This window comes from Dendropsophus ebraccatus, chromosome 12, assembly GCF_027789765.1.
Source record: "Dendropsophus ebraccatus isolate aDenEbr1 chromosome 12, aDenEbr1.pat, whole genome shotgun sequence".
Lineage (NCBI taxonomy): Eukaryota > Metazoa > Chordata > Amphibia > Anura > Hylidae > Dendropsophus > Dendropsophus ebraccatus.
The window spans coordinates 36,024,648-36,168,826 of record NC_091465.1 but is presented as its reverse complement, the minus strand read 5'-3'; the positions used below and the strand labels follow the sequence as shown (position 1 = coordinate 36,168,826).

The window sequence follows — 144,179 nt, the reverse complement described above, 5'->3', positions numbered from 1 at the left end:
TTTGATATCATTTTTATTTAATTGTAAATGACAAAAAATGGGCAGAATTGTTTTGTTTTCTTTTTGCATTTTAAAAATATTTAATAAATAATTAAAAAGCTAAAAAGCTAAAGAATAAATAACATGTACCCCAAAATGGGGCCATTTAAAAGTATTTGAAAAAATAAAAAAATAAAAATTGGTATTCATTTATAAATGTTTGTATGTTAGTATGAACATGACGCTAATTGTTCATGTTCGCCGATTGCGCACAATTTCTGCTATGATTGGAATAGTTATAACCAACATGGTTATAACCAACATTTTCGAACATAATGGAACCTGTGAACGTACACAACTGCGTAATTTAAGCTCTGCACTTAATAATCTGTATGCATGTGCGTAAACGAAATGTAACCTTCTACTGTATGTTCGTTATTTGTTCAAATATTCGGCAAACACGAACCGATGACAATTTTTTTTATGTTCGTGTTTGCGATCCGAACCGAACATCGGGATGTTTGCTTATCACTATTCATATAGCAATGTTAATTGAAAAATGAAATGCTTATGACCCTTAGAATTTAATGAAAAAACAAACAAATTACTGCATCCTCAAGGCCAAAAATAGGTGGTTCTTTAACATGCTAAGGGAGACAACGTTGTTTTGAGCATTGGGCTGGTTTCTGGCAATACATTGCCCATTTAAAACGGATGAGTGGCAACCTAAACCTGAGGGCCACCACCTCTATTTAAGTCTCATACCTATTACTTCCAATGTTTTCACAATTGTCTTCTAGTATAAACACAGCCAAGGGTTTACCGCTTTACAGCTGTCATTGAAAAGCTGACCTTGAGCAGAGGAACATGCACCCATGACGCATGTAAATATAGTTTTTTTTTTATGAAAGTTCATGACTTATTTGTTATAAAACCGACATGGGAAGTCTTAGAGATCTGACGCTTGAACCAACTGTGAAGCTCAGGTTCCCAATACGGAAGCAAAATAATCTGCCTCGTCCCTATTCTAGGCTTCCCTTTCCCTAAAACATTACATGACCTTTCGGGATTGGATCATTTTTGTGTGACAATAGGCGCATTAATCCATGGGTCATTATGACATCTTTGGATAGTTATGGTTATGTTAAGATTATAATAAAGTTAAAGTAGCTCTTTGACAAATGAAGTCTTTCAACCCCAGAGAAGTCAAGGATCAACAAGGATACCTCTTTTCCCTTTTCTGTTGTCCCGATTAGAACCCATTAGCTATTTCAGGTAGGGTGTTCATAGATGTGAGTGAGATCAGAGTCTTTCACCAAAGATGTGTGAGAGGTTTTGCCACTGGATGGCCATGAAAGAAAAATGTTTTGAAGGGCTAAGAAGGTCGTGATGGGGGGATGACCTGCTAATGTTTGAAAAGCTTTTGTCATGGAGTCCAGGGGTTTGTATCTGTGCTTGCTCTCTGACCCAGATATAATCTTCTGGATGGGAAGGGCTCTCCTTGCAGAGAAGTTTTCAAAGCAAAACAAAGCCTCAGTGGCCTTCATTATGCTGTATTTAGACAGCATGGAATACAGAGGGGGTTGGGCACTGCATAGTCTTCTAAACCCAATGTGGAAACAAGCAACCTTTTCGATGAAGTGTATTTGTTTTGGGTTGAACATAGCAAACAATAAAAAAAAAAATTAAAATTTTTTAAAGGGTTCTACGACATCATCCTTACACCATAAAAGAACACAGCCAATGAAACTTTGTCCATTCCTAACTTGTTAAGTAGGGCTTAGTACCTTGTAAAATGTCCTAATTGCTATTGAGACTTGATAACATTATGTACACATTTTGATACATAGGTTATGGAATTACCAGCGCTAGGAATCAGTAGCTATCCGTAGGTGAAGATAAACCTAAAGCTTTGTGGCTACTTGTTGACTACAGCAATTGAAGACAAAGTAGCTACAAGACTGCCAGTAGTGGAACAATGGGAGGTGAAAGTAACACGTAATCATCATAGGGGTCCCGTCACTGTAGTCAGGGCTCTTGTTTGTCAGTTTTTCCCACACTGCCTTGGCTTTCATGGCAAGAATTCAAAGAAAAAAAAAAAGAATAATGTAAATTCTGCAAAATGTACATTTCTTGTAGAAGTATACTAAAGCTAAGGGGATGTCCATAACTAGAAGCTTCGAGGAGCACATGCTTTGACGTGTTGTATGTTATTTGAGCCTTGCAATATTTTTATTAATATAGTTTCAGCCATTAGAATGAGATTGCATGATAGGCACTCTACAAAGAGTGGCACAAAATAGGTCTGCTATCTTAGTATTCCCAGTGACCATTGAGAACTTCTGTAATCTCTGGGACAACTAGGACTTCACCATTGTTTCTAGACGTATACAAAATACTCTGTAATGATCTCTAATGTGCCGCACCAGAAAATAACATATGAGGAGGATGGGCCTTCAGTTGGCCGCCTTCTTATGATCGCAGAGCACCTCAATGTTTTAGTTCTGATTTGGCCAATGCCACCTGGTAAAATTGGAAATTATGTGTATACTCAGGTGAGTTGGTACCATTGGTCTCTGTATATTCAGTGGTAAAGGAGGCAGACACTCTACTGCATGCCATGGATAACAAAGTACCCACTGGAGATGAAGCTCAATACAAAGGACATAATGGAACTTTGTTGAGTTGTAGACAAAAATTACAAAACAATAAGCAACTTTGATCACAGACTTCCCTACTTGGTGTCCACCAACACGCACTAACTGCACCACTGATAACTAGAGCTTATTTGATCTGCCTGGTACCATGCTAAAAAAAAAAATTGTGAGTCTCAAAACATGGGAATAGCTAGACATCTCTCTAGGGAAGGAGAACCTGTATCACCAAACCACCCTGATATGTAGCCCCTTAAGTCCCTTTCGGTTGTGAGTATTGGGACACAAATAGGGAAATACCAGGGTGGCCCCTTTTGCGTCAATGTCTAACTCAGTTGCGAGTATTCAAAAAAGAGAGTCCATGGAGCCTTAAGAGTCTCAATACACAGGACTAGTCAGATATCCCTCCGTGAAGGGCCCAGCCTAGCGGTGGCCTTGTAACAGAAAATAGTGATCTATAACCACAGTACTTGGGTACACATGAAGGAAAATGACATTTTACCCTGACCTAAAGTGTACTGGTTATACCAGTGAAGCAATAACAGCCAGACAGTATAATTTGAAATGTCACTTACTACATACAGTATCCTTCAAATTTACCATGCTACTAATTTATATGGTTTATTGTTGCTCCATTCACATAAGACGTTTATTGTTATGGCCGCTAGGAATAAGCATTTCACCATCATAATTGACCAGTGTAAATGGCCCTTTACGGAGACTTTGTTGCTGGATTTGATAAAAGCTATTTACTCACAGTCCCCCTTGCAAATTAACAGACCTTGAACAATATTGCAAAAAAAAAAAGATAGCGCCAATGTTATCTTTGCTGCGTCCTGACTTGAAGGGGATGAATAGTTTTGCATTCAATTATTTTGTGTATAGCGATTGTAATGAATGCCGATCACTATGTAGAGACCCGACTTTAAAGACTCGTTTTCCTGTTGATCAATGTAAAATGCCAAATTAAACCACTTATCATTCAATAGTAGAGGAAAACACGAAACCTCAGAAGAGGGTAAATACTTTTTTCAAGGTAATGCACCCAATGCCTTTGTTACGGTTCACCTTACAGTGAATATGGTTGCTTTTATTTCAATTGTGATATTGTAATCATGTTCTTGCTGGACACGGGGAATGCTTAAGTTCTGGACTTGCAATGCCCCCCAGGGAAACTGCATGAACAACTATTCCATTCACAGACATCTAGTTCATTTAAACCTGCGTACTCTGGCACTCTGGCCCCCCGCTGTGTTAATTATGCCATAGTTCCAGCTGATTGCAGTACACTAAGTTTAGGGCTTCCGTTATTTATTTACTGACTACATTAAGCGGAGAGCCTCCATTGCTCTCATCTGCCTTTGCCACACTTCATGATATTTAAGTGTGTGATTGGGGGAGTTACCTTACTGACCTTTTACTGGAAAAAAAAAAATCTGTTTCTATTTATAAGAAGTCTATGGCCCTGTTTAGGGACTGGGTATTGGTATATATCTATTCACTTTTATTAAAGAGTTCTAGGAAGTATATCAAATTGCAAGTTTATACAAGTGGCATTTTGAGCCCCTTTAAAGAGGATGTACCATCAGGTACATCCTCTTTAACCTGACACAGGGATAGAACGGCACCGTCACAGGAAAGCTGGTAGTGCGGTCCGTTTTTCGATCCACGGCCCAGTTCCCATGTACGGCGCCGTCCTATCCATGGTTACCGTCCGGTGCTCAAGCACTGGAGGCCAGCCGGCCCGCCCCCAGTGGGAGGTAATTCTCTCCCCTCTATGACGCGGCTCTATTGATTCTAACGTAGCCACGTCATAGAGGGGCAGGGGGTCCCTCCCATTGGGGGCGGGCCGGACCGCCTCCAGTGCTTGAGCACCGTCCGGTAACCGTGGATAGAACGGCGCTGAAAACGGGAACCGGACCGCGGTTAAAAAAACGGACCGCGGGCCCGTCTTCCCTGTGACCGCTCTGTTCTATCCCTGTGTCAGGTTAAAGAGGATGTACCTGATGGTACATCCTCTTTAAGGTCATACATTCCTGGCCCAATAGGGATTGTAAGTACTGTTAGGGAATATACATACGGAGTAATTCTCACGGAAAAAGTGCGGAATCCGTTGCTCGCTCCTCCAAGCTCCCACTTGAAGTTACGCCCATCACATAGGCTCCATTATATGCTTGGGCAGATTTGTCGTCCGCCCAAAGAAATTACATGTCAATTCTTTGGGCGGACACTGGAATCTGCCCAAGCATAAAATGGAGTCTATGGAAGGAGAGGGAAGTGGGAGTGGCGGATTCCGCACGCACAGAGTTTTTTGCAAGAATTACTCTGTGTGCATATACTCTTAGTTTAAATAATCTACTCAACATACTAAAAAAAATTGCACTAGTGACTGGTGCATTTTAAGGCTGTCAGAAATCACTACCCCTAAATCCTTCTCTTCTGACGTCTTTACAGATTTACCATACAGTGCTTTGCTTAAGAGAGGGAAATTACCAAAAGTCTAAAAATCTTGTTTTTGTAAACAAATAAAGGGTAGAATCAGTATGGCAAAAAAAAAAAAAAAAAAAAAACAAGCTCTGTAGATTAAATTAAAAATACAAGAATTAAAACTGCATCATAAAGGGGTTAAATATAACTTTGCTTTAAAGGCATTGTCCTGAATCAAAACAACAGATTAGCATGGCATGGTTTCTGTTAAATGAACAGATTCTAACAGAAACCATGCCACGCTTATACATGGGTGGCATCAAGTAGTGCAGTCTCTTCGCATGCCCCATTCCATATAATATTGGTGCTCGTTTTAGGTATAAGAACATATATTTTTTTTATAATCCAGTTGCAGTCGAGACACTGAACTAGTCCGGGTCTTAAAATAGGGCTTTGAACATTATAGATAAATTTAGTGTTGGGATGAACATCAAACAGAATAGTTTTGTTTCCCCCAGTCAGTGTCTACTCTGCTAGTACGCTTTGCTTCTGACCTGAGAAGGGTTAATCTGTACCACCCCTGCTTTGCCAACAGAACACCCAATGTCAAAAGAAAAAAGAAATACAACAGTGTATAGATAAAAATATACATAGCCCTCCTTCTTCACCCCAGCGCTGCCCTCCCACAGAGCTTGGCATTATATTAAAACATAGTTTAACGCTTCATATTAAGTGGCACTAATTAAGCTGTGATGAGAGTGGTGTAATTAAGTTTCCTCCAGATTATGGTCTGATGCTGGATCATCCTCACTTTGTGCTGCTCCACGTCAGCAGAACGGGACCTTCTCAATGCTGCCTAATTGCAGGCCTGGCACTGGTTCAGCTCATGTTGCTGCTTGGTGTGAGTTGGCAAAGAGTTAGACAGTTAAAGTGGCACGTGTGAGTTAACAGGATTCTGATATGGCACTGCGGAGCTCTTATTTCACCCACACCCCCTGAAAATAAACATCATGCGTTTTACAATAATGCCGAACAATGAGACTGTATATTTCTAGCATTCAAATGAGGGGCTTTATATCAGGCTTATTTTCTGCTCGCTCTTTTGGTTCCTCTTGGATAGAAAAGAAATGTGGCTTTTAGAGAAGAGCACGGACAAAAGCGTGTAGGATCGGGCTTTTGTAGATTGTTACGCACAGTCCTTATATTGGGGTTGGTTTCAAAGATAGATATGAGATGAATAGATATCCGCTACATCAATACCAGATACATTGAGAAATATAGATGACATTGAGATTGGTTATGGTGCGTTTACACGTAACGATTATCGTGCGAATTTGCGCGATAACGATCGAATTCGAACGATAATCGTACGTGTAAACGCAGCGAACGATCAAACGACGAACGATACATCGCTCATTTTGATCTTTCAACGTGTTATCAAATCGTCGTTCGCAAAAAATTCGCAAATCGTTCCGCGTGAACAGTCGTTCGCCGATTTAACCAATGTGTGAGATAGGCTTAAGCGTTCGCGAAACGATCGCAAAACCAGTTTTCCGTACGATATATCGTACCGTATAAACGCTGATCGTTATGAAAAAAAAATCGTTACTCTGACATCGTTAATCGTACGATCGGGCCAATTATCGTTTCGTGTAAACGCACCATTAGAGATAAAATGAGATAGATATCAACGAGTCTATGTATACATTGATATCAGAGAGTTATAGATTGATAGATAATTCTATAAAATAGATACATGATATTAGATACATTGATATCATCTAAAAAATAAAGCTTAAAGGGGTTGTCCAGCGAAAAAATGTTTTCTTTGAAATCAACTGGTATCAGAAAGTTAAATAGATTTGTAATTTACTTCTATTTAAAAATCTCAAGTCTTCCCATACTTATAAACTACTATATATCCTGCAGGAAGTGTTGTTTGTTTACATTCAGAAACAGTGCTCTCTGCTGACATCTCTGGCAGAGTCAGGAACTGTCCTGAGCAGGAGAGGTTTTCTATGGGGACTTGCTGCTGCTCTGGACAGTTCCTGACTCCGCCAGAGATGTCAGTAGAGAGCAATGTTTCTGAATGTAAACAAACAACACTTCATGCAGGATATATAGTAGCTAATAAGTATGGAAAGACTTGAGATTTTTAAATAGAAGTAAATTACAAATCTGTTTAACTTTCTGAAACCAGTTGATTTGAAAGAAAATTTTTTTTCGCTGGACAACCCCTTTAATAATAGTTAATTGATAGGAAGAAATTTTAGACTGCTACAAAACTCAGCATGCATTTAAGTCTCAGGCATACTGTATATGTACTGTAAATGAGTATAGGTTTGGTGTCATTAGACGCTGGGTATTGCCACAAGAGGGTGTAAACGTGTTTCTCCCACTGCCCTATAAAAAAAGGGCTCTCGGAGGCTACTTTTAGGTAGTGTACCCAAGTGAGAGATTGTTGACTGCTAAACATGCCTCTATGCTCTAGTTGACCAACTTTGAGAGGAAGCAGGATGGTCATTTGACAGGTCCCCCTTAATAAAAGGGGTGGGGGTTGCACATAATTCTGTTATAAGTGGACTCACCAATCTAAAAGAATCCGTCTCCGGGCAGATGATTGGAGACATTGGGATGATGTTGTTTCTAGGTAGAAAATATTGGGGAGTCTCCAGAGGATTGGTCCTTCGGACAAGAGCAGAAAGGGAAGCTGTTATGTGAGAACAGGCTTTATGGGCTGCCATCTTTTGATTGGTGCAGGAATGTGAAAGTTCAAGCCTTACATTTATTGTTATTGCCAACCACCGATATTTCCCACGGCAGCCATTTTTATCCACAACTGCTGTTTGCCGTTATATACAGGGGGTGCTGCATCTCTGTGTCAACCTCATTTGCAGTGGTGTTGTGAGCAAAAAATCCAGACTGGTATAGACTGGAACCACAATGGGGGAGTGTAAGGGTGCGTTCACACCTACAGGATCTGCAGCAGATCTGCAGCAGATTTGATGCTGTGTTCAGTTATTTAAATGAAATCTGCTGCAGAAAATCAGCTGCAGATCCTGTAGGTGTGAATGCATAAAGGAGAACTGGCTCAGTTGCCCCTAGCAACCAATCAGATTCCACTTTTCATCCTTCACAGATTCCAGATTTTTCTGCAGGACAATGCTCGCCCACACACAACTAGGGTTTTTCTAGGAAAGTCTACTCCAGATTGCAGCACTTCCTTGGCCTGCCTGCTCTTCAGATGTATTACGATTTATAGGGCCAGCTAGGGTGCCAGCTTCAGCAACATCCAAAGTGCAGGATATACAGGCCCATCTGTAATATAAGCGGCTAAATATGCCACAGGATATCACATGGAACCTGTATAGCTCCATACCCAACCACATCTCAAGTTACTTCCAAAGAGAATTGGTTGTACCCAAACTTTTTAGAGGATTCATAGTGGAAGGGTCAATTTTTAGTTTTTTTTTTTTTTTTAACAAAACTTTTTACATCATTGACTTTTTTGTGCAGGTGCACCACACACACTTCTAATAAAAAAAAAATAATTAAATGCAGGTTGTAATGTAACAAAATAGCCAGTGAAAGCCACTGTGTTTAAGATAGATAGATAGATAGATAGATAGATTCAGTTACAGATACAGATACAGTTTTACTGTATTTGCAATGCAGACCTGACATACAGTGTTACGAATAAGTATGTGCCCCTTTAACTGCATAATTACATATTTTTCACAATTGTTTTTCTTCATTCAATTAAATGTAACATTAGACAAAGAGAACCTGATTAACCGTGTGAGACGGCTTTTACAATTAGTAATGCTTTTATTTAAGAAACAACAGCGTTCAATACAAATATCATCTCCGCAAAGAGTAACTGGCTGCTGTATATTACCAGATAAAATAATTACAATCACACTCTTCATATGATTTGATAGCAGTCTTTTACATTGAAGCAAAGTGTACACCGGCACTTTCATGATTGGAGCTTTCTTGTATGGAAATTAGATATGTTGTGACCCAGATATGTGCATCATAGAATCAAGTTAGCAAGTTTTCTGTGGATCTGTTTTCCCCACATTAGAATGGAAAGTCGAGTGATCAGAGGAAGGTTGAACATGGTGCAGTCACTGGTGCTACACTAGCTGATGCCGAACTGCAAATGTTGCCATAATGGTATGAGGTTCCCTCGTGCAATGGTGTGGAGTGTATACGGAGAGCAGTCTGATAGACATAAGGTATCTAGAGAAATGGGATCATGTGGATGTAACCAACTAGTCAACAAAATTTTTCAGTAGACGATGTCAAGAAGCAGTGGTGCACGGTCAAGAAAGTTGCAACCAAATACAATGCTCCAATATGTCCAAAATCACAAATTGTGGTCAATTATAGCAGATGACCAGTTCCAGGAAAACTAGGAGCAAGATTTCAGTGGGAAAATCACATCACTATTCAATGGGGGGAAAAAACAAAACTTAATTTCTATTGCACCATGGTGATAGGAGGGTCAGAGTCTGGAGCAAGCAGCATGAATTGATGACCCCATTCTGTTAGTTGTCAATAGTTAAGGATGGTGGAGATGGTGTAATGGTGTTGGGAATGTGACCGGCCAAGTTCTTCTATTTATGGCAGCTGTTTACCCTATGTCAGAGGGACAGGAGGACAATGTTCCCTCATGTCAAAGGTTTGTATAGACATGGATTGTTCCAGGAGTGTGTTTTTCTTGGTTCCATGGCTCTCATGGCCTTATATCTTCATCTCTGGGATGAGGTAGAACGGGCTGTTCAGAGTGAGGCCATGTTCACATGGTGGTAAACACCGGCCGTTCTGTGACCCATCTAGGTCACCGCAGTGCTGCCAGATGATCTTCATTTCTGGGGAATTTGGAAGCGGTAGCCAGATCCGTACGCTCCATTGTGTGAACTGACAAGTCTTGTGCGGCCGCTATTCAATGAATAGCGGCCGCAGAAAACTGACATGTCAGTTTTTCATGCGGCCGGATGGAATCCCGGCTGGAGCGTATACTATGTGTATACGCTTCGGCTGGGATTCCATTAATTGAAATGCAACGTATGTTTTGCATAAATCACAGCCGTTGTGGCAATTTGCAGCAACTGCAAGAAGCGATCCTGTCCAAATGGACCAACATTGCAGCAGAATAATTTTATCACCTAGGGGAACCTATTTCTGAAGTCTGAAGACCAAGTGAGGTCCAGTGTGCTACTAGAATCTTCAACAAGTCCCTGATGTTTCCACAACATAAATTTACACACTACAGGTTAATATCAGCATGGAACATTACTGCAGTATATGGGCGAAATTTGTTCCCATTTGTGCAGGACAGAAGAAAGAGTGTCTGGAGACTAGGTCTTTTAGCTACTCCTCTGATGGATTTTATGCGGAGACAAAGCAGCATGTACTATGTGGGTTAACATTCGGGCCGCAGGAGAGTTAGCAATAGCAAACTTGAGCAATATTTTTAACAATGACCTTTCAGTTATTTTTTTTTTAATCATGATAAGTGCAGTGCAATAATAAAAGCATGCATTTATAGGTGCCCATGGCCTTTATAGCTGGGGAGCATCCTAGAGCATCCTGAGTTGAACCCAATAAAAGTGGTGTGGACAGAAACTGAAAGAAGTTGATGGCCAAACACATTCCAATTAATAAAAAAGTAGCAAAGGAGAAGTGCTGGGTTCAAACTACTGCCGCTAAAGGTGGGGCAAACACTATATATGTTTTAAGGGAGCAGTTTCTTGTATATATACAGTAGCTGATATGGGTTTTAGTTGAACTTTATTCCTTAAAAAAAATATAAAGTAAAAATAAATATTCGTACGAACCCGAACTCTCGGTAATGATTCCCGCTGTCTGCCCGCTCCGTGCAGCGGGCGGATCCAGCAGAGGACCGCCTGGAAAACTAGGATACAGCCATAGCCATAGGCTGTATCCCAGTTTTCCAGGCGGTCTTCCCGCTGGATCTGCCCGCTGCACGGAGCGGGCAGACAGCGGGAATCTGGCGCCAGAGGGTTTGGACCATCCCTACTTATATTATGTTGAAAGTTCAAGAGCTGCCAAGTGGGCCAGTTGTAAAAGTGTCCTCAGGGATTTAGCAGCTCTAATGTGAATAGTTTTTTGTCCTTCAGAACAACCACATAGAGTCCACTAGGTTTTGGAATCATTGTGCAAGAATATTGGCCCATGTGGACTGGATCATGTTATGCAGATGCCCCAAATTAGAGGGTGACATTGGCAGGTGCAATCTGTTCCAATTCATCCTAGAGATAAAAGACCCTATAACACAAAATGATTATCAGCCGTAGGGTAGGGACGATAATCGTCTCATGTAATAGAAGACAACGATCAGCTGACATGAACGATGGATAATCATCTGTTGTTGTCTTTCAACGTGTTGAAAGACAAACGACTAAGATAGCAACAATCTGCTGCCGTCACTTCGCGGAATAGGAGCTGCGGCAGCAGCAGACTGACGCTATCTTCTATGGGCTGCCGACACAATCCAGCAATCACCCGGGCAGCTCCCCACACCCCTCCCCCGGTTCTTAACCACTCACTGCCGATGCATGTAATAGTGCTAGCAGCGAGTGGGGAACGAGGTGCAAGCGAGCTCTGAAGATCCTAGGATTCTGAAGGCAAGGTAGGCATGGAAACTCACAATTATGCTTCTAGACCCAACCCCTGATTATACAACCCATATGGTATGGTGCATTGTCCAGCTGACATGTCCTTCTGCCAGTAATTGATCACAGTGCTGGGATAAGCCCCACTTGGCCAAACATCACTGCAAAGTCGGGGTTTGCGTTCAAATCTGTGTATTTGGGTAACCAGACCAGAATGCAGACTTCATCACGGAAGTCTGTGTTCGGGTTTAGTGTTTGGCTACTAAATAAGGCGTGTTGAAAAGCTTTAGGGTTGTGGGCATTTCCACAGCCATCACAGCCATGCCCAGTATGGCCATTTCTGTGATTGGCCAGATGGGACTTGTGACCCTGCTGTATAAGAGCTGAGCTAGGTCACAGGTCCTGCTGCCATTTTGGCCGAGACTAACGTAGGGACAGGGTGCTGCTGGCAGGCAGGGGAAGTTAGGCCAATAATGATGATTTTATTGGCTGCAGAAAAAATTCTATGAGGTATCAAAGTAACATTCCCTCATTTGTTGGCTGATTGCTGGCCCTCTTACACACACACCGATTGTCAAGAAAAAGTGTTTCTATAAATGCTTAGTCACCTAACAATAAACCTGTGTAAAAGGGCCTTAAGATGTTTTTCTAACACTTTTTCTGTGATGAGAAGTCATGGACAGAAAGTATGAGCCTAATAGAGAGGAAAACAAAAGAGAACTTCTACAGTCAGAGAAGACATCACCTAGAGTCTCTGTATACCTATATCTGTGTATTTATCTGTGTATCTACTACTACAGTCATGTCAAACTCTGGCCCGCGGTGCCATCATTTTTGGCCCACCAGGCAATTCACAATTTGAACTGCATCTGGCCCACCAACATTAGATCATAATATGGGTGATCAGGACAGCTGCTTGGACCGCCCATAATATAATCTTGTAGGCCACAGGCAATTTTTAGCCTGCGGCCTAGAAGTATGTGAGCTGTGTCCCGACGCTGCAGCACAGTGACGTCATCACACATGTCCTATGCTGGGTGCCTCCCGCAGCCCCTGTGGCAGCAGAAAAGGGTGGGTCCAAGCTATTGGGACAATGTGTCACCCCTTTACGGCCACCAAAACCCACCCTACCCCTGGATATGACCCCCCATACTTACATGAAAAGATTATTGGGCATCTGTATCTCCGGCAGGACCGTCATCAAGGGCTAGACCGTCAGGACAGGAGTATGGGGGCTGTATCCAGGGGTAGGGTGGTATCAGGGGGCCATCCAGGGGTCACAGGTTCCCTTTAACAACTGTTCTAGGGGCTGACTACTATATAAGAGACTATGGGGGAGGGCTGGCTACTATATGAGACTACAGGGGGAGGCTGGCTACTATATGAGACTATGGGGAGGGCTGGCTACTATATGATACTATTGGGGAGTGCTGACTACTATATGAGACTACAGGGGAGGGCTGGCTACTATATGAGACTACAGAGGAGGGCTGGCTACTAAATAAGACACTATGTGGGAGGGCTGGCTACTATATAAGACTACGGGGGAGGGCTGAATACTATATGAGACTGCTGGGGAGGGCTGGCTACTATATGAGACTATCGGGTAGGGATGGCTACTATATGGGACCAAATAGTAGGGCTGGCTACTATTTGGGCATTATTATAAGGGCTGGCTAATATGTGGGGCATTTTTGGTTGAGTAGGCTACTACATGTGGAAGACGCACACCACTGACAGTGCCAGGACCGCCTCATGTGCTTTTCAATAATTGTCAACGTCTGCCCGCTGTGTATTTGAGTTTGACACCCCTGTACTACTAAATGGGCACTGTATGAGGTGATATTGGTCTATGTATAGTATAGGGTGTTTTGTTCTGTAACAGTATAAAGGCAATTGTTAGTGTGCCTTTACATCACGATTGTGCCTTCTGAGGCACGAATACATTGTCACCCTTACATGGACCCTATTCAATTCTATAACCGGACTGTAGTCAGGTAGGTATCAGAAAAAATCCCATCAGCGTCCCATCACATGAAATCTAATGCCCATAATGTGAAATATAAATTTTTTTATGAAAAGCATCCAGGCCTCCCTTGAACAATGAATCAGCCATGACAATACGTGGCAGAGAGTTCCATAGTCTCACTGCTCTTACAGTAAATAATCCGCGTCTGAGCTGGTGGTGAAACTTCTAGATGTAGAGGATGCCCCCTTGTCATGGTTACAGACCTAGGAGTAAAAAGATCACTGCAAGATCTCTGTACTGTCCATTCATATATTTGTACATTGTAATCAGATCGCCCCTAAGACGTCTTTTTTCTAGCGTAAATAACCCCCAAGCTTGACAAGCTTTCTTGGTACTGTAACACCCCCATTTTCATAATGACCTTAGTCGCACCGGCTCAAGTCCTTCAGTACTTATCAGCTTTTTTATTTCCTGCAGGAAGTGATGTATTCTTTCCAGTTTGGAGAGCAGGAGAGGTTTTCTAAGGGAATTTGCTGCTGCTCTGGACAGTTCCTAACATGAACATGGGTGGTAGCAAGAGCACTATGTTAGTCTATAGAGAATACAGCACTTCCTGATAAGTACTAGAAGACTTGAGATTTTTGAATAGACATAAATTACAAATCTCTGGTACTTTCTGGCACCAATTGATTTGAATTTTTTTTTTTTTTGGGGGGGGGGGGGGAATAACCCCTTTAAACATCATTTGCCATTTATCTGCCCAAGCCTCCAGCTTCCCAAAATCCCTCTGTAATATTATATTATCCTTCTCTGTGGTGATTACTATACCCAGTTTTTTGTTAGCTGCAAAAATGGAGATTCTACTTAGTAGCCCCTCTACAAGGTCATTAAAAAACATAATAAAAAGTGGATCCAATACTGACCCCTGTGGTGCCCCACTAGTAACTGTGACCCAATCTGAGTATGTTACATCAATGACCACCCTCTTATTTCTATCACTTTTCTCTATACTTACCCATTTACGTATATTTTCCCCAAGACCAACCTTCCATGCGGCACAGTATCAAATGCCTTTGAAAAGTCCACAGCCTCCTAGAAGCTGATCAGATTAGTCTGGCAGGGTTGATCCCTGATATACTCATGATGGTGCTGTGTTATAAGATTATTTTTAGATACTCCAGTATAGCATCTCTTACAAAACCCCCAAATATTTTACCCATGATATATGGTAGACTTACAGGCCCGTAGTTTCATGAAGTGCCAGTATTATTTGTCCCTGGTACAACTGTATTATTGGTAATATTGTTCTTGAAATATTGTTTTCTTGATGGTTTTATTCAGACACTGTGGCAATGATACTATTGTTGATGTACCCTCAGAATTGTAAGGTTCTGCAGAATTTGTTAGCCCTTTTTATATAAACATTATTATGTACTCCTTATGGTCTTGGAATGCTGGATTTGGTCAGAAACCTTGTGATAAAATGTATGTGAATAATATTTGTCCCTTGTATACTCATTTGTCTGCCCTTTATACTGTGTGTAATGTTCACTGAGTAGCTGTCATGTGGGTGCACTTTACACTTCAGGGACTGATGTTTTACTTAGATCTAATATTGGCTGTGTTTGCACATGGATTAGTACATGAGTTTGTCAGGACTCAATGTCTATTGTTCTTTCTGTATTTTGTTGTGGGGGTTGGTGGGGTGAAGGGGAATAAAAGAGTGTTTGTAGAACTATTAAAATTGCAGGGAATGTGTTCATAACAGATCATGTGACCACTGGTCATTTCACTAGTACTGGACTTTTGAACTGGTTCTGCAAGATCTAAAGATTGGCAAATCCTTTAGAAAACAAGGGGGGTGATATGAAGACCTTGAGATCTATGACTCATGTCCATAAATATCTCACTACAGAGGATACAATACGGTGTGCCAATTGGAGTCTTTGTTTTGGGACTGGTGTGGGGATAGGGTTGGGTGTTATATTCCAGTCATATAGTTTTATACTAATTTGTACTATTTTAGAATGTTCTGTATAGTTCAAACTGTTGTAAATGGGAAGTATTAGACAAGGTCGAGAGCTGTAAGGGTTAAAGGGGTACTCCAGGGAGGGCAGGAGAGTGGTGCCCCTGCAGTGAAGTGCAGCAACACTGCTTACAGTCATCCACTGGTCTCCTGTATCTCCTGATCCTGCAGTCACTGACTGGCTGAGCAGGTTGATCCTGTGGTGTTGGGAGAACACAGAAATCTAGGAGATACTGGTGATTGGAAAGCGACAGGGGTGGCACTGCAGCTACGGGGGCACCATGGTGGGTAAATATCACTTCATTATTATGTTCCCACCACCTCCTGCACTCCCTGTTTTTTTTTTTTTTTTTTTTACCTTTGCCAAACTACCCCTCTAACACACATCTAGGGAGCGTGGAGAAGTGAGGAGCGTGCTGTCCAGCCTCTCTACTGCGAAGAAGAAAGAGACGTTATAGACCAGCCTATCCAAGAAGAGGAAGTCTATAGCAGCCCTCTGCTGAAGGGTTGTCAGAGTAGAGTAGTCCAGTACAGCTTGGGGTAATACTAGCTTCTGATAAGAATTAAATTCAGGGCTCTACCCTAAGCCAGTCCTAATGTGAGTGTAGAAGGAAGAGAAATCTGAGACCAAGTGTTTGTCCAGAAGGGATAGTTTACTTATTAGTCAGGTCAACTTAACCTTGTGCCTCACTGCACCTACGCTTGGACCAAAGTGGCCTTCCAGCCAGATCTAGTGCAATGTGTCTTCACCCTATGCACCCCAACACTGGTAAATGCAGTACTGATGAGACAAGAGGATGTCTTCCCACCAGTGAGCCCTATCATTCAGTTTCAACTACTGCAGCATGTCTCAGAGAGGACATTATAGGACTAGTGCCAAAGGCTAAAGACATCCCAGCTACTGGCACCTTAGAAAGACATCTACACCTTGGGTAACCCTGCTCCACTGCAACTAATCCTGATCTTTTTGGATCACCTCCATCTTGGCTGAGCTTCAGTAAATTAACATTTGAGGTTTTTTTTCATTTACACATGTGTCTAGTTATTATTTTTGCATACAACCACCAAGAGGCACCCTAACACACCATCAGCTAGGACACACACCGGGTGCCCCAAGGGAAGTAAACAGTTAACAGTCAGAACCAAAGTGCAATAAGTGGATGCGTTAACACAAGTCTGTGACTATTGCCACTGCTACATCTGTACCACCTTCAGGTAAGCGCAGCCTCTTATATTACTTTGTGCTCTCATAGATGTGGTTATTTTATTTTCAGGGGATGTCTTATTTTTCCACGAAAAAGAAATCACATGTCACATACACAGCAGGGACAGAGCGCACGGTATGGTGACTTCCGGCCACCAGGGGGAGTTCACCACAGCACTCTCATACAGCACAGCAGGGATAACGTACGGTATAGCAGCAGGCGTTGGGTTAATGGTAGACTGTGTGCAGCTCTGCATCTGGAGTTACGGGACAATGGGGATGATGGGCCTCTTGATGCCTTGCCTGCACATTTACAAGTGATGGTCGCGGAAGAGAACTTTGGGGTTGGCAGCAGTTGACGGCCTTCATGTCCTGCATGCAGCTGCTCTGCAACAAACCGTGAAGATAGGGGGCAACGGTGGTTGGCTAAAAAGAATCACAGCGGCATGCCCTGGTGTTCTGTTCAGCGGGCATGCTTCCAAACAAGAATTTTGCTAGGTCTTACTTTTGGAGAAGCTTTATAGTCAGAGGAGGCTTTATATTACATGACATGTCGATTCTTTGGGTGGATGACGGAATCTGCCTGAACATAGAATGGAGTCTATAGGACAGATGGAGAGTAATGCAGGAGTGTGCGGGAGCAAGCTGCAGGATGTTATCCGCAAGAATTCCGTAGTGTGCACATTCCCTATGATGGCAAATTAGCTTTAAATAACACAGTAGAGTACATCTATTGATGTTAACCCTTTCATGACCTGGAGTAATTGATTCCTCAATGCCCAGGTCGTTTTAGGACATCAGCTTATGGGATCATAATGATCACATAAGCTGATGTCCCGGTGTCTGCCCCCTCTCTGCTGTCCCCTGCCACTGTTACTATCTTGTAGTAGCAGCAGGGGAGAGAGGGGAGGGGGCAGAGCTCACGGGCACGCGCCCCACACGCCCAGCATGCCCAGCCTTCCCTCCCCCCGCCAGCTTCCATAGCCAGGAAACCGGAAGCCTGAGGCTTCCGGTTCCCATGGCTACCATTGGGGCTCTGCCATCACTTCGCAGAGCCCCGATGGACAGTGGACAGAGAATTCTCCCTCTGTAGAGGGAGAATTCTCTGTCTGGAGCCCTATAGATGGAGCCCTATAGATGCTGCAGTCGTGCTCCGGTGCTGAGAGTTGTGGCGGGTCCCCAGCTATCAATGATAGCCGGGACCAGCTGCAGATGACACAGGCGCATCTTCTGCGCCTGTGTCATCCTGAATCATTAATTAACATCACTGCAGCATCAGGTATACGCTGCAGTGACGTTAATTTACTGCCCAGCAGCGGGAGGAGGTTCAAATGCGAATTTATTTTTGCATTCGTGTTACTGTTGCAAGCCCTGGCCCGACTACATTTCTGATGAACCAGTTGATAGTTGACAAGCCAGGACTTTGGCTATAATACAGATCCAAAAAATATAATCTGGCCTGTTACAGATCATTTTAACCTCCCTATATTTGCTTATATGTGTTGATTTTCCAGAGAAAATTATTGTAGTGATTTCTAATGTGTGGCTATTGTGAAATTACAACTATTATTTATTTATTTATTTATTTATTTATTTATTTTATTTTAAATTAAATGTATCATTATGTTATTTATAAACAAAACATTTTTAACGGTGAAATATTAACTCCATCCTTCCCAGATTGCTACAGAATTCTCTATTCTCTAACAGAAGAATGCAATTTATTGGACATTATTTAGGCTAATAGGCATAAATGCTTAAAATAACAATGTATATCCTATTCTTGTACGTTACCAATAAATTGCCCTAGAAAAACAACAGTGTAATACAGGTTTGTGAGTCCTTTTAACCTATGTAATACAAAAGAATGTTAACAAAATGTGTCCTGATGTCTTGCAGACTGGTGTTAGTAAGACCTTTGCTTCCATTACATCTCTCGCAGACTGATACTTGTTGAAGGACCTGTTGGGCATATTGATTGCTGGAAGATGTGTTATGTGAGAAGATTTTATTGGTAGAGTAGAACCTCCCTAGGGAGGCTGGAAAGGCACATAACTGGAGAACACTACTGACATCTAGTGGCAGCCATGGATTCTGCAGCTTCAGGAGGCGACTAGACTGATGTGACCTGGAAGGAGATATTGCAATGATTTAACCACTGATGTATTTATTGCAAAACGTGTTTTATTATTCGCTGTTTATGTTAAATGAGGCAGAGAGTTTTGTGCAATACAAACACTTCTGGTGAAACACTATGGTGAAATTAACTTTAGCTCTTTTTTGCCCAAACGTATAACATTGAAAGCACAATTGCATTTGCGACATGTATCTGTTTTATCCATAATATATATATATGTGTTTCCTGTAACTTCAAGGTAGCAACAGTTAAAGCAATCGTTGACTTTTTGATCCCAATCCGGCCTCCAAGCAGTAAAAAAAAGTTGGCTTGGCATGCTGGGACCTATAGTACACATCGCATGACTATGCCTATAGCACCTATAGCATGCACAATTGTAATTCACAGTCTGCAGGGGAAATGTACTATACAGGTAAACTAATAGTGTCATGTTAATTGATATCATCTTCTGTGCAATATTCATTCCACGCCCATAATGTGCACCTGGCACAGAGGTATAAGACAGGTTGTACGTAGCTCACCCTTCCTCCTCGCTGTCCTACATTATTGGGGCCCTCCCACTAAATATCATTATTCACATTATAATTATAACAGCAATGTTCTATCTGCCGTACCCAGGAACACAATGTACTGGAGTAATAAACACAATAAGCAGGTGACGGTTGTTTGCAGTCATAGCAGGCAGCATAGTTGCTATTATATATTACATATTCGGAGTTTTAGCCAGAATATTAACTATAAGATGCTGCTATAGGTTAATGACTAGCCTAAGGATTTCACCAAGATTTTACCTATTGCTCTAAGGTGATCTGTTATTAGCAGTCTCATTTAAAAGGTACAAGAAGAAGGTGTTCAGGGGAACAGAGGCTTTTATATATATATATATATATATATATGAGCACACAGCTCCTCCCCATCATTTACTGGGGGCACCAGTCTCTAGTTTAACGGGTCCATTTCAGCTGCTTGGTCCATCCCCCATAGTTCACTGTGCAGCATTGTTCTCCAACCTTTAGCCCTCCAGCTGTTAAAAAACTACAACTCCCATCATGCCACGACAGCCTTCTGAAAAGCAATGTTTTAGATACTTTTGCTTTAGATTACTGTCCCCCAGGGCCGGCGTCAGCACAGCGCTTACCTGGGCAAGTTCCGGGGCCCACAGTGCCTCTAGGGGCCCAGAGAGGGAGAGGGGCTCGGTGTGCTAATGTTCAGTCTGCTCAATGTAGTGCAGGGTGAGGGGGCTGAACATCAGAAGACACAGGAGAAGGACCTGCACAGACAGAAAAAAAAAGTGTGAAGGACCTGATCACATGACCGGAAGGTCCTCAACCTCACAGCATGAAGAACAGCATGACAGAGAGGAAGAGGGAGAAGACTGAGCTGTAAGTGCTGTCTGTCAGTGTCAGAGTGCATCAGTGTCATTATGTCAGTGTCTGTGTCATTCAGTGTCAGTCAGTCAGTGTCTGTGTAAATAATGTGTGTTTGTGTATGTTAGTGGTATCTCAAGTGATTGTGCATAGTGTGCGGATAACGGGTACATAGTAGATAGATGAAGGGCCCGCTGAGGCTCTGTCGCCCAAGAGCCCACAAAAACCTGGAGCCGACCCTGCTGTCCCCTGACCTGTGGCTCTCCAGCTGTTGTACAACTACAACTCCCATCATGGTCTGACAGCCTTCAGGAAAGCAATGAACTTTAGATCAGGAATGGAGAACTTTTGGCCCTCCAGCTGTTGCAAAAGCTTTAGCTGCCCAGGCATGATGGGAATTGTGGTTTTGCATCAACTGGAGGGCCGAAGGTTCCCCATCCCTGCTTTAAATCCATAAACTCCAACCTGTGGCTTTCCAGCTGTTGCAAAACTACAACTCCCAGCATGCCCTGGCAGTCTTTTGGACAGTACTGAAGTGGACACGGTTGCTTTAGATCAGTGTTTCCCAACCTGTGACTCTCCAGCTGTTGCAAAACTACAACTCCCAGCATGCCCTGGCAGTCTTCTGGACAGTACTGAAGTGGATACTATTGCTTTAGATCAGTGTTTCCCAACCTGTGACTCTCCAGCTGTTGAATTATAATTCCTTTTGTGCCTTGACATCCAAAGTTGGATGTTGAAAGACTACAACCCCCAACAGGTGAAGAGACACAGACTAACCTTCCCTCCCCATAGGGCTTGTTTGCTACCGCTTTATCCAAAGTTCTGGGTGTTTGAGGTTTTTTTTTTTTCCTTCTTACTCAGACACATTCACAAGTCCAAAGAATTAATGTGGTATTGGCAAAGAATAAAACTTCCTAGAGCTTGTGTTTATCATGACGCTTATAAATCCAACCACGAGCGCTGTTCCTTTTCCTGGTTTATGTACATTTATATGGTGTATACAGAAGAAGACGGCGTAGATCAATCTACCTATTGGATTTGTCCAGCCAGGCGTTTGATGTTACATGAACGTAACCGATTGGAGAGGTTGTTAATTGCCCATTGTGCTGATCAGCTCTGTAACTCAATTGATTTAACAGGGATCAATGGGCTGATTTACTGTCTTACTAACTCCCAGTCTGGACACCTCATCAATAGATGGTTACTTAGGGATGATCAGCACATTAAGTGAAGAACAGATGCTAAACATCACCTCTCCGCACCTGCTCAGAGCTCAATCCTCTCAGCACTACTATAGCTCATATACCCCAATCTCAATGCTACAAGGTCCATATATTTGGTTCTGACCATTGCCCTATGAATTGATTGAGGCTTGAAGGTTTTAGCCCTACCACCAACTGTGTATCCTCCAGTACTTGTCTCTATGGTCTTCGGTGTTTTCACTCTTAAAGGGGTAAGTTCACCAAATAATGGTTTCTTTCAAGTCAACTGATCCCACAGATTTGTAATTTACTTCTATTAAAAAATCTCAAGTACTCCAGTACTTATCAGCTTCTGTATATCCTGCGGGAAGTGGTGTATTCTTTCCAGTTTGAAACAGTGCTCTCTGCTGCCACCTCTGTCTGTGATAGGAACTTTCCAGAGCAGAGAGATATCCCCATAGAAAACCTCTACTGCTCCCCAGACTGGAAAGAATACACCACTTTCTGCATGACATACAGCAACTGATAAGTACTGCAAATTACAAATCTCTGGCACTTTCTGGCACCAGTTGAATTGAAAGAAAACATTTTTTGTTGAACTACCCCTTTAAGAGTGAAAAAAAAAACCCGAACACCATAGAGACAAGTACTGGGGAATACACAACTGGTGGTAGGGGTAAAACTTTCAAGCCTCAGTCATTTCATTAGCACTACCAGGCTTCATCAGAGGGGTTTTATTCTTTCCATGAACAATCTGATGAAGCCTGGTAAGGCTGCGTTTACACATTTTTATTGCAGTATTGTTGCGGTACTGCAGCACTTTAATGGAAATGATGCAGTAATGCGGCAGCAGCACAACAGTACTGCTTAGAAACTGCTGTGTATGAACTCAGCCTATTCCTGGCAAAGTCCAGACAGTTAGGCTATGTTCACACATAGCCTTTAATTAGCGTTAATAAGCGCTATTTTGCAGCGACCGTTGCAACTCGTGGTGAAGTAGTACAGTTTTTGCTGCGACTTTGACAGAACTGCATCAAAAATATTGCTATTTTACTGCACATTGAGCAATTTGCGGCAAAATAGTGCTAGTTAACACTACTTATACACTATGGGGGGCATTTATTAAGTCCGGCGTTTTTTACGCCGGACTTATAAATGCCCCCGCAGCTTCGGCGCTACGGAGATTTATGTAGAGGCGGACTGCCTCTACATAAATCCTGTGCGTGCTGGTGCGCACCGCCGAAAACCTACGCCAGCTGAGGACTGGAGTAGGTTTTCAGCGTACATTTGGGCGGAACGGATGGTAAATCGCGCGGACTCTGAGTCCGCGCCCTCTGTTCCGCCCACTACACGCCCCCTTTCCGCCCCCCTGGCATACTCGGCGGAAAGTGCCGATTTGCGAATATTTTATTCGCAAATCGGCCATTTGCGGAAAAAAAATACGCAAATCGGCACTTTCCGCCGAAAATCATCCGTTCGCCAGATGATACATGTGGCCCTATGTGTGAACATAGCCTAAATGTAGACAAAATTGCAGAGCCCGCATGATCAATCAGACTGTAATTATATATAAAGAAACGCAACAAAACTACAATTGTGAAAACAATGTCTAAGGCTATGTTCCCACATAGGAAAATACTGAGTAAAAATACTGTGTGGGAACATAGCCTAAGGCTGGATGCAATAATATCTATAATTCTATCATCTATTTTGTATATAAGTCCTTATTGTAATGCAATATTTCTAGATTGATTAAGGAATATTACTTTTTAAATGAGTGGACATTTGGACTGAGGCCACATTATTGATTAGCATTACTGCTGCAGTTATATCAGGTCGGTGGAGCCGTGGGCAGGCCGGGATATGCGCCAGCATTGTAATTCTAACCTAAGAGTCATCTTTTGATTAATATAAACTGTAAAGTGTAATAAATAACCATAAGGCAAAAAAACTTACACACCATATAACTAAGAAATGCTAAAAAGATTTTTAACACCATGAAAGAGATCATCTCAAGTTTTAGGCCAAGTTCATACACTGTAGTTGTTGGTAAAACGACCGCTGTTGGAGGTTGCAATGGCCGTTGTTTAATAACACTGCTTAATTGAATGGCAGTAAATGGGACAACAGCTGTAGTGTGCACACTGTATACACTACGGCTGTTGTTCACTGCGGCCACAGAAAATAATTGACAGGTCTATTTTCTATGGCCGCATTTTGATGAACAACGACCATAGAAAATAGTCTGTGCTCACAGTGTAAAGTACGGCTCCCGGCCATACTTCACATTGTCGTCAATGGTCAATTGGATTGCCAAAATGAAGTGATGTTCATCCGTCCAATAGTTCAGTATTGGCTGGGTGAACATGTAAGACAGTGGCCATTGTTTGACACGGCTGTGCCAAACAACGGCCGCTGTTTTTACAGAATGTGAACATAGCCTTATGCTATACTCTGTCCCCCATGCATTACACTACCACTACATATTTTAGAGAAGCCCACCACAAGCTCAATAGCAACGGCTTGTTACCATTAGGACACTGGCATGATAATTATAAATTACTAGCAGATAAGTCACTAGTAATAAAAAAAAAAAATAATAAATAAACATTGTATGCCTTGATTACATAGAGTTTATTATACATCATGCAACAATCATATCTGAATTGTAAATGCCAATTGTTAGAATATATATTTTATTTTATAAACCTAAGTCAAAATGGGAGAAAACACAGTGTGTGAAGAAAGGAGATTTCTCCTCTTTTCAAATCCATTCCTGGCTTTGGCCTCAAAAATCTGTCAGATAATCTGTCTGTGTAAACGCACCACAACTCTGTATGTAACTTTGGCTTTGGGTGGGTGATTATCTAGACCACAGGCATACAATAGATACAGTATATGTAATAAGGAGAACAAGATACACTCTAAAGAGGAATGTATCCAACACATAAGCCACGTGGCGCCAGTCCTTATCCTGCTCCTTAGTGCTCTGCAGGTGAACCCGGATACAAGTGATCTCATCCACAATGTGATTGAGAACTTCCAAGTATTTTGCATACACCATTTTCAGTTGTGCTGGCACATAGCATCCCCCTTCTGTTTCATTGTTGTAGATAGGGGGTGTTTCTGGAAACATGACAATACAAACATGTCTTTAAGATGCTGGACAGTAATATACATTATGATTAGATAAAAGGAAACATTCACAGAGACATTTCAAAAGTTTTGATCGGTTGGGGTCTGGGTGCTCGTACCTCGATGAGCCAACATGAGGAGTCTCCCAGCTGGTCCCTGTAGGGGGGCATCAATATGGAGGGGCATTAGATCCTTGAGGATGGGGGTTCCCAAGCCCATGTTCTCCTGGCCTACAAGGCTTGGATGGAACAAGGATGTCCCTGGTACAAGGAGGTGGCTTATCTCTTTATGTTATGTTTCAAATTATATTGTGTATCTTTAAGATAAGCTACCATCAGTCAATAATTAGGCCATTGGGTCATATAAGTATGATGGGATAGGACCTGCTACTGTAGGAGTTAAGATCCCGCAGCAGGTCCCTTATTTGAAAGAGCCCTAAAAAGACCCAAATCCGTCACCCCGAAAATCACCCTGACTTCAGTAAATAATTACATACAGTAATGTGCAGTGCATATGGCAGTGTATATATAAAGCCACTGCAGCTCTAATTCCTACAGAAAAGCAAAAAGCAACTCTGCAGCAGCATTAAAGGGGTTATCCAGCATTAAAAAACATAGCCACTTTCTTTCAGTGACAGCACCACTCTTGTCTCCAGTTTGGGTGCAGGTTTTGCAGCTCAGTTCCATTGAAGAGAATGAAGCTTAATTGCAAACCACACCTGAACTGGAAACAAGAGTGGTGCTGTCTCTGGAAGAAAGTGGCCAAGTCGCCTCCAGGGGCCAGGTGTTCTCATGTTCATCCCCCTGACTGTTGTGCAGGGTGAGCGCTGAACATCAGACCACAGAGAAAGAGCAGGGCCTCTGAGCCTCCTGCAGAGAAGAGAAGGATGAAGGACCTGATCACATGACCAGAAGGTCCTCAAAACTACAGTGTGGAGATCGGCCCAGCAGAGAGGAAGAGGGAGAAGTCTGAGCTGTAAGTGCTGTGTGTGTGTCAGTCAGTAATGCGTATGTATTTTTTAGTAATGTGTGTGTGTGTGTGCGTCAGTCAATACTGTGTATGTGTCATTTAGTAATGTGTGTGTGTGTTTGTGTGTGTCAGTCAGTAAGTGTGTGTTTGTGTATGTTAGTGGTGTCTCAAATGATTGGATCAGGGGCCCGCTGAGACTCTGCCGCCGAAGGGCCCGCAAAAACCTGGAGCCGGCCCTGACTATAAGATTTTTAGAGGCCAGTTCTCTCCACCTAAGAGACTAGATTTTATGGATCTAGTGATGTAGTTTTTAGTTTCCTAAATAAGACTAAGAGGAATGTTCCCCATTACAGGCCTGCAGCCCTCCTTCACTAGTAATACTGGCTCACATGACCCCCACGTGCCGCGCTGTTTAATGCTCTTACGGATTCCCCGCGTTTCTAACACTCACCGCTGCTGACATTTTCATTATGAGAACAAGATCCAGAATTCGATGCATCAGATTTTTCCCGGTCCTTTATGGAGATAAAAAGTGTCATCTTCTCTAGGACTAATGTTTTTAACCACTTGGGAACCTCAGGTCTGAGATTCTGCTGATGGAATGATCGGACTATCAGGATGCTTTGTGTTAGACTTATCAGAAGGAGAATCATGCATAGTGCAAAGTATATACCTAGGAAGAAAGGGAACAAAATAATCACTGATGTCACAGTATAGAGAAACACTTCATGTTACATGTACAGCTATAGGAGAGCAGCTAGGCATGTTATAATCGTATACTGTTGTATTACAAATACAAAAATGTTTAAAACTTTAAAGAGACTGTTCAGGATTAGAAAAACATGGATGATTTCTTCCAGAAACAGCACCACAACTGTTTGTGTATAGTTTTCCAGCTAATTTTCACTGGTATGATGCAGTTTCAGGCACAAAGCATCCATGTGTTTCCTGGAAATCCCCTTTAAAGAATGTTAGGCTATGTTCACACTACGTAAAAGTAGGGCTGTTGTTGCCATTGGCAACAACGGCCGTACTTTATGCAGTGTGGAACATTGCCTACATTTCTATGGGATCCCGGCCGGAGCGTATACACATCGTATATGCTCTGGCTGGGATCCCGTCCCGGTTCAATGAATTGTGGCCGTAGGAAACCCTGTCAGTTCACACAATAAAGCGAGCGGATCCGGCCGCTTGCTTCACTGTGTGCTGTGGGAGGTTCTGATGCGGGCACGCGCTGATGCGCCCGCTTCAGAACCCTGCGGCCAGAAATATCATCCGTCCGGTACTTCAGTACGTAGTGTGAACATAGCCTAAATATAGGAACTTACATGACAAATTCTGCTGTACTTGTATTTTAAAGTGTACCTGTCATGACGTACGCTACCCTGATTGGCGTGCAATCCATTCTGCTGTCGGACTTTTGGGTATCCATGGATAGGTCCACACTGATTCATTACCGTGCACAAGCCTAATTGGAGACGGATGGGGCTTGTGCACAATAATGAATTGGTGTGGTCATATCCATGGATACCAAAAATTTCCATAATGGATTGCTTGCCGATCGGGGCGATGTATACCATGACAGGTATGCTTTAATCCCTTTTTATTGTATGGCTCTATGTATGATCAATCATTAAAGTGTACCTGTCATTATAACTTTCAAAATCTAACTCATCAGTAGATGTGATATAAAGCAAGTTTGTTTGCAATTTACATTCATTTTTTTTTTTGGTTATCATGGAAAAAACAGGACTCCCTGTTTTCTGACTCTTTTTTTCTCAAAGAGTCAAAAAACAGGAAGTCCCGTGTATCCCAGGCCATCTGAGCGCTCACGGAGAGAAGGCAGTCATGTGACTGATGGACACATTGAGCTGTGACTCTCTGTACTGGCCGGAATTGCTGATTTTCTGCTGCGGATCCGCAGCAGATCCGCAGCAGATTTCGTTTAAATAACTGAACACAGCATCAAATCTGCACCATCAAATCGTGCGTTCACACCTACAGGATCCGCAGCAGATTTGATGGTGCAGATTTGATGCTGTGTTTAGTTATTTAAATATGCTGCGGATCCGGTAAGTGTGAACGTACCCTAAGTCTGTTTTTTCAGCCAGCACAAGTCAGAAAATCTGCATTCAGGAGACTGGACCTGGATTTCTGGTAAGTTTAGCTTTGTTTTACAACAACAACAACAACAACAACAAACAACAACAACAAAAATAATGAATGTAAATTGCAAACTTGCTTCATTTCACATCTACATCTAGATTTTTATAGTTATAATGACAGGTACACTTTAAGGTAGCTGATGAAAATGGATGTTGATAGATGAACTGCACTAGGAATAGTACCACACAGCCTATTTGATGAGCCTAGTGATGAGCAAACTTCCCCATCGGGTTCGGCCGAACCTGAATGCTAGGCATTTGACTTTTGGAGGCTTGGGACGTTGAATGCAGCACTAGGACTGCCAAGAAAAGATGTATATAGCCTATGGTTGTATCCATGTTTTCCGGGACTGCCTAGGGCTGCATCCAACTTCTCCAGCCACTGGGAATCAAATGCTGAACATCCTGGTGTCATGCCCAGATGTGTGGATGAGGCTAATGTCTGGCACGAATGGTAGGCAATCCACGTGGCTGTGAGAGATTATGCCTTTTCCGCTAACCCTGCTCACTTTCAAAAAGTGGTGAAAGTATAAAACTGAGAAAACTGGCGTACATGCCATAATAAATTTACCAGTTTCCTGTTTACTCCATGATTTACGCTTGTTTTCCTCATTTTTTTATTGTTTTATTACTAGAAAAATATTGATATATTTTGCTGCTCCTCATTTTAATGTTTCCAGACAACTTAATCATTTTATGTATAATTGTATTGTCTGATTGCTGAGGAATAAGCCATTATTTACGATAGAAAAAGAGAGGAAATAAACATCGACACACACAGGAATGTCATTGTGGACGTTAAATGTAATGACATCAATTAGCTACAAAGAAAAGCACCCCCCTCCCCTCGTATATATAGTACAGGACACATGTCATGGCACTTTGCATCTGTGTCCCTATGTTTCAGTATGTGACATGGCTGTAATAAGGAAACATAATGGTTATGTGCACACTATGTTTTCTCAGGTTTAACAATCTAAAATGCCCCCAAGATGTTGTTTTAAAAGGGTATTTTACTCAAATATAACTTTTGATATGTTGCTAGCCATGGTGAGGCTAACAATTCCTTCTATACTTATTATTATCTATTCTGTCTTCTTCCCCCAGTTAGAAGCAGCTGTTTTCTGCCGAAAACACAAAAATCTCTGTGTGAGCCTTTCTCTCTGTCTCCCCCCTCCCTTCTGAGACGGCTGATGTAAACAAGTCCCTGGCAGGCTGTATCTGCAACATTGTATACGAATAGAAAAACACAATGGGCTTAATTCATAAAAATATATAAAGAATTTTTATTGTATATAATAGGTACCAATACACAAACAATTGTAACCGATATAAAATGAAGTTATTTAAAAATTTTTTGACCCTAATAAAAATACATATAAGAATGGTGTCAGCAATGCGGTATTATACCCATAACAATTTTCTAAAATGGGAATATAGCTATAAAGTGCATAAAATCATATACTGTTCTAGTACTGACCCAATATCATTCCACATATAAACAAAGACAGCCAAGTGGCCACTATAGCATTTAGAAAATATTGCACATACCCATATTGTCTGACACCGCACAAGCCGTTCCTACGTACGTTTCGCTGTTGCACGCTTCCTCGGGGAACTGCCTACTTCTGATCTTACCCCCCTTAAATATGCTTCAATACTAATTGATAGCCATGCTCCTTCCGGGACTGCGGCGCGCTGGACCGGAAGCGGAGGCCGCGTCACATCCGGTCCGGCAGCTCACCCCAAGTGCGCATGTCCGCAACAGGAGACGTCACGGACATGCGCACATCAGGTACTGAGGCCGGCAGGATGCGACGACGGCGTCAGCAACCGCTCCAGTGCGCACGCCCGGGAATGTTAGGTCACATGGCTCTGTTTAACCAATCATGGATTCGCTTTTCATGATGCTGAGGAACATTATCAAAGGACACTCTCTAAATACGAAGCCCTCGCTCTCACAATAACATTGTGTATACATGATTATAACAATTACCAGGGTAATCATTGCCTTTAGAGAGAATATAATATATATATAAATATACAAAAGCGTGAAAATCGTGAGACATAATTATGAATATATATAATAATAAAGAAAATATGTTTTATAATACAATAATAAGAAAAATGTGAATATAGATCATATAAAGTGATATAATGGACAATAGTGAAACATGATTATATCAAAAATCATGATTATAAGTGATTAATTATAATAAAGTACATTTAAAGTGCAGCACAAAAAAACGCAAAAAACACTAAAAACAAAAATACCTAATGTGAATAGTGATAAGGGTTATATCCCAAAAATTGTAAAAACAAACACATATTGTGTAATAGCTATATTATCTACATATATATACATACACATATACCTAAATATACACATATATAAGATAAAATACATATATATATACACCCATAAATCCAAAAGAATTTTTGTGAGAACCGGATGTTACCCCTGTGGTAACTGTGTAGCCTGCCCCAATATATTGAGAACAAACTCTTTCTCCTCGGCTGATGGAGAACGGGAATTCAAAATTAGGGACTATGTGTCTTGCAGCAGCACACACGTGGTGTATTATGCCACGTGTGGGTGTGGCAAGATATATGTGGGACTCACCTCTCGAGAATTAAAGATCAGAGTGAGGGAACACGTAAGGGGAATTGTGGCGGCAAAAAATATCGATGAAATAGAAACCTTAAAAACAATACCCAAACATTTTAAACTTTATCATGACAGTGACCCAAAAAGTTTTCTGGTGAGAGGGATCGAGAAAGTCAAGGTTGGAATCAGAGGGGGCAATGTGCGGAAGATTTTAGCTCAAAAGGAATGTCGTTGGATCACTATTTTAGGTACCCTGGCCCCTATGGGCATGAATGAGAATTGTAGTTTTGTTTCATTTTTGTAAATCCATGTATTAATATCTTGTTTTTTATCCTTTCTTCTGTCTTCTTTTTCTTTCTGTGCTTCTTTTTCTGCGGAATTATATTCCTGCAGGTTTTCCTACTATTTTAGGTTTTTTTATTTTTTCTTACTGTATATTACTGAGACTTTGGAGAAGATTTCATCTGGTGGACATCTGTGGAACTTCCTTCGTGTTGGAGGAATGAGGTTTATGATGCTTTGAGAGATATCTCTCTACATGGGAAATGCTATTCTCTCCTTTGTATACAACGAATAAATTATTGCCTTAAAAAAATTCTTTTGGATTTATGGGTGTATATATATATGTATTTTATCTTATATATGTGTATATTTAGGTATATGTGTATGTATATATATGTAGATATTATAGCTATTACACAATATGTGTTTGTTTTTACAATTTTTGGGATATAACCCTTATCACTATTCACATTAGGTATTTTTGTTTTTAGTGTTTTTTGCGTTTTTTTGTGCTGCACTTTAAATGTACTTTATTATAATTAATCACTTATAATCATGATTTTTGATATAATCATGTTTCACTATTGTCCATTATATCACTTTATATGATCTATATTCACATTTTTCTTATTATTGTATTATAAAACATATTTTCTTTATTATTATATATATTCATAATTATGTCTCACGATTTTCACGCTTTTGTATATTTATATATATATTATATTCTCTCTAAAGGCAATGATTACCCTGGTAATTGTTATAATCATGTATACACAATGTTATTGTGAGAGCGAGGGCTTCGTATTTAGAGAGTGTCCTTTGATAATGTTCCTCAGCATCATGAAAAGCGAATCCATGATTGGTTAAACAGAGCCATGTGACCTAACATTCCCGGGCGTGCGCACTGGAGCGGTTGCTGACGCCGTCGTCGCATCCTGCCGGCCTCAGTACCTGATGTGCGCATGTCCGTGACGTCTCCTGTTGCGGACATGCGCACTTGGGGTGAGCTGCCGGACCGGATGTGACGCGGCCTCCGCTTCCGGTCCAGCGCGCCGCAGTCCCGGAAGGAGCATGGCTATCAATTAGTATTGAAGCATATTTAAGGGGGGTAAGATCAGAAGTAGGCAGTTCCCCGAGGAAGCGTGCAACAGCGAAACGTACGTAGGAACGGCTTGTGCGGTGTCAGACAATATGGGTATGTGCAATATTTTCTAAATGCTATAGTGGCCACTTGGCTGTCTTTGTTTATATGTGGAATGATATTGGGTCAGTACTAGAACAGTATATGATTTTATGCACTTTATAGCTATATTCCCATTTTAGAAAATTGTTATGGGTATAATACCGCATTGCTGACACCATTCTTATATGTATTTTTATTAGGGTCAAAAATTTTTAAAATAACTTCATTTTATATCGGTTACAATTGTTTGTGTATTGGTACCTATTATATACAATAAAAATTCTTTATATATTTTTATGAATTAAGCCCATTGTGTTTTTCTATTCGTATACAATTTTATTTGTGGGTAAGTTCTAATTGATAGAGTGACATCTAGTGGTGTAGGCAGGTACTACATCCTCTATTTTTTAAGATCATCTCTCATCTCTATCACAAACCAGTGTGTGTAATTGTATCTGCAACATTGTAGCTTCTTTGTAATGCCGGGACGATTACAGTGAGTTCATCAGCAACTTGTCTTCAGAATAACCCTCCCAGCATTACAAAGAAGATAAAATGTTGTGGATGAAGCCAGTCAAGCACCTGTTTACATCAGTTGTCTCAAAAGGGAGGGGGGAGGAGGGGGAGACAGAGTGAACGGCTCACACACAGATCCTTGTGTCTTCAGCAGAAAGCAGCAATTGATGACTGGGGAATGACACTGAATAGATAATAACAAGTATGGAAGCAACCCGCTCACAACAATGGTTCTGTTCCATGCTGTACTGGGAATGGGTACAAGTTAGACCAGTGCACTGTTTGTATTCCTCCTTAGGGTAGAAACACACATACCGTATCTGCATCAGATTTCATGCTGTGAGTTGGATGAAGCCCTAGGGAGTTCTGGAAAACATGGATACAGCCCGTGGCCTAAGACTGTATTCATGTGTTTAAGGCAGCTGTATGGCAGCATTCAACCTCTACAGCCACAGGTGATCAAATGCCGCATGCATTGCTCAAGATTCTCTCATCTTTAGCTGCTATCAAACACATTTATGCCCCTTAACAGATGGCAATTCAAAACACAACCACTAGGTGGTGATAAATAGACACATATGGTACATACATCTTCCGACAGAGTAATGTGAAATTATGTTACCTTGTTTTTTTATGGTGGTAATCTCATATTAAGATATTGAGCCATAAGAAAAGAAAGGGAGGAGGCACTGCGCTCGTGCACAATGCTTTCCTAATAAATAGCATTTCACATAGTTTTTGTAAGTTTTGATTCTTATATGTCTGCTTGTGTATTGCTCTGCTCTCACCTATTAACGGAGCTCCGGTTGCAGGTAATGCATTATATACAATGAGGAGAAATACAGAGTAACCCAGAAGAAGAGTAATCTTGAATGATATTCTTTCTCCACTCTCCGGTGGTATATAAAACCCAATAATATCCAATACCATGAGGATAATGCTGGGAAGAATCAGATTCACAACATAGAAGAGGGGTCTTCTCCTGAGACCTAACTATGGGGACAAATGTAGGAAAGAGAGAATACAAGGCTTGGTTCAGGTGTAATAAACTATTACAATGGATATGAAGTACATTGAAGGACCTTGTACTAGAAATAGATGTATACCTAGTTAAAACTATATACACACATTCAAATGCTTGACACTTTTAAACTCATCTTGTTTCCAAGTGGGAATCTGTGGTTCTGTTTGGAAACTACTGTCTTGATCCTTCATACCGCAATGGAAATATAGTACTATAAGACACCATTAGTAGAGGACTTTATATACCTTAATATGGCTTATGGAAAGGGGCTATTTTTACCACAGCTAACAAAATGAGAAACGCCCCTTTGCCTGTAAGGGGCATTAAAATCATGCTTGCCCCATGTGTAGTCTGCATGTCAAAATGGCTACTTATACACTTCTAGGCCCAGATTTATCTATGACTATGTTCAGACTGTCTAAGAGACCGGCCGTTCTGTGACCCGGAATGGCCGGTCTCTAAAAAGATCATCCCGGCCGGTACTGATCTTTGCAGCCCGCATAAGAACTCCCCACTGCACACTTAGATAATAGCGGCTGCAGAAAACTGACATGTCAGTTTTCTGCGGCGCCACGAGAGATCCCGGCCAGAGTGTATACTGTTTGGATTCCATAGAAGACAAGGCAACGTATCTTTTCGTAAAAAGTATGGCCGTTGTTGCCGATATGTTGTGTGAACATAGCTTAAGGATGTAAAATATGCACTGCTGTAAATTGCCCACAACATCCAATCACAGCCTTTCTTTCATTTTAACAAAGCTGAAAGCTGAGCTTTGATTGGTTGCTATGGGCAGTTTACACTAGTGTATATTTTCACCCTTTGATAAATCTCTCTCCCTATTGTCCTTAGGGTTCCAGTGTCCTTTTGGCCTCTGATTGGTATATGTTAGTATTCCACTAAGGGTGTGTTCACACTGAGGAAAACAGGCAGAAATTCCAACTGACGTGTCATTTCTTTGAGCAGAGGCGCCCTATACATAACACTGAGAAAGTGAGGCAGGCCGGATTTCGAGCTGAGTCCGTGGCAGGGAATTTCCGCCTGTTTTCGTCAGTGTGAACGCACCCTAAAAGTTAAGTATGGAATATAGTAATAGACTATGCTATGCATACTAAAATAAAAAAATCTGTTTGTGAATGGGTGACAGAATACCCAAGTAGGGTATCCCATCCCCAATGACATCACTGTCCATTCATAGAAGATCCTTTAGGAAGAAATGCAGGGACCCCCTCCTCTCCTCCTGCTCAGCTATCGGCAGAGTGGTGCTATTGTGTTGGGTGGTTGTCAGGAGGAGGAGAAGAAACTATTTTATCCATATATGGCAACTGTCCATATATAGGCAGTTACATCACTTGAGCCTCCCTAGGGATTCCTACTGGGAGCTGGTAAGGTATCTTACTGGACTCCATTACAGTGGGATACGGTGTAGCCTTGTGTTAGAGTTATACATCAGGAGTCCACTGATGGAAGGCCATACAGTACTTTGAAGTGAACAGGGCCTATTTAACAGTACTTTAGAATTTTTATTTAGAATGTGGATACAGCTAGTATCTACATATGCTGATACTATACCCTAAAACCATTGTTAGACACAACAGTAACTTACATAGAATTTTATTTGCCCAAACTGGAGGTTATGATCAGTCAGTAAGTGGTAACGGGGCACCACATCTACAAGATCCCATTGTCCTTCGTTCTCAGCTGGGAGACGTATAATATCCTTTGCCGTTCTCCAAGACGATAGATTTATATCATGAGCTGAAAGATATATTTTGAAGATGTGAACCATATGAGATGCAGACCATGCAGCATGAAATACATCTACGGAAAGGATGCTAAAATAAAAATACACGAAGGCGAAAATATCATATAAAAGAACATTCGGATCATCTTACTTGAGTGCAGCCAGCTTCTGAATGAGATGGAGCAGTTCAGGAGATCAAAAGGGAAATAGTAGATGTGAAGGTTGCAGGAAGTTGTGATGTGTAGGGGATTGCTCTTGAATACTATGCCTCGACTGTTCACATAGGTGTAAGGGATATCTTTAGACTCTACAGTGCCAACACTGAAGACAAAGAACAATCATCAATGGTTGTCAAATGCAGCCATTCATCAATGTAGATATATATATATATATATATATATATATATATATATATATATATATATCATAAAAATCAAAGTCTGTCTGTCTGTCTGTCTGTCTGTCTGTCCTCTATAGACTTCCAAACACCTGAACCGTTTGACCCCAAATTTGGCACACAGATACATTGGGTGCCCGGGAAGGTTTTAGCGAAGGTCCCATCCCCGCCAGATGTACAGGAGGTGAGGGGGAGGGGAAAGAGCGGCGCCCCATAGAGATGAATGGGAAAATCTCCTCACTGCAAACACAGGTGATATAATTAGCTGCAGCAGACACGGCAGTTGGAGCCTTAGCAACCAATAGGATTACTGCTTTCCTTTTCACAGGGAGTAATGGTTGCTAGGGAAGCTGCCTCACAACATCCACAGTAATAACTGGTAGACCCCCTACTCCATCTATACAGTACATGTATATACATGACCCCCTACTCCATCTATACAGTACATATATATACAGGGCACTACAGGTATACAGGACCCCCTACTCCATCTATACAGTACATGTATATACAGGGCACTACAGGTATACCAAACTGTGACTGGGTAACACTGATACACCAGACCTGACCAATACCGCCATACCATGACTGGATAACACCGCCACACCAGACCTGACCAATACCTCCATACTGTGACTGGGTAACACTGTCATACCACACCTGACCAATACCGCCATACTGTGACTGGATAACACTGCCATACCAGACATGACCAATACCGACACACTGTGACTAAATAACACTGCCATACCAGACCTGACCAATACCGCCATACTGTGACTGGATAACACCGCTATACCAGACCTGACCAATACCGCCATACCCAACCCGAAAAGACACCAGATTTTCTGGCAAGTCTGAACGGGAGGGTACTGCCCCTCTGCAAGGTGCTACCCTACGCACCAGACCATGGGTGCCTAATGGTAAATACGACCCTGCAGGTATACAGGACACTACAGGTATACAGGACCCCAAAACTATACACTACAGGTGCACGGGACCTCCACCAACTATATACTACAGGTATACAGGACCCCAAACTTTACACTACAGGTATACAGGACCCCAAAACTATACACTACAGGCATACAGGACCTCCACAAACTATATACTTCAGGTATACAGGACCTCCACCAACTATATACTACAGGTATACAGGACCCCAAACTATACACTACAGGTATACAGGACCCCAAAACTATACCCTACAGGTATACAGGAACTCCACCAACTATATACTACAGGTATACAGCACCTTCACGAACTCTAAACTACAGGTATACAGGACCCCAAAGCTATATACTACAGGTATACAGGAACTGCACCAACTATATACTACAGGTATATAGGACCCCAAACTATACACTTCAGGTATACAGGACCTCCACCAACTCTATACTACAGTTATACAGGACCTTCAAACTATGCACTACAGGTATACAGCACCCCCGAACTATATACTACAGGTATGCAAGACCTCCACCAATTATACACTTCAGGTATCCAGGACCCTCAAACTATAAATTACAGGTATACAAGACCTCCAGCAACTATACATTACAGGTATACAGCACCAACTATATACTACAGGTATACAGGACCCCCGAACTATACAGTACAGGTATACAGGACCTTCACCAACTGTACACTGCAGGTATACAGGACCTCCCTCAACTATACACTACAGGTATACAGCCCCCCCCAACTACACATTACAGGTATACAGGACCCCCCCAACTATACACTATAGGTATACAACCCCCCCCAACTATGCACTACAGATATGCGAGACCCCTAAAAACTATACATTGTGGGTATACAGAACCCCTCCAACTATGCACTACAGGTATACACTAATTTCACTGATGAAACAATACCTTTAGCTTGGCCACCTGGGCACCTTAGAACAAATCTAATTAACACACTGACACTTTATACCCGGGCAGCGCCGGGTACATTTTCTAGTATATATATATATATATATATATACAGTGTGCACTGAATGTTTAGAAGGCCACATGGGGCAGGAAGGCAGCTAAAAATAAGAAAATTTCCATGGACAGCCCCTTTAAAATATTGTATTGGGTCATATATAATGTTTATAACCCATGAGGATTTAGACTTGGACTTACACTTCTTCAATCATAATGTCTGGTAGCCATATTGAATTCGTGGGAAGGTAGATGTATGTGATGTTGTCAAATTGGGTTGGATCCCATGTAAGAAAATCATCCACCCATGACTGTATAAGGTAAAAAAATACAGTTTTGTTAGAAACCAAATGTTTAAATTGTTAACATATTTTTTAAGCCAATGTACCATTAGGTATATTCGCTTTAAGTGTAGCATATCAATAGAACAGCATCGGCATGGGACATAAACAAGGGGGGTGGAGCTGATCGTCTAAGGAGGTGATGATGTTTTAAAATAAGTCAGGAGCTCTGTATGAAAGGACAGACTGACTTCTTGTTTAAACAGTAGATGTTGTAATTTTCTGGTTGTCAGACTGGTGGTCACATCACCCAGCTGCAGTATTGAAAGAACTAGATGTAGCTGAGCTGGGAAGAAACAGATGACACTCCAGGAATATTGTGATCAAGTTAGTAATACATAGAGAAAAAAACTAGTACTTTATATATTTATGAAGAAAATCTAAACATTTGTAACACTACCTACCTGGTTGTACGATATATAGCTTTTCACAATTTGGTTTTTCTCCTCCTGTTAAAAGAAAGAAGAAAAGAATTGACAAGTCAATTCTTTGGGCAGATGGTGGAGTGCGCAAGACATCCTATTGAATCAACGAAACAGACGGAACTTCAAGTTAAGTTCACGGCCCGGATTCTGCTTGAAATTTCACACTGATTTTGTAGTTTGAACAAACCCTTAAAGAAGAAGTCTGGCAATTTTTTTTTATTAAAGTATTGTATTGCCCTCCCCCCCCCAAAAAAAAAGTTATACAAATGACCAATATACACTTATCACGGGAAATGCTTATAAACTGCTTTTTTCCCTGCACTTACTACTGCATCAAGGCTTCACTTCCTGGATAACATGGTGATGTCACTTCCTTATAACATGTTGATGTCACGACCCGACTCCTAGTGCTGTGCGGGCTGTGGCTGCTGGAGAAGATGATGGCAGATGGACACTGAGGGACACGGGGCACTGGAGGGACACTAAGCACCCCCTGCCATCATCCTCTCTAGCAGCCACAGCCCGCACAGCTCTGGGAGTCCGGTCATGACATCACCATGTTATCCAGGAAGTGACATCACCATGTTATCCAGGAAGTGAAGCCTTGATGCAGTAGTAAGTGCAGGGAAAAGGCACTTTATAAGCATTTCCCGTAATAAGTGTAAATTGGGGATTTGTATAATTTTTTTTTGGGGGGGGGGAGGGGGGGGCAATACAATACTTTAATAAAATTTTTGCCGGATTTCTCCTTTAACTGGACCAAGAATTCCTAGAACATGGTTGCAGAGGTGTATATCCCTTTAAGGATTCCTTTCTGCGTGATATTAGGCTTATTTCATAGGTTTAGTGGAAACTATAGCCTGAAAGTCTGAATTCTCCATCAACATTTTATTTTCAGTAAATGATTCAATCTGCCAAATGTTTTCTCTATTAAAATTCATAGATACTAATTTTCTTTTCCTATTGAGACAAGTGGTATAAAGTGCAATTAGCAAAACAAACGGTTGTTTCCTAGATTTTAGATACACTTGTGTACAGCTGTTTTACCTAATAGTTAACATATCATGACTTGGAGATGATGAATTAGCACATTTTCTATTTAAATGGATGTTTTACTATGTAGGTTCCTAAGAGTGTTACGTATGAAGAATTTTACAGGGTTCAAAAGAGTTCCCTGGTTTTGATAGTCCCTTGACTATAAGTGAATAGCAAATATCCACCCTCTGGGACTCCCAGCAACTAACTGGCAAACCAGACAGTAGTGTCCAGTATATATCTGCAGAGCCACCACAGGGGAATGAAAGCATTGCACCACTCAAATCAATATTGTGCATGGGAAAAAAAAAAAAAAAAAAAATATATATATATATATATATATATATATAGAAAGAAAAAAAGCTTACCACTTCAAGGATTGTATTTATGGCTATCTCTATATATACTGTGGTGGTTCTTCTCCAGTTCTTTACAGGTCTCACACCTTTATGGTATCCATTCATCAAGTAGTCTGAGAGTTCCACTAATGCTGAAGTATTGGGTTTCAATACATGAGGCTCTGGTTCAGTAGGAAAATAAAAACACACATTAGGGCTATGTTCACACTGCGTACAAATCCGTACGCAGTTCTTACGCCGCCATACATGTGCGGCTGAAACTACGGGTGTGCGAAAAATTGACATGCGGCCGGATGCGTACGAACCGCGAACATACGCACGTAGTACAGTTATGCTTCCCTAGCTTGTTTCGAAGCGATCTGTAACAGGTTATTTACTTGGAAATCTTCGCCCAGCCCAATAAAACACACAGAACCTTTTGGATCGAAAAATCAAGTTCAATTTGGCTGAAATAAGTACTTTGTACGGGACCACATGGAAATCCACGGCCGTGAGTTGGAACATTTCCGTCTTCAAACAATGGTCTTGTTCATTTTTCCCGGCGGCGTATACAATGCGATCGTAAGTTCATACGTAGTGTGCATCGTGCGGCCGTATATCATATACTTTCAAGCAAACGCATCAACCTCAAAACTTCGTACGTATATTCGCGGTTCGCACTACGAGCGGAAATATACGTAGTGTGAACATAGCCATATACTGTATATTATTGCACCCAGAAAGAAATTCCAGATCTGGATTGCTGAAAAACTCAGCATTCAATTATGTCTCAGTAAGGCATGTAAATAATTATGATTTGTGGTCTAGATAGACACTTGGACTTGCCACAAGAGGGCGTAAAAGTGTTTCCCTCACTGCTCTTTAAAAATCTCTCAGACGCTACTTGTGGGTAGTGTACCTCTTGATGAAGGATCATTGACTGCTAAACATGTCTCCATAATATTCAACATCACAAATTTTTGACTTATATTTGTGCAGGAGGGTAATAAATAGCCACAGGATTGGGCCCGCCTAGGGTTTGCCAAGCAATGCTTCAATATAAATAGACAGCCCACAGAGATTTTAAAACGGACCCATTGTCTTATGTTGGAGCCTCTGTTCCACAAAAACGGACTGTATAAGTGCAGGTCCTACTGTTTAGCAGACAGAATCAGTGGCCAAAGTCGGATTCATTTCCATAACAGATGTGTGGATAACCGCATTGAAATCAATGGGTTCTTTTTCTTGAAGCCCTAAGAGAGCCCTACATTGTACACTGGTTGGTTTTCATTGTAAATTTCATAAGAATTACTATGTGAACTTAATAAATGAGTAACACAAAGCTCCCCCTCCATGGCTACAATGTATCAGACTAGACAACCCTAAATGGATCACAATGGTTTCATCCCATCAAGAATAACCACATACAGTAGCAATAGGATTGTTAGTCTTAGATTGTTAGATTGGGCACACAGATGGATGTGAATGACAATCTCTGTACAACGCTGCAAAATATGGCGGTGCTTTATAAAGGAATACAAGTAAATGACTACAATGACTATACTCAGTCTCTGGCCTCATGTGATAGTGTGGTCACAGAACTATTTCATGGCTTCTGATATTCTTATAAGTTATGCTTTGCCTTTATGTAGATAGATATGAAAATATGTAAATATTCGGAATGAAGACACTTCGTGTGAATAGTGCTTTTACTGTATCAGAGAGGGGCATGGGCACTTGTGTATTGGAATATGTTGGTATTACAATTCATTATACTATAAAAAAAAAAAAGAAAAAGAAAAGAAAAGAAAAGTCCCCTGGTGAAACTACAAGCCCAAAAATGATGCCAAACATGCTATCTATGACCAGTAAAGCCCTGATACACTCACCTGTATATGGTAGGAGCACAAGCAGGATAAGGACAGGAACCATGGTGGCGGAGAAGGTTCTGCGCATACGGTTATCACCAAATAGTTGCTGGTCAGGTCCGATAGCCACACGTTCTTGGTCCAGTTTTTTCCAAATCTTCAGTTTTTTTCCCCAATGTTTTTCACAGTTCTTCTTCCAGTTCCCTCTTGAATAGGCTTCTCTTTTATTATCGATATATTTCCCTACTATTTCGATGGTTCCAGTACTGCTTTCTGCACTTGTGTCCTTCCCCAAGGATCCCTCATGCCTTATATACTGTATAGATCCATCTAGGTAACCAATGGCCAGAGGGATAACCCTAGAACTGTAGGATTGTGGGATGCAGATGCCCCTCCCTCTTGTTTATTAGTCCTGATACCTTTTTTTTTATTGTAATTCTGTTGGACTATATATTTATACTGATTGAATCCACAGCCTGGAAGCTGTAACTGATTTTAGGTAATATATTAGCGAAAGTTTTTTTTTAATGATCAGAACAAGATTTTTTTTTCTAATCTCTTTCCATCTTTTTGTGCATTATAATGGGGACAGCCATCTTGCCTGAGCAATTTCAACAGCATTTAGAGAAATGCTTTACACCAAGCCCTATGGACATACACAACAATGGACAGGACCTGTCCCATTCAGATAAATGAGAAAGGCCTCAGTGACCTCTATAGATGGGGGACGCTGAGACCTTTATTCTTTATCTCTGTTATCTATATACTGGTGTCACCTTCCACTGTACTTTCATCTGTGATGATAAGAAGGGCACTGCTGGTAAATGATCTTTACAGAACAGGAAGTATCAGCTAAGTTTAAGGCCTAGAAGCGTGGACACTGCAAGATTTCAGGATTATTTTAAAATGCAGATAAAAAAATTTAAATAAAAATCACATAAATTAAACAGTATAAAGGGGTACTCTGGAGGAAAAACATTTATTAAAATCAACTGGTGTCAGAAAGTTATACAGATTTGTAAATTACTTCTGTTTAAAAATCTCCAGTCTTCCAGTACTTATCAGCTGCTGTATGTCCTGCAGGAAGTGGTGTATTCTTTCTAGTCTGACAAGGTGCTCTCTGCTGCCACCTTTGTCCTTGTCAGGAACTGTCCAGAGCAATAGCATATCTCCATAGCAAACCTCTCCTGCTGTGGACAGTTCCTGATGTGGACAGAGGTGGCAGTAAAGGGCACCGTGTCAGCCTGTAAAAAATATACCACTTTCTGCATATAAGTATAGAGTATGCACAAGTATTAAGTATAGGAAGAACTGTTGAGTGCACTTCTCCAAAACCCGAATGCCCAACACTTGACTCCCGATGGCTGGAAAAGTTGGATTTTCGGGTTCAGAGAACGTGGCAGAACCCAAACAGTTCAGCAAATTCGCTTGAGGCTTGAGATTTTTTAATAGACATCATTTACAAATCTGTATAACTTTCAGACACCAGTTGATTTGAAAACATTTTTTTTTACGCTAGAGCACCCCTTTAATTAATTCACGTCCATGTATGTGGGTTTGCTCTAATGGGCGGCATCCCCAGATGGACATGTATCTCATATAGCATTAATGGATTCTTTTTCTTTGATAAAGAGACCAGAATACCCTGGTTCTATGATATAAGATGACACAATTCTGTATTCTTTGGGGTTCCTAGTGCAAATGAATGGACCTGGTACAGATGTGCCAATGTATACCTTCTTGTAGGTTACTTTATAGATATGAGCAAAGCCTAGGAAATACAACTGAAATATTCCGAAACATTATAGAGATTATAGCTCTCATTTTGGATCTATTTCATAAACCTTGTACTTTCCTGTTGGAGCAGAATAAGAAAGAGATGCAAAATTGATGGGATGCAAATGATGCTTTAAAAGAAGAGTATATTTGAATTTTATCTTTCATGCTATGTGATCTAAGAGAAGCCATATACATTGCTAAACTAATCATCCGCTGCCACTTTGGAACATTTACAAGCTCGAATTTCAATGTGAAGGTTTAAAATGTAATTAAAATTACAATTGAAGAAATGTATTCTGAGAATTGTCCTTTATTTGATACCTGAACTTATGATGCCACTGGGAAGCACAGTCTTATAGGGAAGCTGGTGCCGATGAAAAATCTGCCACAGACCCCCACCTACTATGTGCTATGTTATACACTAATATCTTTGGGCCGCTCAGACACCTGTAGCCTCTGCCGCCATGCACTATGAATAGCCAATGTGTAAAAAGCATATAAGCATGGAAGGACACTGAAGCCTTCAACCCAAGAGTTTAAGAACAGAATGAACCCATCTTATCTTTATATTTAAAGGGATACATTGTTGAAAAGAATAATTTTCAAATCAACTGGTGTCAGAAAGTTATACAGATTTCTAAATCTTGTCTTCCAGTACTTATCAGCTTACAATCTGACACAGTACTCTCTACTGCCACCTCTGCCCATGACAGGAACTATCCAGAGCCGGAGAGGCTTTCTATGAGGATTCGTTCCTGCTCTGGACAGTTCCTGTTAAGAACAGAGATGGCAGCACAGAGCACTGTGTATAAGAATGCATCACTTCCTGCAGGACATACAGCAGTTGATAAGTGCTTTTAAATCGAATTAATTTACAAATCTATATAACTTTTTTCCTGCATACATCCTTTAACCCTTTCACGACCTGGGGTCATTGATGCCTCAATGCCCAGGTAGTTTTCATAATGATTCCTATGTCTGCCCCCTCTCCTCTGTCCCCTGCCGCTGTCACAATTTTGTAACAGCAGCAGGGGGGAGAGGGGAGGGGGCAGAGCTCACGGGCGCTCGCCCTGCACGCCCAGCCTTCCCACCCCCCGCCGGCCTCTGTAGCCAGGTTTCCTCTGTAGCGATCTCTTCGCAAAGCCCCGATGGACACCGTATAGAGAATTCTCCCTCTGTAGAGTGAGAATTCTCTGTCTGGAGCCCTATAGATGCTGCGGTCTTGCTGACCGCAGTATCTATAGGCTTAAATCTCAGCACCCAAGTGCAGCTCCAGTGTTGAAAGTTGCGGGGGTCCCTGGCCATCACTGATAGCCGGGACCCGCTGCAGATGACACAGGCGCAGCTCCTGCGCCTGTGTCATCCTGGATCATAAATTAACGTTGCTGCAGCATCAGTCATAGGCTGCAGCGACGTTAATTTACAGTGCGGCGGCGGGAGAGGCTTAATAATATTTTGAGACCCCAGAGTTTGCTGAATATTTTGTCAGAGATTATGTTTATGCATTTCAAAATAATAAAAAAACACATAAAACACATTAACTATATAATATATTGGTATATATTGGTAAATCTGCTCTCTTATCTTAACTTAGGGTATTATTGTCATGTGTATAAAAAAATCTTTGCTACATCTGTATGCAGCTTGCCATTAAACCATTATATCATTTTCCGCTTGTATGAATCTATGAATGGCGTCATTGCATGCACCACATGATTAGCATGGTAACAGCAAATATAGTGACTACACAAATATAGAATCGGAGGAGGAACATGTCCAGAATGTATCCAACCAGCAGCCATTCATTGGTGATATTCTCATCATACGTTTTCTTTACATGCTGTCTGATTAAAGCAATCTCTTTCAGGATATTAGAAAGTAACTTCCCATTTTCCTTTGTAGGTGATGCTTCCACTGATGTTTCCTTGTTGCTGTCGTTGTTTTTACAGCTAGGGAGATCCACTGTTAATTTATTAATAAAATAATTCATTAATATTAATTAATAAATATACTAACAGCAACAATACATGTAATAAGCATAATAATATACATGTAAAAATAAATATGAAAAGAATAAATAATGATAACTGAAATGGCTAAGCAACAACAACAATAATAATAATAATAATAATAATAATAATAATAATAATAATAATAATAATAAAAAAAATGTAATAAGTATGATAATTAATATGAAAATAATAAAACACCAAAAACTTTCTGTTATTGAAGTGAATAGAACAGTGTGACTCATTATTATGTGATTTTGATAACACTTTTTCGAGAGCGTTTAGGCATAGAATGTGTATAAGGACATTGTAGTGCATTGTAATTAAAGGAGAAGTCCGGAAAAATTCAAAAATACAGTGCTGGCAGGGGGGGGGGGGGGGGGGGGTCAGGGAAACATAATATAGAAATGCCCCCACTGCGCCGCATCACCAGGCTCACGGATGTCATTTTCTCAGACTCAGCGGGAAAGGGTAGAGTATAGTCCACTCAGCTAATCAGTGACTGTAGCGGGGCATCCATCAGTTGGGTTGGGATGTTGACGGAGGGTGAGAATACCGATGGGGGGTCCTGGAGTGGAACGGACGTGACGTGGGAAATATACGTATGTTCTTCATTAATTATATTTCTCCCACTCTCTGCCCAAACTGAAATTTTTTTCCCCCGTCGGACTTCTTCTTTAAAGTGAATCTGTAACCTCTTAACCGCTTACCAAGCTGGTTGCATCACGGGATAAATATCAGTGAGAGAATTCAGAACATACCTGTGTCTGTGTTTCCATTTGTATTAAAAATAATAAAAACACCTTTATTTGGGCTGTGAATGGTGTCAAAGAGGTGATCATGGATGAACAGATTCACTTTAAGCTCCATTCACTTCAATGGAACTGAGTTGCAAAACCCCTTCCAAACTGGAGACAGGAGTGGCACTGTCTCTGGAAGAAAGTGGCCATGTTTTTCTAATGCTGGATAATATACAGGGATTATTTTTAATAAAGTAAATTATATTGTATTAAATATAATACTGTATTTTTTTTATAAATATATATTTAATTAAATATATTATTTTATATATATATCTTTTATAAAAAATATTTTATATTTTATTATATTTTAATAGAATATATTTTTGTATAACATGTGTAACTCCACATGTTCCCGGCAGGTAAAGGCATAGGCATGATTTGATTATTTAAGTAAATGTACAGTACAATATTAAGATTCACCATAGCAGGATCTTTAGAGATATCAAGCCCCTGAGGAATGCTTGGGGATGTCAGCTCTGAAGCTAACAGAATAGTAACTGCAACACACACTACTACACGCTGTATGTATAAAGGATATCTACTTCTACGTTTGTGTACAGTAAGACCTGTTTAGAATAAGTCAGTGGAGCCAAAACTTACCTGTACCGCCATTTTCTTTCTGCTGAAAACATTCCGATGTATAATTCACTACTAGGTCTCTCATGCAAAGTAAGGCAGCCATTTTTACCAGGACCAAAGTCTTCATCCATCCTGGAATCTGTACATGGATATTCTGCTGAAGCACCATCCGAACTATAAAGATACTTTCTAACAGGCTGACAACCAGCAGTCCCATGCAGATGGTGTAGTAAACGCCTGATAAAATATGAAGAAACAATTCAGAGAAGACTGGTTGTAAACACGGTGGGACAGATTTCTCATTGTATGTGCACCATTAAATTTAGACACTTTAAGGGTACAAACCCACTTGACGTATTTGCTGCGTGAATCAGTCTTAAAAATAAGCAGGCAAAACGCAGGTTGGCTTTATACAATTGTTCTGCGTTAAAATACGCAATTGCGTATTTTTGAAGTGTGAAGCTACATGCGTTTTTCGCACAGGTTGTTAACAACTGATGCTTTGCTAACAACAAGCTTCACGCTTCAAAAATACGCAATTGCGTATTTTAACACAGAACAATTGTATAAAGCCAACCTGCATTTTGCCTGCTTATTTTTAAGACTGATTCACGCAGGAAATACGTCAAGTGGGTTTGTACCCTAAAGAGGGAGATTTATCAAACATGGTGTAAAGTGAAACTGGCTCAGTTGCCCCTAGCAACCAATCAGATTCCACCTTTCATTTTCGAAAGAGTCTGTGAGGAATGAAAGGTGGAATCTGATTGGTTGCTAGGGGCAACTGTGCCAGTTTCACTTTACACCATGTTTAATAAATCTCCCCCTAGTCTCTTGCCTGATAAAGGAGTGTGGCCTATCCATAAAGTGGCATGCTGCTGTCACTGAAGGGGACATAACCTAATGTGCTTAAAAAAAAAACAAACAAAAAAAAAAAACAAGGATTGATTTCAATAAAACACAACACTATTACCAGGCAAAGAATCTGCTACCTGTCTGACCTGCACCCGACCTTTGACTTTAGAGTGGAAGAATTGTATATAAACTTAAACTAGGCAGTATAAGATGTATAAAACCTCATGGGCCACTGTGTCTAGGTTGGCACTCTCTTAAAATTAGACAGTACTAGGAAATTCCCTCCAAATTTTTTTAGGTGTTAATCTGGCTGCTGAGACTTCCACCAATCAAGGGGCAAAAGACTGCGCTTCCCAACTGAGCACTGCTGGCCCTTCCTCTCGGAGATCAGTAGGCATTTAGACCCTTTACTTCCCAATTCTTCAGGTCACTATGACAAATAAGTTTTATTAGCTGACAGGTTTTTTTTCTTTTTTTTTCTTTAACTAAAATAGAACAATAAAGAGTAGAACAGTATGGAAAGAGAAGTTCAGGGCGGCCACTGATTCTCGAAGACGCACAAGAGCTACGGGAACATTAGCTAATAGGATTGTAAACAGGAAGTGGCTGGGGAATTATATGAACAATAAAATAAAAGTTGGGAAACTGACAATTATTTTAATATTTTTTTTTTACATTTTGAAGAAAAAAAGAGTTTTCTATTGTAATTATTAATGAAACTTGTTGCTAGTTCTATAACTTCTGCTTCCTATGCTTTGTATAGGATAGTGGTCTAGGCGAGACCACCAGGGGAGCTGATGAGAGAGACTAATGAGAGGATAAAGGGGGTTGCTTGCACATGGCAACCAATTGAGTTAGTACTGATTAGGTGTCTCTTTAAGGCCTCATTCACATGCAAAATATATGTACCACGGAGTCTTTACAGCAACAAACAGAATCCTTACAGCTCCATATTGCTTAGCCACTGGCATTTCATGCACCACTGTATGCAACCTTCATTATCAAATACTGGCCTTGTATCAAATAGTGGGTACAGTGTGCTCTCATAGATTTACACAGTCGCCTTATTATAGATCTGAACTACTTGGAGCTTGTATGGTCGTGCACCTTCTCTAAAGGGCAGCAGAGAGCACTGTGTCAGGCTATGTTCACACAACGTTTTTTCCGCTCCGTTTAAAATGACGTCCGTTATTTTGAGTCTAAAATAATGGACGTTATTTTAACAGCCTGGCCTCCCCTCAATGACTGATGTTTGCACATTATGTTAGTTTGGGATTACTAATTGGACTTTGGGTGTGTCTTAATTTAAAAGTCCATTGAATTTAATAGTAAAAACGGAGAAAGAACGGTGACAAAAGAAGAACTGTGTGTAAACAACTAATAAAAAACGTCCGCTGTTTGCAAAAGACGTCCGAAAATAATGTTCATGTTCATTATTTATTATATATGATGATATATATGATTATATATTATCATTATAAAAACGTTCATTTTTCAATGCATTGTGCACATTGGAGGTCCGTCTTCCCATTGACTCCAATGCATTGCCATTGCAGTCAGTTAAATCGCGGCAAAAACGGATGTTTTTTTAAATAGCGAAATCGGACGTTTTTTCTCCATTTTTGATGTGTGAACATAGCCTCAGGGTGCCTGCACACTACAGAATTCCCGTGTATAACCCACAGCGTATTCCGTCGCTCGTACCCACATGCGGTGACGCGTATCTCCGCCCGTGCCATATACACTATTCTATGCATGGGCGGATTCCGCATTTCGCCGAAAGAAGTGACATGACAATTCTTTAGGCAGAATGCGGAATCCGCCTGTGCATATAATAGTGTCTATGGCACGGGCGGAGATGCGCGCCACCGCATGTGGGTACGAGCAACGGAATATGCCGTGGGTTATACATGGGAATTCTGTAGTGTGCACGCACCCTTAGGCTATGTGCACACTACGTATAAGACCGGCCGTCGTATAGGAACGTCCGGTCTCTGGCCGGATCATCTCTTAAGTACTGGCCGGGTGATCTTTCCGGCCGCGGAGCTCTGATGCGGGCGCATCAGCATGCGCCCGCATCAGAGCTTCCCATAGCACACAGTGAAGTGACTTCCGGCCGCAGAAAACTTACCTGTCAGTTTGTTCCGGCGCCGCACAGATCCCGGCCGGAGCGTATACGATGAGTGTACGCTCCGGCCGGGATCCAATTGCACACAAGGCTATGTTCAACTCCGAAAAAACTACGGCCGTAGTTCTGCGGCGAGAACTACGGCCGTAGTTTTACTTAGTGTGAACACAGCCTTAGACTGAAAAGAAAACACCATTTCCTGCAGGACATACAGCAGCCGATAAATATGGGAAAATTAGAGATTTTTAAATAGACCTAAATTACAAATCTATGTGACTTTCTGAAACCAGTTGATTTGAAAGAAGATTTTCGCCGGATAACCCCTTCTTTAATAAATCTATTTTTATTTTTTTTATTTAATTAAGGTTCTTGCACTTTAACTTTTCTCTTCTTACCTAATAATGGTGTTCCAACTCCAGGTAAAGTATCCGAAATAACTATAAGAAAGACCGAGTAACCAAGAAGAAGAGTGACCTTGAATGATATCCTCTCTCCGCTCTCCGGGGGCAGATAGAATCCAGCAATGTCCATAATCATAAGGAACATACTAGGTACAATTAGAGTCAGAGAGTAGAAGAGTGGTTTTCTGCGGATGACTATCTAAAATTATACAGAGAGGATAAAGATTATATACTTTAAAGAAATATTTAAAAGAAAACACACACACACATATATATGTACACACAGATACTTTGGCCGAGGTTTTTAAAAAGTGTGAATTATTTTTAAAAGTGACAGTGCCCATTTCAATAATGATTAAAAATATATATATTTATCACCATAATCTACAATACAGAAATTGTCAATTTGTCATTCCTCATATTATTCCCTTATACCTACTATTGGCTCTACACAGCTACAAATTCCCTGCATTGTCTATTATGTTTCAAACTATATTGTTGCTACTGTTAATGCTATTACTACCCATGGTGCCACTGTTAGCTCTATACAGCAACAATGGTCTTACAGTGCACATTATGTTACTGCCCCTGGTGCCGCTGCTACTATCCCCGAACAGCTGTGTATTTTCTGTCCTGTCCATCATATTCTATACTGTACTGCTGCTGAGAAACCTTCAGCCTCCCAAAGGTGATCATTTTGGGTCCATTTTTTAAAAATAACAAATCCAATCCTATATGCTGTCTTCCTCTCCATCCTTTCTCTTTAAAGCGACGCCCCCTGGGCAGGATCATTATCTTTGGTGCCGATAGAGTCCAGCGCATGTGCCGTTACCCCCCCAAAGCAGCGCGGGTGCACTGATGAGGCCTGGCTTCTTTGCTGTAGGCTACCTGCACCACTCCAGGGCGTAACGGTGCATGCACTGTATTCTACTGGTGCCAAAGATGATGATCCTGCTCAGGGGGGCATCACATTAGAGAAGGAGGGTGTGGAGGAAGATCTGATAGGTAGGGCAGGAATGCACTAGGCCCCGCCTCTTTGACACCACCCCGTTGGGATAAAGCATATGTGCAGCTCCTGAGATCTCATTAATAGTATTCACCACTGTCTACTAATTTATTCTCATTACATATTATATGTGCTTCATATACTTCCAATTTACACTTTTATATGCCTGTATATGTGCAAAGAGAAAAGATAGTATTACACATAAATTCATTATCTTTCTCCCTCTCCACACCAAATCTAAAGAATGCGTGGAAGACAATGGTTTACCATACCCAGTTGGGCTGTTAAATTGCAATAGTCTGATCGTGCTCTCCACTGGGTTGTCAGGAGCCCATCGCCCACACCAGCTGGTTGGCTAGGCATACTGAAACAAGTCAGTTGACCTTTATCTAATTTTGGTGGCTAGCTTCTCATTGGAAAGACACCTTTACATTCTGCGATACAGAAAAATTATGTGAACTTACAACAAATTCTATTTCTCCTTGGTTCAGGCCATTACTGTGAAGAAGTACAACCTTAGAAGTTAGATTGACAACTTCCCATTCTCCATCATTTATGTAATTGCTTTTGAAATCTTTAAGTCGATAGTGTTTTCCCATCTGTCTTACACTTATGTCCTGAGCTGTAGAGAGAAAGGTATACAGTATTTTAGTCTATTTTATCCTTATTTGTTGCTCTTGTGAAATTATAGGAGCAGGACATAGGAATTGCCATATTTCATTGTTTCTTAACTAGTCATATTACTATTCAGATTTACTATACTTTTGCATATCCATTTATAAATTGACCTCATTTTCCACATTTAACTATTTTTAGTGCTTTTTACAAATGGGCCAGATGAACCTTCAATGGCCAGTGATCGGCTGAGTGAACAGGCCCTGCTCCAAGCTGTCGTCTCAGAAGCAAGAAGACAGGAGATCAGAAGGGGTGAAGGGGAGCTGTGGAGGGACCAGGGTAGGTGAGTATAGCTTTTAGTTTTGTTTCACTACAGCTCCAGCAACACATTGAAATACCCCTTTAACCTACATCCTGCTATTTATTCTACACCAGGAGTGGGCAACCTCCGACCTCTAAGCTCCAACCTCAAATCTGGCCCCTGAGATCTTCTGATGCGTTATAAGGCTGGGTTCACACACAGTATATTTCAGTCAGTTTTGTGGTCCTCATATTGCAACCTCAACCAGGAGTAGATTGAAAACACAAAAAGGCTCTGTTCACACAATGTTGAAATTGAGTGGATGGCCGCCATTTAATGGCAAATATTTGCTGTTATTTTAAAACAACGTCTGTTATATTGAAATAATGGCCGTTATTTACTGTTATATGGCGGCCATCCACTCAATTTCAACAGTGTGTAAACAGAGCCTTTCTGTGTTTTCAATCCATTCCTGGTTGAGGTTGCAATATGAGGACCACAATACTGACTGAAATATACGTAGTGTGAACCCAGCCTTACACAGTATAACATTGAACGCGGCAACCACCAGGTACAGGAAGGCGCCATGTGGGACACGCACAGCAAACTCCTGTGTCCAGCAGTGCATGTCTTCTCCTTTGTCCTTTGTCCTTTGGGCATTATTGGCGGGTAAAATATAACACTAGGGGCATCATTAGGGATTAGCTACAATATTAGGCGCATCATTGGGGTTAAAGAGGTTATATAGCACTACAAAAACATGTCTACTTTCTTCCAGAGATAGCCCCACTCTTGTCTCTAGCTTGGGAGGGGTTTTGCTGCTCAGTTCCATTGAGATCAATGGAGCTTAATTGCACACCGCACCTGACCTGGAGAGTCGTGTTGTCTCTGAAAGAAAGTGGCCATGTTTTTGTAGCACTGGATAACCCCTTTAACTACAATGCTAGGGGCATCATGGAGGTTAATTACAAGGGTATAGAGGGATTAAATACTATTCTAGGGGCATCCAGCTTGGTGGGATTTTATTACAATACTAGGGGCATCATGGAGGTAAATACAATATTAGGGGTATCGGGAGAGGGGGCATTTGTTATGGACTAGGGGCATCATTTAGGTTAACTACAATATCAAGGTCATCATGGTGGTTAACTACAATATCAGGGGAATAATTTGGGCTTACTATAACACTAGGGGCATCATAGAGGGTTAACTACAATTCTAGGGGCATGGGGGGTTATTAACAATTCTATGTGCATCCGGAAAGGTAGGTTTAACTACAATACTAGGATCCCCTTTGGGCGTTAACTACAATTCTAGGGGCATCTTTGGGCGTTAACTACAATTCTAGGGGCATGGGGGGGAGGGTTAATTAAAATTCTAGGGGCATCCGGCAGGGTGGGGTTTAACTGCAATACTAGGGGCATTATAGGGGTTAACTACAAAGCTGGGGTTATCGGGAGAGGGAGGGCATTTGGTATGGACTTGGAGCATCATGGGGTTAACTACACCTGGGGACTGGGGTATCTGGGGCCCACCAGTGTAAATGATCCTGGGGGCGCATCAATGAAGAACCAGTGAGAAAAGACATGTCAGTCAGTTTTATTGCAAGTTCTAAAGCTGGGGGCCCACTGGAGGATCCTCTGGTTGGCCAGTCCGACACTGAATGCAAACAGCATGGTAGGTTATTAAAGGGGTTATCCAGCGCTACAAAAACATGGTCAGTTTTCCCACTCTCTTGTCTCCAGATTGGGTGGGGTTTCAAAACTCAGTTCCGTTGAAGTGAATGGAGCTTAATTGCAAATAACACCTGACCTGAAGACAAGAGAGGGGGAAAAGTGGCCATGTTTTTGTAGCGCTGGATAACCCTTATAACAACTCTAGGTGCATTCAGCGGGTTGGGGATTAACTATAATACTAGTGGCAGTTGGCTTAATTACCATTCTAGGGGCATCTGGTGGGGTAACTACAATACTAGGGGTATCGGGAGAAGGATGCACAATACTTTGTCTTTGCCCCAGGTACTGCCAAAAAATGGCCCTCAAATGATTTTGTAATTGCCCAAATGGCCCTTGGCAGGAAGAAGGCCCCCCCACCCCTGTTCTACACTATGCTTCAAAACTACTCTTGAATCTTTGCAGCCCTTCTTCAGCCCCACAGGAGCAAGGGAAACCTGTAGAGACCATGACAGTGACAGCACTGGCACCATAAGGCCCAGCTTGCCCAAAGATACCCTTTCCATGACGTATCATTCGGTCTGGGCTGTGATGTTGAGTCTCAGTATACCCACTCAGTAAACGTATCAGGTCGGAACAGCAAGCTGACAAGCCTCGCCTTTCAAGACCTATTCAATCCCCCTTGGTAACTGGTCTTAGAAGTTGTATTTTATTCTTTCTTTAAACTCTTGTTATCCTCTTACTTGGCTTATAATCCTCCTCCTGCACAAAGCTTTATTACAGATTGCATTTTTATCAGAAACTACTGTCACCATGTTCTAGTGTTCAGTGTTAAAGGTTTACAATCATCTAACAAAAGACATCTTTCTATTGCATCAAAACTGAAGGCAAACAGGGCCTTTCTTTGAGAGTTGCATTTTTAAGCAAGATGAAAGGTTACGGGAACTCCCAAGGCAATATTTGTGGCTGTGTTTTGATAGCTGCCTCCCCATATATAATGTATGCACATAGTAATAAGGGGGTTAATTCATGTCAGCCATTGTAAGGAAAACATGCAATCTAGGCCTCACAAATGCAATAAAAATATTTAAATTACATTTACTAACACGTCCACTATTGCCATGGCTTTTCCCTCTATTTGGAAGCTTTATAACCTGAATGACTCGGAATCACCCGCTTAGAAGATGAATAAAAAATAAGGAATAGATAGGTTTCTTTCCCTTGCAGATTCTGATCAACTTAGAATAAATTAAAACTAAACTGTACACATTTCCTTGCAAAGGTCCATATCAAGACTGGCTCCTATTTGTATACTGTAACAAAATTGCCCAACTAGCACTGATCTTGTAATGCTGACTGATCTGGGCTCTGCTACTTGCCTTTGGTGGTTAACTCCTCTTTTCTGACAGTTCCTGTGCGATCCATGAAAGCAGATACCTGTCGGCTTCTTTGCTTCTCCGAGCCCGTGCTCTGATTCTTGCCAAAACTGCATTTTCAACTCTGTTTACTTGGCTGCACACAGCCACTTTCTTGGATTTAAAAGGCCAGTGTGTCTCTCCTTATTCTTTCATCTTTAGAGATGAGCGAACCGGGTTCAGGTTCGAGTCCATCCGAACCCGAACGTTCAGCATTTGATTAGCGGTGGCTGCTAAAGTTGGATAAAGCACTAAGGCTATGTGGAAAACATGGATATAGTCATTGGCTGTATCCATGTTTTCCAGACAACCTTAGAGCTTTATCCAAGTTCAGCAGCCCCAGCTAATCAAATGCTGAACGTTCGGGTTCGGATGGACTCGAACCCAAACCCGGTTCGCTCATCTCTATTCATCACGTATCCTGACTTACCCTTTCATAGTTAAGGCTGTGTGCCATCTTGAATGTGCGTTGTTGGTTCACCATGTTCCTAGTGAAGGTGTTTGGCATTATCTACAGTTCTTTTTCTTTGTCCATGTCTAGCTCTCGGACTATACTTGCCTGTCTGACCCCCTTCTGTACTATTAGCCTCCTCCATTGCCAATCTGGACTGTTTCACCTGCATCAGAACCGTCCATCTTCCTTGACCGTCCGCTTGTTTAGACTACAACTCTGCTTCTTTCCTGGTACCATTATGATTACTCTTGTTAACAACCCAGCCTACTAACTATGACTTGCTGTTAAATCTGGAATACTGACTCTAAGGTCTCAACTTTTTTATACTTATTTTGTTAACAGTAGGGTTTCCTAAGAACAATACAGTATAATATACCAAATAAAGGCTGAAGCAAGAAATGCAGCAGCAATACTTTATGGAATATGATGAATAGGTCTTGATCTGGACCTTTGCAAGGAAATGTGTACAGTTTAGTTTTAATTTATTCTAAGTTGATCAGAATCTGCAAGGGAAAGAAACCTATCTATTTCTTATTTTTTATTCATCTTTTAAGTGGGTGATTCCGAGTCATTCAGGTTATAAAGCTTCCAAATACAAGGATTAAAAAGCCATGGCAATAGTTGACGTGTTAGTGAATGTAATTTAAATATTTTTATTGCATTTGTGAGGCCTAGATTGCATGTTTTTCTTACAATGGTTGACATGAATTAACCCCCTTATTACTATGTGCATACATTTGACTCCCGGCGGCTGAAGAAGTTGGATGCAGTCCTAGGGCTGCCAGGAAAACATGGATCTAGCCTATGGCCATGTTCACATGGCGTAAGACACCAGCCATTCCATGACCCCACCGGGTCAGAGAAGATCATCCCGCATGCAATAAAGATCATCATAAATGCAATAAATATTTTTATGGCATTTGTGAGGCCTAGATTGCATGTTTTCCTTACAATGGCTGACATGAATTAACCCCCTTATTACTATGAGCATACATTTGCCATAGGCCATATGTTCACACTACGTAAGTTTCATAATAATCACAGCTGTTGTTGCCGATTTTCAACAAAGGCCGGGATTACTATGGAACTTACATAGTGCTGCTATCTGTGTACACATAGTATACACTCCGGCCGGGATCCCTAGAGGTGTCGCAAAAAACTGACATGACATTCACTGAATAGTAACCGCAGAGAACCTGTCAGTTCACACAATGGAGCATGCGGCTCCAGCCGCATACTCCATTGTGTGCAGCGGGGAATTTGGATGTGGGGGTGCACTGATGCGCCTGCATCTGAATCTAGCAGGAGTGAAGATCATCCGACCGGTACTGCAGTACCAGCCGGGATGATCTTCTCTGACCCGGTCAGGTAATGGAACGGCTGGTGTTTTATGCCATGTGAACATGGCCATAGGCTAGATCCATGTTTTCCTGGCAGCCCTAGGACTGCATCCAACTTCTTCAGCCGCTGGGAGTCAAATGCCAAATGTGAAACTTTCAGCAAGTTTACTCCTCCACTAATGATGAACAAGGCGGGAAGGGTGTAACATTGGAGGCCTGGTAGTAGCATCTACCATTATAAAACTGATCTTAAAAGATTACGTTTCACTGAATGAAAAATCCATTAGCTCCTCTCTACTTCTGTGTATGGCCAACTATAGCCCCTTAAACGAAAATTCTACATACTATTGTGAAGCCAACTAGTGAAGGAGACGGAACAACTTTGTGTATCATATGGGAAGTAGTAGACGTTAAGGCTGCAGGCAGTTGTCATAAGTAGTGGTTTCATGGTCATGACTCTTCCATTACTGAGCAAATACACATATGGAACTTCTGGGGATCTTGTAGATTCCACACTAAAAAAAAAAAAAAAAGATATCCAGCATTTACTCCATATTACTTTAGCTAGGGTACTGTACAGAAGGCACGGCTGGCTCCAGGCTTGGGTGATAAAGCCCATACCTACTGATTACCGGAGTCTGGCTCCATTATAGTCTGTAATCAGCCAGGTGCCCACCCTGGGAGTGGTGTAGCTGCCGTGCACTTTGTCCAGCTATATCGATTATATAAATTGCTTTTAATAATTGACTTTAAATAATTTATTCTTTTCATATAGGAATTAGATTTTATTGATATTTTATGACTTAGTGAATTAGTTAAGGAATTATATACACTTACAATAATTTATGCACATAAAAATACAGGTATGCAGAGGGCCTGTGAAAATGTGTGAGGAAATGAAAGCCTGGAAGCTACTATTTTTCTTTGCTAATGGGTTTGAGGCTATGTTCACACACCATTTTCTTAAAGTGAAAAAACAGGCATTCTTTATAATAGCCATTATTTGATAAGGACCGCCGTAAACAATGGTCATGTCATTTTTTGCGGCTGGTATTGTCAAAAAATGCTTTCACATTAAAAATGGTGTGTAACCATAGCCTGACACTGTCTAATCAATGAGAAATTGGGTAGGGACGCAACCTAAGACAAAGGGAATGGTGATGACCAGTTATCAGTTTATTCACATATTTCATGGAGAAGTAAATGTCCATATACAAGACTTATATCTAAGACTTTAGATGGCTGTCAATGCAAGGTGTATGGGCCATCCCGAATAACCACAGGCAGATGATGGTAGGGGTCGGCCATGATGGAAAATTACAGCTGATCCCTTTCTTGTGCCAGCCGTGCCGGATGTTCCTGTGCGTGTAGAGGACAAGTGGTGGGAAGGAGACATAACTTAAGGCTGGGAGATTGTTTGGCAGTCATTTATTGAACGTGTATGGCCACCTTAACAGACAACAGACCTTAATGGCACAACAGAGTAGCCCGAATATTCTGTTATCTGCTGTCTAATGTAGAGAAAATTAAACATTACCAAATAAGATTTAATTCCTAAACCCCAGAATAGAGGGTAAAAATCTATGTTCGGTTCCAATAATTCCAAACTAGAACTTACAATTCTAACTGTTGTTACTTGACTTCTTACTGCATTGGGTATGTAAATGGCTGTATATCCCACTGTATATATGTTGCTTGTGGACAATAGGTGTTGGTATTAGATTGGTACTTACAACTCTAAAACAATTATGTCTGGATTCCAGATAAGCTGGGCAGGAATGGAAATTTGAGTTACGTTGTCAAAATCCTTTGGGTCCCATGTGAGAAATTCATCCACCCAAGACTAAGAAAAAGTGAAGAAAAAAAGCAACAGGATCAAGAAGTACAGACAAAAGAGCAGAGTACATCAGACAGGTAACAAAATAATACTGACATGAATAAGTGTCCTGTAAGGATTGAATTTATAACAGCTTAAAGGGGTTGGTCAACTTTAAGTCAAATACAAGTTGAATGTACAGTATTAGTAATTGTACTCACAGCACTTACTGACAGCAACTCTCTGTGTACCTCATAGAGCTTAAATCAGACTCTCCTCCTCCAGGCTGCCCTGCTCTGTGGTGAGTCTGTCGTTAAGATGGCCGAGCATGGAGGAGCATGTGACCATACCCCACCCCCAGAGCCCACCACTGAGCCTGTAGAGGCCTATGGAGGACACAGGGGGAGAAGCATAGTCAAATGCTCCTCCATGCTTGTCCATCTTAGGGACAGAATCGCCACAGAGCAGGACAGCACAGCTCTATAGGGTACACATGGAGCTGCCATCAGTTAATGCAGTGACTACAGTATACTGTACACTGAGCAATTGTACTGTACAGTGACCAACCCCTTTTATAACTTAAAGGGAACCAATCAGCCCTATACCTGGAAAAAAACCAGTTTAATCCCCCGGGTGGGTGACAGGCACAGGCGGGGAGGTAGTCATCTGGGCGGCTCCCCACCAGTGTCTAGTCACCGTGCTCTGCCTGTCAGCGCGCTCAGAGGGATGATTGAAAGGCAGAGAGGTCCGTTACTGGCCCAGATGACTACCTCCCCGTCTCTGCCTGTCACGCGCCCAGGTGATTAAACTGCTTTTTTTTGGGTATACAGCTTCAGCTGCAGCCATGGCTGGTACGTGCCACGGGCTGCTCAGAAGCTGTATACAGCGGTTTAGGGAACCATACCAGCCCAATTGGCCTGATTGGTGCCCTTTAATGTATTAATATATGATGGGGCCTATAGAAAGATCTCCCATTTTTATTTCTAAATAAAGAAAAAATGTTTTTCTTTTGTCTAAATCTACACAATAGGATAATAGTCTGAACTGGATAGACACATGTCCTTTCTCAGCCTTAGGCTATGTTCACACTTTGTATGAGACCGGCTGTTCCGTGACCCGGCCGGGTCATGAAACAGCCAGTCTCAGAAAAGATCATCCTGGCCGGTACTGCAGTACTGGCCAGATGATCTTTACGGCCGCTGAATTCCGCAAGCTCCATTGTGTGAGCTGACATCGTTTTCTGCAGCTGCTATTCAATGAATAGCGGCTGCAGAAAACTGACAGGGATCCCGGCTAGGGATCCCGGCCGGAGTGTATACTATGTATATATGCTCCGGCCGGATTCCCTCAGCTCTCAGCACAAGGTAGGTTCCATACTAATCACGGCTGTTGCAACAATGGCAGTGATTAGTACGGAACTTACGTTGTGTGAACATAGCCTTACAAAGTATGTTTGTACTTTGTATCTGAGGCTGGAGATCTCCTTATAGACATTCTTTAAAATGGGGTTATCTCTACTGAGGTTCTAGTTCTAGGTTCTAGCCTTAGACAGTCCTTCTACTGAAGAAAAAGGCAATTACTTCATAAGGATTAAAAACATACAAAAACTTTTTCATATCTGTCCTTGAGGAGGAAACAGATGGCTTTGCATTCAAAGAACGTATTCTGACTCATGGGCTATATTCACACAACGTCCAAAAAAAAAGAGAAAAGGTGGGCATCTTTTCTATTTAAAAAGATGTCCGTTATTGCCGCAATGTGATTGACTTAAATACAATGCTTTGAAGTCAATGGAACGGCAGACGTCCAATGCACACAGTGTATAAAATGACGGACGTTGTTTGCGTGGACGTCAAAATAATAATCATGACAATTATTTTTGGACGTCTATTTCAAACAGCGAATGGTATTTTTTTAGTTGTTCACACACAGTTTTTCTTTTTTCACCCTCCTTTTACTGGACTTTTCAATTAAAGACACATCCATAGGCCAATAAGTCCACCTAAACTAGAATATTGAACCAACAGCGATCACTGCACTGATGGGCAGCCAGACAGTATCGTTTTAAAACGTTGTGTGAACATACTGTAGCCATAAAGGTGGTAAAGTGTAAAGATTTTGGTGCTTAAAAGTCAACACACTTTGAATCTGAACTAGTACATTTGTCAGAAAACAGGTCCCCCTATGATTTATTTATTTGCCCGGGATCACCTGTTTAAGCCACATGTAACTTCTTAATAATTGGTCCTTTTCATTCTGAAAAAGAAGAAACAAAGAACTAAACAACCATATAATAAAAGTTTTATTAATGTGGTGTCACTTAGAACTTTCCACATGCTTATTACTCCTAGAGAGAAATCATAAAGAACAGGGTTGGGGAACCTTCGGCCCCCCAGCTCTTGCAAAACTTTGGTTGTCCAAGCATGATGGGAAAAGTCGTTTTGCAACAGCTGGAGGGCCAAAGGTTCCCCATCCCCGATATAGAAGCCACCAATATATCTCCACCAATTGCTGGCACTGGTCTATAGTCCAGAGAAGAGGGCATCTCACCAGAGCTGATTTTAGTTTTTCTGCTACCTGAGGTATAAACTAAAATTGTGCCCTCCTATTAAAAATCTATGGGAAATGCATGCAGAATATCTGAATTGTATAACAGTGCCAGTAAAGTGTACTGTATACCTCTATATAATATTTAAATAGTTACCAAACATTTACTGACCTCCTGTTTCTGACTGCCTTGCATTTCATATCTGTACCCAGCCATCATTTACAGGTCATAGGGTCAATGGAGCTAACAATACTGAGCTCCACAGATGATGGGAGTGTTTTATAGCAGAACAATGTGTATAGCAGTGTGCTATGCAGTTGGAGTGGTGCACTACACATTGTCATTGTGCTGAAGGTCCTTGAATCTTGCTACACTTCAACAGTACAGTAAAGTACTCTTCATGTGCTGAACTTTGGGATCGGTTATGCATATTACACAGTACAATAGATGTAAGAGGTGATGTATACAATAGACAAGGATCTGCTGAGAGCTGTAGTGCACTGATGGGATTAAGCGCTATCATGCTACACTTGTAAGCATGCAGATTTTCTTTGTAGATGGATCATGGCCCCTACTGACATCAATTAAATCTTGAATCATATCCATCATATCCATCTTGGTTCTTGAAAAATTATAACCCATAATGCCACTGTGAAGTTAAAAAATGCCATTCGGGAAAAAAGACTGAGCGTATAAGATGACCCCCAACTTTTCCAGTTAAAATAAAGAGTTTGGGATATACTGGTTGTATAAGACTATCCCTCTTCCAACGCACTCCAAATAAAAATTTATAAAAAATATTAGACAGCAGTGAGATCTGAGAGGCAGGGAAGGAGGTACAGTAATATCGGTAGGATACAAGGGTGGCCAGATGGCTAAAAGAGCTATGTTTTTCTGGGCACAGCACCACAACACCACCGTATCTCTTTTTTTCCGTAAACTGGACGCCTGCAGCTTGCTCTCCCCTTCATACGGTCACCGCACATGACGGGGATGCAGCCGTTTTTTTAGCTCCCCCACCGTATGCGGTGACCACAGATTCTCCAGTCTGGTTCCAAAGTTTTTCCACCACCCGCCCTATAAGACCACACCCGGCGTAAAAGACGACTCCTGACTTTTGAGGAGATTTTCCTAGGTTAAAAAGTAGCCTTATATGCATGTATTTTTAGTTGCATCGTGTCACTATAATTTTATTGTGTAAAACTACTTTTGTAGGAATGCCAAACCGAAGAAATGTGATATATCCCCAAACAGACATACATACAGTATACAATATACATACAGAACCTATCTATAGTCAATTGACTGTATAGTCAATCAATATACAGAAATTTCTAGGAACTTGTATAATAACTAGGGAGAAATAAATGGACTACATGTACTTTATACTGTATATGTCCTTCCTGTTGTATTAATTTTAGTCAATGGAGATGGAACACTGGATTGTACATCCACTCCACATGCTCCACTAGGCCTGGAGGACAAATCTATTTTGCAAAAGAAATCATCAGTACCCAAACTGCAATGGACACTTAACGTTATTTGTATATCTTGTAGATTTGAATAATGTCTGGTGAGTTGTGGGGAAGATTTGTGGTTTATTTAATTGGTTTATCTCATGAATGGCTTGGGATTAATTTCCTGGAGCTTTGAATATTATTTCAAGAATCAGGATTGAGGTAATGTATTGTAAGTATCATTTGCTTAAGTTGTCTACCTATGGACAGAATACAACAATAGCATGTAAAACCTTTGGAAAATACATCATCAATGGTTAAATGCAAGAAAAATACAAAGGAGGTAAAGAGCTATGGTAGTAGAAAAACTATGGCATGAGTTAGAATACAACACTATTTAAAGTAAGAGATAGAAGCATAAGATATTGCAAAAGGTATAAAGAACTATTGTCAGTCAGGATAAGACACTACTGTAAGAAATACCTTCATCCTCAGCACCCCATGCACAATAGGAAACTATCAGCAGGTTAGATTTAAAAGTTCCCCTTTAAGAAATAGTAGGATAAGCTATGGTTGTATTTAGTACAGTGGGAGTCACTGGGATACACTATGGTGGGAGTAAGTATTAGGTGGTAAAAGAGGCTATTGCATGAGTTGGTAGAATAAGCTGAGGTAAAAGTTAGTGGTAAATGTACTGTAACAGAATATGCTAGAATTAGTAGAAGAAGCCACAGCAAAATTAAGCAGAAACAGCTATGGTAAGAGTTAAAGAGGAAGTCCGGTGGGGGTTAAAAATCACAATAGGCAGGGAGTGGGGGGACATTGAAAAGGCAAATATACTAGATCCCTGAGCCTGCGCTGCGGCCGCATCACAGAGCTCCTGGACCCCGATGGGTGTCCTCTTCTCCCTGGTTCCGGGTAGAGATATCTCTAACACCCGGTGGTATATGACTGCAGCCCGAATGGAGGCCGGATACCATGGTCTAAGGGGAAGGAGTAAGAGGCTCGGCTGATCCATCTTTTATTTATCAAACTGTCTCCTTAGTTATAGCCGTTAGTGGCTTTCTTTCTCTGTTTCTCTGTTGCTGATTGGGCGATACAGAGTATATACAGTGTACACACGTCACAACTACGAAGGAGGACTGTACTAATCTATTTATCACTAATATGCCTGTTTGTTATCTGTGACTTTGGTACATTTCCTAGTACCTGTGTACTTTAACCCCTGATGATCCGTGGCCAAACACCACAGGGAAACGCGTTGGGTTATTTATGCTTTATGTTTTGTAACGTCAGTTAACTTTATGATTTGTGACTGTCACGTTAATTAAAATTATTTTGAATATTAGTTAATAGTGAATTTGGGTCTTGTCGTCCTACAATCAGGATCGGATGATCTGGGTGACCTACAGTATATCTAGCCTGCACTTCATATTTATGGTTGCAAAAGGTGCAGATTTGGTGAATATCTGTTTTTGTGGCGTTTTTAACATTTTAGCCGAATGAATAAATGTGATGTTTTAGAAGTGCGATACGCCCCTGTGATTTTAGAATTTAGAATAACCTACTGTATTATATAAATTTGTAGAAGAACATATGGCATGGATTAGTAGATAGTAGGGTCCTTTCTTAAAAACAGTGATATAGAGAAGTAAAAAAAATACAAGGAGGATTTGGAAATGAGTAACTTACCACACCCAGGATAGCGTATATGACCATATCTAAGTGCACTACTGTAGCTGTCTTCCAGTCATGTACTGGTCTCATTCCTTTCTTGTATCCCTCCAGCAAATATTCATTAAGCCTTACAAGAGTTGGCTTAAAGGATTTTGAACGATTAGTATTTTGGGCTTTAAAATAAAAAATAAAAATCTCAAGTAAAAGAAACTTTTATACTTTTTACTAATAATATTTAATATTATATTACATGCAATTCATTTTATGCACAGTATTTATATTTATTTTACTTGTTTATTTGTATTTAATCATTTATTAATGGTCAAACATTTTAGATGGCTTTAGGTCTTCTGGTCCGCCCTTGGCTGAGCATGCAGAAAGAAATGGAAGAAGGCTTCTGCCAGACTGCTGGTGGTGGCGGCCTATCCTCCTGAGAACAAATAGACTGAGCATCTTTTAATCTAACCTGCCCAAACCTTCACTCATGGAAGATAGCAGGGAAATTTCAGGGTGCTCCATTATATGGCTTGAGGGTTACGCCAACTTCAATGTTTATAGCCAACATAAAGATAAGGCATCAATATTTGATAGATATTCGACATCTGGGACCTGACAAATCAACAGAATAAAGTGTATATGGTGGTATTGTAGGTAGTTGAGCTTCAGTACGAGCCACAGACTGATGAACAGATGGTTGTGCATTTCTCTAGAGAGCATTACAACCTCTTGACAATACTCCACTACAGTATACAGTAAGTCAGCATACCCTTTTGCCGAGACGCTAACAAGTCACTTGACAATACACGAGGTGAAGTGTTCAAATGCATTGTCCGTGTCTTTTTATGCAATTTTATATAATGTTTTATTCTTTATTAGTTAAAAAAAAAAAAAAAGATTTCTTATATCTGTGGCTCATAACTACGGGCACATATAACAACTGCACTCAGTCATACGCAATTTTTTCTGCCAATCCACAGGTTTCCCCAGAGGCAGGAATATACGTTTATTCTATATATTTTGAAACAGCTTCTCTGGTCCTGTATGATCGGGGGGGGGGGGGGGGGGGGGGGGGAGTATGACCAGGAGAACCTGACTCCTGGTGGCTGGAGAAGTTGGATCCAGCCTTAGGGAGTCCTAAAAATCATGGATACAGCCATAGCTTCAGCTATTTGTTGCCTTATTTATGTATCTAGATGTTGGTAAAGTTCATTAGGATGTTATGTGCATGGTTTATCTGTACCCTGATTTTATTATTTGGGTGTTGCAAGTATTACATGGATAGTATGTGGCATTGTCATGGTGGATCAGGATCTGGCTATGCTCAAACCTTGTATAACGCTGGGCGGCACTCGGCACGTTCCTGCAGCTAATACCTCTGTATCGGCTGCAGTAACATTATCTTTTTACAATTGAATTGCTGGCACAATTGGGTGTGCCCACAATTTAATTAACCATTGGTGACAGTGTAAAGATCGGCCGCCCGGCCATAGTCTACATTGTATGAACAGCTATTGTTTCCAGTCGAACAGCATTGCGTTGAATTCAATGCAATGCTGCCCCTACAGGAAAGAACGGACGCTGACTTCATTGCAATCAGTGTCCGTTCTATTAAAAAAAAAAAACTTTGGGTGCTGTATGTTATTGTTTATCAGGATGCTGAGGTCTGCTATACATCTAAAAGTTTTATGCCACTACCACTGCATATTTACCATTTGACATTTTTTTTTCTTATCTAAGTGCTGTATAGTTTGCCATTTGACATAATTTTGACTTTTCTATTCTAACCCAATTAACTGTTTAGAAAATACAGTATTTATGTTGGCAGAAATGTTTTTGAGACAATAAACAATATATATGTCCCTCCTATAAAATTTGGAGCAAGTAAATAGTGTAACAAACATTTTCAACGTTTTTCAACATTTTCAAACGTTGAGTCATTAGCTCAATATTAATCCTGATCTTCTTCAGATTACAGTCTAAGGCTGGGTTCACACTACGTATATTTGAGGCTGTATGTTTGAGGCTGTATAGCAACCAAAACAAGGAGTCGATTGAAAACACAGAAAGGCTCTGTTCACATAATGTTGTAATTGAGTGGATGGCCGTCATTTAATGGCAAATATTTGCTGTTATTTTAAAACAACGGCTGTTATATTGAAATAATGGAAGTTATTTACCGTTATATGGCGGCCATCCACTCAATTTCAACATTGTGTGAACAGATCCTTTCTGGGTTTTCAATCCACTCCTGGTTTTGGTTGCTATGAGGACCTGACATGAGGACCAAATACAGCCTGAAATATACATAGTGTGAACCCAGCCTAAAAGCTACGTCCCCACCACCTACTAAATATCGCAAAGAAGAACGGCCGGAAATAATGTTCTTGAACGTGTTCTTTGCGATCTTTAGTACATCGTGGGAACATAGCCTAAGGCACAATTTATATGGTGCCTGATTTTTCTGAAAATGTCAGGGTTTGAACTGGAAAAGAACATATCTATGTTGCCACTAGCAAAGACCTCACTCATATGGTAACAGCAAGGTGTAGGTAACAGAATAATAAAGTGTTACAATAAGTGATAATGGATCTGATTATTTTTGTAAGCATCATCCAGTTTTTGACAATCATGTTTGAAAAAAACAAACAAACATTAGATTGAACAGGTTGAACGTCTTGTTTTACACAGCTGGTAAGATACTAAACACTAAAATATAAAGTCTAGTATTGTATTGAGATTTTCTTGGTGAGGCTAAAACAAGTGGAACTCTCTGACTCTAGGAGATGATAACTTACCAATGCCAAAAATCAAAATACACTTCTATGTTATACCAATTTATTCTGTATCTCTGTGTTAGTTTATGGGGCCACATTTCTATTTTTGCATGCATATGAAGGAAAAAAAATTGCTAACTTACCTGTGCAAACAATAAGCAGAACAATGAAAAGGGTGTTAGAAAAAAGGTTGGTTGGTGCCATTCTTGCTGCTGATCTTAGATATGTAGATCCAGAATAAGTTGCCACCTCTTCAGGCTGGGTTTTTCTGTACTTATGGTCCTACAAACATATGTATTTAAGATAAAACCTTTTCAACTCCATTTCCCCTCTTGTCTACTCTCTTTCTGAACTATCTTCCATATATAAGGTGGATCTAAAGGAAACTCCTCTCTTATTGTAGGTGATATCACCTGACGTCACCTCCCTTTCACCAATTAGGAAAGTTCTTGTCCAATTGCTAAGGATCTCTCAAACATGTAACAAAATTTTAACAAATGACTGAGATGTCCTGAGAATGAGTGCCCGAATCCTTGGTAAACTGTATGCTATGCCTCTTGCTTTTTTACTGCTAACACATTTAACCCCTTAACATCTAGAATGTGATTTAAGCGGGTATTTTCTTAATGGATGAGTTTTTCCTTTGTGGGAAGTAACCATCATTCCTATTGCTCATATATTACTAGGTTTTGGGGATCCGTGGGCGCCTCGATAGTTTAGCAACCACTTCATACATCCGACTTGCTAATGAAAGTGACAACAACTTCAAAGCATTGCATAATTATTTACTAATTGGATATTCTCCATATAAGACAGCCAATGCAGAATATTGAAATGGCTCTTGGGTCAACGTTTTACAAACATTCTTAGGCTAGGTTTACACTATGTTAAAACAACGAACGTGTTTGATAACAACAGTAGTTGTTGTGCAAACAGCGGCCATTATTTCATAAATAAGGGCTTTGCTTGCACAACAATAGCCGTTGTTACGAAATACTATCATTGTTTTTACATAGTGTGAACCTGGCCTTAGTCCTAGATCTATTTTTACTCCATTATAGTTACTTATTAAAGCCGGGTTCACACGCTGTAAGACAGCGGCTGTTCTGCGGCTGAATGATTTTCAATTCTTTTGAATTGGAATGCAGGCACGTTCAGGTGTGCCCATGTTTCAATTAACCAAAATGCCGGAGCAACACATAACATTGTCCACACAGTCAACTTCAATGAATAGCAGCCGCACAAAATTGACATGTCAGTTTTTTTGTGCAGCGGCATGGAATCCCGGCTGATGGGAATACAGTGTGTATACACTCTGGCAGGGATTCCATAGAATTCAATGCGATCGGCCGCTGTCATTAAAGGGGTTGTCCAGTGTGGGGGCACTTTTTTGGGGGGACCGGGGAGGAGGTGGCTGAAATAAAAGACGTTCACTCACCTCCCCGGTTCCAGCGGCGGCTCACTCATCGCGGCGCTCCGGTCCCCGGTTCCCGGCCGCTTCCGGGTGTCTGACGCCGCCCGAGACACTACGTCTCAGGGCCGCTCAGCTACTCAGTGAAGGAGGCGAGATCCGAGCGGACTTCACACGGATCCCGCCTCTTTCACTGAGTGGCTGAGCGACCCTGAGACGTAGCGTCTCGGGCGGCGTCAGACACCCGGAAGCGGCCGGAAATCGGGGACCGGAGTGCCACGATGAGTGAGCCGCCACTGGAACCGGGGAGGTGAGTGAACGTCTTTTATTTCAGCCACCTCCTCCCCGGTCCCCCCAAAAAATTGCCCCCACACTGGACAACCCTTTTAAATATCGGCTGTTGTTGCAAACCTGCAACAACCGCTGTTGTTTAATGAAAACTTAAGTTGTGTGAATGTGGTCTAATAAACATTAAGTAACCACATAACCAAAACCGTTTGCTTTAGAGGAAATTAGTTGTATGATTATAATAATACAGACCTACATTCTCCTAATGGGTGGGGTGGCCCTGATACCATGGATATCAGTAATCAGAACTTTTCACATGTCCCTGTCACATCAAATTTTTTTAGTGACAATTTTATTGAAAAATGTATGAGATGTATAAACTATGGTGTAAAGTGAAACTGACTCAGTTGCCCCTAGCAACAAATCAGATTCCACCTTTCATTTTCCAAAGAGTCTGTAAGAAATGAAAAGTGGAATCTGATTGGTTGAAGAACTCCGGGGGGGGGGGGGGGGGGTAGGTATTTCTACTATATGGCGGGGGAAGGGGTAGATATAGAGGCCGCCGGTCACTTACCTCCCCGATTCCAGCAACGGGTCCCGGTTCACCCCATTCTCAAATCTCGTAGCCGCTTCCTGGTCTGAGCTGTGGCTTGAGACGTGATGTCTCAAGGCAGCTCAGCCATTCAGCCATGGCTGAGGCGGGACCCCGCTATGACTGCTGAATGGCTAAGCTGCTTTGAAACGTCACGTCTCAAGCTACAGCTCAGACCAGGAAGTGGCAGCGGGACGGGAAAACAGGGTGGTGCGTTTTGGGACCCGGCGCTTGAACCGGGGAGGTAAGTAACCGGCGGAATCTATATCCACCCCTTTCCCAGCCATACAATAAAAATAACCCCAGCCCGGAGTACCCCTTTAACACATTTAAAGGGTTCTCCACCTTTAATTAACTTTTTGGTAAACTTTATTAAACAAGAAAATGAGGCACATATAGGCTATGTTCACAGAACGTCAAAAAAAGAGAAAAGGCGGCCGATTTTTCTATTTAAAAAAACATCTGTTATTACCGCAGTGTAATTGACTGCAAGGCAATGCATTGATATCAATGCGATGACGGCCTTCCAATGCACACAGTATATAAAATGATAGAGGTTGTCTGCACGAACCTCAAAATAATAATCATGACAATTATTTTCGGACGTATGTTGCAAACAGAGGACGTTATTTTTTGGTTGTTCACTCACAGTTTTTCTTTTTCCACCGTCCTTTCACCATTTTTAGTATAACGGTCAATTGACTTTTCAATTAAAGACAAATCCAAAGGCCAATTAGTCCACCTGAACTAGAATAATGTACCAACAGCCGTCATTGACAGGTGGCCAGAGCGAAATGACGAGTGTCATTTTAGCCTCAAAATGACGGATCCCATTTTAACAGAGAGAAAAAAATGTTGTGTGAACATTGTTGTAAGTGAAACGGAGTTCTCATTCGCTTTAACCCATTAATGACACAGGGCATAAATGTACGCCCTGGTGTTGTTAAGGGAGTTCAGAGGGGGGGCCGCAATCCCAAGTGCTATCTGCAGCCCAGGACTGCGGCAATTAGCGGGCACGGTCCGATCGCCATGCCCACTAATTAACCTTTTAAATGCAGCTGCATTTAAAATGCTTATTTTCCCATGCATGGTGGCCTAGTGGGGGGGATCACCCCCCCACTACATGGTCACGGAGGAGCGATTCCTGCATTTGTACCTGTCCGGGGTCTGCGCCGTAATGGCGCTGATCCCGACTCGGCATTCCATTGCTCTCGGCTGCAGCAGCCGAGAGCAATAGAACACTTATCTCATTGATCTATGCAGTATATCTATACTGCATAGATGTCAATAAGAGATCATAGCAGTGATACTAGAAGTCCCCCAGGAGGACTTCTAGTATGTGTGTAAAAAATCCCCTACCCTAATATAAGTTTGAATCACCCCCTTTCCAATTTTATAAATAAAAATTAATAAATAAACATATTTGGTATCACCACGTGCTAAATTGTCCGAACTATTAATTTATTGGATTTCTGATCTCTCACGGTAAGCGGCATAAACGAAAAAAGATTTTCAAAATGCAAAATTGCACATTTTCTGTCGCATCATATCCAGAAAAAATTTAATAAAAAGTGATCAAAAAATTGCATATGCGCAATCAAGGTACCAATAGAAAGTACAGATCATGGCACAAAAAAATGACACCTCACACAGCCCCATAGACAAGAGGATTAAAGCGCTATAAGCCTGGGAATGGAGCAATTTTATGGAACATTTATTTTTTAATTTTAGATTTTAATTTTTTAAAAGCCATCAAATAAAATAAAAGTCATGCAAGTTACATTTTTTTTATTTTTTTATTTGTAACAACTTGAGGAACATGTATAACAAGTCAGTTTTACCCAAGGGTAAACTCCGTAAACATGAAACCTCAATTTCACCACACATTTAATGTTTTTCTGGTTTCGCAGCATACTTTATGCAAAAATTAAGCCAGTCATTGCAAAGTACAATTAGTGGCACAAAAAAATAAGTGCTCATGGGGGTTTCTAGGTAAAAAAAATCCAAGTGCTGTGGCCTTTTAACCCCTTAGGGACCAAGCCTATTTGGGACTTAATGACCAGGCTAATTTTTCAAAATCTGACCTGTCTCACTTTATGCGCTTATAGCTCAGTGATGCTTTTTCATAACATATGGTACTTTATGTTAGTGGCAAAATTTGGTCACTGTCACTGTCAAAAATTTGCACTTTTACGAACTTTGAAATTCTTTGCTTCTTAAAAAAGAAAGTCACATGACAAAAATTAGTTAGTAAGTCACATTATCAATATGTCCTTTATTCTGGCTTTATTTCGTAAACATATTTCACTTTTTTAGGGTGTTACAGGGCCTAGAAATGTATCAGCAAATTATCAAATTTTCATGAAATTTCCAAAACTGATTTTTTTTTAGGGACCAGTTCTTTTTTTAAGTTGATTTAGGAGGCTTGTATACTGGAAACCCCCATAAATGACCCCATTTTGGAAACTAGACACCTTAAAGAATTAATCTAGGGGTATAATGAGCATTTTAACCCTACAGGGGCTGGAGGAAAGTATTCACAATTAGGCTGGAAAAAAATGGAAAAAAGAAATTTTCCAATAATATATTTGTTATGATTAAAGTATCTCATTTTTATAATAAACATGAGAGAAAATGCACCCCAAATTTTGTAACGCAGGTTCTCCTGAGTACAATGGTACCCCATATGTGGGCGTAAACCACTGTATGGGCGCACAGCGGGGCTCAGAAGGGAAGGAGCGCCTATTAGCATTTCCAGTTCAGATTTTGCTGAAGAAGTTTCTGAGCCCCAGGTGCGTTTGCAGAGCCCCTGTAGTGTCAGCAGAATAGAACCCCCGTGGAGCCCCTAGGCTGATAAGCCACATAAGAGAGATACATAATAGCAATCCAAATGTGTTAAAATTTGCTGGATTGCAAATAGTTAATCCTTTGAAAGATGGGGGCGACCGGCATACATTATTATTACAACGAGAGTCTGCTTTAATTTCTTATTTCTCTGCCACAGGTCCTCTTGGTCTCAATGACCACAATGAATTTCACGCTTTTCTCTAAATTTTGCATGAATTGTTTTTGTTTTTAACAAGGTTTTAATTCACCTGTGTGTTTTTGTACCATGTGACCAGCCAGCCACCTGACCAACACGCCTACTAGTATGGAGGGTCAGTGCAGAGCTGGCTGTGTTAGCCAGATGAAGTGTGACTAGCTCACACGAAACGATCGTCGCTACCTTACACATGCCTGTGTGACCGTCCTCCCACCATCCCCCCCCCCCCTCTGTGATGTCTTCTTGTACTATTATGTACCTACAATAAAGAAGAAAAGTTTTTCTGCAGACTGGTGAGTTGCCGCAGCTTCATTTTCTCTTTAGTACCTGTTCAGAATAGAACCCCCCCAAAAGTCACCCCATTTTGGAAAGTACACCCCTCAAAGAATACATCTTGGGGTGTGGTGACCATTTTGACCCCACAAGTATTGGAGGAAAGTATTCAAAAGAAGACAGTAAAAATGAAAAAATTTAATTTTTCAAATAACATGTTTGTTTAGTTTGAAATTTCTCAATTTCATGAGGAACAGGGGAGAAAACTCACCCCAATATATGTAACACAGGTTCTCCTGAGTACAATGGTACCCCATACGTGGGCATAAACCACTGCATGGGCACACAGCAGGTCTCAGAAGGAAGGGAGCACCAATTAGCATTTTCAGTGCATGATTTTTCTGAAGAAGTTTCTGAGCGCCAGGTGCGTTTGCAGTGCCCCTCTAATTTCTGCAGAATAGAACCCCCCCAAAAGTCAGCCCATTTTTGAAAGGACACCCCTTAAGGAATTCACCCCCTCCTCTGTCAAATAATTGTATATTGTGCGTCTTATTTCTCAAACTGTTGTTTTCGCATTGATGCATCCTCTATATACATATTCAGTGCACAGAACAGATATATGAATACCACCATGATGTCCTCATCTGCTTATAATTTAATTAGTACATAACACCTTTACACACACTCCATCCACATACAACAATGATCTTTGGTCAGCTGAATATAAAAAAGCACCGCTCATTGTTTGTCTTCAGGAAATGGCTGGGTACCCCTTAAGAATGGGACCATTGAGCCCATATAGCTGCCATGGAAACCATGTACACAAGTACAAGTATAACATATAAACGAAAAAGGAACACGTCAACGATGTATCCTATATGGAACCACTCAGGTTGATCAGTAGTCTTCCTCTGGCTCTGTAGGATTTCTTGTAGAAGTCTGAGCAGCACTTCCGAGTCCTGTGTGGTTGACATTTGCCTATCATAGCACTTTATATTTTCATCGTTGTAGGTAGCCAGTTTCTCTGTACATAGAAAATAGTCTGAAGGTTAGTATAAGTCCATTGGTTTTTGTTTTCTGTATGAATATATAATGACTACAAATACGGATATGCATTGTGCTTATTAACTGAACATTAACCTTAGATCGAAAATTAAAGGGGTACTCAAGCGAACATCCTTTCAAATGAACTGGTGTCAGAAAGTTAGATAGATTGGTAATTTACTTCTATTTAAAAATGTCAATGTCAAGAATTTGCTGCTGCTCTGGACAGTTCCTGTCTCGGAGGTGGCAGCAGAGAGCACTGTGTCAGACTGAAAGGAAAACATTACTTCCTGGCAGGACATACCGCAGCTGATAAGTATGGGAAGACGTAAGATTTTTAAATAGAAGTAAGTGACAAATATATATAACTTTCTGACACCAATTCATTTGAAAGAAAATGATTTTCGCTGGATAACCCCCTTCACTAAGCACCATGTAATGTGTACATAATGTTGAACCGATACTTCTAACTTCAGTCAGCAGACTAGACATACTGTATCAGTAGAGACTGCAAGTACTCTGAACCGGGTGTTAGATTGGTTGGGCTCTGGTCCTTGGCATCTGAGTTAGATGTCCTCTGGTACAATATCCTGAGAATAGGCTATCAATTTTTAAAACCTGGATAACCCCTTTAACCCCTTAACGACACAAGGCGTATATTTACGCCCTGTGGTCGCCTCGGGAAGTTCGGATAGTCCGATCGCCGTGCCTGCTAATAAAGTAATCAGATGCAGCAGTTAAAGTTGACAGCTGCATCTGATTACTTATGCAGCCCGATCACTGGTGGTCTAGTGGCAGAGATCCTTCCCCCCGGGACATTGTCCCATAGGAGTGATCTCCGTGTCTGCTGCCGACCGGGGTCTGCGCCGTAATGGTGCTGATCCCGGATCGGCACTCGGTTGCTTCCGGCTGCAGCTGAAAACAATCGAGTGCCTATCTCATCGATTTATGCTGTATTACTATATGCAGCATAGATCTCAATGAGAGATCAGTGTGCTTATACTTGAAGTCCCCTAGGGGGGCTTCTAGTATAAGTGTAAAAGAGTGTTAATATTAGTTAAAAAAATCCCCTCCCCTAATAAAAGTTTGAATCACCCCCCTTTTCCCATGTTATAAATAAAAATAAATAAATAAATAATAATACTTAATAAAAAAAATACAAAACTTTGCAAGCCAGAGCAAATAAAGTAGTCATCAATCGTTAGACGGCTGTATCAGGGTTCTTGCCTCTTACCAGTACCAAGCATGGTGGTAGTTGGGCACAGAGATCCATTAGATGCAGCTAGGGGTATACTGAAGAGTCACCCCTGACCATGAGTTGGTCACACTCTCTAGCATTCCCATAGACTTATAAGGGAGCCTTTTTCAGGCCGTCACTTACCAGTGCTGCTGCTTTCTTTTTCCTCTGGTGTATCTGATATAACATTACGTGATGTAATAAAATGATCCTCATCGTTTATGCAGAGCCAGCTAGTCATCTTCTCCAGGACTAAAGTCTTGACCCACTTAGGCACGGCTCGATGGAGATTCTGTTGGTGTACTATATTGACTATGAAAATGCTCTCCATCACACTGATCACAAGTAGTACCATGCACATAACAAAGTGTGTACCTACAGAGAAGGAGCACAGATAGTTCAGCCTATGTGTAAAATGGGAAGTAAAACCTTTAGGCCCTGTCCACACTACGGGCGCAAGCCCTTCCATTCAAAGTGATAGAGGGCAGGATTTAGGGTTCTGCGCAGTGTGAATGGGGCCTTAATCATTTACGTATTATTTTCTGTGATTACTGCTGGTGGTGTTTTATTTTCCATTATGTTTTGAGCGGTATATCGGTGACAGCTTCGTCACAAGTTTCTGAGCATTTTGTCCTTGGGTTATACAGGGAACGTATATTGCTACATGTTGTATCTCAATAGATATTTCTATAGTAAGGTACTGTATAGGTGACTTACTTTGGCAGGTGACACTGTGATTCGAATTTTCTGCATGGAGAGTCTTCCAGATGTGTCTTGTGTGCTAGACTATGGCTCACACAACGTTTGTCGTCCGTCATTTTGAGTCTAAAATAACGGACGTCATTTAGCAGCCTGGCCTCCCCTTAGTACAATGACTGGTGTTTGTACATTATTCTAGTTTGGTTACTAATTGGCCTTTGGGTGTGTCTTAATTGAAAAGTCCATTGAATTTAATAGTAAAAATGGAGAAAGAACGGTGACAAAAGAAAAAAATTGTGTAAACAACTAATAAAAAACGTCCGCTGTTTGCAAAAGACGTCCGAAAATAATGATCATGTTCATTATTTTGACGTCCACAGTAAAAACGTCCGTTATTCAATACATTGTGTGCATTGGACGTCCGTCTTCCCATTGACTTCAATGCAATGCCATTGCAGTCAGTTAAATTGAGGCTAAAACGGATGTTTTTTTAAACAGCAAAAGCGGCTGCCTTTTCTCTATTTTTGACGTTGTGTGAACATAGCCTATGTCATATTTGCAGATTGTGCTTTGCATAGTTAATTTCTTTCAATTTTCTGATGATCATGTATAAATTCATCCATCCAATATACTATTTGTGTTTACATATTTATACATGTAGTAAATTATGACTCTATGATAAGATCTCTGCAGAATGGATTGTGTGATTTACGTATTGCATTATTTAGTTTATGTATTTTTGCATTTTATAATGTATTTTTTATGCAGGAATACTTTTGGATTTAAAAAAAAAAAAAAAATGAAAAATCACCTATTAGTGGTGTCCCAGAGGCAGGGGATTCTTCAGACACAATGAGAAGGAAGACAGAATATCCTAGCAGGAGGGTCATCTTGAAAGTTGTCCTCTCCCCACTTTCCGGAGGAAGGAAAAATGCAGCGATATTGATGACCATTAGCAGCACACTTGGCAGAATCAAATTGACAATGTAAAACATAGGATTTCTTTTTATCATTATCTAAAAATAAATCAGCAAACATATGCTCGTGAATATAAAGGTAAAAAATAACATGTTCTAATTCCACAGTAAATGTATCCTTTTTATGTAGTTTTGGGCCTTATTGCCACATTCTGTGCACAGTCCGTAAATAAGTTCGGAGTTCCCGGCATCATGTGTCATTATGATGCCAGGAGCTACAAAACTTTTTAAACTGTTTGACTGTTTGCTCTAGTGTATTGACTAGACCATGAACGGAAAGTGGGAATAGGGCCTTGGAGTATACATGTCACGAATCAGCAGAGATTTCCTCTCCTGAAGTTTGGCTCTCCATGTCTATGAACAAGCAATGAGATCATAATGCGAACATGGCATGTTTGTAGACATGTACACCCGAACATTTGGTTTAAAGCAAATGTACCATTAGATACATTGCTGCTATTTTTTAATCATAATTGATCGGTGCCAGAACGTAGATCTCCTTTTCTTGACCTACCTCTGGTCTTCTCCCGAGCACCCGCCCACCCACGAGCACTGGGGGCAGGTCCGCCAGCCTCCAGTGTAATGAAACCCCCTCCCCTCTGTAACATGGCTCCATTAGAATCAATGGAGCTGCATCAAAGAGGGGAGGGGATATTGCCACAAAGGGGGGGCAAGCCTGCCCCCAGAGATCCGGAATTGGCCAGTGCTCGGGAAAAGACCGGCACTGAGCATGGGAACTGGGCAGTAATAAAAAAAAAAGAGCACGCCACCACGATCCCTGCGCTGGCACTGATTGATTAAGGTGAAAAAAATAGCAGCGATGAACCTGATGGTCCATTCGCTTTAAGAGAGAAAGTCTCCACTGATTCGGCAGCGGGCTTCCATGACAGGAAACTAATATGATTTACAACCTTATCACTCAAGTAAAACTTTTTGTTAATTTTTACCGTAGAGTATAACATTGCTTGAAAAACTCCATTCACCAGTTTGGGGGTCTTCTCAAAGAATCATGCTATCCCCCCAGTCTAACATTTAAAGCTTCTTACTAGCCCGCCAGCGCCCTGTTCTGTACTGATGAGGGGCAAGAAACCAAAGACCGCTGTCTACAGATGGGTAACTTACTCTTCCGAAAAGATGATAGTTTGGCATATAATCCCCATTCATGTTCTTTTCTTAGTGGAGTAGAGTTTTGCATGAAGTTTCATAAGACTCATATGAGGCAAGATAAAGGAACATAACCGACATCATAGCTATGTACAATGATATACTAAATGATATAGAGCACCTTGGGAATTGGTTACTCCCCATGAGGACACTGTGCAATTATTTTAAATTCAGCTGAAAATAAACTGGTTAAAAAACAAACTCACATTGAAGATAGTCTCCCCATAGGTACGATTCTGCAAGTCAGTAAACATCTCGTAGACAGGAACTATATCCAGAATATCCCATTCGCCATTTTTCACAAATATACTTGTGAGCATCTTCTTCTCAGTTCTCCAAAAAGATACATTAATATCTTGTGCTAAGAAATGAGAAAATTATAAAAGGGTATATATTTTTGTAGTAGTAGGCACAAATAAAAAAAAATTGGTTTCACGCCATTTATAACATCTCTTCCTCCCATGTACCAGACCTGTATTTAACATAAGCAACTGATATCTGACTATACCGTGGCACAAGAGTAAGAAGAAAAAGACAACACATACTTGTATGGGTCCAGCTAGTGAACGTAATGGTGCAGTTGTGATGATCGAATGGAAAATAGTGGATGTCGAATTTGCAGGAAGATTTTATCTGAAAGGGTATGTTGTTATAGACTCTGCCCTCATTATTAACATAGACATAAGAGACTTCTACAGTTTTCCCGGCTTCCAATCTAGAAATTAAACAAAGTTGTTTTCACTGTGTAGACCAAGACTTTTTACCAAGAGCCCAAAATGATCAAACTGTGTAAAACAGAACCTGGTGTAAACTGCCCACAGCAACCAATCACAGCTCAGCTTTCATTTTAGCGGAGCTGTGATTGGCTGCTGTGGGCAGTTTACACCAGTTTCTATTCTACACAGTTTCATAACTCTGGGCCTAAATGTTACAAGCCACTTAAAGGGGTAGTCCAGTGGAAAAAAAGAATAGTTTACAAATCAGCTGGTGTCTCAACTCAAGTCTTCCAGTACTTATTAGTTACTGCATGCCCTGCAGGAAGTTGTGTATTTTTTACAGTCTGCCACCTGCCACCTCTGTCCATGACAAGAACTGTGTATTGCAGTAGCAAATCTTCCCCTGCTTTGGACAATTCCTTGCATGGAAATGCAAGCAGCAAAGAGCACTTTGTTACTCTGGAAAAATTACACTGCTTTCTGCGGAACAAACAGCAGCTGCTAAGTACTGTAAAACTTGAGATTTTTCAATAGAAAAATTTTACAAATCTGTATAATTTTTTGGTGCCAGTTGATTTTTTTTTTGACCAGAGTACCCCTTTAATATATGCACCTCACTTTGTAAATTCAACTTTTGTAATGTTATCTTTGAGTTTACTGCATTTTAAGTAAAAGGAAAGATTTAGGCTGCGTTCACACTACGTATATTTCAGTCAGTATATGTATATTTCAGTCAGTATATTTCAGTCAGTATTGCAACCAAAACCAGGAGTGGATAAAAAACACAGAAAGGATCTGTTCACACAATGTTGAAATTGAGTGGATGGCCGCCATTTAATGGCAAATATTTGCTGTTATTTTAGAACAACGGCTGTTATATTAAAATAATGGCAGTTATTTATTGTTATATGGCGGCCATTCACTCAATTTCAACATTGTGTGAACAGATCCTTTGTGTGTTTTTAATCCACTCCTGGTTTTGGTTGCAATATGAGGACCACAATACTGACTGAAATATACGTTGTGTGAATAACCAGCCTAAAGGTGATTATTAGAGATGATCGAACCGGTTTCGGGTTCGAGTCCATCCAAACCCAAACGTTCGGAATTTGATTAGCTGGGGCTGCTGAACTTGGATAAAGCTCTAAGGTTGTCTGGAAAACATGGATACAGCCAATGACTATATCCATGTTTTCCACATAGCCTTAGGGCTTTATCCAAGTTCAGCAGCCACCGCTAATCAAATGCTGAAAGTTCGAGTTTGGATCGCCTCGAGCATGCTCCAGGTTCGCTCATCTCTAGTGATTAATGTATACTTACAACTGAACCACCGTTATATCTGGTCGCCATATCCATTGAGCAGGAATTGAAACTTTTGTTATATTATCGAATTCCTCTGGATCCCAAGTAAGAAACTCATCAACCCAGGACTGTGTAGTATAAGAAAGCAAAAACAGAAATAGTAAATTTACATTATGAATATAATTTATTGTCATTACAGATATCCTAATCTTATACACATCAAATCCTATTGAAACCTCTACTAGTGCAAATACATTTAAAACATTAATCTTAGCAATAAGGTCTGTCTACACATAGTGGAGGACATCATCAAAACTCTTTGCAGCAACTTTTTAATGTATTTTAGACACTTTTGCACTATGTTTGACAAGGGGGCGTGGCTTAATAGACATTGGATGTAACTTCAATACAAGGGGCATGGCTTTTCTGTTCAAACTTATACAAGGTAGTCTTAAAATGCACTAGATTTTCATTCAACAGTCACTGTTAAATATTTATTCCATTCATGGACTATGTTAAAAAAAAAAAGAGAGAAAGAGAGAAAATGTGTCTGCTTTTTCTTTTCAAAATAATGTCCATTATTACTGCATTTTAATTGACATCAATGGAATGTTTTAAAGTCAATGGAATGATGGCCGCCCAAAGCAAAAAATGTATTAGATAACACACTTTTTCGCTCGGACATCAGAGTAATGTTCATAACAATTATTCGCTAACAGACATTTTTGTAAAGCCGGGAGCCCAAAAGGCAAAATGATAGACGTAATTTAAAAATTTAAAAAAATAGTAAAAAATGTCATGTGAACATAGCCTTAGGCTGGGTTTACACTGCCCTTTTGCAATCCATTTTTTTGCCATCTGTTATATAAAGATCAGTGCATTTGTCAGGGACGGACAAGACGGAACGAGGACAGGTGAACCCTAACACTGGCACCCACCCTGCTGATACTACCTACTTGCCTCAGATGCCCTAGATGGCAAACGGGCAACTGGGCGGCAGTCCCTGCACTAGCTAAAGTGCCACACAAAACAAACGAGACAGACAAACACAACAAGAGAAGGGTCAGGATACCGGGTCAATAACTAACGGGCAGCGAAGTACAAAACACGAGTCCAAAAGAGTAGTCAGAAAGGCAAGCCAAAAGGTCAGACAACGGGAAAAGCAAGGTCAGAATGAATGCTAGGTCAAGATACACTAGGTAAACTAGGCTCTATCACAGGCAGGGGCTAAGACACAGGGAGAGGAATATATACAGCCTGGAGTCCAGCCCTCTAAACGTAATTGGAGCCGAGACTCCATGTGACCCAGAGAGATGGATTGACTGGAGCACCCTGCTGACAGCCATCCATCTCTAACGCCGCTCAGCTGATGAATTCAGCCCGGCCGCGGCTAGCCAGGTGAATGTAACGTCGGGCTGACTGCCAGGGACGCTATCGACGCACCCCTAGCAACCAGCCCGGCACTAAGGACGCCGTCGGCGTCTCCTGAGCCTGGCCGCGCGCCCCGCAGAGCGAGAGCCGGGAGCGCGGCCGGCTGTAATCATGCTGCAGTGAGCCGGCTGCTAGGGACGCCGGCGGCGCGCCCCCAGCAACCGGCCCCGCACGTTACTAGGGACGCCGGCGGCTCTGTTCAGAGTCCGGCCGCGCGCCTCGGCAGAGCCAGGAGCCGAGCGCACGGCCCGGACCCTGACAGAACCCCCCCCTTGAGGAGGGGCCTCCGGACCCTCACGGGAACCTCCAGGTTTGGTAGGGTGTTCTTCATGAAATTTTTTAATCAACAGAGGGGCATGAAGATCCTGAGAAGTGACCCATGTGCGCTCCTCCGGTCCGTATCACTTCCAATGTACGAGATATTGTATTGTTCTGCGGATTCTCCTAGAATCCAAAATTCTTTCAATCTCATATTCTAGTTCGCCTTGAACCACTAACGGGAGTGGAGGGGAACTAGTATTGGTTGGAGGTACATATCTCTTAAGTAGGCATTTATGAAACACCGGATGGACTTTCAAAGCTTGAGGCAATTGTAATCTAAAAGACACTGGACTTATAATGTCTACTATAGGAAACGGACCAATATATTTCGGGGCGAGTTTATACGAAGGAACTCGGAGGCGTAAGTTTCTTGTAGACAGCCATACTTTCTCGCCTACCACATACTGGGGACCGGGGCGGCGTTTCCGATTCGCATATAGGATTTGTTTTTCTTGGGAAACGGTTAGAGTCGCTAGACTCTCCGCCCAAACTGTGCACAGTTTCTTGGTGAGTTCTTTGGCAGAAGAGAAGTGTGTTTCCTGACCTGGAACAGCAGAGAATCTGGGATGATAGCCATAATTGCAATAGAACGGAGTAACCTGCGTGGAAGCATTTACATGATTGTTCAAGGCGAATTCCGCCATAGGTAAGTATTCTGACCATGTAGACTGATTATCTGAAACGAAACACCTAAGATATTGCTCCAGGGATTGATTGGTCCGTTCCGTCTGACCGTTGGTTTCGGGGTGAAATGCTGAGGAAAAAGACAGTGATATATTTAACAGTTTACAAAAGGCTCTCCAGAATTTAGAAACGAATTGTACTCCTCGGTCTGAGACTATGTTGGTAGGTATACCATGCAGACGAAGGATATGTTTGACAAACAACTTGGCGAGAGACCTGGCGTTGGGAAGTTTTTTTAAAGCAGAAAAATGGCACATTTTGCTGAACCTATCAACCACCACCCAGATTACTGTCTTCCCTAGAGAGGGAGGAAGATCAGTAATAAAATCCATGGATAGGTGAGACCAAGGACGACCAGGTAACGGTAGTGGTTGGAGTAAGCCTTCAGGCAGTGACCTTGGGGTTTTAGCTCGGGCACACGTTTCACAAGATTTGACATATTCCCTTACGTCCCGCTGCCATGAGGGCCACCAGCAGGAACGAGATAGGAGGTAAGTAGTACCGGCAATACCAGGGTGTCCGGCGAGTGTAGACGCATGAACCTCATTCAAAACTGCTAACCTTAGGTGTACAGGGACGAACAACTTATCAGGAGGTACATTAGCAGGCGCATCATTTTGAGATCTCAAAATTTTTTGTTTTAAATCCATGGATACACTAGCAATTACAATACCTGGGTTTAGGATATTTTTGGGTTCCTCCTCAGGCATATCCTTATGCCCAAAGCTCCGAGATAGGGCGTCAGCCTTTACATTTTTGGCCCCTGGGCGATATGTTACCAAAAAATTGAACCTGGTGAAGAACAAGGCCCAACGTGCTTGGCGTGGGTTCAATCTCTTGGCCTTATCCAGATATAATAGGTTCTTATGATCCGTAAGAACCGTAATCTGGTGTTTGGCACCCTCCAAAAAATGTCTCCACTCCTCAAAAGCCCATTTGATGGCCAACAGTTCCCTATTACCAACGTCATAATTGACTTCGGAGGAGGAGAATTTCCTGGAGAAATATGCCACGGGTCTAAGATTAGTATAAGGTTCCCTTCCTTGGGACAACACTGCTCCGACCCCAAACTCTGATGCATCTACTTCTACCACGAATGGTGAATCTAAGTCAGGGTGCACCAGTACCGGTGCGGACGAAAAACTATACTTAAGCTGGGTGAAAGCTAGGTCAGCCTCTGGAGGCCAGGAGGTTGGATTCGCACCTTTCTTTGTTAATTCTGTTAAAGGCTTGACAATAAGCGAGAAATTACGGATAAATTTTCTGTAGAAGTTAGCAAAACCCAAGAATCTTTGAATTTCTTTCAAGGTGGTGGGTTTTGCCCAGTTGAGTACTGCTGCCACCTTCTGGGGATCCATCTGTACAGACTCAGGAGTTAAAATGTATCCTAGGAATCCAACCTCCTTAACCCCGAACAGGCATTTAGATAATTTGGCACATAGGGCATTCTTTCGAAGTCTAGATAGAACCTCACGCACATGTTGAACGTGGGATTCCCAGTCAGAAGAATAAATCAGTATGTCATCGAGATAAATAACTACGAATTGACCAAATAGATCCCGAAAGAGATCGTTAACAAACCTTTGGAAGACGGCTGGGGCATTGCTTAACCCGAAGGGCATTACTAAGTACTCAAAATGCCCCTCAGGCGTGTTAAAAGCCGTCTTCCACTCATCCCCTTCTCTGATCCGAATCAAATTGTAGGCGCCCCGCAGGTCAATTTTAGAAAACCAGTGGGCCCCTACCACCTGGTTCAAAAGATCCGGGATCAGGGGAAGGGGATGTTGATCCCTGATGGTGATTTTATTGAGTTCCCTGTAGTCGATACAGGGACGCAGACCACCGTCTTTTTTCCCTACAAAAAAGAACCCTGCCCCCATAGGGGATACTGAAGGTCGAATATGACCCTTCCTCAGGCTATCCTGAACGTACTGGCGCATCGACTCTCGCTCCGGAGGAGACAGGTTAAAAATGCGGCCCTTAGGAAACCTGGCCCCGGGCACGAGATCGATGGCACAGTCGTACGGACGATGAGGAGGTAAGGCGTCGGCAATGGCCTCATCAAATACCTCAAAAAAATCTGAAATAAAATCAGGAATAGGTGACTCAATCACTGTACATATTACAGGTTTAACCTGTAGCAAATGGGCGTCGCAGGAGCCACCCCACCGCACCAGCTCCGCAGACGGCCAATCAAATACCGGATTGTGCTGACGCAACCAAGGCAGACCCAGTATAATATCGGCGGCCAACTCATCCAACACAAAAAATGATATTTCTTCGCGATGAAGACACCCAACTTGCATTGATATCTCTGGAGACCGAAATCTCACTGAACCGCCTCTCAGAGGGGCGGAGTCCACACCTGCCACTGTAAACGGAGAACTGAGAGATATCAATGTTAATCCTAATGAGTCCATAACAGAGGTACGGACGAAATTCAGGGCGGCACCTGAATCAACCATGGCAGAACATGAAATTACTGTATTTTTCCACACCAGGGTAACCGGTAAACAAAAATTATCAATCTGTTTAGGAGGTACCTGTGTGCCTGAGTGACCCTCCGGATTATCACTCAGGCACTGAAGTTTTCCGGCTTCCGGGAAGGCTTGGTGGGACAGTCCTTCAGATAGTGCCCTGGCTTTCCGCAGTAAAGGCAGAGAGAATGTTCCATACGGAATTTTCTTCGTGCTGAGGCACTTCCCAGGATCATAGGCTCGTCAGAACTCGTAGGAGAGGGAAGCGACTCTGTCACCTTGGGGAACGGTTTAGGGAGCTGACTGACTCTTGACTGTACTGTAGTCACCCCCATCTTTTCCCGTTTTCGTTCCCTGAGTCTCCGGTCAATGCTAATAGCCAAGGTCATATAGGCGCTAAGAGAATCAGGGGTGGGATGACTGACCATAGCATCCTTGATGGAATCTGTGAGACCCTGTCGGAACAGGGTTTTCAGGGGGGAATCCTGCCATCCAGTCAGGGCGCACCACTGGCGGAACTCCGAGCAGTACTCTTCCGCAGTGCGGCGGCCTTGCTGGATGGACAATAGGTGGGACTCTGCTACTGCAGCACGGTTGGGATCGTCATAGATTTGGCCCAGGGAGGAAAAGAACGTTTCCACCGAATTCCACTCTGGCGCATCAGAGGGAAGGGCTAAGGCCCAGTCCTGAGGAGGCCCTTGAAGGAGAGAAACAATTAGTGCTACCCTTTCGGCATCAGAAACAAAAGGGTTAAAACGAAAATACAAATAGCAAGACTCCCGAAAAGTACGGAACTTGTCAGTGCTTCCACTAAATCTATCAGGTAGTATCATTTTGGTTTTGTGCTTAACTACCTGGACGGGGGCTGACTCTGGACTCAGTGTCACCGGGCGGGATGAGGTAGCCTGAGACAAAGTATCCACACGATTAGCCAACTGGGCTACCAACCCCGCCACACCTTTAAGCTGGGTAGTCAACTCATCGAGACGGTCAGCGACCGATGTATCGGTACTCATGCTGTTCCGTCGAGAGTGACGTAGGTATGATTTGGGCCTGTGATAATGTCAGGGACGGACAAGACGGAACGAGGACAGGTGAACCCTAACACTGGCACCCACCCTGCTGATACTACCTACTTGCCTCAGATGCCCTAGATGGCAAACGGGCAACTGGGCGGCAGTCCCTGCACTAGCTAAAGTGCCACACAAAACAAACGAGACAGACAAACACAACAAGAGAAGGGTCAGGATACCGGGTCAATAACTAACGGGCAGCGAAGTACAAAACACGAGTCCAAAAGAGTAGTCAGAAAGGCAAGCCAAAAGGTCAGACAACGGGAAAAGCAAGGTCAGAATGAATGCTAGGTCAAGATACACTAGGTAAACTAGGCTCTATCACAGGCAGGGGCTAAGACACAGGGAGAGGAATATATACAGCCTGGAGTCCAGCCCTCTAAACGTAATTGGAGCCGAGACTCCATGTGACCCAGAGAGATGGATTGACTGGAGCACCCTGCTGACAGCCATCCATCTCTAACGCCGCTCAGCTGATGAATTCAGCCCGGCCGCGGCTAGCCAGGTGAATGTAACGTCGGGCTGACTGCCAGGGACGCTATCGACGCACCCCTAGCAACCAGCCCGGCACTAAGGACGCCGTCGGCGTCTCCTGAGCCTGGCCGCGCGCCCCGCAGAGCGAGAGCCGGGAGCGCGGCCGGCTGTAATCATGCTGCAGTGAGCCGGCTGCTAGGGACGCCGGCGGCGCGCCCCCAGCAACCGGCCCCGCACGTTACTAGGGACGCCGGCGGCTCTGTTCAGAGTCCGGCCGCGCGCCTCGGCAGAGCCAGGAGCCGAGCGCACGGCCCGGACCCTGACAGCATTTGTATGCATCTGTTTTGATCAGTTTTTCCATTGACTTCTGTTGTAAAAAAAAAAAAACATGGCCGACCACATTTTTGTGTATGCTAAAAAAAGGATGTGTTTGATCAATTTTTCTTTATACTGGATGTCAAAGGAAAAACTAATCAAAACAGATGCACACAAATGCCCTGATTTTTTTATCTATCTATTTTTATTTTTTTTTTTTTTTTTTTTGGCATTAAGCATACAAGGTATAATAAAGAGACAGTAAAAACATCATTTAATGCAAACCTGGTGGCGGTTTTTCAATAAAACTGCTGATGGGCCCATACATAGCTTGCATGACCTAGATCCTATAAACATAGTTCAAGGTCCCAGCCACCACAGCTGCTAGTGCCCAGTGGGTGGAATCTTCTTTTTAGGTGCCCAGGATGTTTTCTGTATTGAGATTACTACCATCCCCTCCCTCCTTGTGATTGATATCTTGAGCATTCAATCAGGAGACTGCTCAAACTATCATTCATAACTTAGGGCCTTGGAAGGAAACCCCACCCCCTGGGCACTTGTGCCCAGTTGTGATCAGGATCTTAAATGTTCATCTCAGTTATGAAAACTGCAAGAAATATTGGAAAATAAAATAATAATAATAATAAAAAACACTTTTTTTGTTTGTTTGTTTTATAAGTTGTTTATAAAAATATAATTAGTTTATTATTTACCTGGTTGTACCAGATGTAAGTACTAAATGCTTGCTGTTTCTCATCCTGATGGTAAAAGTAGATGCAGATTACAGGAATAAAAGAGAAGAAATTGAAATTATAGCTAGATTATGTTTTAGCATTCAGAATTCTATTATAAAAAGTGAAACTTGCTTCAAATTTGGGGTCCTACAGAGGAGTATGTACAGGGGGTGCAGAGGTAGCAATAATAGAGATATGTTCACATGGGCAATACATGGAATTGACATGGAAACTGTAAATATTTTCATGAAAAACTATGCTGTATCTATTTAGAAAACTGTATACCTTCCAAGACAGGAGCAGGCAGTAACATATCCATATCACAATCTGGAGAGAATGGAACGGCTGCACATCCCATCTATGGCTGATACTAATGCCGCTAGGCCTATATTAAAAATCAACACCAGAGTGTCTGTATATGAATTGATCAAGCCATATTGCCCCGTGTACCACCGCGCACCACCATATCACAATGGTTGGAATATACTACCACCCAATTTGGCCAGAAATGGCTCAATTTATAGGCGGTGTCAGATATGGCAGCAAAACCCTATTCATTACCAGCCCCTTTTATACGTAAAACTTGTACATAGGGCCAGGACAATGGCTATACTGCTAGTTCTTGGACTCTATAGCCTATCAGAAGTATGAGCCTCGATCAGACTCCATTTAGGATCAAATATCCCAATGTTTACCAAGTGGTCATTCTGATGTGATGTAGTCTTTTTGAGTCTGTGACATTTGTGTGTGTGGTGGTGGTGGTGGTGGTGGTGGGGGGGATGTAAAATATTAGTAATAACTAAACAGGTAATGCTTTTTTTAAATCTATCTATCTATCTATCTATCTATCTATCTATCTATCTTCTATCATCTATCTATCTATCTATCTATCTATCTATCTTCTATCATCTATCTATCTATCTATCTATCTATCTATTGATTATCTATCTATCTATCTATCTCCTATCTATCTATCTATCTATCTATCTATCTATCTATCTATCTATCTATCTATCTTCTATCCCCTATCTATCTATCTATCTATCTATCTATCTATCTATCTATCGATTATCTATCTATCTATCTATCTCCTATCTATCTATCTATCTATCTATCTATCTATCTATCTATCTATCTATCTATCTTCTATCCCCTATCTATCTATCTATCTATCTATCTATCTATCTATCTCCTATCTATCTATCTATCTATCTATCTATCTATCTATCTATCTATCTTCTATCCCCTATCTATCTATCTATCTATCTATCTATCTATCTATCTATCTATCTACACATCAAACCTCACTGAACACCTATACTGGTAAGGGGGCTTGTTCTGTGGTTGTTTAGCACATCATTGATGTGGTTGTGTATTGCATCTGTAATATGTGCTTTGAGGGTCTCTAGTATCCCATTTTCTCCCTGTGTGCTCATCCATAGTATATTAAGAATGTAAAAAAAAGAGCATTTTGCTATGCAAATACTTGGCTCCAGCATTTGTATAATCATGTTCAATTTTTCTGCATTTGTTTCATAACATTTGATTAAAAACAAATTAGTCGTCAAGCTTAAAATTGGGTTTGCATGATTTGCTATTGTGGCTTTCCTCCTGTGAGGAATGATAATAAGGTTTCCTGTAATTTGAAATATATTTCTCTATGTTATTGTAGCACTGCAGCTTGGCAAACCGATGCAAGTACACACACGGACCTAAAAATAATAATTTATAGAAGTCTCTACTATGGAATACTACCTAGCTAGGATAAGAAAGAACATCAAATACAAACAGTAATGGTAATGAAAAAGAATACTTACCACTTCCAGAATGGCATAGATCTCTATATCTATATACACATTGGTTGGCTTTCTCCAGTCCTGCACCGGTCTTACCCCCTTGTTGTACCCATGCATTAGGTGCTCTATAAGTGTGCCGTGGGTCCGTTTAAGAGTCACATTATTTTCTTGAGCTTGAAAATATATCAAATACAAGTTAGTTGGGTTGACGTTATATATACATATATACATATATATATATATATATATATATATATATATATATATATATAGTCATCTATACAAGCTGTGATCTATTTAGATGCATTTACCTGCACAGGTCCTGATAATGTACAGAATCCATACACTGTGCAAAGTCCATAGGTGGTTCATTTCTTCCGTCTGTTCAGTAGTTGCTTATTGTCTAATATCTCATCTGGTTCTTCTCTATCATCTGTAAAATTCCCACTGCTTGTAGTACAGACTACTGTATATGTCTCCTCTCTGTTACTTAGAAATTTCTGAAGTTAAATAAGATCTCTCGCCCCTCCCTACCCACCACGTTATATTCACATGACGCCAATCACTCAACTCTTCTCAATTGGTTTGCAGCATTATTATTATGACATCTCGGAGATAGCAAATGGAAGCACTTTATAATGGAAATGGAATATCGCCTTCCTGCTGTTAGAGAAGATATATTGGAGACTAGTATTTTTTCGTGTGTTTTAGAAAGTCCTACTCATAGAGATATATACAGTAAATGTGGTTCTCTATGTAAGCGACAATAGAACATCAATTATATTTTCCAATTCGATGTGGACCTTTGATGTTTTACTCCTCTGTTATTTTACTTAGAGATCTATGAAAAGACTGTGTGAAGACAACTGTTACCACTATCCTTGTCCATAGTGGTGTATCCCTAAACAGCCTGATACTGTCCAGTTAGTACTGACATCACTCGGACCTGCTCTATTGAGAATAGTCCTGTTGTCAGTTTATATTTTCCACAAAGCAGAATAAAGGAGTGACACATTGACATTGCAGAATTCTACAGCATTGTCATTTTAGGGAATGCAAGTAATTACTAAGTAAGTGGGTCAGTTAAGGTGAATGTACCAGCAGGTACATCACTTTAAAATGTTATCATTAATAGACCGGCGCCGGCACAGGGATGCACCATTCTTTTCCCGGTCACCAGCCAAGCCTGAAGCACTGGAGGCGGGTCGGCCCGCCCCCAGTGGGAGGAAACCCCCTGCCATCTGTGACGCGGCTCTATTAGAATTAAAGGAGCTGCGTCACAGAAGGGAGGGGATATCCTCCCACTGGGGGCAGGCTGGCCAGCCTCCAGTGCTTCAGGCTTGGCCGGTGACCGGGAAAAGAACGGCGCCATGCACAGGAATTGGGCCACGGGCCGACGCCGGTCTATTGATGTTAAAACCTTAAAGCAATGTACCTGCTGGTACATTCGCTTTAAGTTCCTCTCAAGACATTCATTATCCTGGAAGACTTGGGTAAGGCAGAGCTGCAGATGGCTACATGCTTGTTAAAGGTACATATCACTATGTTCCTCTCTACATTTCGACGTGGAAACACACCTGTCCATGCTAGACAAGTTCCATGCGCAAACATCCCAAATACCTTAGACTTTGATTGGTAGTATCCGGAGCTCATGGCAGGATTGGCCATCAATCCAAGGTGTATGGAGCTCTCCAAAAGAACCACCGACAGATGATGTCAGCAGTAATAGGGGTCGGGCATGATAGGAAATCGTTACCTGACCCCTTTGTTTTCATTCACAGAAACGATCAGCCGTTGTGAATGTTCCTGAGGAAGAGGGCAGACGGTGGGCAAGAGAGACAGTCAAACAATCATTCGACTTTCAGTTATTGAAGGTGTATGGGGACCTTAATATGATGTTGTAGGTTTTCTTCAAAGTGCTTTTGACATCTGGTAATGTCCAAATTGAGAATGGAGCTGTAAAGGCCCTATTATACGGGACGATTATCATGCGAAAAATCGAAGGATAATCGTTCGTATGTCGTTGATCGTTGATTTAGATCTGAACCTAAAATTATCGTTTGCTAATCGTTCGCTGTAATTCCACATTTGTTCGCTCAAGTTCCGCATTTTTTCACCAATCATATAGTGTAATAGCACATTGTTCATTGTTTTGCTGGGATCAAAAGGATTAAACAATCATAGAAACGACCCCAATAACGATCGTAGTAACGATCGTAACTAACGATTATAGTTCTGCGTAATATGGTGAACGATTTCAGTTTAACAATAAACAATCTCGTTTGCGATCGTTTATCGTTAGTCGTTAATCATTAAAAATCGCTCTGTGTAATAGGACCCTAACACAAGTTCACAAGTCACATTCTAAAACAAAAAAGAATCAAGTCCCCAATCTTAATACCATGGGGTGGGGGGCCGTGCTTGGTTCCCATGTGGATAGACGATAATTTTACGGAATTAGGAAAATCCTTTAAAATAAAGAAAGTAAACGCCCAACACAAAGAAGAGTATCTGAGTTTAAAGTAAATTACTAAGTGACTATACAGTAAGACGGAGCCTTGAAGACTAAGGCATTTATAATTTAAGATGCCATTATAATGTAAGGTGTCAAGCTTTTACATTGATGTACAACTGTTCTTCTGCTGCTAATGATTATACAATTGTGCCATTGTTACTTGATATATTATGAACTGATTGTAAGATTGTACACTTAAGAGTCCCAGGAGATCTTAATTTACATTACTGAGGGATCGGGAGACAATCTGCTTTGTGTTGTGTAGGGCTGAAGAGATTATAACACATTAACAATGAATATTATAATTACGCAAGAATCATTATTAAAAACATACCATAATCTGGAAGACGTTTACCGTCAGCTCCAATCATTTTACCATTGGGCATTTCACCTATCATACAGCTTTATTTTTAACAAAATAGAAAAATTTATAGCTAACAACCTAGTGGTCCATCCTGATGATATACTTTTTTTTTTATTAAATAGATAAATAATTTTATTATTTGAGTATGGTAGTCAACTTATTCTATTTATTACTCAATTGCCCATCTTTTAACCTGCTCTAGTTATAATATGTGCCCAAAACTGTATGCTATATTTTATGTGTGGTCTGACTAGTAATTTGTACATTGCTAGATCTATTTGGGAGATTGAATAAGCTAATAGAAACAACATATTGTTGACCATAGCAACCAATCACAGCTTAGCTTTCAATACTTACCTGTCCATGCTCCCCCCTTTCTTACTCAGTCAGTGATTGGATGAGGGGGGTGTCCCTCTTGTCTCGGGAGTGACAGCCTACTCAGCCATTCACTGACTGAGATGGGACAGCACTGCAGACAGTGGTTGGCTGAGCAGGTTGTCACTTCCAAGACAAGAGTGACAGCCGCTCAGAGAATCACTGACCGCAGCACTGTTCAGTCTCAATTAGTAAGTGATTGGCTGAGCAGGCTTTCACGCTTGTCTCACAAGTAACAGCCCACTCAACCAATAACTGACCTGTTTCAGTCAGTGATTGGTTGAGTGGGTTGGAGCTGGCTGTGATCATCAGGGGGCGCTGGATGACACTGGGTGAGTGTGGACAGGTAAGTATAGGATCTTTTTTCTTTTCTATGTGTATTAAAATGTGTGGCCTTCATGTTAATGAACTCATTCCAAACTTTGCAAAAAGTTCCGTCCTGTAATGAACCAAACCTTTTGCAAAGTTCGTAATAAATTTAGATTTGTAAAGTTCGGTTGATTATGCATTGCCCACAGCCTTAGGTAATTTAATAAATGATTAAGAAATAAAACAATGGACAATAGAGAACATTCAGAGCAATGTCGCTAAAAATACAAGAATCTGAGCCATTCTTAGTAACTCTCGCCTTAAGTTTCTGTTCAATGCATTCACCTCCAGATCAGATAGACCTTATGTATATAAGGTACATGCTTTTCATTTAAAGGGGTACTTCAGTGATCACAATGAAAAAAATGGACAAAAAGCATATAGGTGCACTAACCAATCCCCCACTGATTTCCCATTTGCCTACACTGCTCCTAGCCCCAGATTCAAACTTTTATAACTGATCCCAGTTTTTCATCATGGCACCTTGCCATCATGCATTGCACCTCAAAGCTAACTGCCAGGTACCTGCCCCTGTCTTGTACTGTCTGCCCACCACTGGTCCGATCTTCTTTTGCTTTGCCCAGTAAACACAGTATCTATCTATCTATCTATCTATCTATCTATCTATCTATCTATCTACAAAGATATATTAGAGAAAGAGAGAGAGAGAGAGAGAGAGAGAGAAAGAAATGAAACAACAGTGTCTCCTTTCCCCCATACTACTCAGGAGAGGCTGTTGTTTCCCCTCCTTGGCCAGGTGATCACTGTGTGATGTTAGTGGTGGGCGGGGTTACAGATAAGGTGTTACAGCTTGCCTGGAAACAGGAAAGACAGAGCTCATGTGACCTCTGTCTAGGAAAGGAGTGATAGAACAGAGAAGTGGAGACCAGGAAAAGTGGACCAGGAAGTGAAGATTTTCAGCAGCTTCAGGTGTGAGTTAGGATGTGCTGCAGACAAACAAACCAATTCATATAATAAAAACCTATTACAAACATACTTAGATTATAGGGAGGGACTGAACAGGGTTAAATTTTTCTTACCCGGAGTTCCCCTTTAAATGATACAGATACCAAAGGGAGCATTGACACGATGATAGTACCTTTTGTGACATATAAATGTCATAATTTCAAGATGGGATACCAACATATACAGGTATGGACAGGCATGAGTCCTATAGACTTTAATTTCCCAAATGTAGTCAACTAAGAACTACATTCTGGTCATTTTTTAGATGTAAACATTTGGGCTCAGACTCAAAAGCACAGCAAACCATGCATACATTTAAGTCATGTATACATTCATAAAACCACCTGAACTTACTCACTAGCTGGCTACCATATACAACCTCCTGCATTCTGGAACATGACAAGGAGCATGCATTAATTCTATATTGCATAACTAACCACTCAAATTTTATGCAGTTTGCAATAGTATCAATGGGTTAGTGGACTAACCAGCAAAATTCCGGAAGAGAATAGTTTAAAATTTGCAAAGTTACTTTTTATACTCGCTACATCAGGAGTGAAACAGCTTTCTGAGGTGAGAATATGCTATAACGTTCCTGAATATAGCTCTGCTGTGTTGCTTGAAGTAACACCTGTTTGTTGTATTTGCTCTGTATTTTATTCTAAGTGTTGGTGGTGTTAAAGACTTTGCAGTGTGAGACACATAGACAACCTTTTCTGAAACCTGATAATCTTTGTAAAGTCTATTTTCAGAATCTGGAGTATTTGGGTAGTCACAGTTCAGCTCCACAAACAAAACAAATCTTTGTGCAAAATCTTATTAAATTTCAATATGACTGCCATTAACACACGGGAAAGCTAGCAATGAATACCATTATTTCTCTGTTTGTAACAGCTTGTAAGTATTTCTGCATCTTGATTTATTCAGCATCTTGATTTATTCAGAAGCTTTATGACATTACGATACGCTGCTTAAAATATAGGCTTTGCAACATTGTCAGCTAAAACAGTGGTGCAACGTTGCAAAGGTTGCACATATAGGACTAAAAATGCTAATCTTATAGGTGACCTAATTTCTTACCTGTTAGTACATTAGCCTCCGACAAGCAGCACTGTGGCAGGCGGCTGTGGCTGCTAGTTGCTTTTTAGTACCACAACATTAAATTTTGCAAACTGTGAGGCCCCCACAGACTGGTAATAGGGGCGGCACACCGGTATCTGCCCGGTGCGCCAGATTGTCAGTCCGGGCCTGGTATCTGATGCACTATATATCAGCTACAGTATATTGTGGGTTACATAATCTTAGCAGCAGGATTATCTACTGCCAAACCTTGGAAATGCTACCAACCACATTTCATCAATAATCTAATAGTAAATCTGGTTGGCCACCATAGCTCTCTATTGTCGGGTCATGGTATAAATCAGAAACAAAGTGGCAAATCTTTGTGCAGCTGAGCGTAAATGGATGGTAAAGCTCCTTCCACCCATCAGGTACCCAGCCCTCTTTTATTATTACACTTCCTCTGCGGTGATGCTACCTCCTGCTCATATCAAGGAGGACAGAATAGAGGGGGATAGGAGGCACAGGTATGGCCATATGTGCGCTTTATATAGGGGTATAGTTTTCATAGGACATACCAGACATCACTCTGTGTGAAGAACATGTGGCTGTTCTCTGTATTTAGATGATATGGCTGGACTCTTCATTGCGATATACATTCAGGTAGTTATATGTTGCTAACACTGTCTTTACAGTAAGTTGAATAAAACTGATGTCATATTTAATGGAGTTTCAGGGCACTGGATGGCTTAACAAATTATTTGATACTCACCTGCCCAATCCACTCCCATTGCTTTTGTGATGGTACCCTGGTGTTCACCGACTTCTGGCCCATGTCTATGTATCGCTGGTTGAGGTGCTATGGTTGTGACTGGACTTCATTTGCATTTCCAAGTCACACTCTTATCTGATAATGTGAGATATGAGAATTTATCCCTGTGAGCGTCCATGTGGCCACTTGTATACAATGGATAGTGACGGTACATGGAAACTTATCTATCTTCCACAACGTGGAGAAAAAAGGACATTGAAAGGAGTGTTAAGCCTTCTCACAGCTCTGCACTACGCCTTTGACTTTGTTGACAACCCTTTTGACAGTGGCATGGGACAACACGGGGACTGTGCAAGATGTGGTGTAGAGTGGGAATTTTTATTGGGTTATTTTTACTTTTGTCAACCACGTCCACCCAATGGTACCTGCAGCTCCAAAGCAAACTAGTAAAACATTATTTCCTTACAGATATTGCAGTTATGTTAATTAAGGTATAGTTATTGAAGATTTGTAGGAATGAAAAGGTCTATCGTTTCCTTCCCACCCACATCGCCACAGTAGGCCCTGTGACATCATTGACACATAGCCTCCGTCCCCTGGGTGGCAATTGGTATGGGCTGGCCTAGAGAGAGTGAGACCTAGACCTTTAGGTCGGCTCGTTCCAATGGCCGATGAGGGGGCGGTGCTAAGTGACACTTCGGTCAAGAAGCCCCGCCCAAGTGACACAATCCTCAGATGATAAAAGATCACTTTTTGAAACAAGCACCATGATATATGATATAAAAAAGGGTGTTGAAACTGCAAAATTTACCCTTTACACCTGTGTAGAGAAGTCATAATGTAAAAAGAGGGTGATTGTATCACCTTAAGTGTGCATTCACACTTAAAGAATCTGCAGCTGATTTTATGGCGCAGATTTGCTTTTATATCTGCAACTTCAAATCTGCTGCAGATCCTGTATGTGTGAATGCACCCTAGAAGGGGAATTACCATCTCATGATGTTATCCATATCCCTAGAATAGGAAATAACAAAGAGATTGTGGGGGTCTGACTGTTGAGAATACCATTTACCTTTTACACCATTTCTACACTGAAAACACAAAATTCCCTGATCTCTAACAAATTAACAATATATTCTAATTAAATTTTTCCTGGGGGGGGGGGGGAATAAAAAAATCAATCAATAATTTCAACATGCATTTATTCATAAATATTTTCCCAGAAAACCCCATTTAACATATAGGTTCAAACAGCTTCATAGCGTCACATATAGTTAAGTATTAAATGAAATACAAGAGGACATTTTCACAAATGGTGGATTATATTTTCAGAAACTAATGGTTGCAAACTTGCTTTATATCACATCTACTGTTGATTTAGATTTTGAAAGTTATAAACACAGTGACACTTTAAGGCTATGTTCACACTACGTACATTTCAGACAGTATTTGGTCCTCAAGTCAGGTCCTCATAGCAACCAAAACCAGGAGTGGATTAAAAACACAGAAAGGATCTGTTCACACAATGTTGAAATTGAGTGGATGGCCGCCATATAACGGTAAATAACTGCCATTATTTCAATATAACAGCCGTTGTTTTAAAATAACAGCAAATATTTGCCATTAAATGACGGCAATCCACTCAATTACAACATTATGTGAACAGAGCCTTTCTGTGTTTTCAATCCACTCCTTGTTTTGGTTGCTATACAGCCTCAAATATACAGCCTCAAATTTTACGTAGTGTGAACCCAGCCTCTGGGTGCATTCACACCTACCGGATCCGCAGCAGATTTTTATGCTGCAAGTTTTCAGCAAAATCAGCTGCGGATTCTGTACTGTGAAGCTCAATGGGTCCCATACACGCTGCCTGCATGGGACCTGGCCCCTTTAACCCCTGCGCCACCGGCGGCCGCCCGCAGCTTACAGCCCCGACCCCCTTAAACCCCCGCACCGCCCGCACACCCGATCGCTGCCCCCCCGCACACCCGATCACCGCTCCCCCCCCCCGCACGCCCAATCGCCGCCCCGGCCCCCCCACACGCCCGATCGCTGCCCTGGCCCCCCCACACGCCCGATCGCAGCCTTGGCCCCGAGCATACATTACCTGCTCGGGCCTTGGCTGTGTGATGCTCCTGGCTCCCCTCGCTGCCCATCAGCATCAGTGCTGCCGTGCAGGCGAGCCGGGAGCATCACACAGCCACGGCCCGAGCAGGTGATGTATGCTCGGGGTCGGGGCTGCGATCGGGGGGGCCAGGGCGGCAATCGGGCGTGTGGGGGAGGAGCGGGGCAGCGATCGGGCGTGCGGGGGGCCGGGGCAGCGATCGGGTGTGTGGGCGGTATGGGGGTTTAAGGGGGCCGGGGCTGTAAGCCGCAGGCGGATGGTGGCGGCGCAGGGGTTAAAGGGGCCGGGTCCCATACAGGCAGCGGATCCGTATGGAACCCATTGAGCTTCACAGTACAGGATCTGCAGCTGATTTCACTGCAAACTTGCAGCATGAAAATCTGCTGCGGATCCGGTAGGTGTGAACGCACCCTAAAGAAGAACTCCGGGCTGGTTTGATTTTTTTGGCTGGGGAGGAGGATGAAAGAAGTAACATGCTCTCACCTCCTTGGCTCCAGGGCTTGGTCTGAATGGGGACCTAAGACATGATGTGTTAGGCCAGTGCTTCTCAAACTTTTTCTACTGGAGCCTCACCCAACAGACCAAGGCAATGCCTGGGCCTCACCAGACTGACCAAGAGGGTGCCTGGGCCTCACCATATGTGGTAAAAGTCCATTTAAAAGCTGAAAATACTGCTAGGGCTATCTTTCACCCATCTCCCAAGCTCTAGATTATAATAAAGCAAGTAATAATGTTGCTAAAATGGAGATAGTTGCAAACAACAAAAGGACTGTGCAGATCATAGTAACTTTTGTGCAAACTGGCTCCCCAGCTGGGCCTCACCAACAACTAGGGGGCGCCTCACTGGTGAGGCCCGCCTCACAGTTTGAGAAGCACTGTGTTAGGCCCACTCAGCCAGTCAGAGGCCAAAGCGAGACCCTGCTACCGGGGAAGGCTGCACAGAGAAGGCCTATACTATATTTGGGAGAGGCTGCACAAATGAGTGCTTTCCTGTAGAAGTGAAGAGGCTGCACAAAGAAGGCCTCTAATATAGGGGGGAGGCTGCACAGAGGGGGCCTTTCCTGTAGGAGGGAAGAGGCTGCACAGAAGAGACCTGTAATAAAGGGGGGAGGCTGCACAGAAGAGATCTGTAATAAAGGGGGGAGGCTGCAGAGAGGAGGCATATTTTAAAGGAGGGAAGAGGCTGCAGAGAGGAGACCTATACTATAGAGAGGAGGCTGCAGAGAGGAGACCTATACTATATTTAGGGGAGGCTGCAGGGAGGAAGCCTATACTATATGGGGACCTATATTAGGGGTATTAGATGGGTACTGGCTGTTATTAGGCGTCTTAGTGGGGTACTGGCTGTTATTAGGGGTCTTGACAGAGGGAAGAGGGATTATTATGCATACCACTGTAATTTATGCATATGGTGTACTTACTGCTAGTATGTGTGTAGTGGTCAATGCTCGTATGTATCAGGAAATCTTAAAGGCAAATTCGAATGTTTTCCTGAACATAAAAACAGATTACTATCAGAAAATCCTGATGGTTTCCTGAAGGCCTCCTGATCAGGATTTCCTTACAGTAAAAACAGACACAGCCGTGTGAAGGGGGCATAGGACTCCCTGCTATCCTGAGATACAGCTGGGATTAGTGCACAGCACGCCTGTCTCCCTGACTGTCATGAAAGTGCAGTTTCTTCACTTTATTAGAGTCTATGGAGTTGGGAATTGTGCACTCCCCATAGATGTTTTTCAGGATCTCAGAAATTAGATTGAGACCCGATGTAATTATTTCAAATTACAGTACATTAAAGAGCCACTCCGGGGGGGGGGGGGGGTCGGAAATAGAGGCAGCTCGATCCGAGACCCGGCGCTGAACCAGGGAGGTAAGTGACCTGCGGCCTCTATTTCCACCCCTTCCCCGGCCATACCCTAAAAATAACCCCAGCCCGGAGTACCCCTTTAACTATTCAAAGAAAAACTATCATTTCTCTTTAGGCCTCTGTAAATTATATATGTGTCTATATTAGTATATCCTGCATATTTTTAACCTTTCATGCTTTCTGGATGGTGTCTTCTTGTGTTCTAAACTATTAATGCATATCCCTACTACTGATCACCCTTCCTTTTCACTGCTTGTATTACCACGAAAAAAGATATACTGCTGCATCTGCATGCCCCTTCTCCCCTCTTTCAAGTTTATTGCATTTTGATACTGAAAAGCCCTTTAAACATCTTCAGAACGCAAGGAAAGAAGGAAGATAACACTTTCTATAATATGAAATGTTACAAAGTTTCTGATATCCACATATACTTTCCATGCAGAAAGTTATAACAATGTTACACGGCTATATGATAGGACCAACATATTGTCAAGGTAACAGTATAAGCCATCACAGTTATCAGATACAACCAGAAAAGAAATTTATCAAGTACATATCCGACCAGCAGCCATTCCTTGGACGTTCGCTCTTCATTTTGGTGCTTTATATACTGACGGATGGTTACAACCTCATTGAAGATGCCTTCCAGTATCTCTGTGCGTTCTTTAATAACCGCAGGTGTCTGTGTGGAGGTTTCACTGTTTTCAGTGTATTTAGTCAGTTCATCTGTATCAATGAAAGCGAAAGGTTACAAAGTTTTCCAATTGCGAAGAGAAACAAAATAACAAAATACAAGAATAGAACATAACTATGTCCTGCTATTTACGAAATCTAGTCTCAAAGGTAATAGTAACCCAACGAACCAATAAAGAAACGCGATTGACGGGAAGTGAAGCTCTGTTTTAACAGGTAGCATTTGTATTTTATTTTGCAGGATGTGATTTGGCAAAACCATTCTTCGAGAATAGTTTTATTTTATTGTTTTGTATTTATTTACTTCTTTATTTATTTTGTTTGTTTGTTTTGCATGTATTGCAGCGGTAATGCAGTAAGCTTTGCCACTCTGAACTTTAAACAATAATAGAAACCTCATGGCTAAAATCCTGAAACCACTTGTATATACAAAGAAGAACTAAAGCTTTACAATAAGGATTTTTATCCAATCTTAAAATTGGGATTTTACAGATTCACCAAACTATTCCCAAAGTGGCGCTTTTGTGTTTTTGCAGACTTAATTTTACAATTATACATCAATCAACTGTAAGATCCGGTGAAGTGAATGACACTGATTGTTTTATGACAAAAACAATAATTTAATAGTTCTTGTAGTTAATGTGATGGAATCAGGAAAGCTGGCAAATATCTCAGCGACTTTTTAGATGATGGATGTCCAGATGGGGGGGTCAGAATATTTTCAAAATTGCAAGTCCTATAGGGTGCTGTGACTATGTAATAGTTAGTACCTATCAACAGACATTCAAGGAAGAACACATGGTAAACTAACAACAGGGTCATTGGGTTTCAAGGGTTTCTAAAGCGTATGGGGTGTGAAGGCTAACATACTTAGTCTCTCCCATAGAAGAATTACTGTAGAGCAAATATTTGAAAAAAATAATACTGGCCAAGATTAGAAAGGCACCAGAACACAATGAGGGGAATTAACTAAAACTCTTCAAATCTAAATTGATAAATCTGGAACATATGTCAACTGTCTAGTCTAAAGGGCCATTTACATGTGCTGATTATTGGCCAGGAGCATTGCTAGAAACGCTCTTTTGACCGATAATCTGCCTGTGTAAAAGTGACAGTGATCAGCTGAGAATTGGGATCCTCGGCTGATGGCATCTTTTGTTCGGGCTTTTAAATTTATTGCTATTGGGTACACTCCCCCCTTTGTGAATAAGAGATGTGTGTCGGGTAGAAGAGGAAAACAGATAGCACGGAGACGCATGTATAGTGCTGTCAATTTCCAGATCACTTAAAGGGGTTATCCAGCTCTACAAAAACATGGACACTTTCTTCCAGAGACAGCCCCACTCTTGTCTCCAGCTTGGGCGGGGTTTTGCTGCTCAGTTCCATTGAATTGAGCTTAATTGCAGTCGTGTTGTCTCTGCAAGAAAGTGGCCATGTTTTCGTAGCACTGGATAACCCCTTTAAACAGTAGCTCCTACTTATCTACAGCACTGCTGTGTGATCCAACATCTTCACATTCTTGATTTTAGGCTGGCAGTGTCACAAATGCGGATCTGTGACACTGTCAACTCCCGTCTCGCTCTCCAGTCGCCACTGCCTCTTTTAGAATGATTGGCAGCTGGAGGAGGCGGGATGTCAGCCTAAAGGCATAGCAGCGGTCAGAGAGCAGGATTGAAGCTGACAATGTCACCGACCCACGTCTGTGACACTGCCAGTCTGGAATAAAGAACATGAAGATGCCAGATAATGCAGCAGTGCAAAAGGTAAGTATGCACTGCGTGTGTGATCTGGAAACTGACAGCACAGATATAATTATATTTGTGTTGTTATTTTCCATGGCTGAACAAATGATACAAGGATTGTTTGTGCTTCCTGACCGCTTGATTAATTTTAAAGGAACTGAAAATGAATGCCGGTCTCGCTGATCGCGGCTGAAAATGGCCTAATGTAAAAGGACCCTTTGAGTTTTGGTTTACACCATGAATTGCCTTACTTCCAAATAAACAGCTGGTAGCTTACTTTTGGAGAGAGGTCATGAAATCCTTAAAGATTTACTATTCTAAATACTAAATGTGTTTAATCATATGCAGCCATCTACTCACCATTACTGGTGGTCTCCATATCTTGCAGTGTATCAGGTAACGTCTGCGTTGGCTTGATGGGCCAGTTCTTGTCTTTCATACAAACCAAGATGCTTAATTTTTCTAGAACCAATCTCTTTATCCACTTAGGAACTTTAGTCTTGATATTTTTCTTACTGACTATTCGGACTATAAAAATACTTTCCATCAAGCTTATCGTAAGTAAAGCCATACAGACCAGGAAATAGGAATCTAGAGGGATGTTCAAATCACAAAGCAATATGTAAATGAACACAGTAATTACATATATATATATATATATATATATATATATATATATAGAGAGAGAGAGAGAGAGAGAGGGGCAGATTGTCAGCAGAAGAAGACCTCATTTCTGGTCCATCTAATCTAGTCAGAAGAGAAGGATTAGGGGTAGTGATTTCTGACAGCCTTAGGCTATGTTCACACTGCGTACGATTCCGGCCGCAGTACATGTGCGGCTGAAACTACGGGCGTAGGAAAAATCGACATGCGGCCGGATGCGTACGAACCACGAACATACGCCCGTAGTACAGTTCTGCTTCCCAAGCTTTTTTCGAAGCGATCTGAAACAGGTCATTTACTTGGAAATCTTCGCCCAGCCCAATAAAACTCACAGAAACTTTTGGATCGAAAAATCAAGTTCAATTTGGCTGAAATAAGTACTTCGCACGGGACCGCATGGAAAACCACGGCCGTGAGTTCGAACATTTCCGTCCTCAAACAATGGTCTTGTTCATTTTTCACGGCGCCGTATACGATCCGGCCATAAGCTCATACGTAGTGTGAACTGTGCGGGCGTATATCGTATACTTTCAAGCGAACGCATCAACCTCAAAACTACGTGCGTATATTCGCGGTTCGCACTACAACGGGAAAGATACATAGTGTGAACATAGCCTTAAAATGAGTCACCAGTGCAGCCAGGTGGTAGGGAAAGCAAATCATATGCTGGGCTTTATATATGTATTGGTATGCTGTTCTGTGTATAATATATATATATATATATATATATATATATATATATATATATATATATATATGTAATGGTATGCTTGGCTGTATATAAATAATGGTATGCTGGGCTGTATATATATATAATGGTATGCTGGGCTGTATATATATAATGGTATGCTGGGCTGTATATATAAAATCATATGCTGGGGTGTATAGCTAGAGGTATAACCAGTAGGAAGAGGGAGATTGTGATCCCGCTGTATAGAGCTCTAGTGAGACCACACCTGGAATACTGTGTCCAGTTCTGGAGACCTCACCTAAAAAAGGACATTAATAAAATAGAACGGGTCCAAAGACGGACTACAAAAATGGTGGAGGGTGTCAGACATAAAACTTATCAGGACAAACTTAAGGACTTGAATCTGTATAGTCTGGAGGAAAGAAGGGAAAGGGGGGACATGATCAAAATCTTTAAGTATGTTAAGGGACTAAATAAGGTTCAGGAGGGAAGTGTTTTTAGAAAAAAAAATTAACTCAAGAACAAGAGGACACAGTGAGAGGTTAGTTAGGGGAAAGGTCAGAAGCAATGTGAGAAAATATTACTTAGAGTAGTAGATGCTTGGAACAAACTTCCAACAGATGTGGTTTGTAAATCTACAATAAGTGAATGTAAACCTGCCTGGTATATAGATATATCTATCCTAAGATAATAAGAAAAGAAATACTTAAAGGGCAGACTAGGTGGACCCGGTGGTCTTTTCTTTTGCCAGTCTTATATGTTTCTATTATACAAAAATTTAGCTTAATTGAGAGATTTATATTTATGGCCTTGGTGCAACCTGTCGCAAAGAGTCCCGATAGGAAAGTGCAACAAAATATATTTTTTTATGATGAAGATAAAAAGGGTATTATATGATTGATATATGATTATACCTATTATAGGAGTAGTGTGAGCTGAAGCAGGTAATGTTTCTGTGACTATGATGAGGAAGACCGAATAACCCAGTAGGAGAGTGATCTTGAATGTAATCCTCTCTCCGCTCTCAATAGGGAGGTAGAATCCAATAATGTCCAAAATCATGAGTAATATGCTGGGTATAATCAGGTTTACAACATAGTACAGCGGGTGTCTTTTAAAGATGATCTGTAAGAAAATATTGCACAAAAAATTATATGTTAAAAATATACTATTGTCCTATAAGTACTATAAGTACAATTTTGTGACAGCGGCAGGGGAGAGAGGGGAGGGGGCAGAGTGCACGGCTGCATGCCCGGAGGGCAGCCTGCTTTCCCTCTCCCCGCCAGCCTCCATAGCCAGAAAACCAGAAGCCTGAGGCTTCCGGGTTCCATGGCTACCATCAGGGCTCTGCGATCACTTCGCAGAGCCCAGATGGACCCCGGACAGAGAATTCTCCCTCTGTAGAGGGAGAATTCTCTGTCAGGAGCCCTATAGATGCTGCACTCGTGCTGACCACAGTATCTATAGGGTTATCTCTCAGCACTGGATCGGTGCTCCGGTGCTGAGAGTTGCAGCGGGTCCCTGGCTATCACTGTTAGCCGGGACCCGCTGCGGATGACACAGACGCAGCTTCTGCGCCTGTGTTATCCTCGATCATAAATTAACATCGCTGCAGCATCAGGCATAGGCTGACGTTAATTTACTGTGCAGCGGCAGAAGAGGGTTAAGTAACATAAAAGAAGCAATCGCTTTCAGGCTGCCTGCACCACAAGTGATCAGGGTAGTCTGCGGCGACCTCTCCCTACCCCACCATCCTTGACGGATAGATCTCTCCCTATACACAAAGACAAAGAGCTCTATCAATAAAGGCTGATTAGCTGGGGAAACCCTGGCCTGATGATATATATATATATATATATATCAGTAGGTTAGCTTTTACTTAGGGAGGCTATGCTAGTTGCAGCAAAGCATACTCCCTAGAGGAAAGGCCACAACCATTACACATTGCTCCCTGGAATAGCTTCTAATGTTATCCACTACATCCATGTTCACCTCATGACAATTCAGAAGAAATCAGGCATGTTTTTCATGTTTTTTTTATTACTGTATATTGTACTTTAATAATGTAACTCCTTTAAGGGGCATAGAATCCCTACTGTGTCATATTGATCCATGTTCCACCATATAGTGAAATTCTATCAAGAAATTCTCCACTAGAATAAATATTCTATTGGAAAATGCCTCTGTAATAGGAAATTCTGCATATATCACCATGAAATATGTGAGAAACTGCTTCTGCACAGATTGTATGTAGCTAGAGCTGGCCACATGGGACGCTGCTGCAGACAGCTGAGTGGGCAGATCCTGCTCAGTCCCATCTTGAAAGCAGACAGGACAATGGAGGGCGCCACAACAGGAGCTTCCGGGAAATGGGGTTAAGTATAGGGTTTTTTTTTAATTTATTTTAAAGTCCTGGCAAAATATATATATATATATATATATATATATATATATATATATATATATATATATATATATATGCCAGAATTCCCCTTGAAGAACCTACTGTTTACTGTTGATTGCTTGGGGTCTTCTAATACAATGACATAGTCTAAAGAACAAACCTTCTTTAAAGTTAATTTACCATTAGTACATTCGTTTTAAGTTTTGCCCATAGATAAAATGGTACCAGCGCGGGGAAGGCATTGCTGCGGTCCTTTTTCTCCCTTCCACTGGGTGCGGGCCAGCCCACCTCCAGTGCTTCAGCCTGAGCAGGTGCCTTGGAATAGAATGAGAACCGGGCCGCGGTTTAAAAAAAGGACCATGGCGCAGACTTCCCAGTGCCATCGCCGTTCTATCAATGTGAAAAAATTAAAGCAAATGTACTGATGGTCGCTTTAAGAATCTGTTCAGATATTGTGAATTAGTTGCAGATTTTCTAGATAGAGTATGATGTAACATAGTGCACTATATCCAATCACTTCTACTGAGATAACTTACATGAAACCTTAGGACTGCAAACTTTTCCTCTCCATCAGTCTCTAGCCCATAACTGGGATATACATTGACAAGCTCCCATTCTCCTTGATTGTAAAATTTACTCAATTCCTTCTTCATATCTTTTGTTGTTCTGCCTGCAGACATATTGATGTGTTCGGCTAGTAACCAAAGAGACACAAACCATCATGTTAGATATAATCAGACTTTGAGGTGTAACATGATGTTTCCGGACCCAATAAAGAATCACAACAAGGTCCACACCTACCATGTGTTATGATGTTTACAACATTTTTTTTACAATATTTGAAAACAGAAACAATTGATAACATCCCATAATAGCCATAGATAGTCCCACCATAACATAGTAAGGCTATGTTCACACAACCTTTTTCATTTTTTACGCTACACTTAAAATGTTGTCCGTTATTTTGAGTCTAAAGTAACGGATGTCATTTAGCTGTCTAGCCTTCCCTTAGTACATGATACATTATTCTAGTTTGGGTTACTAATTGGCCTTTGGGTGTGGCTTAATTGAAAAGTCCATTGAATTTAATAGTAAAACGGAGAAAGGGTACGTAACCCCAGAAATACCAGGATGCCCCATTTTTCGTATAGATTATGTCCCATATAAAATCAGATTTTGTATATATTATGGTAAAAGGCATGACTTACTTGTGTGTAGCTGACTGCGAAAGCTCAAAGTACAGTTATGGACGTCAAAAGGGAAGAAGTAGATGTGAAACATGCACATGGTAGATACCCTGTTTGTTTTATGATATTTTATCAGTCCCGTGTTTTTAATGTAGACAAAACTGTGTCCTAAGGGTTTTCCGGAATCCACACTGCGGGAAGAAAAAGTCATAGCATTACTCAATGATTCCCTGCTAAATATTGGTTGATGCTCACATCTTAACTCAAACCTGTCCACCTGATTGTGCATGAAGACACAATGGCCCACACCTATCAATCTATCGGAGACAGAAATGTGTCCGGTTTTGTCTTGGACAGATAACCAATCATAGGTCAGCTTTCCTTTTCCAAAAGACGCTGAGATTGGTTGCTGTTTAAGACAAAAACCATACACATTTTTGCGCCTGACATATCGATAAATCTGGGTCAATAAAAAAGTTTCTCAGTGGTGATCTTCATCAGGAGGATATTTTGCAGTTAGATTGAAAGGAGAACTCCAGGCAGGACACTTTTTTCAATATGACCGGGGAGGGGGTGGGTGAAAACAAAAACATCCACTTACCTCCCCGACTCCAGCGCTGACGCCCACGAGCCGCTGTTTTCGGTCCTTACTCCCGGTCCAATTCCTGGTGGTGAAAAGGGGCCTGGAACAGACCCTCTCAGCAACTCATTGGCAGATGAGGGACAATGCTGCAGCCGCTGAATGGCTGAGCAGATCTGCCACATCACGTTCCCAGCCCCTTTTCATTACCAGTAACCAGCATGGCACCAGAGCGGCAGATTGTGTATTTCAGCACTGGAACCAGAGAAGTAAATGGATGTTTTTTTTCACCCACCATCTGGCCACATTGAAAAAAGTGCCCTTCCCGTAGTTCTCCTGTAAGTATAAGGCCTTTCACTAAATAACTCTTTGAGGACTCAGAAAATTTAGGAAATTTTCACACTATGATGCCCACTAGTATTTTTATTTTATTTTGCAGACTGTTAATAGTAAAAAAAATAATAATAATAGAAATTGCATGATTTGTCCTACAATTAACTATTTATTTATGCAAAAAGTGTGTTGCAACCATACTCACAATTCCCTAATCATTATATCTGGGACCCAGATGTTCTCCTTAGGAATGGAAATAATTGTCATATTGTCAAAGTCCTCTGGATTCCAGTGTAGAAATTCATCTTTCCAGTACTTAAAAGAACACAGAATGAATGCAAATAACCAGGTAGTAAACCAAAACAATATATTGTAATACAATAAATAACAGTTTATACTCTGATTATAAGTAAAGGTTTTAGTTACTTATCCCTTTAGTGATAAATCCAGTTTGGGTATAATAGTACTTTTACACGGGATGATTGATCGTTCGTTTTTGCACGATAACGGTCGAATTCGAACGATAATCGTACGTGTAAACGCAGCGAACGATCAAACGACCAGCAAAAAATCGTTCATTTTGATCTTTCAACATGTTCTTAAATCATCGTTGATCGTTCGCAAAAAATTTGCAGATCGTTCCGTGTAAACATTCTTTCAGCGATTTTACCTATGTGTGAGATAGGCTTAAACGATCGCATAGCGAATTTTCCGTACGATGTATCGTTCCGTCTAAACGCTGATCATTATAAAAAAAATTGTTCATTCAAAATCGTTAATCGTGCGATCGGGCGAATTATCGCACCGTGTAAAAGTACCATAAGTGTCTATTTTCTTTCAATGTCGCATTCTAATGCTACGTTTACACGGAACGATTATTGGGCGAATTTTCGCAAAAATGATCGCATTGAGCGATAATCGTTCCATGTAAACACAGCAAACGATCAAGCGATGAGTGAAAAATCGTTCATTTTGATCTTTTAACATGTTCTTAAATCATTGTTCGTCGTTCGCAAAAAATTCGTAGATCGCTTCGTGTAAACAGTCTTTCAAAGATTCACCCTATGTAAAAGATGGGCTTAAGCGATCGTAAAAACGATCGCATTAACGATTTTTCTTACGAATCTTCTAACGATTTTTCTCCATCTAAACGCTGATCGTTATAAAAACCAAATCGTTGCTTCAAAATCGTTAATCATTCGATTGGGCGAATTATCGTTCCGTGTAAACCCAGCATAAGAGTTTTAACTCTTTTGGACATGTCAGTGCTTGTTTTTTGCAGGACAGGTTGTACTTTACAATGCCTCCATTTTCAGGTTCATAACTTACTGATTTATTTTTATGTATTTTTTTGAGGAAGAAAATGAAAAAAATAATATATATATATATATATATATATATATATATATATATATATATATATACATATATATATATACGCTATTCATTGCTCAACAAAGATAAAAATAAAATGTTAAAATCTGGCTAAGGGTTTACATTTACATTTAATACTTTTTAAAAACACATAAAAACTGTGAAAATCTGAATTCCAAGACCAATAACTTTTACATTATTTTCCCCTAACTAAACTAAATTGCGCAATTGTAACATTGTTTCTTTGCTTTCTTTTTTTTATTTTACAGTTTTCACCATGCTGGTTAAATACAGATATAGTTTTATAGATTGGGTACTAGTTACAAACATGGCAAAAGCAAATATGTATAGGTTTGTAAAATTATTTAATGTTTTATAAATGGTTGTCAGTGTAGGGTTTTGTCCACCGATAGATGATATGGGAAGGACAGGAGAGATAACTTATCAGTTATTGAATATGTGTGGCCACCTTTAGGCTATGTTCACACAACGTTTTTTTTTCAGCTCCGCTTAAAATGTCGTCTGTTATTTTGAGTCTAAAATAACGGACGTTTTTCGAAGCCTGGCATCCCCTTAGTGCAATGATGGGTATTTGCACATTATCTTAGTATGGGGTTACTAATTGCCCTTTGGTTGTGGCTTAATTGAAAAATCCATTGAATTTAATAGTAAAAACGGAGAAAGAACGGTGACAATAGAAGAACTGTGTGTGAACTACTAATACAAAACGTCTGCTATTTGCAAAAAACGTCCAAAAATAATGTTCATGTACATTATTTTTACGTCCACGGCAAAAACGTCCGTTTTCCAATACATTGTGTGCATAGGACGTCCGTCTTCCCATTGACTTGAATGCAATTGCATTGAAGTCAGTTAAATTGCTGCAAAAACGGACATTTTTTTAAATAGCTAAATCGGATGTTTTTTTCTTCATTTTTGACATTGTGTGAACATAGCCTTATAGTATGTTCACACAACATATAAACAACAGCCATTTTTTGGCACTCAACATTTGTTGTTTTTTTCAAATTAAAAAATGCATTGAAGTCCATAGACAATGGCGGGAAATAATCAGTTCATTATTTTTACTTCTTCTGTCGAACAACAGCCTTGTTTGCTCCATTGTGTGTACAAACAGCCATTCTTTGCATTTATTGCAATGGAATAGTTGGATACATAACAACAGCTGTTGCTTTACTCTAAAAGAATGGCTGTTTTACAAAAAAGTATGGTGTGTGAACATAGCCTTAGAATGACCACACTAACTTAATTTTCTCTGAATAAACGAAATATTTATATACAAGTCTACATGCAAACGTTTCGCTATTGCTCAGGGATGGTATTTAAGTCTGACCTAGACTGCTAATAGACCACACCCCCTGACAAAGCCATAGTGAAACATGTTGGGGGACGAGTGCTCTACGGTATCATTTATATGGTTATGTATGTTCCTCTTTACTAGTGAAGATTGTTTTCACTTTAAGATATAAATTTTATTATAAAGTACTATATAGCTATATTGACAATATGATGCATAGTTTAGAAACCTCTCTCTTGGATGGACTTTCTGCATGGGTGTAGTAGCATTGTTATTTTCATAATGCTTATGTGTTTTTACGATGATAAATTAAGAAAGATCAATTTTAATACATACAAGGTTTCTATATATAGTTTCTGTATATTTATTTAGTGGTGTTAGTGGTTTTAAGAAACTATAGAGTTACTATGAAGTAATAATTTGTCCATTTATAGGTGACATAATTCAAAAAGATGCACATTGTTTCTTACCCGATTGAATAAGAAGTGTGTAGTCAACAACTGATTTTTCTCATCCTATGAATTCAGACAGAGACATTTGTAATAAAAAATACATAATAGAATTATATAATTATATGACATGACTTTGAGATTTTTTTTTTTAAATACACTTAATTGAAGGGGTACACCAGAGGAAAACAAATCAACTGATGTCAGAAAGTTATACAGATTTGTATATTACTGTATAAAAACTGAAATATTCCAGTACTTATCAGCTGCTGGATGTCCTGCAGGAAGTGATGTATTCTTCCAGTCTGACACAGAGCCCTCTGCTGCCATCTCTGTCAATGACAGGAACTGTCCAGAGCAGTGACAAATTGCAATGGAAAATCTATCCTGCTTGGGACAGTTCCTGTCACAGACAGAGGTGACAGCATATGGCATACTGTCAGAATTAAAATAATAAACCACTTCCTGCAGGACATACAGAAGTTTATAAGTACCAAAAGACTTGAAATAGGAATAATTTACAAACTTTTATAACTTTCTGACACCAATTGATGTAAAAATAAAATTCTCCTGTTTACCTCTTTAATGTCTTTTATTCCCTTTATAAAATATTACCCTAAACAGGCAGCCCTGATTCTTAAACAAACATTGCTATGTGCCACCCATAAACAGTAGCTTTGTACATGCAGTAGCATTCCTGTACTGTGACCAGTGCTCTCTGCACTGCGTACAGCATGGGTCAGGCTATTTAGACAGAGAGAGTACCGAGGACAGTCTAATACTGCTGTACTAAGCTGTGTAAGGGCAGTAGCAGGGAATGCAAGGCAATGTTTTAATTTTTACAGTTTTTTAATACCAGATGTTGGATCTTAACCTGAAAAAGATTCTGAAATTGTAAGTAGACGAGGAAAGGGAAACTAGACCTTTAGAGGGTAGCCGTGGATTTGGAGGATATGTTTTCCTTTAAGAGAATGCCAATTTTTTTTCTCTTTGCCAGGACAGGGAGTATGAATCACTTAAAGGAAAAGTCTGACCAAAACAAAAAGATCAGTTAAGGCTTGGGGAACCTGCTAAAGAACCTATACTTACCAGTTCTCATGCCCTTGCTAGTCATGTCCTGCTGCTGGAGCCCAAATTCTCCCTCTCTCCCATATTCACTGGCACGACCCGGCTAATAGATGCCCCACTCAGCTAGTCAGTGACTGGGACGGGAAACCAATGCATTCACTGACTGGCTGATCTGGCTATTTCCCATCCTTTCCCACTGGGTTGTGACATATCCTGAAGCTGTGAGAAAATGACATCCGGCAGGGTCATGGACCCAGGTGATGCCGTGCTCTGCAGTACACTTTCTTTATTATTTTTCCCCCACTTACTGTCGGCAGTTTAATTTCGGATTTTGCCAGACTTCTCCTTAAAAGGCAACACAGCGCTATATAAAGGTTTTGTTGGTGAGTGTTGGTCATGGTTATGTTAGACCCAGGAAGGTGAAAGTGTGAGAAATGAAGAGATTGTGGATGTACGACTGATCACACATTTGAGATGGAGGGACAAGTGGAATTTTAGTTTAATAAAGAGATGCTAATAGATTGTTAGAAGAATCCAACGTAACTTCAAAATTGCGGTTCAGGGAAGAAAAAGAGCGCTGCACCTCACACCTATGGCTGATACTAGTGCCCCTAGGCTAAATAAAAAACACATCAGAATTTTGTGTATGAATTGATCAAGCCACACTGCCCCATGTACCGCAAACAGGTATCTGATACACATGGGTCCCTACACTAAGTCCACACCGTGCCGGTCAGTGGCTACCAACCCCGCAGGCGTGCACAGTCAGGGAACGGGGGCCATGGGACGGCCCTGCGACCCCCATGTCACAGGACCAGACCCAAAAACACCACACCAGAACCCGGCCAGCACCGCTGGCGGAGAAGGTCACCCCCAAACAGCACAAGTCTGGATGAGGTATTGCGCTCACCATAGCTGCTGCAGACAGAATGGGAAAAGACAGGAGGGATTAAAACCATGTGCACTCAGGTGTCTCCTGCTAATTGCGGTCATGTGGGTTGCCAGGAGGAGTGCAAAAACACGGAGAAAAGAGAGAAACAAAATACGGTTCAGGGAACAAAAAGAGCGCTGCACCTCACACCTATGGCTGATACTAGTGCCCCTAGGCTGAATAAAAAACACATCAGAATTTTGTGTATGAATTGATCAAGCCACACTGCCCCATGTTCCGCGAGCAGGTATCTGATACACATGGGTCCCTACACTAAGTCCACACCGTGTCGGTCAGTGGCTACCAACCCCGCAGGCGGGCACAGTCAGGGAACGGGGGCCATGGGACGGCCCTGCGACCCCCATGTCACAGGACCAGACCCAAAAACACCACACCAGAACCCAGCCAGCACCGCCGGCGGAGAAGGTCGCCCCCAAACAGCACAAGTCTGGATGAGGTATTGCGCTCACCATAGCTGCTGCAGACGGAATGGCAAAAGACAGTATTCTCCCATTCTACCTGCAGAGGAATGGAGAGAGGTAAGAGCTTGTTCACACTTGTGTTGCTTGGCGTCCACTTTTTCCGCCGGTGGCGCCTGTGGGGTCTGGGGGGGGCCTTTAGGGTCTGGTCCTGTGACAATGGGGTTGCAGGGCCATTCCGTGGCCCCCCTTCTCTGCTTGTGCACGCTTTGCGGGGATTGTGGTCGCTGACCGGCACAGTGATGGTTTTTGGTTAGGGACTCATGTGTATCAGAAGACCTGCACGTGGTACATGAGGCAATATGGTTTGGCCAAATTATATACTAACTTCTGATGTTGGTTTTAAATGTAGCTGAATAAGCTTTCGTGTCAGCCATGGATGCGATGTGCAGCCATTTCTGTCTTTTTGGCTTATGCATATTTTATGTATTCTGTCCCTTTTTTCATTGTGGCTAGCACTCGTGCTTTGTAAGACCCATGTGATCCAAATTAGCAGGAAGCACCTGTGTACATAAGGGGAGGAACTCCTAGTATTCTCCCATTCTACCTGCAGAGGAATGGAGAGAGGTAAGAGCTTGTTCACACTTGTGTTGCTTGGCGTCCACTTTTTCCGCCAGTGGCGCCTGCGGGGTCTGGGGGGGCCCTTTAGGGTCTGGTCCTGTGACAATGGGGTTGCAGGGCCATTCCGTGGCCCCCCTTCTCTGCTTGCACACGCTTTGCGGGGATTGTGGTCGCTGACCGGCACAGTGATGTTTTTTGGTTAGGGACTCATGTGTATCAGAAGACCTGCACGTGGTACATGAGGCAATATGGTTTGGCCAAATTATATACTAACTTCTGATGTTGGCTTTAAATGTAGCTGAATAAGCTTTCGTGTCAGCCATGGGTGCGATGTGCAGCCATTTCTGTCTTTTTGGCTTGTGCTAACTTCAAAATTAACTTTACCCCCAGCATCCCCTATGGCAGAGATCTTCTGATGGCCTGTGGAATAATAGGGGCATCATGGGGGTTAACTACAATACTAGAGGCATTGGGGGTTAATAACAATACTAGGGGCAACATGGTGGTAAAGTCTATAGTCTATAGTATGCCTATAGACCTTGTGCCCGTGCTGCGCTGCATCGCTGGACTCTCAAACCGTGCCCGATGACGCCTTTTCCTGACTTAAGGGTATGTAAAGACCCGGCTAACACGTCACTGAAGGGTGGCATTTAGCTAGCTCAGCCAATCAGTGACTGCAGCGGTGTCCCGCCCCAGTCACTGACCGGCTGAGCGAAGCAGGCATCCATCAGCCGGTAGGGGACATAGCTGCAGAGTAGATCTGGAGCGGGTTGTGGCGCTTCGCGGGCATCTGGACGGGTAAATATAACTCCAGACAGAAATTATTTTCTCCTTTAACTAAAATACTAGGGGCATAATGGGGGGGTTAACTTTAATACTAAAGGCATTGGGGGTTAACTACAATACTAGGGGCATCATTGGGGGTGTCGATGTATCGGGGCCTTAGAAGGCAAAATTATGATATTTTTGTAAGGCCCTCAACAGGAAAAAGGTTCCCCACTGCTGCCTTATGGGAACATAAACTGCTGTTAATTTCCTTTTAAATATAGTAAGAAAGAGGCAAAGGATGAAGTTGGGTTACATCAATGACCTTCAATTCCTTTCTTATCTGAATCTGATATTGCACAGAACTTGTTGATATGGACACTGTACATATAGTATATTTATTGGCTGATAGCAGAACATGTAAACTTACCACAGAGAGAATGGCATAAATAGTTATGTCTATATGGACACTGATAGACTTTTTCCAATGTTGAACAGGTCTCACTTTAGCTTCATATCCATTCATAAGGGAGTGGAAAAGATGCACTTCAGTAGTATTTGAATGCTTAAAGTTAGAAGTTTCTTGGGTTCCTCAATCAGAAAAAATAAGATACATATAACATATTTTATATCAAGTATAGAAAACATGGAAACATGTTAATGTTAAAATTGTATGTAAACTGTATTTGTTATTATCCTGAATTAGGAAATTTTGTATAATAAATCATCAATTGTTTCCACTTCGAATTTGTAACCCTCAACACCTACACCTTCTTAAAATCCCCTTTAAATATTTTCTTTTAAAGGGGTTTTATCACCTCGGCAACTTCAAATCGGCACCGCCTCTTAAATCCTAAACCATTCAGCAAATGTACATAAGACTGGTTCCACATTTTGGTCAGTATTTTGAGCAAAAACCAAGAGTGGAACCAACATGAAAAAACGATGGGGTTTGGGGTTATCAAGACTACCTGTTTGCCAGTCTTAGTTAAATCCCAGCCTCCACGTGCCACATCAAATTTGCTGAGAGGCCCACATTTTTCCAGACGCACATCGGGCATGGGATTGAACCACCCACCCTGGTATTGAGATATTAAGCATTCAGAAAAGTCTAATTTACACCTCAAACAATGGCTATTTCCCCCCCAAACACACACACACACTGAATTGTATTAAATTCAATAGGAACCCTTCTGTCAGTTTACATGTCTTCTATGTCTAAGTATTATAAATTAAAGACTAAAGGGGCTGTCTGGGCATAGTATATTTTGTCGACCAGCTACCCCACTGCTACCAGTTTCCCAACCAAGTACAAAGGTCTTCTTTTGAACTATTTTCATCTTGTGGATATTTTTCTCACTTTTTAGAACATAAATGTCCCAGAAACCTCAACATTTTTTGTAGCAAATGTAGCAAAAAAAAAAATAAACAAAAAAAACCAACATAAAAAAACATTATAAAGAACCAGTTCAAACAATGGTCTAAACGGCAGAGAAAAAAAAGGTCTAAAAAGCCTTATTTTGCCTGTAAAATCTACTATTTTTATAGGCTGGAAATGAGTCTCTAAATATTGTGTGTCTGTATAGTGAATTTGCACTTTTTTATGTGTTTTGGACTCACTTCTGGTTTTGGCTAAATATTAAACTTTGGGTCGCAGAGTTTCAATTTCAACAGACTTTTTTTTTTAGCAAACATGGCAAAATAAAAAAAAATATTGATCAATGAAAAACATGAATCTAGTGTAAAAAAAATAATAATTGGAAAACGTTAAAGGGGTAGCCCTGCAAATAAAATAAAAAAAAAATTCAGATCAACTGGTGTTAGAAAGTACCAGAAACTTGTAATTTTATTCTATTAAAAAATCTCAAGTCTTCCAGTTCTTATCAGCTTCTGTATGTCCTGCAGGAAGTGGTGTATTATTTCCCGTTTGATACTGTGCTCTCTGCTTCCACCTCTGACTGTGACAGGAATTGTTCAGATCAGTAGCAAATGCCTATAGAAAACCTCTCCTGTTCTCTTGACCACTTCCTGCCAGGACATACAGCAGCTGGTAAGTCCTGAAAGATTTTTTTTTTAAATAGAAGTAAATGAGAAATTTCTGTCACTCTCTCAGTTATCAGATAACTACAAAGTACTTACCTGAACAGAGGAGAATAAGGAAGAAGCTGCTGATCGGGATCCAGGATATAATCATTGTTGTACCAAAGAACAAAAATCTTCCAAAATCCTTATTTTGTTCTTCTAATGGAGGCGACAAACTTCTACCTTGCTTTCAGTCTTATCATATGTCTGTCACATTAAGAAGATAGTGTGTACTGAAATGTGAAACAATGTGTACTACTACTACTACTACTATGGTGTTTTCCTTCACGCCTCCCTTTTAGAATTCCACCAATCCCCTTTAAGGGTTCTGCCAAGTATTTAAGTAGATGTTGTTGTGAAGTAATCCTTCCAGACCATTAGCTAATGTGGTAAAGTCTCCATTTATGTGAGCACTGAGGATAAAGGCTTTACAATCAAAGGAATAGTAACATGGGTTTATACTGTATGTGACTGCTGTTTCCTGGGAGTTTTCACTTTAAAAGCATAAATCCATTTGATGCGAGTTGTGTAACCACATAGAACGTGCAGATGGACTAAAAGAACTGTGTTCATCAATAATCACCCGGAATACAAGATATGGCTATGTTCACACACAGTATTTTGGTCAGTATTTTGCAACCAAAACCAGGAGTGGATTGAAAACACAAAAAGTCTATGTTCCCAGTGGATGGCCATCATTTAATGACAAAGCAACGACCATCATTATACAATAACAGCAATTATTTGCCATTTAATGACGGCCATCCACTTAATTTCAACAGTGTGTGAACAGAACCTTTCTGTGTTTTTAATCCACTCCTGGTTTTTGTTGAAAAATACTGACCAAAATACTGAGAAAAAAAATACTGTGTGGGAACATAGCCCAAAACTGCAAGACATTACTTGTAGAGATGAGCAAACTTTCGTTCGAAAATTGTTGACATAAAATTCACAAACTTACGAATTGAACCTTAACAAACCCCGCTAAAACAGTTAAACAATTGCAGGTGTTTAGCTGTTTTGGTGCCGTTCAGCTGTTCGCGTTCGTCAAAAATAAAGAAAAGGCGACCGATTTTGATATTGAAAAAAACGTCTGTTTTTGCCGCAATTTAACTGACTGCAATGGCAATGCTTTGAAGTCAATTGGAAGACGGACGTCAAATGCACACAATGTATTGAATAACGGATGTTTTTACCGCGGCCGTCAAAATAATGAACATGATCATTATTTTCAGGCGTCTATTGCAAACAGCGGACTTTTTTTATATTAGTTGTTCACACACAGTTTTTCTTTTTTTCACTGTTCTTTCTCTGTTTTTACTATTGAATTCAATGGAATTTTTAGTAAAGGTCACTTAGTAACCCCAAACTAGAATAATTTACCAACAGTCGTCATTGCACTAAGGGGAGGCTAGACAGCTAAATGGCGTCCGGTATTTTAGACTTTAAATGACGTCCGTCATTTTAACCCTTAGAGGGTCGGGCCAATTTCAATTTTTGCGTTTTCATTTTTCCCTCCTTGTGCTTAAAAGGCCATAGCACTTGCATTTTTTCACCTAGAAACCCACATGAGCCCTTATTTTTTGCACCACTAATTGTACTTTGCAATGACAGGCTGAATTTTTTCATAAAGTACACTGCGAAACCAGAAAAAAATTCAATGTGTGGTGAAATTGAAAAAAAAAAAAGCATTTCTTTTATTTGTTTTTTTTTTAGTTTTTACGCCGCTCGCCATGGGGTAAAATTGACTTGTTATATACACTACCGTTCAAAAGTTTGGGGTCACCCAAGCAATTTAGTGTTTTCCATGAAAAGTCACACTTATTCACCACCATACGTTGCGAAATGAATACAAAATAGAGACAAGACATTGACAAGGTTAGAAATAATGATATGTATTTGAAATAACATTGTTTTTACATCAAACTTTGCTTTCGTCAAAGAATCCTCCTTTTGCAGCAATTACAGCATTGCACACCTTTGGCATTCTAGCTGTTAATCTGTTGAGGTAAGCTGGAGAAATTGCACCCCACGCTTCTAGAAGCAGCTCCCACAAGTTGGATTGGTTGGATGGGCACTTCTGGCGTACCATACGGTCAAGCTGCTCCCACAACAGCTCAATGGGGTTCAGATCTGGTAACTGCGCTGGCCACTCCATTACCAATAGAATACCAGCTGCCTGCTTCTGCTGTCCTGTTGTAGGATGAAATTGGCTCCAATCAAGCGCTGTCCACTGGGTATGGCATGGCGTTGCAAAGTGATAGCCTTCCTTATTCAGAATCCCTTTTACCCTGTACAACTCTCCCACCTTACCAGCACCAACCCCAGACCATCACATTACCTCCACCATGCTTAACAAATGGCGTCAGGCATTCTTCCAGTATCTTTTCATTTCTTCTGCGTCTCACAAACGTTCTTATTTGTGATCCAAACACCTCAAACTTGGATTCATCCGTCCACAACACTTTTTTCCACTCTTCCTCTGTCCAATGTCTGTGTTCTTTTGCCCATCTTAATCTTTTTCTTTTATTGGCCAGTCTCAGATATGGCTTTTTCTTTGCCACTCTGCCCTGAAGCCCAAAATCCGGCAGCCGCCTCTTCACTGTAGATGTTGACACTGGTGTTTTGCGGGTACTATTTAATGAAGATGCCAGTTGGGGACCTGTGAGGCGTCTGTTTCTCAAACTAGAGACTCTAATGTGCTTATATTCTTGCTTAGTTGTGCAACGCGGTCTCCCACTTCTTTTTCTACTCTGGTTAGAGCCTGTTTGTCCTCTGAAGGGAGTAGTACACATCGTTGTAGGAAATCTTCAATTTCTTAGCAATTTCTCGCATGGAATGGGCTTAATTTCTAAGAACAAGAATAGACTGTCGAGTTTCAGATGAAAGTTCTCTTTTTCTGGCCATTTTGAGCATTTAATTGACCCCACAAATGTGATGCTCCAGAAACACAATCTGCTCAAAGGAAGGTCAGTTTTGTAGCTTCTGTAACGAGCTAGACTGTTTTCAGATGTGTGAACATGATTGCACAAGGGTTTTCTAATCATCAATTAGCCTTCTGAGCCAATGAGCAAACACATTGTACCATTAGAAGACTGGAGTGATAGTTGCTGGAAATGGGCCTCTATACACCTATGTAGATATTGCACCAAAAACCAGACATTTGCAGCTAGAATAGTCATTTACCACATTAGCAATGTATAGAGTGTATTTGTTTAAAGTTAGGACTAGTTTAAAGTTATCTTCATTGAAAAGTACAGTGCTTTTCCTTCAAAAATAAAGACATTTCAATGTGACCCCAAACTTTTGAACGGTAGTGTATGTTCCTCAAGTCGTTACGATTACAACGATATGTAACATGTATAACTTTTCTTGTATCTGATGGCCTGTAAAAAATTCAAACCATTGTTAACAAATATACTGTATGTTCCTTAAAATCGCTGCATTTCCATGCTTATAGCGCTTTTATCCTTTGGTCTATAGAGCTGTGTCAGGTGTAATTTTTTGCGCCATGATGTGTTCTTTCTATCGGTACCTTGATTGCACAAATGAGACTTTTTGATCGCTTTTTATTACAATTTTTCTGGATTTGATGCGACCAAAAATGCACAATTTTGCACTTTGGGATTTTTTTGCGGTTACGCCGTTTACCGTGCGAGATCAGTAATGTGATTAATTAATAGTTCGGGCTATTACGCACGCGGCGATAGCAAACATGTTTATTATTTATTTATTTATTTTTATTTATAACACGGGAAAAGGGGGGTGATTCTGACTTTTATTAGGGGAGGGGGCTTTTTATTGAAAATAACCCTTTTTTTTTTCTTTTACACTTATATTAGAAGCCCCCCTGGGGTTAAGGTTATTCCCCCTGGGGTTAAGGTTATTCCCCCTGGGGTTAGGGTTATTTCCCATGGGGGACTTCTAGTATAAGTACACTGATCTCTCATTGAGATCTATGCTGCATTGATATGCAGCATAGATCGATGAGATAGGCACATTGATTGCCTCCGGCTGCTGCGCTCCCGGAAGGAGTAAGATGTATGGATCGCTCCTCCGGGACAACGTCCCAGAGGAGCGATCCACCCCACTAGACAACAGGGAACGGCTGCATCCGATTACTTTATTAGTGGGCACGGTGATCGGACCATGCCCGCTAATAGCCGCGGTCCCGGACTACGAGCGGCATCCGGGACCGCTGCGATTTAGAGCGCGGCTGCCGCACGGCCCCGCACTGAGCACATGGAGGCGTCCCTGGACGTACGGGTATGCCCAGGGTCGCCTAAGGGTTAAACGAAGCTGTCAAAACATTGTGTGAACATAGCCTAATTGTAACGCCTGGAGTAGTGGATCCACTGAACCGTCACTAGCGATGGCACTAACCTCACCAGGGAGCGGAGTCTAAGGGGCCACTGGTTTTCACCAGAGCCCGCCGCAAGGCGGGATGGACTTGCTGCGGCAGGCGACCCCTAGGTCGCTACCCCTGGCTTGGTTGCTAGGGACGGCCTGCAAGGCATGGCAGGAGCAGTAGGCAGAGGTCTGTAGGCGTGATCGCAGGTGGCGGACAGGACTCAGGAACAATGGGAAGGCAGCGGGCAGGGACTAGGGACAAGGACTGCGGACAGGAACAAGGAACAAGGACTAAGGTCAGGAACAACAGGGAGCTGGGCCAAACGCTATGGGAAGCATGCAGAGGCTCCAACACCTGTAGTGGGGCAGGGCTGGAATTTTTAGGGAGTGATTAGTGCAACTTCCAATTAGGGGTGGACTGGCCCTTTAAATCTGAGACAGACGGTGCGCGCGCGCCCTAGGAGGCGGGGACGCGAGCGCCGGCCGGCACAGACGGAGACAGGAGCGGGGCGAGGTAAGGCGCCCCCCCGGGGCCGAACAGGTGGCAGCGCCGGGTCCCTGCACAAGGACCCCGGCGGCTGCATGGGGCAGAGAGAGGTCGCGCCGGCGGCCCAGAGCACGGGACGCCGCCACGGCCGTGACAGTACCCCTCCCCTTTGGCCTCCCCCTCTTTCTTGCCTGCAGGAACCTCTTGATGAGATCTTGGTCCAGGATGTTAGCCTCGGGTTCCCAGGACCTCTCCTCAGGACCAAATCCTCTCCAGTCCACTAGGAAGAACCGTCTCCCTCTGACAGTTTTCATGGCCAGAATGTCTTTAACGATGTAGACGTCGTCAGAGACGGCTTGTGGAGCAGTGAACGAAGACTTATTGGAGAACCAGTTGAGGACCACTGGCTTTAAGAGGGAAACATGGAAGGCATTCGGAATCCGCATAGTAGGGGGTAGGCAGAGTTTGTAGGTGACAGGGTTGATGCGTTTTAGCCCCGAGAAAGGACCGAGGAATCGAGAACCCAACTTGTAGCTGGGAATCTTGAGTCGGACATATTTGGCCGAGAGCCAGACTTTGTCACCTGGGAGAAAATTTGTGGTAGGTCTTCTACTCTTGTCCGCCTGGTCCTTTATGCGGTCAGATGCCTTGAGCAAAGATTGTCGAGTCTGTTCCCAGATCGACTGCAGGTCAGATAACAATTCCTCCACGGCTGGGATCTCAGAGGATGGAGAGAGAGGCAGAGGAGGATGAGGGTGATGCCCATAGACCACATAGAAAGGTGACTTGCCTGTGGAACTGGAGTCCAGATGGTTGTAGGAGAACTCCGCCCATGGAAGCAGACTGGACCAGTTGTCCTGGCGAGCAGAGACGAAGTGTTGAACATAATTGCCAAGGACCTGATTGACCCTTTCCACTTGCCCATTGGTCTGGGGATGATAGGCCGATGAGAAGTCCAGCTTCACTTGGAGTTGAGAGCAGAGAGCACGCCAGAATCTGGAGACGAATTGTGAACCTCTGTCAGACACTATATGAAGAGGAAGACCATGTAGGCGGAAGATATGCTGAAAGAACAGCTGGGCCAGGCGAGGAGCTGATGGTAGTCCCGGAAGAGCCACGAACTGGGACATCTTGGAGAAGCGGTCAGTAACAACCCAAATGACAGTGTTACCCGCAGATGGAGGCAAGTCTGTGACAAAGTCCATGCCTATATGGCACCAGGGGCGGTCTGGAACTGGCAAGGGCTGAAGTAGGCCGGCAGGTTTTTGACAGGAGGACTTTTTTCTGGCACAGATGGTACAGGAAGCCACAAAGTCCTTGACATCTTAGAGTAGGCTAGGCCACCAGTAGTGTCGGGAGATCAGTTGCCCGGTCTTTAGATCTCCCGGATGCCCGGCCACCATAGATGAATGACCCCATTTCAAGATCCGTCTTCAAAGAGCAGGACGCACATACGTCTTACCGGGAGGCAATCTTTGAAGAGTGGATGTGGCGACTGGCACTAGGCGATCGGGAGGTATAATGTGGCGAGGAGAGTCCTCTTGTCCCATGACGTCAGATGCTCGGGAGAGAGCATCGGCTTTCACGTTCTTCTCAGCCGGACGGAAATGGATAATGAAGTTGAAACGTGAAAAGAAAAGCGACCACCTGGCGATTGGAGGTAGAGAAGGTTTTTGTGGTCCGTGTAGATATTTACCGGATGCCTAGCCCCCTCTAGGAGAGGACGCCACTCCTCCAGTGCCAACTTAATCGCCAAGAGTTCTCGGTCGCCAATAGTATAGTTCCTCTCGGCAGGGGAGAAAGTCATTGAGAAGAACCCACAGGTTCGGGTTTTGCCTGATGCGTCCCTTTGCGAGAGGACGGCTCCAGCACCTACTGAAGATGCGTCGACCTCAAGTGAAAACGGCTTGGTGGCACCCGGGCGAACTAGCGCAGGAGCAGAAGCAAAGGCTGACTTTAGGCTAGTGAAGGCTTGTTCGGCCTCAGGTGGCCAATGCCTGGGATCCGCCTTCTTCTTAGTGAGAGCCACGATGGGTGCGACCAGGGTAGAGAAGTGTGGGATGAACTGCCGATAGTAGTTGGCAAATCCTAGGAGGCGTTGGATAGCTCTGAGTCCCACAGGATGTGGCCACTGGAGAACAGCTGAGAGCTTGGCCGGATACATTTGTAGACCCTGGTCGGAGATAATATACCCAAGAAACGGAAGACTGCGCTGATGGAAAATGCACTACTCTAGCTTGGCGTACAGATGATTGGCCCATAGTCTTTGTTGGACCTGACGTACTTGTGTCACGTGAGTCTGCTGGTCAGGGGAGAAGACCAAAATGTCAAGATAGACAATGACGCAGACATAGAGGAGGTCTCGGAAGATGTCGTTAACGAATTCCTGGAAAACCACTGGGGCATTGCATACGGATTAAATTGTACGCTCCCCTGAGGTCCAGCTTAGAGAAGATCTTGGCTCCACGGAGACAGTCGAATAGTTCAGGGATAAGTGGAAGAGGATAACGGTTCTTGACTGTCACCTTATTAAGGCCCCTGTAGTCTATGCATGGGTGAAGAGAACTGTCCCTCTTCTGCACAAAGAAGAATCCTGCGCCAGCAGGGGACGTGGGTTTGCGAATGAAACCCTTCTGTAGGTTCTCCCAGATGTAGGAAGACATGGCCTCAGTCTCGGGCACGGAGAGAGGGTACACCCGACCTCGTGGAGAAGTTCCAGGAAGGAGGTCTATGGGACAATCATATGTCCAGTGAGGGGGTAGAGAGTTCGCCTCTTTGGCAGAAAAGACGTCAGCCAAGTCTTGGTATTCTGCCGGTAGGCCGGGTAGAGGCTTGACGGAGTGAGGTGACATCACAGAGCACTTGGGCTGAGGAAGCTTCAGACACCGGTTAGGACAGCCCAGACCCCAACTGAGAATCTCCCCGGTTCTCCAGTCTAGCTTAGGGGTATGTAATTGCAGCCAAGGTAGACCCAGCAGGATGTCGGAAGAGGAATGGCGTAGAAGGAGATCTTCTCCTGATGTAAAGCGCCCACCTGGAAGACTAGAGGTGCAGTCTGGTAGAGCACAGCTTCAGCAAGAGTCTCGTCCGTGACCGAGGAGATAGACAGGGATCGGGCTAGCTGGATCACAGGTAGCCGCCATCTTTGGACCAAGGTAGCTGCAATGAAACTGTCCGCGGACCCGGAGTCGATGAAGGCAGTAGTCTGATGAATTTGTCCTGAGGGTGTCTGGATGGAAACTGGCATAGACAATCTTGGAGAGGTGGCATTCACACCTAGGGAGGCCTCTCCTACCGGACCTAGGTGCGAGCGTTTCCCGGACACTGAGGATGTTGGGGATATCTGTGCCGGAAGTGATCAGAGCCACCACAATAGAGACAGAGATTCAGCTCTAGTCGGCGAGCCCTTTCATGAGGAGTCAGGCGAACTTGTCTACTTGCATTGGAACCTCAGGAGTCGACTGGGGTACAGGAGCAACAGGATTCTGGAAAACCGGTGCTAGGCGGTGATGGCGACAGGGCAGGCTTAGTCGCCGTTCTTGCCGGACCTCCTCCTCTCTCTTGGAAAATCGGTTGTCGACTCTGGTAGCCAGTAGGATTAGATCGTTCAGAGATGTAGGGAGGTCGCGGGCAGAGAGCACATCTTTCACCCGACTGGATAGGCCCTTCTTGAAGGTGGCTATTAGAGCGGCCTCATTCCAGTCTAATTCAGCTGCCAGGGTGCGGAACTGGATGGCGTAGTCACCAACAGAGGAGCTCCCTTGAGAGAGGTTGAGGAGAGCAGTCTCAGCTGAAGAAGCACAGGCAGGTTCCTCAAAGACGGAGCGAAACTCGGCCAGGAAGGTTCGGAGATTGGCAGCAACAGGATCATCTCGGTCCCACAGCGGCGTGGCCCAGGCCAGAGCTCTACCCTCCAATAGGCTGATGATGAAAGCCACTTTAGAGCGCTCGGTGGGAAACTGACTACTTAAGAGTTCAATATGCATGGTGCATTGAGTCAGGAATCCCCTGCACAACTTGGGATCGCCTCCATATTTTCTCGGGAGAGCCAGTCGAAGTCTCGAAGAGGCTGCAGGAGGTGGTGAGCGCTGAGCTGTAGTATGCTGCTGTAAGGCGGCAGTCAGTTGCTGGATCTTCTGCGACTGTTGCTGGATTTGTTGAGCCTGTTGAGCGACCACTCTGGCTACGTCACGGAGATCAGGCACCTCGCCGGGATCCATGGTTGGAGCCTACTGTAATGCCTGGAGTAGTGGATCCACTGAACCGTCACTAGCGATGGCACTAACCTCACCAGGGAGCGGAGTCTAAGGGGCCACTGGTTTTCACCAGAGCCTTGCTGCGGCAGGTGACCCCCAGGTCGCTACCCCTGGCTTGGTTGCTAGTGACGGCAGGCGAGGCGTGGCAGGAGCAGTAGGCAGGAGATAGTGCAGGCAGAGGTCTGTAGGCATGATCGCAAGTGGCGGACAGGACTCAGGAACAATGGGAAGGCAGCGGGCAGGGACTAGGGACAAGGACTGCGGACAGGAACAAGGAACAAGGACTAAGGTCAGGAACAACAGGGAGCTGGGCCAAACGCTATGGGAAGCATGCAGAGGCTCCAACACCTGTAGTGGGGCAGGGCTGGAATTTATAGGGAGTGATTAGTGCAACTTCCAATTAGGGGCGGACTGGCCCTTTAAATCTGAGACAGCCGGAGCACGCGCGTCCTAGGAAGCAGGGACGCGCGCGCCGGCCAGCACAGACGGAGACAGGAGCGGGGCGAGTTAAGGCGCCCCCCGGGGCCAAACAGGTGGCAGCGCCGGGTCCCTGCAGAAGGACCCCGGCGGCTGCATGGGGCAGAGAGAGGTCGCGGCGGCCCGGAGCACGGGACGCCGCCGCGGCCGTGACACTAATACCTGTCCATGCTCCTCCGCTATCCTTGGTCTCTTATCATTGGTGTCCCTTTAGGCCAAACTCCTGCTCAGCCAATCACTGACTGAGGGATGGCACTGTGTGAGTGGGCTGTCACTCTTCCTCAAATTCAATGGTAAGTTTGTGGGACGTAGTAAAATTAAAAGGCCAGTTTATGGTGACATTGTACAGGAAGAGCTACAGCTATCTATGTTAGAAGAATGGTTTTTATTTATCAAAAACTGTTAGGGGAAATAACTTTTTATTGTCCATAGCATCCACTAATTTTATTTTTAAAACGGGTAAAATAAAAACTGCACTGTGATTGGTTGCTGCAGGTAACATACCGTTTTTTTCCAGCATATAAGACTAGGCGTATAAGATGACTCCCAACTTTTTAAGTTAAAATAAAACGACCCTTAGCGACTTTTGAGAATATTTTCCTGGGTTGAAAAGTAGTCTTATATGCAGGAAAATATTGTAGTTTTTCTTTTAGACATCAATAATTTAGATTTCTTAATCATTCTTTTGTCAGCAGGCAAAGGGGTGCAAATGAGTGTATGGCTAAGTAGCACTAGTCATTGGGATTCCTAGCATACCCTTTTTATTTATCCTCAGTGCTGAGATATATGCCTTTTTGTTATTATGCCAATGAGGGTTAAGTGTCCAGGGGGTGTTGTCTAAGAGCCCATATATTTCAACCTATGTCCCCTTTATCTAGTGCCAGTCAGTCAAGTGGGCAAGAGAGGTCAGGGAATAAGCGGAGACAGGCTATGTTCACACATTTTTTCAGCTCCGTTGAGTCTAAAGTAACGGACGTCATTTAGGAGCCTAGCCTCCCCTTAGTGCAATTACTTGTTTTGTACAATATTCTAGTTTGGGTTTACTGACATTTTTTTAAATATCAAAATCAACAATCTTTCTTTATTTTTGACGTTGTGTGAACATAACCATAGACTGAACTAAGGGCCCTATTAAACAGTAACGATAATCGTCCGGATCGGCCCCATTTGGCCCGATTCGGCCGATTATCGTTTGGTGAAATAGAAAGAATGATCAGCCGATGATCGTGTCATCGGCTGATCGTTCATTTAGGGCCAGACCTAAAATCATCGTTCCCCCACCGCGCATCGCTACGGTTGAATAGCGGTGTGCGGCGGGCGACCAACGATTTGAAAGGCTGCAGCATCATACATTACCTGTCAGGTCTTCTCCGCGCTGTCTTCATCCCCGGGTCCCGCGAGCTCTATCTTCAGAATGGCCGTTCAGCTGACGGAGCGCTCAGCCAATCACAGGCCGGGACCGCCGCGGCCTGTGATTTGCTGAGTTTTGCCGGTCAGTTGACCGGCCATTCTGAAGATAGAGCGCGGGACCCGGGGATGAAGACAGCGCGGAGAAGACCTGACAGGTAATGTATGATGCTGCAAGGGCTGCAAGGACATTGGTAACGATGTCCTTGCAGCCCTCGCTCAACGATCGTCGGGCGTGGAATAGGCCCAGTAAACGAGCGGCGATCTAGCAGATCGCCGCTCGTTTACGTCGTTGATCGGGCCCTGCTCGGCCCGTGGAATAGGACCCTTAGGCTTTTGTTATGCTGGGAAACAACCCCTGGGCACTTAGCCTCATTTACATATTAATTTTAAATGGTTTATTCCAATGTAGAGAACTATGGAAATAAAAAGGTACATTGAGAATCCTAGTGACTCGTCCAATCTACTTATAGGCTTATTTACACCAATAAACCAATAAATTATCATCAGTAATTCTATTCCCAAAAACATCAGAATTCCATCTGAAACCTGATACACTCCGTATTAAGTCAGTGAAATACATCGGGATTCTATGAAATATTGCAGATTGATTATAGTATTCATGGCTTTGTTGAGAACTGAACCCAGGGAGACATCAATCTTAGGAAAAGTATGTTTTTTTTATATATTTAAATAAAATCATAAAAACACAAAGAAACAAACTACAGAAATTCCACCTCAAGAGATGTATAAATAATTTATTTGCTAGGAAGTTGTTTTTTTGTGCTAAAGGACCAAGAATCGCATTTCTTTTAAAGCATTATAGAAAATTGTAGAAGAAAGAGCCAGATACATTACTCTTGTAAACATCCATTAGAATGATCCTCAGCTTTTAAGTGGAAAATGTTAATTTCCTTTCTGTCTCATTTTATGTTAATTGCACGGTTCTAATAGAGTTTTTCCATTTCCCCTCCTTTGCAAGTAATGCAACTAGAATCCATATTTAGACTATTGTAGATGCACCATGTAGTAGGAAAAGACAATATAAAGCTAAAATAAAATATATTCAGATATAAGATATCAATACAGGATCCGAGGGATTTCCCAGACTACTGTAGCTTTTTATTTTTTATGTTTTTACAAATTGTTAACAGGGCCCCAAATGCATTAAAACAACAAGTAGCAGTAATACCTAACAGATCCCACACTGATCTCCACTCAGGCTCCTGTTGGCACCCCAGTCATCCTTCTGGAGTGGACATCACATGACTGTTGCAGCCAACAAGCATCATCAAAGGTCATGGGCTGTATTGCTGGCATCATGGTTCCCATGACTGAGCAGTGATGCCAGGAGCTTGGCCCTATCAGGCCACTCAGGCAACTGCAGGGGTCACCTTCAGAGGTCAAGGGCCATACTCCTGGCATCACTGAAAAATGATATGAGCTAAGTACCAGGAGTAGGGATGGTCCGAACCGAGTTTGGTTCGGGTTCGTACGATAATGATTCCCGCTGTCTGCCCGCTCCGTGGAGCGGGCGGATCCAGCGGGAGGACCGCCTGGAAAACTGGGATACAGCCATAGCCATAGGCTGTATCCCAGTTTTCCAGGCGTTCCTCCCACTGGATCCGCCCGCTCCACGGAGCGGGCAGACAGCGGGAATCTGCTGCCGAGCGTTCGGGTACATACGAACCCGAACCTCGGTAGGTTCGGACCGTCCCCAACCAGGAGCACATCCTATGATCTTTGACATTGGAGCAGTCGTGGTTTGTCAGCTCTGGAGGGAGAAGTTGAGGAGATAAACAGGGATCGGCCAACCGCAGTAAGTGGTGAAGGTGAGCCTATCTACTTCTTATTTTCACTGTACCAGTTGACATTAGCTGAAAATACCTTAAAAGCCTAATATATCCCCTGAAAGTCTTTTTAGGTAGGTACTGTAGTTGTTTCTTATTTAAAGTGAATGTACCATCAGGTACATTCACTTTAAGTGTTGCATATGAATAGAATGCCTGGTGCCTGGTTTCCGTGCATGGGGCTGGTCTATTGCCTAGCACCGGCCTGGGCTGAAGCAGTGAAGGCGGGCTGGCTAGCCCCCAGTGGGAGGAAACCCCCTCCCCTCTGTGTAGCGGCTCCAATAGAATCAATGTAGCCACATCATGGAGGGGCAGGGGTTTCCTCCCACTGGGGGAAGGCCAGCCCACTTCCAAAGCTTCAGCCCAAGCCAGTGCTTGGCAATAGACTGGCGCCTTGTTCAAAAAATCGACGTAAGCACCGGCTTACCATGCCGACACCGTTCTATTCAGATGCAACACTCAAAGCTAATGTAAGTGATGGCTCATTCACTTTAATTGGTAATCCACAGATGAAAAAGGGTTCTTTTCATTCTTGAGGACCCGTCATTTTTAACGCCTGTGGTGGTATTGTAGGGTAGTTAAACGGTCGCTGTCTTTTCCCACTGCATATTATACTATGAAAGAGGTTTTGCAGGACTTTTTTTATTGATGGTTTTTCGAGCAGGCCATCAATCTCTGATCAGTAGGTGTTCATATAATCTAATGTAGATTTGAATTAGTAATTTTTAATTTCTCTGACTTTCCCATTTATTTGATTGGGGCCTGGAGAAATTCATGCACCTGCAGCAGATACAATCCCATTTAGATGTATTGGACAGATTTAAGTCACAGAAATTTTTGATACCAATTTGCTGTGTAAATAAACTGGTGTTATAGAAGTGTTAAAACGATGTCTCCTGTTCTAGTGATTTGGGAAGATGACTACAGACTCTCCTTCAGAGTAACGTAAGCACTCATGTCTCATAATTGCAGAGTACTTGTAAATGTTAAGCTTAATTATTTATCCAGATGTTTGACTAATGTTCACTACACCACAAATGCAATTTACGAGAGAACATTTCTGGTGGAACCATTTAATCAGAAGAGTGTAGAACCTCTTTTACCACTGTCATCATTTACATATACTGGTAATATATTATCCTTCAACTTATAAATAATTATATCATTAACTTCTATTGCATTTCTTTAAAGGATTAGATAGATAAACAACATATGTAATAGTGATGCAAAAAAAAATAATCATGATTTAATTTAAAACCTCTAAATCTAACTCATTCTACAATATGTTAGTGTTTTTATGTGAAAAAAAGGTGAGGATATAATATCTTTATGTAAAATGTAGATGGTTGCTATCAAAACCAAATGCAAATGGAGGCCCAACCTAGCCAGGTGGTTTCTGCTTTTAGTTAGTCCAAGAAATGAGTGAACCAATCCCATTGAAACAGCATTTATTCTAGTTTCGGCCTGCTGATGATCCACACTGGGCCTCAAAGGTAAATCAAAGCTTCCTTCTTATTTCTCACCAATCATAAAGTTGTAGGCAGTTGTGTAAATAGAAGTGTACCTACTGCTGTATGTTCACAGTGCTGCAGTCTTAGGCTATGTTCACACAACACAAGTTTCATATTAATTACGGCTGTTGTTGCCGATTTGCAACAACGGCCGTGATCAATAGAAAACTTACGTTGTACTGCAGTCAATGAGACCCATAGTACACGCCAGGATCGTTAGTGGCCACACGTCAGTTTTGTGCGGCCGCTATTCATTGAATAGTGGCTGCACAAACCTGACAGGACACACAATGGAGAGTGTGGCCCCAGCCGCACTCACCATTGTGTTCAATGGTGAATTGAACTGCAGTAGAGGCCAGAATTATCTTCACTAACACTGGACGTACTGTGACCTGTCTGGGTGACAGAACAGCGGGTGTTTCATGTAAACAGTGGTTCTAAAGAGATATCAACAATCTAAAATCTAATTATATAGATAATGGAAAGTATTTTCTTCTACATATATTATTTTCTTTTATAATTTGCCATTTTTCTATTTATTGGTTCATTCTGATTTGGTTCAACATAAGTTTTCATGCTTGCCCTCAGTAGCCCTAATAAAATAATAAATATCTTATATATCTAATAAATTACATTCGTCTTTCATGACAACGGCAGTCATTGCACAAATAATGGTCATTATTTTTTAAATAACAGACTTTATTGGCACAATGATGGCCGTTGTTATGAAAGACAACAGTCATTTTTACATATTGTGAACCTCGCCTACCTTAGAGGTATCCCTGCAGCTTTATGGTCAATGCGCACATAGGGGGGAATTTATCAAGAACAGCATTTATCAAAACCGATTTACATATCGCGTGAGCAGACCATCGGGTGGCCATTTCTCCGCGGTGGGACCGGCTTCTGGAGCGGGACTTGCAGGATGAGGTAAGTATCCGGGGCTCATCCCTCTGTTCTCAAGTAACAGGTTCCCTTTAAGAATGGTGCTGAGAACTCCTTATGTGGAAAGGGGTTGACAATATCACTTTAATTCATTTAGGCATACCTTCGGATTTGGCATCCACACACCCGATTTAATATAGGACAAATGTTTTTTCACCGGTAGCAGACATTTTTTTTTTTGCTGTGTTTTGTTATCAGTAGTAAGGGTTTCTATGAGTGTTTCTGCCTACTGATAATCTGACCATGTTAAAGGACCCTTAGTACCACATATATAAGAATAGCAATCTACACTGGATAACCCCTTTACATGTGTATCTATAGTATGCATACACAAATAACAGGTATATTTTATAGGGGAAAGGTACAGTATGTAGAAGATCCAGATTGATGCTGGTTATCAGAAGTATACCAATCTGTTATAGAACACTGACCACATTATATGTGTGTTAAAAAATAAATATAATGACAGTTAACAGTTAAGTTTATTTTGTAAAAGTATAAAAACAAACACACCACCCAAATATAAAGTTAACATGCTATTAAAAAAAGAAATATACAGTATATATATATATATATATATATATATATATATATATATATTCCAATTATTGTTATTTATTAAAGTACTAGCAATAAAATATACTAAGGAAAAAACAAGCACACATATAGCAGGGGGAAAAGTTATTGCTCCTGAAATGCAGCTACACCAGAATTATATTTTTCTATAAAATATCTATTTATTCTTCAGCACTAAAACTACTTATTCTAAGTAATAAAACTGTTTGCCTCAATATAATTTTACATAACAAGCTTTTTATTCTGCAGGCTATGGCTATATTCCCACGTTTTTTTCATCTCCGTTTAAAAGACCGTCCGTTATTTTGAGTCTAAAATAACGGACGTCATTTAGCTGCCTGGCCTCCCCTTAGTGTAATGATGGCTGTTGGTACATTATTCTAGTTTGGGGTTACTAATTGGACTTTGGGTGCGGCTTAATTGAAAAGTCAGTTGAATTTAACAGTAAAAACGGAGACAGAACGGTGACAAAAAAAAACTGTGTGTGAACAACTAATAAAAAACGTCCGCTGTTTGCAAAAGACGTACGAAAATAATGATCATGTGCATTATTTTGACGTCCGCGGTAAAAATGTCCGTTATTCAATGCATTGTGTGCATTGAAGGTCCTCCCATTGACTTCAATGCATTGCCATTGCAGTCAGTTAAATCGCGGCAAAAACAGACGTTTTGAAAATATCAAAATCGGTCGCCTTTTCTCTATTTTTGACGTTGTGTGAAGATAGCCTAATGATGAACTTATGAATCGGTGTCCTTTTAAAGTAGTACTCTGGAGAACAAAAAATTAAAATCATTGGTGCCAAAATATGATCAAGATTTCTAAATAACCAATACTAAAAAAACTCAGGTGCTGTGTGTTCTGCAGGATGTAGTGTATTCTTTCCGTTCTGACACAGTGTTCCCTACCGCCACCTCTGTTTGTGGCAGGAACTGTCCAGAGCAGGAGAGGTTTTCTATGCAGATTTGCTACTGCGTTAGACAGTTCCTAACATGGACAGAAATGGCAGCATAGAGCATTGTGTCAGAATGGAAAGAAGACACCACTTCCTGCAGGGCATACAGCAGCTGTAAGTACAGGAAGGCTTGGGATTTCTTAAATAGAAATCATTTACAAATCTTTCTGATGCCAGTCCATTTATAAGATTTTTTTCCCAGAGTACCCTTTAACATTGGCGTTATTTACATAGCTGAGTGGTATGACCAGAAAATAGTTATGCTTATAATATAGGCCATGACAATTAACAGATGCACCCAGAAAAGACATCTATCTAGTGTGTTTCCCACCAGCAGCCATTCCTCATTAGTTTCCCAATCGCTTTTGTCTTTAACACACAGCCGGATGGTAACTATCTCTTTGAAGATGTTTTCCAGGAGACCTCCGAGTGCTTCTGTCACTGGAGTTGACTGGATGGTGGCTTCTCTGTTGTCACCATCTTTGTCCAATTTACCTGTGTCAATGAAAACACAATAAATTAAATACATGGAATACTTTTCTAACATAAGAATAAACCGGCAGTGATTTCCCCAATCCTCCTCATAGCCGCATTTGCCTAAACGTACACAAGTACACTTCTGATCCAGAACAATGCGACAGACATGTTGTCATCAAATGTGCCGCATCCTCATTTGCTCCGGAGGATTTTATTTTTCATCCTTGAACACCTTGCCTCTGCCGCCTATTCTGGCCTTCTGAGAGTTATAGCGCTGTTGATTTTACAGCTATTGGGGTGGTTGGAGTGTTATTTATATATTTTTTTTTGCCACAATCTATAGCTTCTATTAGTGTTGTATTTGTGTAGGAATTTTTCTGATGTGAGAAAAAAATCTCTCAAGACTCTATTAGAAGATTGCCGATCAGATCACGCTTCCCATGTCATCTTGCGGCAAGGGGTTAAAGGGAATCTGCTGACACTGTTAGATAGCCGTTAGGTCAAGGAGACACTAATATGCAAAAAAGAGTTTGTGGAGACTCATTTAAGAGTCTCCAAAAACAACAGCCAACAGTGTTATTTTTGTCTGATCTCCCTGAGATCAGTGATCTGTTTCTCTTATGGCTTTACTAGACATTGCTCCCACCTAGCCAGAATCCTGCTCCACACTGATGAGGGGCAACACCCCGAAACAGCTGTATGTGGATGGATACCTGGCTTTGGTTTTGCCCTTGTCTTTACATTAACTTAATGTGACATTTAATATGGTGGCTTTGGTGGTTTCCCTACAGGAGCCACCCCTTGGCTGGGTCCTTCCCGAAGGGATATCTGGCTAGGACCAACTCTTAATTGAGGCTCCACAGACTCTTTTTTGCATATTCGTATTTCCCAGGGAGCAATGAACCTAGGATTTCACTGTATTGAGTGTTTTAACCAGCAGCCAACAGTGTTTTCTTCGGCTTGTCTACTTGAGATCAGTGATCTGTTTCCCATAAGGAGACACAAATGCATTTTCTATATACTGGAAGCAGCGGGGGATATGTGAAATGTACAATATGTCTCCTTGTCCTTATAGCTATCATGTGTCATGTGCTTCGTTCTTATCGGGATTTTGCTTATTGGGCTGTGGGCTTTGAAGTCAGCGCTGCTCCCTGCTGCTCCTGCCCAGGTGCTGGGAAAGGCTCGATCTAGTCCTGAGAAATTGGGAGAAGTTTTCTAGGACTGGATCCCTCTCTTCCCAGTAACTGGGGAGGAGCAGCACAGAGCGGAGAAGACTTCAAAGCCGCAGCCAGATGAGCAGAATTCCAATAGGAACTAGGCACTTTGCTTCGTTCCTATTGTAGATTCGCTCATCTCTAGTCAGAAGTTGAATTACAGATGACAGAAAGGGAGCTATCTGATGTACTGGTGACATGAAGTTATTGTTGTGACACTACAGTGCTAGTCAAGTTGGCAGCATTGGATGCATGGCACATGGAATGACATGGACCTTAATAATGTTAAATTATAAATATTTACAGTAAGGCTATGTGCACACTACGGAATCCCAGCAGATAACCCACCGCGGATTCCGCATTTCCGCTGCTCCTATAGACTTTATTCTATGGTTTGCCAGACTCCGCCGTCCGCCCGAAGAATGAACCCGCCCATTCTTCGGGCGAGTGGCGGAATCTGGCAAAACATAGAATAAAGTTTATGGGAGCAGCGGAGATGCGCGCGGCTACCAGCGTCCACAAGCAGGGGCGAGCTGCAGAATCCGCGGTGGGTGATGCGCCAGGTTTCCGTAGTGTGCACATACCCTTACTGTAAATGGTGACCAATTGTGGTCACCAAAGTAAATGTAATGGACAGGGTATTCTGATAAATAACAAACTAAGCATTCAATGGCAAACAGAAACTCTGAAATAAAGCAAAATGTCACACAGCTAGTTATATCTGACATTGGTTTAAAGAGCATGACCAAGAACAAGTACTACTCTGGCCCTCTAAGACTTGAACCCAATGGAGGTATATACATAACTTTTTTTCTATCACTTACCACTACTAGCAGTGCTCATCTCATGTGGTTCTTCAGAAAACTTTTTGCATGGCTCAATGCCCTGGTCCTTTTTCTTCATACAAACCAACACACTTAGCTTTTCTAAAACCAACTTCCTTATCCATGTCGGCATCTTACAATGGGTATTTTTGTTTTTCACAATTCGAAATATGAAAATGGTTTCTGCCAAACTGATCCCTAGTAAAGCCATGCAGACAATGAAATAGGTATCTAAAAAGAACATAAAATTGAATATATTAGTAGGTTACTTAAAACTTATCCATGACCCGAAGATTGTATTTGCATTTGAATTTATATTCCTGATTAAAAAACATTGTGCAATCGTATGCATGTATCTGATATCTATCTTAGGTGACAATTAGTGTTGAGCAAGCACTGAAATGCTTGAGTGCTCCTTACTCGAATCGAGCATTCTTCAATGCTCAAGTGCTCAATGAACCCCATTGAAATCAATGGGAGACTTGAGCATCTCTCAAGGTGTTCCCTGCACAGCAGAGAGGAGGATGTCTGGTTCACCTTGAAGGGATGTGTAAATTAAATATACAAAAATGAAAATGAAAAAATGCAATACCCAACTGCAAGATACATTAGGACTCTGGTGGTATGCCGTCAAATCACAGCATATCGCCAGAATTCTAATATATCTTGCAGTAGTCTATTGTATTTTTTAATTCTCATATTTGTATATTTCATCCCTTGAAGAAAGAAATATACAAATATTAGAACGAAAAATGCAAAATTTTAGTAGATTTCATCCCTAAACTAAATACACTAAATATACAAAAATTAGAATTACTTTTAAACAGTTTTGAGCTCCTGGCATCATAATTATTGATGATGCTTGGATTTCCGGAACAGTTTAAGGCTATGTTCACACTACGTATCTTTCCGGCCGTAGTGCGAACCGCGAATATACGCCTGTAGTTTTGAGGTTGATGCGTTTGCTTGAAAGTATACGATATACGCCCGCACAATGCACACTACGTATGAGCTTACGGCCGGATCATATACGGCGCCGTGAAAAATGAACAAGACCATTGTTTGAGGACAGAAATGTTCCAACTCACGGCCGTGGATTTCCATGCAGTCCCGTATGAAGTACTTATTTCAGCCAAATTGAATGTGATTTTTAGATCCAAAAGTTCTGTGTGTTTTACTGGGCTGGGCGAAGATTTCCAAGTAAATGGCCTGTTTCAGATCGCTTCGAAACAAGCTAGGGAAGCATAACTCTACTACGGGCGTATGTTCGCAGTTCGCCCGCATGTTCGCAATCCGGCCGCATGTCTATTTTTCCCACGGTCGTACTTTCAGCCACACATGTACGGCTGCGTACGAACTACGGCCAGACTCATACATAGTGTGAACATAGCCTTAATATCCGTGCCATGGTATGCTGTGTTATTACAGTAGCCCAAATATTTAAACACTACCCCAAGCACTGGGTTAGTCCAATGGGTAACGTTTTTTGGTTCCTGAAAAGTGACTGGATATGGTCTACCAAGATATAAAAATTATGCAAACTACAAATATAATTTCCAACAGGCTGTGATACACATTAATGGCCATACTTATTATTGGTGTCATGTGTGATGAAGCAGGTAATATATCCAGAACAATGACGAGGAAGACAGAGTAACCGAGCAGCAGAGTAATCTTAAAAGAAATGCGCTCTCCGGTGTCATTAGGAAGGAAGAATCCAATGATATCCAGAACCATGAGAAATATGCTGGGTATGATTAAGTTCACAACATAGTACATTGGATGTCTTTTAAGGATTAACTATGGAAAAAGAATTGAGTTGAAGGTCATATATTGTTATATAAACAATTTTTTGTACTTTATAACATTTAAAGGGACACTGTAAACTTGGTTCAGTTCACTAGCTACAAGCCTATTCTCTACATCAGACGTGTCAAACTCAGGCCCTCCAGCTGTTTGAAAACTACAATTCCCATCATGCCTGGACAGCCAAAGATAAAGCTTTGGCTGTCCAGTCATGATGGGACTTGTAGTTTTGCAACAGCTGGAGGGCCTGAGTTTGACATCCTTGCTCTACATCATCCTTGATGAAGGAGAACACAGGCTTAGCTAGTAAACTAAAGGTGGACATCAGGGTGAGAATGCGTTCTATAGAAAAAAATTGTTTTATTCAAAGTCTCACCCTTTATAATTGTTGCAAATAATGATCTGTAATATCCATTAAAGGGAACCTGTCACCCCCTGTGCCGGGGTGAAGGTCACCCGACCCCCCGCTAGAGCCCCGGTTACCTACCCCATCTCCCCCAGTCCCGCTCCTGTAGCCGGTCCCGGGACGGAGATATCCTTGTCGGAAGCCCGGCATGTGCGCTGCATAAATGAGTCCGACACCCATAGAGAATGAATGGAGCCGTCATTCTCTATGGGCGTCGGACTCATCTCTGCTGCGACAAGCATATCTCCGTCCCGGGACCGGCTCCAGGAGCGGGATTTGGCGAGGTAGGGTGAGTATCCGGGGCTCTAGCCGGGGGTGACAGGTTCCCTTCAAGGCTAGAATCACAAAGGACGGATTCACAGCGGATTTCACACTGCAGATCCCAAACTGTCATTGTCAATGAGATTACATACTCGCAGCGGTATTGTCATCCTGCTGCGAGTATGTACATGCTGGCCCCCTTAACCCGTCTCTGTCTGGAGCATACTTCACCTGCTCCACGCTACAGCTGCATCTGAGGCTCCCAGTCCCTGTAGGTGCCGCTCAATCAGTGCATGGCCCCACCGCAGTTTCTGATTGACTGGGCAGGACCTACGGGAGCCGGAACACGGACCAGGTAAAGTATGTTCCATGTATGTTCCATGTGGAGGCGGGTTAAGGGGGCCGGCATTTACATACTCACAGCGAGATGACAATGTACAGTAAATAACTGAACTCAAGCACAAGGGGAGACTCTGAGAGGTTAGTTGGGGGAGAGGTTAGAAGCAACATGAGAAAATATTACTTTACTGAAAGAGTAGTAGATGCTTGGAACAAACTTCCAGCAGATATGGTTGGTAAATCTACAATAACAGAAAGTAAGCATGCCTGGGATAAACATATATCTATCCTAATATAATAGGAAGGGAAATAGAAAGGGCAGACTAGATGGACCAAGTGGTCTTTTTTTGCTGACAATCTTCTATGTTTCTAAAACAAAAAGGTCAGGAAGATAAATTTCATCATGCTCAACCCTTTGCTAGCATCATCTGTTGGTGGAGTCTTGGGAGGTCCCCATACACATTATACAGATAACTGAACCTGCCTGACATAACTATAGAGTGCATGGGGATCTTAAGCCCCATTAAATTAAAACATGTATTGCTCTAGGATAACTTATTTTATGTAGACAGCTTAAAATATGGTCCCTTCATTCTAGTAATCGGGTAGGTCTCAGTTGTCAGACACTAACTTACACTGATTTAAAGGGGGTATACAGAATTAGAAGAACATAACTGCTTCCTTCTAAAAACAGCACCACACCTATCCATTACAACTCCATTCACTTCAATGGAACTGAGCTGCAATACCATAGACAAAATGGGGACAAGAGAAATAATATAATGTAAAAAAAAAAAAAATGATGTGACAGTAGATTTTTCTAATATAACATACCAAAAATGTTCACTATGTATACGGTTATTATAAGGCTGGGTTCACACACAGTATATTTCAGGCGTATTTGGTCCTCATGTCAGGTCCTCATAGCAACCAAAACCATGAGTGGATTGAAAGCACAGAAAGGATCTGTTCACATAATGGTGAAATTGAGTGGATGGCTGCCATATAATGGTAAATAACTGCCATTATTTCAATATAACAGCCGTTGTTTTAAGATAACAGCAAATATTTGCCATTAAATGACGGCCATCCACTTAATTACAACATTATGTGAACAGATCCTTTCTGTGTTTTCAATCCACTCCTGGTTTTGGTTGCTATGAGGACCACAATACTGACTGAAATATACGTAGTGTGAACATAGCTCCCACATGTAGATATTCACTGCAGCACAACATATAGTACAACCAAATGACATATGACTGAGGGAAAGCCAACTTACATGGAACTCCAACAGTATAAGTTTTCTTTCTTGGTTAACCACCAGCTTGTAAGTGGGATATATATCTGTAAGTTCCCATTCCCCTGGATGGTAAAACGTCTGAATATCCCTTCTCATATTCTCTACTGTTTTCCATGCAGTTAAATTAATATCATCAACTAGAAACGAGAGAGAAAAAAAGAAAGAGAGATAAAGAGGGAAAGAGAGAGAGAGGGGGAAAGAAAGAAAGATGTGAATAGCTCATAAGTCTTACTTGGCTTTGAAAATATTAGAGTTAAAGGGGTACTCCAGCGAAAACCTTTTTTCCAGTGATTGAAACACATTACAAAGTTATATAACTTTGTAATATGCTTCAATCACCTATCTGCCCCCTTCCCTATCTTTTCCCCCCTCAATCCGCCACCAGTAAGTGAAGTTAACTCATTCTTACCTAATGACTGTTGACCCCAGGCTGCTCTGTGGCAGCCATTTTGTGACAATGACATCATCAAGAGGGAGGCGGGTTTAAGCTCTGTTAAGCCAGCCTCTCTTTGTCAGATTGTCAGGTTGCTCAGCTCTGATTGGCTGAACATGATGTAAGCCATCTAACAGTTTTACAAAATCAGTTAGACATCACAGGAGACAGAGTGAATTATGGGAAAGTCCAAATCAGGAAGTAAAGAAAAAATGAAGCCACCAACTGGAGCTTCAGGGACCTGCAAACAGCGGGAAATTCAAACGGAGACAGACTCCGGAGGGATGGTAAATGGGAAAACTATGATTATGATTGATTGATTTTTTTTTTTAATTAGTGCCGGAGTACCCCTTTAAACTTAATGTGTCCCTGTCATCATAGAAAACGTTTGACATGTCATAGAGATATGTTAAAAAGTTTTGAGTGCTCAGACCCATAGCGATCGTCAGAACGAGACGAGAGAAGACTGCGATGCAGCGTGTCCACTCTCCATTCTGTGTCAGCATAATCAGTCGGGCTCCATAAACTTACATTATGGCCCTGACTGGAGAGGATCGCGCTTAGTGACCGGTACGGGTCTGGTATATAATGATGTAATGGATGGAATATATATTATACTGAAAATGCTATTTATATTCAGTTATGCATTAGGTGAAGACATACCTGTGTGAAGCATACTGTGAAAACTTAAAGTACAGTTGTGAACGTCAAAGGGGAAGAAGTAGATGTGGAACTTGCACATGGATGATCCTCGATGTGCCTTTTGATATTTTATCAGCCCCATGTTATTAATGTACACAAAACTATTGCCTGGGGGGCCCCCGGGATCTATACTGTGGGGGGACAGAGCACACCATTAATAAAAATGCTTATAAGATTAGGCTATGCTCACACAACGTTTTTTCAGCTCCGTTTAAAATGACGTCCATCATTTTGAGTCTAAAATAACGGCCGTTATTTAGCAGCCTGGCCTTCCCTTAGTGCATTGACGGGTGTATGTACATTATTCTAGTTTGGATTACTAATTAAACTTTGGGTGTGTCTAAACTGAAAAGTCGATTAAATTTAATAGTAAACACGGAGAAAAAACGGTGACAAAAGAAAAACTGTGTGTTAACTACTAATAAAAAACGTCCGCTGTTTGCAAAAGACGTACATAAATAATTATTATGACCAATATTTTGACCCCAGCTGCAAAAACGTCAATACATTGTGGGCATTGGACGTCCGTCTTCCCATTGACTTCAATGCATTGCCATTGCAGTCAGTTAAATCTCGGCAAAAATGGACGTTATTTTAAATATGAAAATCGGCCACCTTTTCAATATTTATGACGTTTTGTGAACATAGCCTTACACTACATAACAATTTTACAAGTTTTTTTGTTCCCAGTTAAGTGTGTTGTTTGTGCCTAAAATTAATAGAAAAAGCTTAATATTCCCCATAAACTTTGCCTTTGTGATCAGCACAGTGATGTTTTATATACAGTATTTTAAGACTGTTGGGAGTGTAGACTTCTAGAAGCTTCTAGAACTGTAAGACCTATCAAAAAGCTTTTAAAACTGTCCAGAATTGTGTAGAACCTTCTAGAACCTTCTGTGACTTTCCTACAAGTGCACATAGCAGTGTAAATACAGTTACCTTGAACCAATGTATTTGATGTTCTGCAGAGTATAAGTGAACTAGAGTACACAGCTAAAGTTCATTTAGATGGCATCCACATTCGGCAAATTTGGCAGACATACTTTGCTACATCAGTGGCCAATTTATAAAGATGAGAGGGAAAAAGTACTCTGTGAAAGCATCTGCCAAGATGTGTGAGGCTTACACACTGCAGTTTGGTTATAGTTTTCATCGCCTGCTCCTGGCTAAATACTCACCTCTCTTCATTTCGGCAGTCCTCCTCCTTCACTGACACTACTACTGTGAATGGAAAGACATCAGGATGGGGATGTTTTCTAGGGCAAGCACTAGGGCGTGAGGAGGGTTGAGTATCTGCAGAATGTAGTTAGGGGACGTCTGATCTGCTGTATTACTTTAGGGGATCTGGTCTGGGGTCTGTTCTTTAGGTTTTCTGATCTGAGATATGCGAGGGTTAAGTGTAGATCCTCACTTAACCCCTTTTGGCAGACTGTGAACAGCATCTACCAAGATGCTGCATACTGTAAGGTGCAGAACACCTGTCACAATGATGTGTGTTCTGCTCCTGGCCTTTTCTTTTGTGATTCCCCCTTTTGTTTTTCAGATATTGATATCCAGATATTGATGGCGATGACCAGTTTTTTTTTAAGATACAATGGTCAATGAGGGGTGTGGGGGTGTTATTTTTAGAATAAAATACTTTCCTCTATTGCAGGGGTGGGGAACCTTTTCCATGTCGAGGGCCGGTCGGGCATTAATAAAATCATTCGAGGGCCGCATACCGTGCGCGGCAGTTAGTAGCGGGGGTTTGCAGCACCCAGGGCAAGGCAAAGTATTGTTCCCCTAGTGCCCCTGCTATTGTAGTTAAACCCCAGTCATGTCCCTGGTAGCCTAGTTAACCCCCATCAGTCATGTCCCTGGTAGCCTAGTTAACCCCCCCAGCCATGTCCCTGGTAGCCTAGTTATCCCCCCCATCAGTCATGTCCCTGGTGGCCTAGTTAACCCCCATCAGGCCTGTCCCTGGTAGCCTAGTTAACCCCCATCAGGCCTGTCCCTGGTAGCCTAGTTAACCGCCATCAGGCATGTCCCAGGTAGCCTAGTTAACCCCCATCAGGCATGTCCCTGGTAGCCTAGTTAACCCACATCAGTCATGTCCCTGGTAGCCTAGTTAACCCACATCAGTCATGTCCCTGGTAGCCTAGTTAACCCCCATCAGGCATGTCCCTGGTGGCCTATTTAACCCCCATCAGGCATATCCCTGATAGCCTAGTTAACCCACATCAGTCATGTCCCTGGTAGCCTAGTTAATCCCTCATTCATGTCCCTGGTGGCCTAGTTAACCCCCCCATCAGGCATGTCCCTGGTAGCCTAGTTAACCCCCCATCAGGCCTGTCCCTGGTAGCCTAGTTAACCCCCATTAGTCATGTCCCTGGTGGCCTAGTTAACCCCCAACAGTCATATCCCTGGTGGCCTAGTTAACCCCCATCAGGCCTGTCCCTGGTAGCCTAGTTAACCCCCCCAGTCATGTCCCTGGTAGCCTAGTTAACCCCCATCAGGCATGTCCCTGGTGGACCAGTTAACCCCCAACAGTCATGTTCCTGGTAGCCTAGTTAACCCCTATCAGGCATGTCCCTGGTGGCCTAGTTATCCCCCCCATCAGGCATGTCCCTGGTAGCCTAG

At 41.9% G+C, this 144,179-nt stretch overlaps 5 protein-coding genes across 6 annotated transcripts in view; all 5 read right to left on the bottom strand.

The window, feature by feature from the left end:
• Positions 1–24,261: 24,261 nt before the first annotated feature.
• LOC138768689 (5-hydroxytryptamine receptor 3A-like) lies at positions 24,262–41,637 on the bottom strand. The gene is made up of 9 exons (XM_069946641.1): positions 41,595–41,637; positions 39,736–39,887; positions 38,312–38,356; positions 37,768–37,877; positions 35,390–35,559; positions 35,097–35,252; positions 33,262–33,462; positions 26,168–26,389; positions 24,262–24,738 (listed from the first exon to the last, which is right to left on the bottom strand). The coding sequence occupies exons 1-9, from the start codon at positions 41,635–41,637 to the stop codon at positions 24,476–24,478; spliced, it is 1,362 nt and encodes a 453-aa protein (XP_069802742.1). The 3' UTR covers positions 24,262–24,475.
• A 1,531-nt stretch (positions 41,638–43,168) lies between these two features.
• Positions 43,169–67,404, bottom strand: LOC138768688 (5-hydroxytryptamine receptor 3A-like). The gene is made up of 10 exons (XM_069946640.1): positions 67,344–67,404; positions 64,442–64,599; positions 60,956–61,000; positions 58,662–58,771; positions 57,274–57,443; positions 51,595–51,752; positions 50,119–50,323; positions 46,765–46,980; positions 45,145–45,314; positions 43,169–43,357 (listed from the first exon to the last, which is right to left on the bottom strand). The coding sequence occupies exons 1-10, from the start codon at positions 67,402–67,404 to the stop codon at positions 43,169–43,171; spliced, it is 1,482 nt and encodes a 493-aa protein (XP_069802741.1).
• A 6,176-nt stretch (positions 67,405–73,580) lies between these two features.
• Positions 73,581–89,623, bottom strand: LOC138768687 (5-hydroxytryptamine receptor 3A-like). Its single transcript, XM_069946639.1, has 9 exons — positions 89,563–89,623; positions 89,273–89,424; positions 87,435–87,479; positions 79,965–80,074; positions 78,474–78,643; positions 78,135–78,289; positions 76,599–76,803; positions 75,233–75,463; positions 73,581–73,831 (listed from the first exon to the last, which is right to left on the bottom strand). Exons 1-9 carry the CDS (start codon positions 89,621–89,623, stop codon positions 73,581–73,583), a joined length of 1,380 nt encoding a protein of 459 aa, XP_069802740.1.
• A 10,497-nt stretch (positions 89,624–100,120) lies between these two features.
• LOC138768686 (5-hydroxytryptamine receptor 3A-like) lies at positions 100,121–123,025 on the bottom strand. Its single transcript, XM_069946638.1, has 9 exons — positions 122,866–123,025; positions 115,332–115,492; positions 111,119–111,163; positions 108,162–108,271; positions 107,065–107,234; positions 106,393–106,550; positions 104,367–104,577; positions 102,459–102,689; positions 100,121–100,389 (listed from the first exon to the last, which is right to left on the bottom strand). Exons 1-9 carry the CDS (start codon positions 123,023–123,025, stop codon positions 100,121–100,123), a joined length of 1,515 nt encoding a protein of 504 aa, XP_069802739.1.
• A 10,881-nt stretch (positions 123,026–133,906) lies between these two features.
• The window catches only part of LOC138768923 (5-hydroxytryptamine receptor 3A-like), a 16,938-nt gene continuing 6,665 nt past the window's right edge, over positions 133,907–144,179 (bottom strand). For both annotated transcript variants that reach the window (XM_069946974.1, XM_069946975.1), the window contains 5 exons: positions 141,522–141,691; positions 140,405–140,562; positions 137,900–138,110; positions 136,311–136,541; positions 133,907–134,290 (listed from right to left, as the gene is read on the bottom strand). In XM_069946974.1, coding sequence (XP_069803075.1) covers positions 134,022–134,290; positions 136,311–136,541; positions 137,900–138,110; positions 140,405–140,562; positions 141,522–141,691 — 1,039 coding nt within the window. In that variant the 3' untranslated portion in view covers positions 133,907–134,021. The remainder of the gene's footprint in view (positions 134,291–136,310; positions 136,542–137,899; positions 138,111–140,404; positions 140,563–141,521; positions 141,692–144,179) is intronic.

Bases quoted from the DNA above. Each gene is read 5' to 3' on its own strand.
- LOC138768689 (XM_069946641.1), bottom strand. From the start codon at position 41,637: ATGGTTCCTGTCCTTATCCTGCTTGTGCTCCTACCATATACAG. The intron at 35,253-35,389 runs GTAAGATGATCC...TATATCTTTCAG, and splicing joins CAGAAGCTGGCTGCACTCAA to CTCATGATATAAATCTATCG. The intron at 26,390-33,261 runs GTGAGAGCAGAG...CTTTCTTCCTAG, and splicing joins AACCGGAGCTCCGTTAATAG to GTATATACTTTGCACTATGC.
- LOC138768688 (XM_069946640.1), bottom strand. From the start codon at position 67,404: ATGGCACCAACCAACCTTTTTTCTAACACCCTTTTCATTGTTCTGCTT. The intron at 57,444-58,661 runs GTAAGTACCAAT...TTTTTTTTTTAG, and splicing joins GACATAATTGTTTTAGAGTT to TGTGGAATCTACAAGATCCC. The intron at 51,753-57,273 runs GTATGTAGAATT...TTCTCTCTACAG, and splicing joins CACTAGTTGGCTTCACAATA to CTCAGGACATAAGTGTAAGA.
- LOC138768687 (XM_069946639.1), bottom strand. From the start codon at position 89,623: ATGAACCACCTATGGACTTTGCACAGTGTATGGATTCTGTACATTATC. The intron at 78,290-78,473 runs GTATGTGTTGTC...CTCATTTCTTAG, and splicing joins CACTAGCTGGACCCATACAA to CACAAGATATTAATGTATCT. The intron at 76,804-78,134 runs GTGAGTTTGTTT...ATTTATTTTTAG, and splicing joins ATGGGGAGACTATCTTCAAT to ATAATGATAAAAAGAAATCC.
- LOC138768686 (XM_069946638.1), bottom strand. From the start codon at position 123,025: ATGGACTTTGTCACAGACTTGCCTCCATCTGCGGGTAACACTGTCATT. The intron at 111,164-115,331 runs GTAAGTTTACAT...CTGAATTCATAG, and splicing joins TTTATGCCATTCTCTCTGTG to GATGAGAAAAATCAGTTGTT. The intron at 100,390-102,458 runs GTGAGTAGATGG...TCATTGATACAG, and splicing joins TATGGAGACCACCAGTAATG to ATGAACTGACTAAATACACT.